Consider the following 144,179-nt stretch of genomic DNA (forward strand, 5'->3'; position numbering starts at 1 on the left):
GTATAGCACACATGCAAGAGACAACTGAACATTTCTTGAGCATAGGTTTTTGATGTACGTAGAGGCTCTCAGGTAGACACTGTGACTGTCTGATGGTGACCTCTGATGTGAATGCTGCTTTTCCAGAAGGCAGAGCACTTGGCACAAACCCAGAAGTCATGAGACTTGCATGAGATACAGACATTACCATCTGTACCTTCGACCTCTTTTGTAAAATGCTAAGAACTGCCACTGTTCTCCCTTGAATGGCTGCTAAAAAGCCTAACTAATCACTGTTAATAAAATACACTGAGGCTTTCTCACAGCATAAGAATTTGGTTCCCTGGGACAGAAGAAAATGAAAAAAAGAGCTATCAATGCAGAGTTGCAATTCCATCTTGGAAAATGAAATTTTATTTTAGGACTACTAAGACACACAGAATGAGATTCTCAAAATGGCAGCTTTATTACAGCCTGCTGAACTTACTGGACATAGCTGATTAAAACATATGGACTTGTGTTTTTAAGAAGTAGCGTTTAAAAATGTTTGAGAACTGGAAATTAATGCATTAGTGCTTTGGCTCTTCAGATTCAGAACAGCCCATATGGAGTTTGCAATTAAGTATTTATTAAATATACATTGCCATTAATGTAGGCACCTATTTTCATGCTTTCCTGAATAGGAGCAATACTAACACTGTTTAAGAGCTTTCTCAGTCAGTTTCTTCAGCTGCATTCATTAAAACAATCAGATAGGCAGGTCTGTTTCTAAAGCTTCAAAACAAAACTCCATGTCCCCTGTGTGTAGTGAAACAATATCTATTTAATGTTCATTTCACAGAATACAAGCTCTAAATTATTTTTCAACTGTATGTTCACAGCATTCATTTCCCCCGTATCTGGAGAGGTTAAAGAGCCTTGCTCATCTACAGCAAAAGCAATAATGTTTCTGCCGATACCTGGAATGAAAGCTGAAACAGCATTCAAAATACATCTCGAATGAATGTTCAAAAACATATCCTTAGGGTAGTTTCCCTTGTTACTGGCAAATCAAGTTTGCGTGTGTCTGATAAAATGGTTTGAACTACGGAAGTTTAATACTGCAAAGAATGTTTGATGATGTTAGGACATGCCATATGACAAGCTCAGAGCAACTCACGATTCTCCTAGTGTACCAGTTCTTGCTACTAAAAAACAAAATCTAGCAGATGTATTAAGCTGAACACCCACTTTCTTTATCTTTCTAGATAGTGGTATTTTACAGTTAATTCCTGAAGTTTTGCCTCCTACCTTTTTTTGGTAAGTCTGAGGATTTGTATTAACGTGTCTTTGTTACAGCACATGACATAAAACTCCCTGAACTATTTTTCTTAAATGATCAAAATGATAGTCAGTGACCTCTACACTACTTGAGTGAGAAAAAAGGCGCATATTTTTGCCAGTGAGGTGGATAATTAGTAGAAGAAAACTTTATGAGGGAAAAATTATTGTATTTTTCTCTCTCACTGAGCATATCATTACTAGGTAACTTCCTAGAGATTTAGTTAAACATAGAGGTCAATGGTGAGATAAGTGGATAAACTTGTAGAAAACAGGAAAGATTTTAATCAACACAGAGTCATAAAAGCAAAGCAAAGCATACTAAGCCAAACCAAATGAAAAAAAAAGCTAGAGTAGTACTGCATTAAATAAGCTTAAACACTTTATGGAATTCTAAAAATTGAATTGGAGGACTTTACTGGGCAACAATACTCTTCCACAAGAATCTCTGTAATTGTCACCCAGCAATGTTTTATGTTCGCCCCAGTATGTAAAGTTCCACCCACAAGTGAGGAGACCAAGCCAGTTATGAAAGACACCCCAGACACTGGAGGCTCTAGAGTGGTGGGAAATATGGATCCAGTTTCTATTTATTTCATTCAAATAGGAGCCCCTAGAAACTGAGGGATTACATTGCACAATATTATTTTCAGTTGCAATGTTAATTCAATTTTGTTCTATTTGTGAAACTTCTACTTTTCAGAAACAAGAAGTTTCCCCATGTCCTATCAGTGTTTGTGGTGGTGTCAGAATCATGGAGAACAAAAGGTAAAGGTTTTCAGCTCTCTTTTGGATTTTACCAATTAAGACATTCAACCAGTATTTTGGCTGACACAGAGCTCTGGTCAAAAGTGAGAACTGGGATCATGCTAGATGACAAACCAGTGCTCAGCAACAGCTTGATTGCATTAGGCTTGATTTGGTGGTGACTCCACCATTTTAGGTTGCAAAATGTTCCTTGATTTCTTCCAGGACATATAAACTGCAGACATTTTTTTTTCTGGAAACTTTTCAAAATGCATATTACAAGCCTCTGAAAACTGAGCACAACCTTTGTAAGGAGGTATTCCATAAAAGTATTTGCAAAATATTTGTGGATGGATACATTTGCCTTTGGCTATTATGTTTCAGTTTGCATCTGCAGAGCAATAAAAAAAAAGCGTGTTTGTTTGGCTTACGGTTTTGAGTGTATCAAATAAACAATGAGGCAATTAATATTAGGATTTTAAGACTGCTAATTTTCCCCTCCGTGATCTCCCCTCTTCTGGTCGCATTTTGAAATAATAATTATAACTCTTGTAAACCATGTCCAGGAATAAAACCCAAACAGGCAGAAACCACAGGTTCTGTCTGCTGAAGCTAGTTACTACCACCTGCATAGAGGTTTGCAATGCTGAATACCTCTAACAGCTGCAGCCTCTTCCAGAAAAAAGCAGTGAAAAAGGCAATATTACAACAGATGCATTTCAGATTCTCCTGCTGAACACAATTCTTTCTGTGATCATATATACAGTCTGCATCTACATCTTATACCTACATGTCATGACTACTTTACAGTAACCTCTTTGGGGATTTTTCCAAGTTTGTTTGTTTGTTGGTTTTTTTCTTAATTTTTTTTTTTTTTTTTGAAAAAGAGCAAATAAAAGGAACTGTAGACATTTAAACTGCATGGTAATTCCTGTATTTAAGACCTGTTTAATCTACAGAAATAGTCCCAGGAGAAAATCAACCAATTAAACCAAACCCAACATGGTGCTTCCTTTCCCTTAACATTCAGAGTTATGCAAAGTTATTCTCTCTCGCTGGCCTGAAGCTTCCAGCAGTCTTTTCTGTCCAGTTTAACAGGAGAGGCTGAGGGAACTTCATAGCAGTGGCACGCCCTTAGAACCTATAAAATAGGTCTACCACTTCAGGAAACATTACAATCCTTGAGGCTGCATAGAGGGCTGTTGTAGTGGAGGATCTTTTAAGGCTGGTAGTTCTGTTCAGGTCTCACAAGGCATATCTTTACAGCTTAATATGAGACAGGATTTGGATTAAGCAGCAGGCCCACAAATAATGCACAATATTTAAATGTTAGTTTAAATATTAAACCACACCCTGGTTCCCTTTCAGGCTGCTTCAGGAAACTCTCTCCAAGATAAATTTAGTTCTAGAAGAAGCCTCAGCTGTGCAGTCATGAGCCAGTTTGTGCCATTTGGCTTTGAGGCCAGGGGTTGGCTCATGGCCCCTTTTTAATTAGCAGCATAAACGCATCTTCAAAGAACATATGTGGGTGTCAACCCTCATTAGAGGATTTGTGGTTGTGAATCCCAAGTGAGCAGAGTCATCTGTGCTGAAGACTTAATTCAAGCACCTGCACTCTAGAAAAAAGGAAGGATTTAATTAGAATTTCTCATTTGCTAGCCCTAATAGGAGCACTGCTCTGAGGTGCTTCTCTTTCCCTCAGCAATTAGGATGCTTCCTTAGTTTACTTAGTATTTTGGATTGCCAACTAGGACAGGAATGCCAAAGGTAGACGTCACATTTTGTATCATGCAGGCACCCACCTCCACAATCAAATCTACCCCTACACACCTCCATGAAGAATTATTCTTTTGTGGGTTTTCACCAGACTTAGACTTAATCTCTGGTCATTCAGCCTCTGCTGATTCAAATTTAAATGAAGAACAGAAGCTTCCTGGTTAAAACTGCTTAGAAGTGGTTAAAAGGCCAGGCAGGACAGAACCTCACACACTAGGAAGAAAAAAAGAGACACATGATTTTATAACATTGAATAACAGAATCATTTTATTTTTCCTCTGCTGGTTTTCAAGTCATCATAGATGCTATCACTCCTGCTCTTCCTTTCCCCTTTAAGGGGTCAACATCAACTCAGGGATAACCACAGCCGTGTGGTCTCTGGCTCAGAGTCCTTGATCTCAGAACTAATACCTCAAGCCCAGCTCCTGTGGCAAATCCAAAAGAATAAGATACCAAAGAAAGTTGCCAGAGACCTTTCCCTTTCAAGTACAAACAATCTAAATCATATCTAATTTGCTTTATTAAAGTATACATGGTTTGTTTTGTTTAGTATTGTATTACCTTTTTTCCTTGCTTTTCAGACTTTTAAATCTTCAAGGCAGGAACCTGTTCTTGACTTGATCCAGTTTTACCTCCTGACCATGTGCACAGCAGCTGAACGGGTCCAATTCTGCACGTACTGTCCTGAATATGAGAAAACAGAATGGTATTTGTATTTAGATGTTGTAACACACAAAACACCAAAGTGTCTGAATCATGATGGAAAAGCCACGGCATGCATAACTAATATATACTATCAGAACACCACATGTTCTAGAGGTTAGATGCTCTAGTTCCCTATTAACATTTGTGAGCCACCTCAATATAATGTAACATAATAACAAATACAGATGAACTATAACTATCTCAGTTTTCTACCACATTCTCTTCTTCTTCTCCTCAGTCTTGACAGCTGGATTAGTAGCTGTAAGAGTGGAAACAAGAGAACACTAATATTGCCTCCATATTCTGCTACCTGAATTCAGGTCATACCTCTGTCATCTTGTCTCTCCAACATCCCAAGAAAATCCACTGTCCTTCAGGATAAGAACCAGTACGTGTGAGATTAAGGTTGAGCAGCACTTACCACTGTTTTTGGTGTCTCTGGAGATTTTTTAAGGAGCTTTCTGTATACAGCCCAAAGGAAAAAGCATAGGGACAATTAAGTGGCTCCCTGTTGTGGCTTTTTGACTGTTGTCGCACATGACAGATCAGTACCTCCTATGGAAGTCTCCTTGTCTTCAAACATGTGTGGTTTCCTTCAATTACCTTTATTTCTGATTCTCTTTCTCCCCTTTCCTTTCACTTGTACTTGTTCTATTTTTTGCATGATATGAAAACACAAAATTTCATCAGCACACAGAACAAATCACAAAACTTAACAAGCTGTGCATAATTATTTCCTTATGGATTCCTAAACTTTCTACCCAGACTTTGCTCATTGACTAAATGCATTGATAACACAAAATAATGCCATCTACACACCATATATCTGTACAAGAATTTATTTTCAAATTTGAATTACAAAGTTGTGTTATTCTGCTGCTTTTCTTCACTGCTACCTGTGTTCAATAGAATAAAAAATTATTTTCTTCACTCTAGTTTCCATAAAACCTAAGCAATAACTCTACATGTACATGGTAAGTTTGCTAAAACAAAAAATGTATAAGGAGAAACTCAATTATGAAAGAACACAAAAATGATCAGCCTTAAAGAAAATGTATAGGAAAGATAATCCAGGTTTTCTGATTTTCAGTTTATTATCCTGACTGTTCTTCTTTTGTAATCAGTTCTGCAGTCCACCTGAAGCTGGAAGATTTTTATTCACATGACAAGATGCACAGAGCTTAGGCAATGCCCTCACTTAGACTGCCAGCTGCTTTGGACAAGGCTTTTTGGCTTTATTCCATGAAATCCAAGTTGCTTGCAGCCCACAGACACTACCAGAGCACAAACATTTAATCCCATTACTCAAGTGCGAGCATGTCAGGCAGGTTTTCTGGTACTACTGAGGTTTCAAGAAAATGCATTCATTTCTACTGCTTTGTGATTCTATCCGCAGGCTAACACATGCCATGAGACAGATTTTCCCATATCTTTTTTTCTACCCAGAGGAAAGGGGAAAAAAACCCCAAACTATTTCACAACAAACTTAACCGTTCTGTGGAATTAAGGAAAAGTTTCAAAACAGAGGGCAAAGCCGCCATTTACTGCTTCACAAAGATTAAAGGAATATACAGGAGATGTACTTTATAAGTTCTCTTCAAGGAGATGGCCTGCTTTTATGTAAACGGCCTTTCATCTTATCATATATTGTTCACACTGAGGATATAAAGTAGACAGGATATTGAGTGAGGCTATGAAATGATGCAGCAGGAAACAAGGCTCTTTTCAGTTTATATTCCAAAACACTGCTGAAACACTCCGAGATTTCCACATCGCCCTATCTTTCTTGGAAACATGCTTGTGCTTATGCAAACCCCACATGCACCTGTGATTTATATTTTGAAGCAGGACATGAATTTCTTGAGCAAACTGTTGGTTTAATCCAGATGGAAACAGTAAGTCTGCTCTTGGGAGTGGTGCTAAGGCTTTCCATGATGGAGTCCTCCATTATGTTAATGTCTCCTTAAGGATAGTTTTTGCTCTGCTACATTATAAAGTTAACTCAGATTTTTATGAATACCTATTACTTTTCAATCAATATTGGCATTTACACTCAATTCTGTATGAAGACATTGTGTACCAGTGAAAATTATCATCCCAACTGTCTGAAATAGCTTGCCAAATAAACAGCACATTTCTTCCTGTTTCCTTTGGAAAAGAGATCATTGACAATGCAAAACAATCTAAACCACTACTTTTAACAGAATGTTCTGTGCAGTGAGTTTGGAATTCCAGAGAAGTACAAAATATCCATGTCCAGTAACTGAATTTTATTCCAAGCTATTGTAACTCAATGCCATCGTATAAACTGCTTTCTGAGTAAACTTTAAGACACTAACCTGTACAAATACATTAATAAAACTTCATTTTAAATGGAACATTAGTAAGACAATATCAGGGAGATAATTTTTTCCTAGTGTATAATTTCAGAGGTGCTAAAAGTCTTATCACTTGAACTAGATGCAGCTGGGGCTGCAAGTACTCATTGCTTCACAAAAGCATGCCCATGTTGTCAGACTGTGCATAATTACATTTGGCTCCTCATCAAAGAGAATCACTAAGCTCACACACAAACCATAGGGCTGGATAACAAAGCCACAGATTTGTTATCAGCTACCAGGCTGATAGTATAGAAAATTGTAAGGCAGATGCATGATCTCTCTCCATCCAACTCACCCAATCACACAACTCCTCCTGCACAGGATGAGCCAATGTAATAAGATGTCTTCAGAAGCAAGATAAACTCCACTAACACACACACAGCTTCTGGACCAGACTGCACTTATCAGTGAGATGAGAGCATAATTAAAGGAGTTGAGCCCAGCTGCATCAACCCAAGTAGCTGCATCTGTAAATTAAGTGGGATGGGACACATTTTATACCATCAATGCTGTTTCTCATTGATTGAAAAGATCAGGTGCTAAAAGTGTTTCTTTTTATAAGGCAGAAGTAGGTTGTTTAATGTGAATTTAGATATGGTGAAGGGTGAGCCATTGATACAGCTATACATTTTTGTCAGATGCTTTTTTCCTTCTTTCATATATAGAAAAATCCTTTCCATTGAATATGTATTACATACTCAGAGCTGCATAATTTGCTGCAGTGACTGCCTAGATAAACATGGATTAAATCAAAACACATTTTTATAATTTTATTTGGCTTAAAAAGAATATCAGTTCTTCTAAATGATTTTTTCTTCTGTGTTCCTGAGCTTTCATTTCAGTTATTTACATTTTAAAGGAACTGAATGGGATACTAGCAACATTATGTAAAGAAACTGTATTATACCCTGATACTAGCATTAGAATATCTCAGTTCAAGAAACAATGTATGTCTCATAAAGAGGTTAGTATTCATTTAACATATTCCTAAAATTGAATTCAACACATTTGTATTGGCTCAATGAAATTCATACGAAAGGAAAAAGCATGTATCAATTGTTCCAAAAATGAAGTTAGTATAACCTCCTGCAGGAAGGGTTGAAAAGCAAAAGAAACATTCAAAGTACCTTTTCTGCTTTCTATTATTGCAAAAAAAATGGTGCCAAAAATTTCAGTTTAAGTATATTGCAGTTGACATCCTCATCATGTTATCTGCTGCTTCTATTACTGAAAATTTCAGTCTTGGACACAGATACTATACTTTGTTTAGTAACATCTGCATGGAGACTGCAAAGCATTAAGGGTTGGCTGGATTGCTAGAGCTCAGTTTGAGAATTTGGCCACAGGCTCATTCTTTCTATATGTCTGGCCACAAAGACAAAGGAATATTTTGTTTTTCTAGGGGAACAACAGAAATGTCAGGGGTAAGAAGTGAACAGACACAAAGAAGAAATATTATTTCAATTTTTTTTAACACAGAAGAAACATTATTTTAATTCTTCTAACTAAAAATATTAGTCAAAATAGAAAACCACAGCAACGAATGCACGAACATAGTGAAAGAACTCACTACAGAGCAGAACAATCATATCTGAAAAGGCAAAACATTATCTTTTAGCTATGCTCACAGAACAAAAATAACATGTTTGAGTATCACTGTGTGGGATGCTGCCCCAGAAATGAGACTCTCTTAAGCACTTGATCTTAGCAAGAAAGGAATGTCTCCTCTGTGGTACCTTCACAGAAAGCAGTGGGCAGCCAAGGCTGCATCTGGGTGCCAGGCGTGCAGCGGGCACCTGTGCTGCTGGGAAACAACAAGGCTACTGCAGAGCAATGGATCTGTCCAGCTGCTCCACACTGCATGGCCAAGTCTACTCCATGCCTAGGAGCCACGAGGCTTTTCTTCTGCCCAGCCACAAAAACAACTTGCACAGCTCAGTCTCTTTCAGATGTTCAATCCCTCTTCAAAGAAGACTGAACTGAGTAAAGAAGCAGTGAATACCTAACAGACTTGCCTTCATTTTTGCGTATTTTTCACATTTTTCTTCAAGTCACTTAACAGTCTGTGAACATTATCTATTGCCTATCTAGCCATAGTTTCATACAGTTTTGCCATCTGCATCTGGGAAATGTGCACCCCTTTTGACTGTGTTAGATACCAAACTTCTCTCCACTTCCAAAGAGCCAAGATAGGTACACTTTTGAAGTATTTATCTGCAAAAATTTTAAAGTTCAACCACTATTCATTGTCCAAACTTCTCACCATGGTTCAGATAGCCAAATCTATGTATCTGTCCACTGCTCACGTGAACCAGTGAAAAACAAGACTATCAGCTGCTTTTATAAATATCATGTATCTGCTCAAGATAATGCATGAATTAAGAAATGTGTTTACTTCTTTAAAGAATTAAGCAAGAATCATGCAATCATAGAATGATTAAGGTTGGAAAAGTCCTCTGACATGATGGAATCCAGCCTTTGGCCAAGGAACAGAAAGCAACATGCATCCCTGGCTGCATCCAAAGCGGTGTGGCCAGCAAGGCAAGGGAGGGGATTCTGCCCCTCTGCTGAGATCTCACCTGCAGTGCTGTATCCACTCTGGGGTCCCAGCACAGGAAGGACATGGACCTGTTGCAGTGAGTCCAGAGAAGGGCCACCCAGCATGATTAGAGGAATTAGAACACCTCTCCCATGAGGGAAGACTGAGAAAATGAGGGTTGTTCAGGTTGTAGAAGAGAAGGCTTCAGGGTAACTTAATTGTGACCTTACCTGAAGGGAACCTACAAGAAAGCTGGAGACTGTTTACTAGAGCATATAGGGATAGAACAAGGGGGAACGGCTTCAAACTGAAAGAGGGTAAGTTTAGATTAGTTATTAGGAAGAAATTCTTTACTCTGAGGGCGCCGAGGAACAGCAACACTTGCCCAGAGAAGCTGTGGATGCCCCATCCCTGGAAATGTTCAAGGCCAGGTTGGATAGGGTTTGGAGACCCCTGGCCTAGTGGAAGGTGTCCTTGCCTGTGGTGGGGGCTGTTGGAACTAGATTATCTTTTAACTCCCTTCTAACCAAAACCATTCCATGATTATGCCAAAATCAACATTTGGGTATCAAAGGATTCTTGTTTGTTTATAGGTAAGAGATTCATAATGCTTAAGTCACCTAAGTAATTATAGCTTATATAAAATGACTTATTTAAAAAAGAAATGAGGTTTCAAGAATAAGCTTATCTAATCACTCCCTTCCTTCCATGAGATACTTTTGTAAACTATTGTTGAACTGAACATGTAAAAACAGCACCTCTTGGGCCTCTTTAGGTCAAAGATAATCCCTTGAATTCCCCTTGCAACAACTAGGCAGCATGGTCACATCCAAATGTTATGCAGAGGCATAACCCCTACTCAGAGACATTAATTCAGATTAACCATAACTGCTTACCTTGCCAGGTAAGAGCTGAAAGTCCCAGTGATGGAGACAGAAGACACAATGAGCACTCACTGCTCCCCAGGCTGGAGAGTAAGGAGCAGAATAGCAGGGTGGGAATCTGCAGGATGATCAAGAACTTCACCAGCCACACAAGCCACAAGAGCCACAAAATCACGTGCAATCACTGAGAGGGATTACAAGGTTTGAATCTGGGGAGTGCAAGAGGTAGAAATATTGATGAGGGGGAAAGATGGCTGAGCAGATGAGCTGGTCAAATAGGAAAAAGAAAATTAAACCAGACTAAGCAGAACATAACATTTCCACCTCAGGGAATGCCATCCGGGCTTAGTCACCTCCTTTTTTAACCAGTATTTCTGAATTAGTAAGTAATTCCTGAAGATTAAACACCACATATCTGCTTTCAAGAGTGATTGTGCTACATCCCAAATCCTTTTTATTATGAAACCTCACCTGTCATTCACAGTGGATATTTAAACTGTGTCTTCTGTATGAAAATGCTGGTTTTAGTATGCACATTAGTATACAGGCATTGTAATGGTGGGCCTGAAATCCTACTGGGCTTCATGCCTTAAAAACCTAAAGAAAAAAGACAGCAGTCTATGTCTCCAACAATTTGTAGTTCAAGTATAGCTATAATCACCAGTCAAATTTAAAATGATGGTCTTAAAAGCAAAATATGACAACACTGATAATTTAACTGTTGTCCTGCTTTGAGTGGTACTGCGTCAAAGAAAAAATTGTTTTAAGAAGGATTTGACAGTGAAATAAAAAAAATGCCTAGTGATTCCCCACAGTGAGGAACAACAGGGAGCTAGGAGGTGCTTTGTTTGCAGCATGAACAATGCAGACTGGCATCAGGGACTTTAATACGGGAATTGACTTCAGGACTCAATGAGAAACTAATAGTGGGGTTGGGAATACATGGCTTTGTAGATGAGTACAACTGGATCACACCCATTCTTTTCAACAGAGAGGGGAAAATCAGCAATACACATGAAGTGGTCAAAGCAGTGGCACTGTCAAAGCAGAAAGAAAGAAAAAATATCTTAGTTTTACTTTGAATAGATTTCACATATTTAAACCACTATAAGGCCGAAGATCACTTCAGGTGAGGAGGTAATGGATGAATTTCGTATATAGGGGTGAAAAAAAGAAATTTGTATCTTCAATGCAAGACTTTGACTTAACCAGAATATTAGCTTGTGGAAAAATCAAAGACAATGCCCCAGTTTATGGAGTTCAAAGACTGGAAATATAGGGGTTTTATTCCCATTGAATAAAGAGAGAGGGGAAAAGACCTTTAGGAAAAAGGTCATGACTCACCCAGTAGTTCAAGAGGCGAGTCCAAGTTTGGACTGAAGGTGATAACATCATTTTTGAGATGCAGCAATAAGGATGGTGGAGTAGCATTTGCATTCATGGACCAAAATAGAAGAACCAAAGAGAAAGAGAGTTCTCAAAAGCTCCCTTGCACTTTAGAAATTATTTTTTCCTTGCAAAAAGTAAGTTTGAGTCTTTATTTTTAAAGATAACTGTGTTTCCCATTGCCCTGGAGGAGATTCTGCCTCTCACAAAATTAAGCCCAACAGAAGTGACTTTGTGCTGGATATTCCACTCAGTTTGCTCCCACTGAGACTTGTGGTGAAATCTGTGACACTTTACAGCAGTACCCTGGCTCACTGATGCAAATTTGAGGGGAGACAGCCAGCTCCACCAGCTACAGGCAAACAGCAGCAGTACCACAGCCCATGGCTGAAATGAGTGTGATTCTGTTCATTCTTAGATTCATCTACTCAAACCTTGGGTTTCCTTCTAGAGCTTGATGGCATCCAATGTGACAGATACATGTCAAAAACACTTAGAACAGCTATAAGGTTACCAAATCCTGATATGATGTGTTACAAGGGAACACTGTAATTAAAAAGGGAAAAACAACTGGATCTTTTCAAAGAGCTCGTAATATTCAGAGCCAGGAAAACAGCTTTAGCTACCAAAGAAAGTATTTTCAAAGTATATACTGCCCTCCTGTGTACAACTCAGTATTAAACCCAACAGCTGCAACCTATTTCAGAAACTGGAAAATAATGTGGTGCTGTGGTGTCCCAGATAATGTAGGAACAGTAGTAAAATCCTGGCACTAGGGAACAAAATAAGATAGTTTAGACCAGGGCTGTCATCGATGAGAAACTAATCACCGCCCCGGGCCTTCATCCATCTTTTATGAAGATCGTGCTGGATCCCTAGCACCAGAAGCCATGAGAGCTGCAGAACTCCTTCTCACAGGCAAAAGGCAAAGCATCCCCAAGCTGCCTCTGAACCCCACCACAATCACAGACTGTACACAAATGACTGACTGCTTTAACTAAAAGCAATTTCTTCAAATTAATGCTTCTTACAAATAATGTGAGTTTGGCACACTCCTGCTTAAATACTTACCTGTGCTGAGATAACTTCTTTTTTTTTTTTATTCTTTTGGAAAAGAAAAAGGATTTTAACTGTACTAAAATAACTTCAGTGTGAAAAATTAACTGTTTATTTCTGTTAAAACAATGCTATGCTGTGCAGAGATCTTACTGCACTAGTATACATCGCTTCTCAGCGTAATGAAAGTTTTACTCATCACTAAGTATTTCCTCCCTGCTTTTTATTTCAGCTCACCTTTTTCAGAAAAGCAGATCCTCAAGCAACTGTGGAGCAAAACTGAGAGCAAATTTGTAGCCACAGTGAAAGGTACACAATCTCTGTTTCCTATTGCAAGTCACATTTGCATGCTCTAAACATTACATTGAAAATGCCTCTTAAGATTATAGTAAGATTGATTTGAAAATAATACATGTTTGTCTTCTAGTCAAACCATGGCTTCTTAACCCAATTAATTTTTTTTTTCAGGTAACTCAGTTACTATTTGCAAAAATCCAGTATAATCTTTATAAAAGTTAAGTAAAAAACATGGAGCTAAGTAGATGTGAGTAGCTAAATTTTCACAATATTTACATTGCACACTGAAGAAGAGCATTATTGCTGAAATAGATTCTTTATTTCCTGAAACATTCCAAAACAGCAGTATACACAGTTGTAATCAAATATTATGTCATATGCCATTATAAGAAAGCATTGATTAGTGCAACTGGATTTTGTAAAAGATCTATCAAAAAGATTTATTTGCATTAAAACTCATTTTCCATAAGCAACTGTTAATAAAACATTACCATTTTATTCTTTGTAATAAAGTACTGAAAATCAATAGTAGTTTTAGAGATCACTGTACCTTTGTAAGTGCAATGTGATTTATGCTGCCATTTTAAATACAAAACACTATGACAATAAATTAACAATTCAACAAATGGTGATAGACCAACAAAACCATGCTGACCCAGCTGGATGTCAATTTCCAGTGAATGCTACCTTTTATTTGTGCTTCTGTAACATAAATATACTGCTTTGTATTGCCAATTGATAAGATTTTATAAGGTATGTTCCTAGCACTAAAAAAGTACATTACCCCAAAAATATTATTTATGGCACAGAAAAAGTTAAATTATCTCTCTGTAGTTCAAGGTTCAGGCAAGTTTAAATGAACTTAAGTATACAAAATAAAATGTACTGAAAACACTAGAAAAGATTTCAAGCACATACATAAGTACCCCAAAATTCAAAATAAAATGTGTGATGCCTTTACACTGAATAAATTATCTCAGAATTTCAGTATGGCAAAGCTGCCCAAAAACAAAATCTCCTAGTTCGTTCCAAGGAAATATTCTTGTATTTTGCACACATATAATACTTTCTTAAGTTCCAAATGCCAACACTGCCATTGTTAGTCTGATAACAATGCAGCTGTTAGGTAACTGATTAAGTGCAATATTTAGTATTCGATAAGATGTTCATTTTTTAAAAATGACATGGCATTGTAGATGGTTACACATCAAGATCCTGGGGAAAAATAATACTGTATGACCCCCCTTTTCCAAATCGTTGTTACCCAGCCAGCTGGGTAAATGAAATCCACATTATGTGTTTTCCACTGGCGAGGGGCATCCTTCATCAATAGCAGCCGTCTCTCCAGTTCCCATCCCGTATCGTGCTCAGTGATGACAGGGGTTTTGGAGGCTGAAGAAAACTGTATTAACCAAATGACAAGGAGGTAAAAAAAAGGAAAAGGAGGTCATATTTCCTGTGAAAGATCAAGGTAAAAGACATCATTTACCTCTGCAGTGACAACAGCTTTGGGGCTTGCTTAGAGACATCCCTCTGGTGCATTTCTGGCTACATATTAATGCACATATAAAGATCTGCGGTGAAATTAAGGCCACTTCCAATAAGAAGAGTATGACAGATTTGTAAAAGGAATTGAGTGAATAATTGTAGTCATGAATGAGATGCATCTAAATGGCAAGATTTGGCTTTTCAGGGCTAAAGATAGTAAAGACATAATTTTTGTCACTATGGGCAGCAGAAAGCTAATGGGAAACACTTTTCAAAATGTTATTGTGCTCAGCATGTGCACAAAAAACCATCAGTTCATAAAAATACCATGCAAGCAGCAAAGAATTTTATCAGCTGGAAAACTCCACCAACTTCTATTCCAGTCCCTCCTCACACCTGGGCTGCATCTCTCATTCCTCAACAAGGATTTCTAAAACACTTTCTAAGCATCTTCCAAACTCTCCGGGTACTACTGAGGCAACTATTTGAAGTAAAACTCAGAAAAGGAAAAACAACCATCTGACTTCATCTAACTACTGGTAACACAGCAGGCTCTGTATCTAATCTGCAACAACCATAATTTTGTTACACTCCAATTTACTGAAAAAATTATGTTTCAATTTGGTGACACTATTTCATACAAAAGCAGACCTCAAGCCTGGTTTTCACACTACCCTGGCTTTTGTTTTAAGTTACTGATGCCTCCTCTCCCTTCCAAATGCTTTTTGCTGTAAAAAGGCAGAGACATCTTGTCAGGCAGTTGGAAAGTCAGTCAACAGAGCAGCTTCAACTCTCTGTTGTTTTAGTAGCAAAAACACTGCACCTAAGTAAAAACAGTTGGTTAAAGTTAGATTCAGCCAAGCTGCTTTTATGCAGCTCCACTTTGGTAAACACCATTTATCTTTGATATAAATCCTGTTATTTGAGTCTAAGAACATAATCTGTCTCTGCTGCTTTCTGCAACTGCTGTTTTCATTCTCAGAGAAAAAAGAAGAAAGTAAGTTTAATAATCTTAAAATAAACCAAACCAGAGAGGGAGAAAAAATAGCTAAATTGAAAATAATTGTAAGAATACTGCTATATATCCAGGGGTGAATCTCTGCTAGAGGGACAGAAAACGTGCCAGCAATGAAAACCATTTCAAACAAGCACAAGCTGTTGGTATGACATCATGCTGTTTGAGACAACAGATCTTTGGAGCGGCATTTCTACTTTTCCATCCCCAGCTGAATAGCAGTAACTGGCTCCAGTACAAGGCAGCAAGAATAAGCAAGCCTTGGCTCCACAGGTATGCTTATACTCCTGCCACACTTGTGCCTGGTATCTGGCATGATCCAGACCCTGAGCTGCTGACTGATGTTCTGGCTTTGTGGGCACTGCAGGGCAGCCCAGCTGTCCCAGGCACCTCTCTGCTCCCCCTGCCCTAAGGGCAGCTGCCCACGCTGCCCTTCACACTGCATAAGGTTAAAACACAGAGAACTGGAAGTTGGGGTCTACAAGAAGCCCTGAGACGAGTCAGAAAGGGTTGAGGGTTGTGTGGATACACTCAACAGGAGCAAAAAAATAAAGGTGCTGAGTTCTAAGGCTAAGAAGAGAAGAGATGGATTACACTATCACAATTTCTTTACACTGCTTGAATCACTAATGGTAAGGAGAAATCCAGTTAATATTTAGCCAAGTTATTTATCTCAGCTATTATAATTTTTATTACAAATTTTTAAAAGCTCTCCCTCATCCAGTGTTTTATTCTATGCAGTAAATATTGAAGTTCCCCAATGCAACCCCAATATAATGTGTCTAAGAATCCATTTTAAGTATCTAATTTGACTACTTAAGTATCTACTACTTTAAGTATTTAAGTATAAAGTTATAACTACTTTAAGTATCTAATTTGACTACTTAACAGTCTGGCAAAAGGTAAGAACACAGATTTGCTCTGAATATGCACCTTTCCCTAAACATCTGATTTATTTAAAAAAACAAAAGACCTGTTCTATTTTTAATCAAGTCATGACTACAAACACTATTTAAGTTCAAAAGAAGACTCTTAAACTGATAATCAGAAATACCATTAATTAGAAAATACCATAGTGAAAAAAACTGACAACTGAATTCCTTCCAAGGAAAGTCAGTATGAACTGAAACCGCTTGTGTTTTTCCAAAGGAATCTACAAAACTGAACGAGGGTGTTGAAGCACTGCAAGCTGACACCCAGTCTACCTGGGCGTTTTGAGTCCTGTGTACTCGGCACTCCCACAGTGCAAAGAGCATCCATCTTCAACCATGCCTGGCTCTATGGCAACACAGGATGCTGCTAAGGCACATTTGAAGGAAATGAGACAGCAGCCCAGACTTCTGGGACTATAAAGAGCTTTGTTACTGATTTGAATCAGTTTCTAATAAAAACAGTGTTGAGAGTACAGTGTCTCAGTCTCCCACTGAAACCTCTTAATTTTGTTTTTCTTTAATATTGACTGTTGTATGTGAAGTTACAAAATAGCAAGGGACTGGTCTTCATAACCCAGAAAGGCTTCCTCACATGTTGCTATGAAAGATTTAAGACTCTGCAGAAGAACATGAAGTAGAGGAAAGGAAAAAGAAAAAAGGAAAGAAAACCCTCAACTATAAAGAAGTCTAACAGAGAGAGCTTCCTGCTGAGAGCAAAGAAGGTTATAATAGAAATCTCATGGTACAGTCTTCATCAAAGAAGAAACCTGGCAGCTCTTTATCAAAGTTTCACCACAGCTGGTCAAAATCTGTTGTTAGTCACATCAGTGTAATCCCCAAGTAACTCAACCAAAGAGAGAATGTGAACAATTGAACTTATTCTGGATCTAGCCACTATGTAGTGAAAAGTACAAAAATGATGAGAGCTAAACAGTGACAGTTCATCCAACAGAAAATGAAGTGGTCACACAGCAGGCCCTCACAAGAGGAGGAAGCAATGTGAAGAAATAGTTGGAGGAGTTAACACAAATTGAGAGTTTTTCCTTGAGAAGACTTAATTCCTATTCATTACAGAACATGTAGCTAAGAGTTTAACTCTCAGCTATGATAAGGTGATTAAAACATGTTTTTCATCAAGCCTATTTTATTGCTTGACCTAAAAATAATTAATTTGAAGATTAATTTCTCTCATTCTTTTTGCATGCAAAAATTTGCATTTACTTGACAGTACAGCATATTGCAACTATGTGATATTCCAGGATTCCCTGTGTGTCTATTGTATCCCAACTGGAATTGAAAAGATGTTGGTTCAAACCATGACTGTACTATTCAGTGTATTTCCTTCTTCACAATGTTGTAATGGTACAACTTGCATTTTTACAGACTACTGCCATTTACAACAGGGATGCAGCTCTTTTTATGTGAGCACTCTAAGATTAGCTCACGCCGTGACACTGAAATAACAGTAGGCACAAGTCAGGGAGAAGGTAAGTAAAATCAGTTAATGGTATGAGGGAGGTTTGTGTTTGTTTGGATTTCTTACTGACAGGTGGCAATCCATTCCCATTCACGTGGGATTACACACTATCCATTCTCAGAGTCTACTAGAGCTACCAGCATGCATTGCCCATCACTATTTCTGGCAAGCAATCTCCCCCCATTCAGTGACTCAGCACTGGGAGACAGAAGCTTGTGTTTTGTAGTTCCATATTCAGGAGGTAAAAAAATCCCACTATTTAAGCCTAAGCCATGCACACAGAGGTTGAGGCCTGTTTAAGTCTCACCTTCGAACCGGCTGTGCAATTTTACTTCTGGGAATGCCACTCCCATTGACGGCCAGCGATGGTCTAGGAAGAGCACTACGCCCCACGATGCCTTGACCAGCAGTCTTGTTTGGCATGGGGATCCCAGTGCTGGAATACAGCTGCGAGTTGCTGGACACTGGAATACTGCTACTGTTACTACTCCCTTGTACGGTTGGGCTTACATAGGCAGTAGCTTTGAGAGGCTGTCTGACAGACACTGGAAAATGTCCCACACTGTGAACTCGGTGTTGAAGCTGACCTGGCGATGGAACTGTGAAGAGTGATAGAAAACCAATCAACAAGGTCAGTATGCAACAAATGATGCAGGTAATGATGCTCATTTCTAGATAGATCTGAATAAGGATAAACACACCATTATACAATTTACTTGCTGATTACAAACTGCTGAAAAACCTCTTGAATCCAATACTGTATCCAGTAACACTGAACTGAACTAAAATATCCTGCTCCACCTCCACCCTGAAAAAAAATCCCAGTCCATATCCATCCTTCTTTCTCCCCTCAAAGAGATTAAATTAGCCATTATAAGCACACTAAATCCACCTTTTTTTAGAGCTTTAAACAGGAGAAACTGCTGAAGGTAAAAATTAGTCACTGTTAGGTGATTTGGATTTCTGTGAGGTGGCATGCAACAACCACATCTTGTTCAAGCAAGACTGCATTAAGCATTATGAAGCATCACAGAAGTTTAAGCTTTATGCAAGAAAACAATAAAAAGGCTATAAAACATCTTGAATGTAACAGCATATTCCACAGCTGATGTTATGTAAACTATCATTTTAAATCAATGCTATGAGCTCCAGAAGCTTTAGATATAGATTTTTCTACCTAATCCTGCCCTCTGGTGTACATTTGGCAGGCATCACTTTCCAAGTCCACGTACCAAAAGCAAACAGCCTGAAGCATATAAATTAAGACACTGTATTTAGAGCAATCCTTCAAGTCTTTGAAATAATTATATCTTTAAACCATTTAAAGACACAGGAAAATCTGCAGGGGAGTGATTCAATTAAACTATACTGTCAATATATTGTTATGGAACTCTTATCACAACATAGTTCCTAAAATACCCCAGCACAGCTACTTACTATGAAAAGTCTTTCAGAAAAATGGAATTTTATACACACACATATATAAGAGCATGAACACACAAAGTAATATGTATTTCTAAAATAATAAACAAAATTAAACTCTCAATGCACAACCATGAAAATCCACGTGGAAGCCTGAACTATTTCCATTCTCATATTCAAGCAGGAAAAAAATACAAAAAAATAACCCATCAGTCCTATTCATTAGAGAACATTTTCCAGAAAATAATATTTTCCAGAAAAGAGGCAATTTAATTGAAGACATTTATGACTTGTGCTCAAATTTGAATGAAAACACCCACAAGAGAAGTTTTTGCCAACTTCTCCCTCCAAAACCTCACAGGAAATGGAGAATGTAAATTAAATCCCTTGTTCCCAAATTATTTATTTTTTCCTCTTTTTCCACAGGCTTCTGCCTGTCTCCAGTAAAATCCACATCTCCCATTTCCACTCAAGAACCTCAACCACTGTGCTAGAAAAGATGGGTTTGGAACTTGATCTATCTTGCTCACATTCTACATTAATAATTCATCTACTACTAGATCAATAGTCGCTTCATCCCCCCATCAAGAAGTCACCTAAATTAAACCAATTACAGAGAAATTTTAATTCCCCCACTCAACAGGTATATTATACTTGAGAATATAAGCCTCTGTTTACTGCATTTCCTCAGAAGAAAGTGGCTCAACTTCAGGAGAGAAGTCATGCCTTTTAAGATAGTGTTTATACAGTGTACTGTACAACCAGCATTGTATAAATTACCAAGAAAAGCAGTTTCCAATTATAGTATCAAAACTAAAAATGTGAACTTACATGAATTAATGGCATTTTTGGTGTTTCTACAATATTACTGTTTAGTATTATTATTATTATTTCAGTTTTAATGCTGGCACAAGATAAATGGGCAAAGAAAAAAAAAAGTGAAGAAACTTTCAGTAACAAGACTGGCAGAATTTGCTTTCCAAAACAGAAACTTTGAAAATCCTGGGATATATTAAAATCTTGTGCAAAATAACAGTTTTCTTTTAATTTTTCATAGAACAAAGGATCCGTGACCAGAACGTGTATTCTACCACTTTCTCCATCTCTTGTGCTCAGCCGAAGAACACAGGTACTTACTACACGACTGCATCCTTGAAATCCCATTACTGGCTCCATGCAAATTGGAGTCAAAGCTCTGACTATTCCTCACAGTGACAGGAGAACCAGCAAAACCAGCAGTACTGCTAATGGTGGGGGTGCTTGGCATCCGAGCAAGGTTAGGCATGCTTCTGCGGAGCTTGTCTGCAGCAAAAGAAAACAACATCCACAGTCAGGTCAGAACTTCCAATAAACACAAGCAGCCTCAGTATCAGTCCTGTAGAAAATCAGAATTATAACTAACTATTTCAACAAAAAGAGAGGTTTTGCTCTACCAGAGTAATATGAATATGTTATTGACAGCCTTCAAATTGAACTATTATGGCTATTGCAACAGCATGATTATTATTCACAAGTAATTTTAAAGACACCACTAGGCAGTACATTTGTGGAACTGCAAGGATTTAAACAATGATGAGTTTCACATAGATGTGCAAAGTAGGTCAGGTGATCCATGCCCTAAATGTGCCTGTTTCTTTGCAGTGAATACAAAAGCAAGTCTGCACTGGCAGTCAGACACAGCTATTTACTCTGTGGATGTTGAAAGACAGGTGAGAAATCAATCCTAAGTGATTGAAGTCTTGCTTTCAGGTGCCAGTAAGATGCTACATAACTCCATTCAGAACCTAATCTTGTTAGCATGTTAAGTTTCTGCAGGCAGCCACATGGAAAAACTGCCAAGTCTAAGTTGCTTGGAGGTCTAGGTTGATATCAGAATTTTCAACTCTAGTGTTTCTCCCTCCTACCTCACTTGTGGTACCTGATTTAGAAAGTGTGGTACCTACACTTTCAGAGTAGGTTTTTTTGTAGGGCTTTTCACAAAAAGAAAGCTGCAAACGCCCCTGATTTGGAGCAGATACAACAGCTAAGGCAAGCGTCTAAGAGGTCAGAAGATGTCTTCAGTCCCACTCACACCAGTTCATTTAAAGAGAGAAACTGAAACCTTCCTGACATCTCACGTCTCAAGGCAGCTTCCCAACCACAACACCACGAGGTAATCTAAAGGAAAACTTTTCCGGTCTCTTCTGCCATCAGGCCAAAGGGAGATGATTCTGTTATGTGCAATCAGAAGGGACGGGGAGAAAGGCACAGACTGAAGAACCTGGTCTTGTGACATGACAAGACTGTAAAGCACTGTTGTGGGAAAACAATGGGCATTTATTAAACTGTCATTGACAACATCACCAAAGTTTGCCTCTTGGCCAGGTTCAGAAGTACAAGTGCTGTGCCCTGCTGAGGTGGCTACATCCCCCGTCATAGCATGGCCAGCACAGAGGTCACCAGCTCCTGACACAGGTTCCAAAGGCTGGTTCTTACACTGCAACAGAAAGCAGGGGTGTGCTTGTCTTGTCACACCAGCTAGGACTGCTGTCTTCCACAGAGAGCAGGGCATTTCCAGACTGATGCTTTGGTTTTATGCATAGGAACAACACAGTACACTGCTTGGAACTGCTGGCATGGGTCGACCTCCTGGCTCATACAGGGCAAGTTCAGTTCACAGAAACTGCATATTTATTTAGAGATCTCTGTTGATCAGTGCACATAAATATACAACCTATTTAGCACCATCATTAGCTCCTCTAATCCTTAAAGCTGCTAACAAGTGAAATATATTAAGACATGACAGTACACTTCTATCTATACAAGTTATTAGGAATCACTGACAGTAACTTCAAAATCTGTGATGCCTACGTAACGCCAGCAACCTGTGTCACAGAAAGGCTGTATCTCCAGCAGGAAAAGGAAACGCAAGGTTTGAATCCCTGGAATCCAGAGTACAGTCAAATCCTAATAAAGAACTACAGTACAGACAATCTTTCACCAAACTAGTCAGATTCGTGCTTCAGTGACTAACTATGGACAGCAGCAGACTGAAACTGTCAATGGTACAGCAGTTAGCAAGGGGATTACCACTGTGGTGCATCCAGATAGTAAGTATTAGTATCAGTGATGTAAAAATGTAAAAACAGTTATCAGGCTTCCAAAACTGTCCAGGGGATGCAAACAATAGCACCCATTCAGCTACTGTATGTATCTATTTCTAAAGTATTCAAGAATTCTGCAAACTGAAGAGGGAACTGTCACCCTATGAAGCAATCCTTGGGCAAGAGTAGCAAAAAAATCATGAATATGGGATGTCTGTAGGTCCAGTTAATTCTGGAGTCTTAGCCTACCCTTTCATAATACTAGTTCCTGAAATCCTAATTCAACATTAGAGAGCTTGGGAAAAAAGGGTTTGAGCAGCAGGATGGCAGCAGGGAAGATGGCACTGCATAAAATAGCTTTTTAAGTATCATGTTGTATAGCAGGATTCTTTGGACTCTACTTGCTCTTCCACTTAGAGACTGTATCAGCCACCCCAGGCACTATTACTGCCTTGAACTGTCCAGTGGATGCAGCTACAACAGCAGAAAAATAGGGACAGAAGTAGCTTGGATTTCCTCCATGTCTTGGGTGGCCACGTCTTTTGCCTCCTGTTCATTAATCAATCACTCCTTCTTGTTCCAGCAGTTTGCTCTGCTGCTGATTCATTCAGTCCTCAGGGAGCAGATTCCTGCTGCACCTGCAAATTCTCATCCATCAAGCAGCAGCGTTACTTCTTTGATGGGTCCTTGTGTCTGCTGAGATAAATGGCCCTGAAAAGCAATGAAAATAGCAGGTCAGTTTTGTGTTTGGAGAAAACCCAGAAATGTTCGCCTTGATGGCATTTTGCAGCTTTCATCTCCTTGGATGATGCATCCTCTTTCATCTCCGTCTTGAAGTTTGTTCTGTCACCTGCTTCCCTCCTAAAAACAGTGGAAACAGCCTTACAGACTTTTTGTTTGTAAATGAAACTATGGTTCTTGTGAGCTTAATATGTGGAAGCAGAAGGTGGGTATTACATGATTTTAGTATTATTTCAGGCCACTGAAATATGAATAGACATGAACTTGCTGAAACTATATGAGAAGAAAACAAAAATATTTTCCAAGCTGCTTTCCTTTTCAGACCTCTTTGCTGTCCTAAGACTGATGAGAAAATTAACAAAGAGGAGAAGAAGTAGAGATGTATTCTCAGTTGAGAATTAATTTGTTTAAACAGTCCTGTTTGTGATGAACACTGAAATTTGCTACAGTTTCTGCTACCTCTTCTGCACTAATCTGGTTCAGTGACAAACCTAAAATATAATCAGTTGCTTGCAGCTGGTTTTCTTAGGAAGAAGATGTGGATAGTAACATCAGTAAGGGACTTCAAAGGACCTACACCTATTCAACAAATGACTGGACATGGCACTTGGTGCCATGGTCTAGCTGGCAAGGTGGTCGTCAGTCAACAGCTGGAGTTGATGATCTCCAACAGCATCCATAGTTACTACTGTGACCCACTACTGAGTCTCAACTAAAACTTAGGCTGAAAAAATCATGGTGTTTAAGTAGAATGCAGCAAGACAAAGCATCACAGGTGCATCTTCGCCTTTCCCAGCCTTCTTTGAGATGAAATATTATGACCTACAGACATTGTATTGTTGAGGCATTTGTACATGTGAAGAAAATTCAAGGATAGGTCATGCACGGGGAGTTAATAACTGGTTCCTGGTTCTTACCACCTTCTAAAAATAATTCATGCATATACACACGTGCTTGTCATTTCATGAGTTTTCTTTAGGCAGCATACATTTTCCTTTCACAGACTGCCTACTGCATGTTTACACTTTTCCTCATATGTGGCATCCATGCTGAATTAGCCCATTGCCTCTACAGCACAAGAAAAGCTGGGAATTATGAAATACAGATCCTATGCCCTCAATTGCAAATGTTCATGAAAAGGCCACCCTACAGCACAGATTGTATTCAGTACTACCAGAAACAGGTCAAAAAGCAGGAAAAAGTGCCCCATCTTTGTCAAACATTCCACAAAATTACAATGAAGACAACATTTCGCCTCTCACCCAGCTGCCTCAGTTCTGATTTTTTGCCAGGAAGTTCTTCCCTGATGCTATTTCTTCTCTGAAGTCAGCTTGGGATGAGTGGCCCAGCTTCTTTCTGGCAGGACACCAGAACAGGCAGCACCTGCTTTCTATCTTCTGACCCTCGCACCACTGGTGGCTGTCCCTGTTCCACTGCTGCTTTTCTTTTTCCTTCCTTGACCTAATACTATCACTGGCTGAAGATTAATTCCATGGAGCACACAAACAGACCTTGTCCTCCGAGCAAAGCTGCTCCAGAAGAGCTGCGTCTTGGTGGGCTGCCAGGTGGGGACTTCTGTAGCAGTTCTTGGTCAGTATCATCTTCCATCTGCCAAAATGCCTCATCCAATGAGGTTCTCCTTGCAAGAACGACTTAAGTTGACTGTACAGTGAAGTCTCTTAAAATCCATTTATTCCTTCACAGTTATCCTCTGCAAGTGTTGTCAATTGAACGAAAGGACTCCCAAAACCTCACCAAAACCACAGAAATGTAATACAATGAATCAGAATTATTGGTGTCTCAGAGAAATTTGTATCACTGTTTGAGCTACCTTAGCAGTTTCTCACACATATTTAAATATTTCACGCAAATCCTGCCTTATCTGTATTGTATGCACAGATAGGTCGGGGTAAAATCATAAGGAAAGAACCTGTGCTTCTCAATTTTAGATATTATGTTCTATATTATATAGACATTCAGAGTGTGTTCTGAAATCCTTAACAAACTTGTAGACTCTGTAACAACTTCTCTTGTAGACTCTATTACAACTTCACTTTTTGGGATTCATTTCTCTTTCTCACCTCTGAAGACTTGAGAACAGTATCTACATTATATTTGTCATCAGAGCTATTTGTATCATCTCAAATACACCAGGGTCTTTTTAATGGTCTGTGGAATCATCAGCTGATACAACAGAGACATCAGTGTGTAAAAGCACAAATACAGATTAAAGAAAGTCCTTCAGATAAGTGAGTAATGTCATTCTCAATAATGTCAATACCTCCATTTTATTCAGAATTATTACTTCATCTCATCCTGCTTTCACATGCATATGTCTCCTGCCACAGACAGGGCCAATTAAAGATTTTTCTATTAGCCTTCCATGAGTTCTCCCACTGATCACTGTCCTCAATATAATCCAAAGGTAGCAAAGTAATATTGTTTTACTCCTTTTCTGTAATATGGTCTGCAACAATTTCCTAGAAAGAATTTTTCCTTTCTTATCAAGCAAGAGAGGCTATGAGCAGAGAACACTTCATACATCTATGCTGAACCCATATCTAAACACAATGCACTGCTGCTCTTCTATGTCTGCCTGGTGTTTGCTTAAAAAGCCCAAACAACAAATAGAAACCAAGACTGAAGCTTTCAAAATGAGGCAACTGCCAACAATGTCCATAATATTTTTGAAGTGTAAGCAAGAAAGTTACTCATAACTAGTAATTTCTAGAAAGTAAAAGCCAAGTTTTTCAAGTAAATGGTATCTGTGGCTTCTTTATGAAGGTATATGCCAAGCCAAAAACTTAAAAAGCAACATGAAAAGGTAATAGAAAATACACATTAAGATTAACCAGATTGAATGCTTTGCTACTCCATGAACCATGTATTTTTCATCCACTCCTTCTTACTGTATCATAATAAACTCCTTATTTACCTGGAATAATTTGTCCAAAATACAAAGTTTCCAATTTTCATATGTTATAAAAATGGACACTTTAAAATGCACATAAAGTAAGTGGTGCCAGGATAAAAGGTTGTGAGTAAGCTGATCTCAAGAGATGCAAAGTAGGTCTGATTGAAGAAAATCAATCCCATTTTCAGTAGCTTGTCTATCCTGGAGTTTGATTACTCTGGATGATTTCACAGCATTATAGTTAACCGTTACTTCTAGTTTCAGAAAATCACAAGTATAAAGGGCAAAAATACTATCAGCTAATTAATAAAATTACTAAACAGAAATAAAATATATTTTTAAAAAGTTGAAGTGAAAGTAATTACTTTTGCATCAAAGTAACAAAAAGAATGTATATTTATGGACAACATAAAGCAGAAAGCAGCTTGATTTTATGACTTTTGGTGGTATTTCTTCTATGAAAATTATTATATATAAAGTATTCTTGATACTAATAGTTAGCAGAGTTTTAAGTTGCTAACCAGTTCTTCAAATTAGACTACTGGGAGAGAGACATAGGCATAAATCTTTCCTGCAACATATTAAAAGCAAATATATTAAAAGCTTTATTGAAGTATAAAACACACACTAACTAGACATACTCACTTCAGCTACTTGAAACAGATACTTAAAACCTGCTCACATCCTGTCCCTCTCAGATTTTCTTTAAATTATTTATTTTCTGACCCACCAACCAATTACAAAATCTCCATAAATCAGAATACCTTAAAAAGTTTACAAATTGAATTTCTCTGACGTAACTCATCATCAAAGAAAATTCAGCTGATTTAGGAAGAGGGTGTAATTAAACAAGGAAAACAAAACCAGACAGATTTCACACACAGCTTACCTATTACTATTCTTGCCAGAACTGGCAATAAAATCTATTCAAAAGCTAAGATAACATATACACTCTACAGACAGCGGCTGTGAAAATGCTGGTTAAAAGGTAACAAGTACACCTATAGCTCATGCTACAAGTGGCCCCACATACACCCTAAACACATTGCAACAAATTTCACATTTAAATATATTGAGATTGGCACAGACCTGCCACTTTATGCTAATGTTTACCAAGAGCCTTCCAGTACAGCAAGCTACTGGGAACTGGCAGTAAATGTGACTGACACCATTCATTCAGACATGCCGGGAATAAGGCGAGATAAAGAACCTGGACCTGGGAGTGGGGGTAACATGGTGTGGTATGGTCCAGAAGTATGTAATTTTATCTTCAAATATACGTACAGCAATCCAAAACAGGGCAGAGTGTCAATATTACAGCAGGGGCAGCACTTTGCTACAGCACATTGGCAAAAACAATGTATGAGCTCTCAAGTGTAACTTCAGACATAGCTGGAAAACATCTGAGAGTCTATTCTCACCCCCAGAAAAGGCAGAAGATCACTAGAGCACCAGAAACTGCAAACATTTATCTGCCACCTAAAATGCAACCCCATGGATGGAGAACAAGCAGACCTTTGGCTGTAGTGAGAGACCAGACACCTGGTGCACATGTCAGTGCCTATGTGAAGGTACCCCATGGCATCCCACAGATCCCAGGTTGTTTATGGAAGCTAAACAGCATTGACACAGGGTCATGGTGAAGCCAGGGTGCATCAAAGTACCTCATATATAGCTCTATCCCCACAGCTGAATTAGGCCTTTCATACACAGGTGGGTACCCACATCTCAGCACTTAAATGTAGGTGCTTCTCATCAGGCAAACAATACTATACTCCTAAAAGAGTTAATAGAGTTTTCCAGGTTTATCACATCTTCACCATATTTTTCATATGCAGGTAATTAAGTACTTCACATAGAGGACCATATCAAATAAAGATCACTGAAAGCATGTAGGGCAGCATCCCTCAAATTATTTGCCTAAAGGCAAAAAAATTGTAATTAAGCTAAATATGTAGACTAGTGGAAATACTGTGTCAAAGCTAAATACTGGGGCTTTTACCCCAGACTGAGTGTCAAAATTCAATAGTTACTTGCTCCTTGTTCTTTTATTAAAAGCTCTGTGAATGCCCAGGTGAAGCAGAGTCCAGACCCTTGACTGCACATACAAGAACGAAAGGGATCTCTTTGGGAGAAGACAAAGGAATAAAGATTTAGGAAGACTGCTAGAATGGCCAAGAGCAGTACAGCATGTGGTATGTGTGACTTAATTATTAATTATAGATCATGCTTTCCACATATACTGAAGGCCGAAACTAAAGGTTCCATTTTTCCATCTTCCACACCCTTCTTTCTCAATTGCCCTTGTAAACTAACAGTGTGGAACACACCATCCATCACAGAGAGCTTCAAATTCTTGTTTTGCAGTCTACCTCCATTTCAACATGCAGGAATTCTTGAGAGACAACAAAATTGTTGCCAAGATGGTTAAGTGCTGATGAGAAGATGTAATACTACACAGACATCCTCAGTACAGCGAACACTTAACTCCTTATCTCCTTGTCTGCCAAAAGAACACAAGCAAAGCAAAATGTTTCTCACCATCAGTATTTGCCACTTACATGGATCAGAGTTGCATGTGTGAGAGGCTGAAGGTGTAGAGGCTGAGGAGATCACTCCCTCCTAAAGACAGTGGTACTGACTATTACAGCACTGTTTGTCATTCATGCAAACAGGTAACTGAAGTCCCAGCTTCTGGGTTATGACAAACACATTATCCAACACCTCCAAGTTCTTGAGAAAAAAGTCAACCAGGTGATAAAACTGGTGGTCTTTTACATTTATACACTTCATAGTTAATAAACTAGGAGTCTAATGTTTTTAGTGCCTTAAAGGTTTCCATGTCTTTCCATGCAGGAAATACAATGCTTAAGTTCCACTGACATGGAACATTAAAAAAAATCATTTAAAACACATTTGGGAGCCACATAATAACATGGCAGCAACAAATCATTCTCTTACTCCTGAACAAAAATGCCTCAAAGCCTTCCTTTCTAACTCTCAACATTTCTGCAAACCCAGCAATGTTGTCCCACTCTTGTAGCTCCCTGACAAGAAAAGTAACATTAAAATTAATATGGCACAAATACTGTACTAACAGACACCCACGCTGCTCTACCCTCTGTTAACATCACCTCAGCTTCTACACTGCCACTTGTCAGTTATACTTCCATGCCATAGCTTACTTTGAATAGAAGTGGTTTGGGCACCAACCTGTCATGTCTTGTTTGTCAGAAAAGCTACATGCATACCTGTAGCACCATAAATAGCAACTATATGTTGTTTTAAACAACACATTTATTTTCTTGCCCAAGGGTGAGCTGTAACCTGTAATGTTACAAACAAGACCCTGGCTGGAAATGGACTATTTAGAATTAACTTGGGGGAAAAGATTGAAGGTATAGGAAAGTAAAATGCCACAGAAAGAAAAATTGTGATTATAATAAGGAAAGAAAAGAACTTAACAGCAACAATGGAGGGAAACATAAATCATGAATATGCACTGAGATACAAATCTTCCATATTCTGGAATGTATCTCAAATGCAGTGCGAAAAAGCAGCAATATCTCAGGATAGCTTGGGAGGGACATTATCTCCAACTAGTTTAACAATCAGCCCTATCAGACCTGGAACAGAAGCAAAATGCCATATGCACTCATCACAGCACAGCTGCATTAACAGCAAACTCGGGAATAAGAAAAGAAATTAAAATCTGAAAACCTGGATCGTATTTTACTGTATCCACAATGGACATGAGTACATCAAGTTTGAAAGCCCCAGAGGTTCTTCTAGCCAACTATTAGTGGGCTAAAACATGCTCTTCTTTACTTTCTGCTTCTTTCTCCACTTGTGGTCATCTTTGCAGCATTTTAAAACAGACTAAGCAACAACTTTCATGACCAGGTCACAGATTACATTTTGCAGAAAACTGCTTAACAATAACATCCCTTCACCATTTACACAGGCTTAAATTATTTGCCACAATTTCTCTTTACAAAATTTATCTATACAAAATTTATCTTTTATTATTTGTACAATTCAACTTTAAAATGGCACTGGCACTTGGCAGAGAAAAGACCACTTCTCAGAAAAGCATGCAACCCACCTCCATTAATCCTATTTGGTTGCTGCTCTGGAGTTTGGGCTTGAGGAGAGTAGAAGGGCTGCTGATAAGTATTTGTAGGGAATTGTGGGGAAGTAGGGCTCCTCCTGCAGTCCCGGATACTGGAGAAAGTCTGTGAGTGAGGAATCCCTCTTTGGAAGGGGGAGCAGCGAGTCAGACGTGGCTGTGGAGGTGGGAGGTGGTCAAACTCTTCCTCATCCTCAAGACTATAGCGATCATATTCCTGGTCACTGCATGTCCCTTTTTTTCCCGTATGCAGAGAAACACTGGCAGTGTGCCTTGACACAGATGCTGAAGTTGAAGCATAATCTTGCCTAAGGCCTGTAAATTCCAAGAGGAGGACGATTCAGCTTCTGCTAAGTGATTAACTCTAAATATGCACTTCAATCTTGAAAACTACACAGGTAAATAGATGGAATTTTACATTGAAAATTGAATTTAAAATGTAATCAAGCTGAGGATCTGATGTGGGATTCATCTGATCTATCCTTCAGGCATCTATGCCTGAATTCTCTCCTTCAAAATCTTTTTTTCAATAAAATCCTAAAAAAGAACACAGGCATCTCCAAAAATGTCTTAGATCCTTTCTTAAGAGGAACCACTCTCAGGAGGCACCTATTTCTCTGCCAGTAAGGACAACATAAGTACTAAGTCCTGAACTTCTTCTTAATTAGAGGAATTATACACACATTAGATTTTCAATTGCTTTTGAACTTTTGTATTTGTGCAAATAAAAACGTTCACAATGACAATTAGTTCCTGATAGCATCCATTCTCATGGACAAGGCTTAGTGGTAACACAACTGTATTTTACACAGGTACACAATCCTACCACCCTCTTCTCAGAATGCCAGGTTTTGAAAACCATCTTACAATAAGCACTACCCTGTAAGAGCCTGTTTCTCCAGGTCAAGTGAGAGGGAAACATTCACATCCCTTGCACATCCCTCCTTTCTCCAGATGCACAGCAAACAAGGAAAAACCACTGCACTTCCAGGAGCCAAGTAACTCTGACAGTAGCTGCAGATAACAACCTTCCTAGACTTACAAGAAGCCCTAATTTTTAACAGATGTCTTTGCTTCATAATGGAAACTTCTTAATATGCTTCCTCTCCCTCTCCTCAAGTGGGAGTTTCTATTTGTGGCTGTGAAGAGAGCGTGCCTGTGTGCACATACAGAATTGCCACTTTCCACAGGATTAAGTGGTCAACAACTGTCATGTACTCAAACATTCTCCACCAGCTGCTGCTACAAGAATGAGATACAATCAATTGCACATGACACAGATTTGAAGAGAAACCAGCATTTTTATTTCCAGTCTGCCAGTGCCCTGATTCTTTAAACAGCTAAGTACCTGGTATTTTTGAAACCTCACGATGAGCACAGCTATCATTTAAACAATGCAATCCTTTGTATCCTTGACTGTCGTAACTTTTTTTCTTTTTAAAATTAGAACACTTGTTAATTTCTTGCTGAACATGATGTGTGCCACCAGATACTCAGCAAGCTCTCCTGCTGGCAGGTGATCACTCTGCCTGCCCAGTCTGGTGGCTTCGGCCAGATCATGGCTCTAATTTTTTCTGCGCATTTAGTATTTTGTTTTATATAATCACTTATTATTCTGCATTTTCATTCAGGCCCTCCCTGTTAATTTCTCTTGCTTTTAATCTCATCATTTCCTCCTTGATGTCTCACTTGGCACTAACAGGATACAGGAGAAATACTCCACTTATTGTCTCAGCAACCTCTAAGTCAAATGCCCTTTATTTATTAATAAAGACATTTTACAAAAATTACTAATAAGCCAAACTATAATCTATGTCAAAGAAGTCTCTAGGCTCAGATTTGTGCCTAATTACTAGTCTTAAACCAAGATACTGAATTTAAAAGCCCAAATTCCATATTTAAGCAGGATTTCACTTCAAAACTCCCCTGAAAACATAAGAAAATTGAAGTGGAGGCAAAGAAAGCCAAGAGAGCTGCTTATTTTTACCTTTTTCATTAAATGCATGCATGAGTAAAATACTTTAACATCATCCCTCTCCAGAAATAAAATAATTTCAATTAATATTCATAAAAATATAAACATCAAATTTTGTAAAACCCAGTACCAGTTCAGATTAACATGTACCCAACAATAGGCACACCTTCTCCATGCAGGTGAGCAGTACTTCCACCTGCCACTCAAGAGGCAATACCACTTAAAAAAGATTTACTTCACTGAGACCAGACAGAAGTTTTAACTGTTATGGGAAGTCTTCTTCAGACTGTTAGGAAAACCAAAAAAGTGCCACCTACTCTCCTCCTGTAGACGAGCCATGATCTGAACATCAGTGAGGTCCTGCAGCTTGTATCCCATAGAGATGGAATCATCTTCCAGCTCCGACGTGCTCAGTTCGCTGTCTATCGATGACTGTGGACTCAAAGGTGAACTCCTGGAAATGTACCCTAAGTAAGAAAACATACACTTTAGGCTACAAGTATGTCCGGCCACCTTCATTCAGAATCATCTGCTCTTTACATTAAAGTAGCTTAAAACATTTTCTGAATAGCATATAAAAACTTTCAGAAGTGTAGTTCAACTCACTAACAATTAGCAAAGGGCTTTGATATTCATGAGAAGAAGTAAATGTAGGAATGGATCATGAATTCCTCAGCTTGTTCCCAAAACAGCATTGCATAGCCCAGTCAATGAATAATTTACCCAATACTGTTCTGATACAGCTCAGATTAGTGTAGTCTAACCAGCATCTGTATTTGCAACTCTCTTATGGGACTGTGGTTCTCCCTACTCAGTTTTGAAAAACAAGTGGATATGTGTCTCTGACTTCTGCTCAGTACTCAAACGTTGCATTGCTGCTATTTAGCTAAATTTTACTATTCTTTTTTTAAACTATCTATAGTTATCATATAAATCAATCACAGTAACAATTAAGGTTGAACATCATGCAACAGAGAAAACATTGCTTTCTTCACAGAGCTACCTTTTTGAAAGGCTCTGGATTCTACCTTTTCCCTGAGTGTGACAGTAAAATATAAACTAATTTGCAATTAGTTGCATAAGCTAGTTGTTGTCCAACCTTAAAGAAAAATTCCATAAACTAAAACCGTCAATAATTTTCTAATGTCCTCTGGACCACCAGAGACCCACAGCCTGCAGGGCAAGAACTGCTGTGACTGGCTCGCCAGCTGTGCTTGTAGTACAGGTGTGTTTACATCCTCTAGCACTGCTGAAAGCAGCCACTTAAAATTCATCCTAATTTCAGCTATTTTCTAATAATATCTCCAAAACAAAACGACAGGAAGTAGATTACTTTGCTTTGAAGGACTGTATGGAGTATATGTGCTTGCTTTCTTAAATGTGCAAGTTAGAGCAATCTCTGAGATTGCTGAGATGTTCTGCAGAGGTAGTAATAGCTGTGCTCTTTTGGAGCAATAGAGGAAAGCTAGACAAGGTACCTGAGGGTATCTCAAATAGCATGAGTTCATTTAGGAACTTGGCTTTATCCCCTTGAATAGGAAAGATGTTTCACTCACATGCAGACAGGTACAGCAGGCGCTCCGTCTGGAGCTGTTCCCACCCACAGTGCCCATATCCCTTAAAATAGGGATTTCTGCAGTGATTTCAAGCATTGTAAGGAACACTGCACATGGATAGGTATGACACTGATCATCAACCCATCCTCAGCCCATTCTTGATCCTGCCAGCAATAAAATGTTAATGACTCTCCCCAGAAGATTTTTTTCTCCACTGCCACTGCAGTTTAAGAGGAAGTCACACATACAAACTGACTCCTGATATCTGTAGTGAAGAAGGAAAATGAAAATCCTTGCAATTTACAGAAAGTTTTCTATTTTCCTAGAACTTGTGTGTTCCCTGAAAAATAGTGGAAAACATAAAATAAAACTTGAATAGTAGCAACAATACGAACTTGAAAACAGGTATAATTCTGCCAGCTCTTAAATTCTCACTGCCAATTTCATTACACAGCTGTACATATGTTTCTGTGAACATAAGGAAGGGGCACCATGGGGCAGAAATGAGCCACAAAGCTGGGGATGTTTAAGCTGACACAGTCACAACTGTACTACTGGGTAAATCATTAGTGGTATTTATTAGCATCACTCTCCTGTAACATGCTGCATAACACTTGTAGTTAACAGCCAAATTTTAGGCCATTAAAGAAAAAAACCCCAAAACTACAACTTCCCCTGAGATATGAGTTCATATACGATCATCCAAAAAGAGTACTGCTGTTAAAGGCTAGCAGGATTAGATTAAATCAAGCACTTTTGTAAGCACTGTAAATCAATAAAAAGATAAGCATTACCTGTCCGTTCAGGTGTTAGTATTGCTTTACTGGAAGTTTTAGAGAAGCTGGGACTATTACAGCCATTGGTATATGGGGTGAGTCTTGCAACAGGACTATAGGGAAAAGCCAAGGAGACAGGTGTAGAGAAGAGGTTCCGCCATCGGCTAGCTGTTACAGATGCAAGGGAGGAGGGGGAGAAAACAAGATTTACAGTTATTAATAGAACAGTACTGACACAGAGAAAAATAATCTCATCTTAATCTGTTCATCATGTATTCTTTTTTACTTATTACAGGAGGAAAAAAAATGGTGAAAATTCAGCAGCGAATCAGAGGATCAGTGCAGTCTTCTGCATGTAAAAGTGAGCTCTAAAAGGTTTTTTAGTAAATATATCTCTTGACTACATTTTACATATACAAGTTTTTGGTATATATTCATCACATACATCACTGGGTAACTAACACACAAATAACAGAGGAAGTAAAAACTGCTACAGTTAGCAGAGAAACAAAAATGAAATTTATAGTGCTCTTCAAGGAATTGTTCATGACAATTAATCATCACACAATTGAATTAGCAGCTAAATTATCAGTTATGGGAGTTCAGAGAGAGAGCAGTAAAAGATGCTTAACCATCAAGTGCTAAAAACAACTGTAATCCCATATCAAGCTTTTAAGCTACCATATTTTCCCTTCTCTTTTTAAACCACCAAATTCCTGATTGCATAAGCATGATTTTTTTTTTTTTCACTGTTTCTGGAATAACAGAACAAGGCATCCCTTTTTCTATACATTGTTTATAAAAAGCTTGCAAGGCACCTGGTCTTCTAAGCAATATCACAATATATCTTCTAAGTAATATCACAAAGCACTCAGAGTTGGCAAAAATAAATCTAAAGGCTTATTTCATTTATATTTATTTAATTTACATTTCCTTACTCAGTAAAAGTATTAATACAACTGTCCTTTGTTTTGCCTATTTTACATACCTTGAAAAAGTAAAATAAAGAACATTCACATGCTCTTCCAAAAATAAATAAATATTAGTAATAAAATTGTTCTAAGAAAAAGGAAAATTTTAAAATATATACATTTCAGAGAACTCATACAAATACAAGGAAAGATCAAAAACATATGACGGGATTGCATCTTGTTTAATAGAATCTATTTTCTACTCACAGATGTTACTCATCTCTACTCATAGAGGGGGAGCCATGAAAATACTTACACCTAGCCTTGAAATCAACGGCATAACCTCAATGCTCAGCAGGTGTTCTGTGCAGTGGCAGATGCTACAAAGTGATCTTCAAAACCTGAAGGGTCCAAAAGCCATTCTCCATCGCACAGCTACTTAATACCACAATACCACAATCTGCTCTGTTATTTGGACTTGTTCATCCGGTCATTTTACACACTAACAGCCATTCAAATAATACTCAAGTTTCCTGTTTTGAAACCTCCCTACCAACAAAATTATTTAGCAGGACATACTGACTTTATTCCTCTTTCTTGCTAACATCAAGTAGCCATGGGAAGGATGTCTTGGCAAGCTGTCAATCTCAGCCTCACAACTCTCGGAATAATCAGTTTGTCACCAATCCAAACAGTGCTATTTCTCCTCCTATTCCTTTTGCTTTGACCTACTTAAATGTATCCCTGGTTTTTAATGTGTAAAAGCCTCTTCAACTCTTCCCACAAGTGCTACTAAGCTTGGAATGAAGACAACTGCTTGGTTCCAGCACAGGCATGAAGCAGTCTGCTGGGGACAGGGATTACCTGCAGGGCTCAGGCTCTGAGAAAGGTAGCTTAGTACTCGTAAGTAACATAAAAATTCAAACTCTGTTCTTTGCTGTCCCCTCACCGAAGAATTATTTCAACTCCCTCATTTTTAGTGATTCTGGTTCCTTCAAGCTCAAAGAAACCCGAAGTTCTGAGATCTTTAAAGGCAGAATCAGCACAGTTTCAGGAAATTGCTCCATGCCAACTAAGGCACACAACACAGACTTCCCAGCTGGACTGTTTGTCAACATTCACTAACGTGGTCAGTTCTGAAGTGAAGCATTCCAGTGTCTCAGGACAAAAAAGAGAGAAAACACAGTTGAACATAACTCTACAAACTAGCAATTAACATGAGTCCCTGGGGATGAGATTAATTCACTAGGTGTTAGTAACAGCAAACTGATCTGAGGCATTCAGTGAAAGAAATCTGTACAGTCAGAGCAGACCTCAGTATCACATCCACAGCTAATGTCTGTCATTTCTACCAGGAACCATCAATAAGAGCAAGGGATTTCAGTTGCCTGAGATTTCATCTTCCTGCCTAGGACAAGCTACTGCTTTGTAGCAGCCCGATCATTTCCAGGCCTATTAGCTGCCAGCATGTTCTCACCCCCAGATGCGGTTGGGCACACAGCATAAATAAACATCATTCATTACCCTCTACAATAGCCACTGTGAGCTGGCCCACTGAGCACAAGGCAACAGTTATCGTGACTCTGAAAGCAAGAACCCACACCAAGAATTTAATTAGTATTTATGGCCAACCAGATTTCAAACTCCTCTTTCAAACAGCATGTATTCTCAGAGAAAGATGGATGGATGGATGGATGAGACCAAGAAGCTCTATATACACTAACCTCTATATATATTCCCAGTTCTACAAAATTCTGCCACTGTGCCTAAAATAAAACTTTCTCATTTAAAACATCAGGAAATGATGGATACTCTTTAGGCATATAAGTAAACCCATTGTTCAGAATCCAATATAAAGAACAGCTTTCATTAGGTTTCAAATGGAAATATCAACATACATATTGAGTGCTTTACTGTACTAACAAAGAGAGCAAAATTAGACTGAAGTCTTGTGCTAATGACAAAACCATAAAAAGTTTTGTAGGAAGTGAGTGCTATAGACATGAAAGCAAATACATAAATTCATATAAAATTTGTAAAATCCCAACATTGTGCAATGGATACTCATTTTCAAACACGTATTTTGCTCCAAACTGCATGTGAGACTGTCCTAGTTAGCATGATAAGCACCACCCTGCTATACATGGATGAGACAATGTTGTTAAGACCTTTATATTAAGTTTAAAATCCCAGCTGTTCAGCTCTGAATTTTACAGTATTTGTGGTTTCTTCTTAAAGCCCCAATGCCAGTTACCTGCAGATGAAGTAAGATGATCAGGTACCCTTTAAAAACAAAGTAAGTTTCTATGCTTTGCAGTTGAATAGAAACATAGATAATTCTACTCTGAGTAACTTCTACTGAAGATGCACTGAAGGAAGGAAGAGATTCAGCCATGAAAAGGAAAGCAGGGGCATCTAAAACAAAAACCAAGAGAAAGAAACCAAAAATCAATTTCATTTGCTGACATTAAAATATGTAAACGCATTAAATTTCACTTCTTGAAGCATTAAAGTGGTTGAATTAATATTGTAATAAAATAAGCATAAGTTGCCCCAGTCATCTTAAGTCTACAGTTATCAGAAGTGTCCAGTTTTTTTGTGTATTATTTCCTTGGTTTTGATAAAGAATTCAAAAGACTAGCAAGGAAAGGGAATATCAAGGTGTAAGCCAATTCCTACAAATTCCAAAAAAGGATACTACATTTTAGCTATGCACTTTGGAGGGTAGGATTGTGAGTTTTTTTAAAATTGGCTCTTTTTTTAAGGAAAACCTTTTACTGTACAGCTATGTAGACAGACAAGCACAGGGGTTTTGTGAAAAATGCAACTGTCTCAGCATTCATCTTCCTCCTGGGTGCACAACTCTGCCTTCATTCACACATCCAAAAGCTCTGGTTAGAGCTAACAGCCAAATTTGGCTTCCCAGCTTCTCTCCTTTGAGAACTTGGCCAAATATTATGCTCAGATGTTAAGCCTTAGGCATGACCTAGGGCCCAAACCTCTTTCCTCCCCAGCTCCCAGTTTTTACACAAAAAAGTCAGTCTGATGCATTTTCATTCTATTTGGTGGATTGACCAGAACCCATGAGCATACATAAGCAGTTCACGATTCAGCTAGTTTGAAGTAAGACAGACTAAGCAGAAGACTCATTCTTGTGTACCACTACATCGGGTAACCTGGAACAAAATATATATCCACAGATTCTTCTACCAAACCATTCATATCACATTCATTAAGAAGAGTGTTTACCCCACTTAATTTTAGAAGCCTTCAAGTAAGGCCTTAAGATCCTCCAAAAACACGATTTTCGTAAGGATTCTTACCAAAGGGCACTATGAATGAAAAAATTAACACGGGAAGAATACACAAACTCACCAAAGAAGAATCCACCAAAGGTTAATAAATCACATCTAATTTAGAGCTCACATCTGGTTCTGTCAGTCACTGAACTGGCTACACAGCTAGGATGGTGTCAGGGCAGGCATATATACTACTTCCCCATATTCTCTCTCTTCCAGTATCTATTTATGGTGCTTTAGGATGCTGGATCCTATGTCCCAGACACAATTAAAATGCTCTTATGTACATCGATGGCTGACCTAGTCACCTCAGGACACTATTTATTTTCAAAAGGAAGGACAGGGCATGGTTCATCTCACCTCTGCTTGCAAAGGACATGAGCTGTACCCCTTTGTCTGCTCTGCCTACAATGGCAGCCCAGCGTGACTGGCTCCAATACTGAGTCCCATGCATTAAAATGAAACTCTCTGACTGTATTCATTATAGAGAACAATAAACAAAGCTTAAAAACAGAGTTCAAAGACTGCCTTCAGTCTTCACTTTTTCTAAGCAACTGAAAAAGACAACTCTCGCAGCACTAGAGCACAGCAATGCTTGCGTACCTCCTCCTCCTGAAACCAGCTTCAATTTAACTGAAGTCACTGAACTTTCTCAGCAGCAGCTCCAGTTGGAAGCAAACCTCTGTGTTGATTTTTTTAAAGAAGGAAGAGTTTCTCAATCCCCTTTACCAGGAAGATAAAGCTCACTTATATCACATTTAAGGGAGAGATGGAGAAGTAGAGAACAGCGGCAGGAAGGTGGGACAGCTGAAGTAACACCATCTCCAAAAGAAACACATCAGAGAATAGCCTCTGAGATGTGTGTAAGGGCAGGTGAGATGAACTCCATGTCTGACACCAGTCATTTACACACCCACACAGCGCAGAGTAAAGCAAGAGCATTTTCATCACATTTTAACAGTTAACAACAAAAAAGGGAACAAAATCGTAACCACCTCATGACAAAAGTAACCTCACTCACTGGATAAAGATCTACCACCAGGATGTGCAGACAATGCACCTCAAGCCACTGAAGCATCTTCCTCCAACTCCTGTTGGGTCAGCTGGATAGACCCTCTGTCTCCACTGGTTCTGGCTGTAAATTCCCAGGTCTCTGGTTAGGTTCACCCAGCAGGTACTAACTGAAATGGGCAGGGAAGCCATCATCCAGTCACCTCTGCTAGTAGATCTGAACAGGCAGCAATTCCAGTAGGCACAAATGAAGAGCTCTGAAGAAGCTCTGAGGAAGCTTGTGCATTACCCAAGGTAAGGTAGGACTGTGGCAAGAAACTAATGTCTCTTCCACAATCAACATACATTCAAAGCAGCCAGCTTCACCCAGTTTGGCGGGGATATTTAATCTGTTGAAATAACTTTGCCAAAAGCTCCACACCACACTAATTTAGGAGTTGCATCTCTACTCCTCCAATGTGGAAAAAGTGTCTTCACAACGACTTTGCTATTGCAGTCTACAGCACAAAGATTTAAGCAGAGCTGTGTCAGAAGTCATAACATATACCACTTCAACATTGTAGCATTGTGATCATCATGAATTACATTTTACTCATTGCCTATTAATCCAAAGGGGAAATATTTCTGCACAATTTGTGAAAGAGTTTATATTTTCCTTAATAAAACACAGGTCTATCATTGATTATATACATGCACATGTTACCATAACATCATACACAAAATCCAAACTCTCATATTCTTTTGGCATAAACATTGTGAAACTCATCCCAACCTGGTTTCACTCTTGAATTTGTTACCTTTGGTAACTGCTTTGTTTGTTTGTATTTCAGTGACAGTGTGACAGTGTGTAATATCCCACAGAGTACTGTGGGATGAGTATTTTGCAATCACTCAAAACTGGTTTAATTGTTCTGTTTGCCACAATACTTCATAAGCAACAAAAACAGGTGTGTTTTGAATGGAAAAAGGTCTTTTTCTTTAAATGCTGATTGGGTCTGTTGCATCTCCCAGTTTTGAGAAACAGTGTGTTTTGGTCTCAGGACATCTCTTCAGAACTGCCTACTTGCTTGCAGAGTTGCTAGCAACCTTTTTCTGCCATATAGTCCATACCTTTTAAATCCAGTGGAGATTTGCCTTGCAGACCAGTATGACATATTCTAAGTCCAGAACAGTCAAGGGAATGTCTGCAGATATGCAGCAGCAAGAACTATGTGGCTGTGGCCATCACCTCCACAGCTGCCATAATTCCAAACTTGCAGCATCTTCAGCAGAGATGCCTGCCCAGGATGCAGCTCACACAGTAAAATACTGATGACCAGTAGTTTGATAGCCACTGTGCCAGATTTATTATCATAAATCATGGCCATCACCCAGAATTATGAGGATGTAGGTAGACCTGCTTTCTCTGGCTCAAAGCTGCCATACTATCATCATCTCACAGTTGAAGGCACAGAGGTGCCTTCAACTGTAACCAGATCAGTGACATATCCTCATGGAGGAGGAAAAAGGCTCAATTTTGGCAACCTCACCAGAAATCATGTTGTTTGTAGGGTTTGACACTGATTTTCAGGTCTGGTGTAAAGAAACAAAGAAAGCTGAAAGTCTAAAGTCAGGCCCTGATCAAGATATATAAAAAAAAAAAGACAAATTCCTTTCACTTTGACAAGGAAAATAGTTACCAGAGCTGCTATTTTGCAATAGTGCAAGTCATTTAACAGAAAGGAACAGAAGAGCTGTAGCTCTACAACCTGCCCTGGGCACATTGCCTGGGGCAGGCTGAGCCCTCTAACTCACAACTCTCGATAGCCAAGATTCTGGATCGATGAAGAGAAAAACCTAGTACCACATATAAAATTAATAATGTATGTTGGAGTGGGAGTTGCTTCTAAAATAGGCCCACAGTCATAAATCTATGCACTTTAATAAGCCCTTCATCATCCTAAAACTTCTCAAGTGGTGAAGTTGACTGAGAGAAATCTGGCCTGCTGCTTCTTTGGACATATTTATGTATCACTCAGAAGCAGCCTTTCAAGTTCCCAGTCCATCTGGTACATACACTGAGACTTATGTGACTTTTGTTAGAGGTCCTCTTCTTCTCCAGCTAGTCAGCTCTGTCCCTTGTGGCTATCCTTATATGAGGAGTTTGCCTCACCATCCAAGAGGAAGCAGCAGTTTCATGCCCCCTATTCAGAGGGCTTCATCCACCTTTATACGTGCCATGGCGACTGTAATGACAATTTTTTCAGTTGCAGGTGAAGCTGGTAAATTCATTTTTGGATAGTTCTCTGGCAGTGAACTCACTCTACTACTACTTATGACAATGCTGCTTTTCTTGGGCATCTGCCTCGCAGCTAGAAGATAGTTTCTTCCCCTAACCAGTCTACTCCACATACCCTCTCAATTGTTTTGGATTCCTTAATATTAAAACCAAGTAAGCTTCTTGGTGAAGAGGCATTTTGCCAATACAGCGGAAAATATCTGAAAATTACTTTTGCACCACTGAGCAGTTGTTCTTTATAAAACACTACAAACATTGATGTGAACTAGACAGCCTGTATCAATACAAGGAAAACTTCCCAGAACAAATGTCCATACATACGTACCAGGGACTTTGGCCAAAGCAAGTCATGGATATACATATTTTCACATTCTTGAACAAAATTATACTGTATTCACATCTTTAGCACACACTTGACCTTCCCAACACTTGTGCAAATGGCAAGCCACATGTAGCCCTGTTATATGAGTCAGAATAATCCCATGGTGTCTAGGCAAGTCTTGCAAAGTCCCTCTGTAGTAAAATCTCTAAACATAGGGCATCAAACTCCAGAGTTTATTTATTTAGTTACCTTCCTTTGAATAAAAATTTGGAGACACTCGATTCCTGCCTCAGGTTAGTCCTAAGTTGTAGAAAACCTGTTTTCAAAAGATTTCAATCCAGTATACCATAGGGTAAGTAAAAGTCGGAAATTAATTTTGCTTGATGATTAAAATTCTTACGAGAGTTACAGTATGGAAGCCAACCTGAATTTCAGTCACAGAGGTGAAGTAGAAGAACATTTGGGAAAATGCAGCATATCTTCCATCTTTAAGAAACTGTTATCTGTATTCATCTCAACTAGTGTACAACATCCAAATGTGACCTCCAGTCCTTCCTAACCAATGATGCTACTCTCTGTCACTGGAGGAAGACAGATCTCATGCTCTGAAGATGCTGCTTTTTTTCAGCTAGTAACTGATTTCAAGCCTGAAGTTTAAGATAGCTTAAATAAAGTAGTATGAACCTTATCTTGAAAGCACTTACAGCATGTTTAACAACGTTTAACACACAGAGAGAGATAGATACGGTAACTAGAAATCTGAAAGCCAAAATATGAGTGCCATCAAGACCTTCACTCACACTGCATCCCAGTGACAGCTATACCAACGTGTATTATCCATGCAGCACTGCACTGTGCAGATATATTAGAGCTAGGCTGTCTGGCATGTTCTGCAGGGTGTACACAGGCTGTGTGCACTGACAGGATCAGTCTCATGTTAGGTACTTCTGTTTTGGTAATACAACAAGAACATGTGAGGTCTTCTGTGTGCCTGGATATGCCCTGTACCCTTCAAGGCTACTTAAAAACATGAGCTTTTCTCTCATCAGCAAGCTACTTTCTACATAGCCAAAAAAATTCTGAGTCTTACAGTATTTTCTTAATGTCAGCCTGAGAAGGAAGGCCTGTTTTCAAGACCAGTTAGCCTAATCAGGCTTTTTTTTTTGGTACAGAAATAAATCTCCCCACTTTTTTAAATCTTATGCTAGACATCTCAAGTTCAGTCAGCCAAGAGCAGATTTAAAACCTCCCTGACAGCAATTCATCCAGTCTTTTTGAAATGTTCTCAGTCCTTAGAAAATAATATCTGCTTTGAAATTTCAATTCATTGTATTGGTTGGTGCCGAGTCACTGCAATCACAGCAATCCCAGAGAACTCTACTGGACAGATTCCCCTTTCTGCAGCTTTGGTCTTTGAAGTTGAATACATGATAGAAGAAGACAATAAGTGACAGTACCATTGCAGAAAAACAAATTAAGATCAAATCACCACTATGTAATAATCAGGACAAGCATTTAATCACAGTATAAAAAATTTTATTTTTAAAAAACATTGAATATATTTCAAGAAGAGCTTGACTGCTATTGACAAAATGAACGAAGATGAAGGGTGCCTCTGCCCTTTCACTCTGTAAGTCCACTCTTATAGGGTTCCTCTAGGATAAGGAGCAAGGTTTCTCTGTGTGATATAAAGAACAGGCATTAGTTAACTCCCGTTGCAGATCAGAGCTCAGCTACTACACAAGGTACTCTCATGCTGAAAATGTACTATTCATTTAGTGTATACATTGCACTAGTATAAAAAAATGCTATTATGAACTTCTTAGTGGACTCTTAGAGACAGTAACTCCAATTAATAAAAGAGAATTTCATCTACACATGCCACACAGGATATACTCCTCCTAAGTGGACATGTACTATACTGCTAAACAGACATGATAGCAAGAATTTGAATCAAAGGTATATTTTTTCTCTGAACAAGCTGCTGGAGGAAAAATACAGTTAAAAATATGTAATTACATTTCCTAAATTTAAATTTTCTGGTAGCTTACATAATTCTTTTTTTCTTTGTTGCAATACCATTGGCAAAACAGAGAAGCATAAAGGGTGAGGGATCCATTGTTAAAAACAGACACATAGAAGGACAATTTCCCATTCTTCTCATAACAGTAGAGGATCTTGATTACATACCAGGTAGAATTCAAATATATGTGTCTATTGGGATAAAATTCTCTTGATCATTTATGATAGACAAAAACACAGAAAAGATAAAATTAGTCCTATTAGTCCAGGATTAACCCTAAATTGAACTTTTCCTATCACTACGGTTTAGTCCTGAAATTCCTCTGCATCCCAGCAACACCCATACAAACACTACAGCTCCCCCTAAAACCATATCTACTTGCCATCTGTATTCACAGGTTAAATTTCTGGCAGGAGGCTTTTGCCAGACAGCTCAATTTACAGTTTCTGACTTCAATATCATTCCAAGATGCTACACTCACTTCTTCTTTGTTCAAGTATATCTGCTGCCTATACTGAGGCAGACTGAAAAAGCTAAATCTTAGGCTCAAATCGAGGTCAAAAGCAGCACTTACCCTCCAGGAACCCTGTGGCTTTTGGATAAATATAGCAGGTGTCACAGTTATGTGATTATCATGGGAAACTGTTAACACTATTACCAAAAGCAGAGAAAATATACAAAATACTTAAAAAATAAAAGCTACTGTGAAACAGATTTTTCATACTTCTAAAATACCATACGGGAAAACATTCATGAAAGTTTATAATTAAGGAAAGTTCTAACAGAAGTTTAACTGACTATTAAATATAATAACATATTCAGAATATGTATCCTCACACAGAATTAAGATTCAACACCAACCTTGAGTCAAATTAAGAAGCACTAACCAAATATTGTTACCAGGAAAATAGGTAAAGTGACATATAGACGTTTGATAAAGATAACATTACCATTACTGTCCATGTGAGTTAGGGCTTCTGCAACGGTTTTTAAGCTAAGCAGACCAGCCTCTTCAGATTCCCTTGAGAAAGATCAATGTCTCCTAACACTAACTCGGAGCATATTCCTACATTTAAGGTTCCCTGGGGTGATTTCAGGTATCTCAAGGGAGACTCCTTAAATAAACTTTGCCTTGCGAGTACCTTCCAGATGTACACTGCACCAAGAACTATCCAAGCATTTAACAAAGAGGCATTCTTTGCTCCTCACTAACAAGCAACACAGGTATAAGCTGGCAGAAGAGAGAGGAATATATCACACAAGAGCAATACAACAGGGAAAGCATGAGAATGGCACACTGACAGGAGTCAGAAGCATACAAATTGCAGAAGCATCATCAGTACAACTATTACACTGCTGCAGCATCCTTCTTCCCCTGTGTTACTGCTCAGGATAAAAGGTACTCTGCAGCATCTTTTAAGTGTTTCCATCACCAGAACCCATCACATCCACAATAAACAGAAATGGGTTTGGACAATATAATTTGAGCTGCTCCTTCAAGCTTCTCTATAAAGAAACATTTTATTTCTTCCAAATAATTATCAGAGACTTATCAGCATCCACATAAACCAGAAACAGATAAAATATTTTTTGGACTATGTCCACCACAAGAAGAACATATATGCCTACTTACAAATTGAGATTATTTTTTTGCATTACAAATAAAGATCAAATTGTGATTATAGTGAGGTATTTAATACTCAGCACTTCAAAAGACATTAAGAAACAACCACGAGGCAGTCTGAATACTGGCTCTACAACTACAATTCATGAAGCAGAAATGACAAAATAGAAAACTGATGACACTATGGAGGAACACGCTGAAGCCGAGATTCTACCACTCCACCCTGTCCTGTTTCACACTGGCCTGCACATCACTCTATATCCTGTCTTTCCTATGGGTTAGGAAGGAGTAACAAAGAACATGGAGAAGGTTTGCTAGCATTTCACAGAGCTGCTTGAAGGACATGGTGGACTTTTAGGAAGAAGGACATCAGGATGTTAGGATGCTGAGCCAACTCCTCTAGACCTGAAGGCAACAACACAATAGATGACTCAGTTGCTATTACCCACATAACTGCAGGCCACGAAACCCTGCCCTGCAAGAACGTCAAACATGTTATGAAGAAAAAATTGCCTGAAGACAAATCACAAATACATCAAGTATAATAAATAAAGTAATAATTTTAAAAAATAAAAATATGTGGTATCAGTCAGACACAAATTCTAAAGACCTACTACTCAATCCTACTTTTTTATTAAGTCTACATTGGGGTAGGACCTTGAGCCAAATGAAATTGGAATTACATTATATGAGCCACTCCTAAAGAATAAAAAAAATTAGAATCCCTAGCCCTAAGAGCTCACTTTAAATACTGACACAAATCTTTACATAAGTTTCAAGTGATTTTACATGAAGTGGCAAGCAGCTAATACTACTTAAAGTCAACTTGCAGTGGCATACTTTCACCACATGAGTGATCTTGCACTTACTTTCTTGTGTGCTGGTAATTTTTCCATGAAATGACAGCACCAATATAAAGTGCATATTGTATTTTCTTATATGTAAAAAGCAATTCTCAACAGAAAAGACAAAAAAATGCATACATACACACAGAAGAGCCTACTTGTAGACAGCCTCATTTTAACACCTACAGTCTGAAGCAAAACCAATCCTTCAGCATAAAACAGCAAGGGCATGATTCAGTCATCTAAATCCAGAATGTAATGACATTTAGGTGCTCCAGTTCAGTAAGGCTGTTGTGCAGATCCTGTATTATATCCATCTGCCCACCTAGATACCTCAAGGATATAAGAGTGCCAGATTATGCTTGGCACTCTTGCTAAGATCAATGGATCACAGTCAAAACGACTGAACCTTAAACTATTTATTTACTAGACACAAACCTAAAAGTACGTGGAACAAACCTGGACCATTACATATTCTATGAATTCACATAAATACCTGAGACCCAACAACAAGGTCCTTACAGCCAGACACAAGAGGAACAGCTCTATGTCTGGAGATGGAAATTGAGATATAAAATACATGTCCAAGGAAGATTCAAGCACATGCATGTTCCTCTGCGATACAGATACAACACAAAGCAATATCCCATGTATCTAACTTAAGACTAGCAGACAAAACAATAGAATTTACACCATTTCACCAGTGATTGGAATGTGGAACAAAACTTTTCTGCCACATTGAGATATAAGATACAGATAGCCACTGGAATGTGAAAACAAAAAATCCACAAGCATCCTGCGTCCTCATTTTGGAGGATGAACTTAGCTTCTAAACAAATATTACAAACAGGTTGTAAGTGCTGTGATTGAAGAAATAGGAGACCATGAGAAACTATCTCTTCATGAAAGGCACCAGGGCCTTTTGCAAAATACAGAAGGTATTCAAAACTTGTTAAAAATCCAAATCCTTCTGATGCTAAGTACTCCAAGAGTTTTTTCTAATTAGTGGAGAGAAATTACTATATCCAGACTCAGTTTACCCAACAGTCCAGCCAGCTTAAGAACAGCTGGCTGGACTGTCCTTTGGCTTCTTCAGCATCAGTGGATAGACAGTTTCTCCCAAGTATCTAGCTTAAATTACTTAAGTTTCAGTGAAATTATGTGTACCATTCAGTATCAAAAAGAGATCCTACAAATCCTTACTGTACTTTAACTCAGAAACAATCTGTCCTTCATCATCTACAGACAAAACTAAGAAAGAGCAACTAATCTCCTATGCAGCAGAGGACACAATCAACGTTTAAAGAGGAATTTATCTGATTGCATGAGGATATCTTATAAGTTATCCACCTCTAATGCTCCGAGTAACCATTTTAGAATTGTGCACTTCAAGGTACAAGTCTCCTCACCCTTAATTAATACAGGGCAAGCAGCAAAATCAACACTGGTACTTCGTACTACCTAATGGGAAAAGACAAGTGACTACAAAGAAGCTTTCTTTCCAAATAGTAGGAGACCTGTTCCAAGTCACACTGCAAGAAGTGCAATGCCCCCCTCCGCATTAGAGGGGCACACAGGGTTGGCTAGGTTGAACAAACAGCCAAAGTGAAAATACAGAAATAAACCTTTTAGTAAAGAAGCAGTGCTACTTCTATCACACTTGTCTGCTTTCTGAAAGCTCTCTTCTGAAGACATGAAAAAAAAAAAACAGACTCTGAAAGAAAGACAACATGAAAGACAAAAGCTGCAACAATAATCTGGGGACTAACAAACAGTGCATAAAATACTTAAGACTATCAGAAGCAATAATGAAATGACAGCATCCAGAACAGTCCAGTTTTGAAAAGATCCTTATTTCAATAGAAAAAGTATCTCCAGAGGATAGGCTTCCAAATGTCCTCAATTATTAAAATCTAGGTTTCTTTTTAATTTTTATATAGGAAAATAGCTGCACGCTTCAGAAGCCAACCCAGGAATTAGTACTCCACTAGGTAACACTAAATGTGCCTGTACTTTTAGCATAAAGCAGTGTTGATGTTACTTCTATTGCTTTCAGACCCACACTGCATTACAGGCTTTGAACTTACATTGTGATTATAAATTATTTTAAATAAGAATAAACCTACTGAAATCCTCACATGAATTTTAACAGTGTTTCCAGCTGTTTAACCCTCATGATGAGATGATAATCCCAGCTGAGTAGTCAGCATGGATTCAAAAAAAACACTCTAAAACGGGATTGGTGTCTTCTCAACTGAGGCATGATCTAACACCACCTCTCTACCTTTACAGACACTTCAGAACTCAGCTTCCCCTTGCAAGTAAAATGATAACCAGAACTCTATTCTAAGCAAATACTTATACTTACATAATCAATCCCCAAATATGAAATTAAACTCTTAAGTAGTATGTATATTGTAATTTAATAAAAAGTAGAAATCATATTGAAGAGTGTAGTAAAAAGGCAAGAGATAACTTTCAATTAACTGCAGAGATAAGTGTCCAATCTTATACGCTTTTGTACACAAAAAGAAACCAAAACTTCGTACAACTTTTTTATTCTTTATAGAGCATTAAACATTTTATTTATGATGGAAACAACAATCATCTATAAGCTTCTACACATTATTACTTCCTGCCTCAAAAGCATTTTACTTAGAACTAACCTGCATTTTATATGAGCAAGAAAGCTACATGAAATTTTATTAATCCAGTTGAGTATCACAACATATATATCTGAATCCTCAATGGACAGCAAATAAAATTAAACCTAAAAAATCTACTTTAGAAGAAAAAAAAAAAAAAATCCCCCCTTGCCCTTGCTTCAGCATGGGATCCACTTCAAGCATACAAGATAAAAAACCTTTATTCACTTTTTTTCCCCTACGGAATTTTCTGTTTGTTTCTGGTGTAAACAGACTACAGCATGAAAGTTTCCTATAACAGTGGTTTCCGTATCTTAAAGACTCATTATTTCACTATAAACCAATGGGAAGTGGAAGAGTTAGGATAAGGGGAGATAACACTGCCTCTTCCTGCATAAGCCACAAGTTACACATCCAGATAAAATCTTCTGCCTGGAGCCCAACCAGCTGTAACCTACCAGATTTTGGTTTTTTATTAATAGGTAAAAAGAACACAGTACTATCAAAAGAAATAATTTTATTTAGTCTCCTCCCAGTTTTTCTTATGGGTACATTGCATGTTTGGGTATCAACCTTAACTGATATGTAACACTGGGATTCAGCACAATAACGAATTAAATTCCTCTAATGTGAATATTTGTCTCATGGAGTCATAAGCAATGGATCTGTTTCACAACGTATCTTGTCATCCACAGATGACATAACAGCATCCATCTTGAAGAACAGTAATAATTTAAGAAAGAAAACAGAGGTTACCTCTTTAAACTATGAACTACTGCAGCCAACTGCAAAACCTAGATTTCAGCTACCTACTGCTCTTAAACATCTGAAATGGTATTTCTGAATAAGAACTCATCTAAGCCAAATTCTGAATCTAGCCACTATTTCATATTCCCCAATAAAGAGCTTCCTATCTGGAAGGCTGAATTTGATGAGTTACACTTTGAGTCCCTGCATAAAAGCTGAACTCCTACAGACTGACTCCTTGCTAAGCTTCTTAAGCCCTTCAGTTTATCCACCTGCCTGCTCCAGAGCTTTTTCAGAAGTGAAGTTAGGCAGGGTATCTTCAGCCAGGGTATCAGGCACCACCATCTCATCAGTTTCAGAGGGGTTATACCTGTCTGCATCAGCTAGAAGTTTACATGTCACATCTCTCTGTTCACTGAATTAATACGTGTCCCAACATATTCAACTACTGCTAAGGAAACACAGAAGGGGCTCTACCACACCATTAAGACTGTGAAGTGGCCCTGTTCACTTCAATTAACCTAATAAAATAAAATAGCCAGCAGGACTAAAATGCAAACAGTGAGCTAACTGACCCTACAATATATAGAGAACTGCTGTGAGCATAACAAACCAGAAAGGTTTCAGACAAAAGATAACTGATGAAGAGTAAGAAGAAAGATGCGATCTAGTCCAGCCTCCAGAGATAAAACAACTGAAACAAACAACAAACGTTACCTCAACACTGTAATTGTACATGGAAAAAAGGCACAACTCCAAGCAAAAATCCTGTCATAGGAGGTTACATTAAACTTTCATCCTCCTTAAAGCTAGCATGCTTAATCCACAGCAACGGGGCTTGTAATAAGCCTAGTTCATTATAAACATTATAAAAGCTTTACCTACTTAGTGGTAGACCAGAGGAATGCTGAGAAGCTTGCCCAAGTTCTCAGAGTGGCTCAAAGAAGAACCACCTGCTGGAGACCACCTCTGTGCTTATAATAAACCTTAAGGATTTATGCTAAGATACAATTCTTAACTTCCACCATGAAATACTCAAACAGTCATTTTCACTAGAAAAGAAACAGGCTGGTGAGCACAGCAAACTGAAAAGAAAGTATCACCATTCAAGTAATTTCTGGCCTGAAAGACCAAGTAGCTGTTAGACTATTTCACTGCCTCGGAGTGCTTTGGCAGAAGTCTCTCACAAGACTTTTAGCCTTGTTATGAGATATTCTAATGTTGGGATCGTTCAAATAACAAATGAAAACTTTAATGAAAATCAGGATGCAATGCAGTAAGGAAAATTCACAGAAGCAGGAATAAATGAGGGCAGGATTAAAAATCTAAGGGAGAAAATCAGAATTAGTTACACCTCAAAAATAAGACTGGCAAAATGTTTTTTTTCTTTGGCTCACAGCTCTTCTCTCTGCATGAGATATGCTGACTTTGCAGCCAAAACTCAGTTTTTATTGTTTTTTATGTCCATGTGCAGTCTGGTGTCTAAAGAGCTGTAACAACTAAACTGGTTTAATTTTTGGCTAATGCCCCATGAACTAAGCGAATGCTACCTATAAGCCATTTCAGAAATCACATGTTAGTACACTATAAATGTTTCTGATTACTCATTTAATAGTTCTCAAGTGCTTCAGTCTTAAGCATTGATTCAGAGCCAAGCAGAAGAGGCACAAGTAGATTTCAAAATTCCTTGAAAATGCCCTTGCAGGGCATATGGTTAAAAGGGGAAAATACCATTTAACTTACAAAGTTTGAAACTTTGTACAAAGTTAGAATTTTACAAAGTCTGAAACTTTAGTACCAGAAGGAAGAACACAATACTTAGTGAGTCACTTATAAAATCAGGATGGATTATGTGTACATATTTATACATGTACTCACTGAGTGCCCTGCAAAACAAAACATGGGGAAATCAGGCTACAGAAAGCTTGCTGAACTTCAAAAACCAAATTATTAGATTCTTACAAAAGTCTCACATCTGGCTGAAAAACTAAGAAATAAATATAGTTAAATCAACTTTAAAAATTTAAGAGTAAGAAGGATGACATTTGCTTATTATGTATTACTTACAAAGGAACAGGTGCTAAAAGAATATACTTAGAAATACAAGTCTTAATTAAGACTTAACTGAATTATTACTTAAAGCAGTTTTACCAAAGAATTGCTGCAGTATAAATACAAGTCTATTCACTCCTTGAACATACTGCTCCCATAATAGGTTTTATTTATGGCATACAATTTCTCAAAACTTTTTACAGAGATCAGGAAATTCATGAGCCAATCACCACGAGCAGAACATATGCATCAGAGTAACTTATTGTCAACATAACTCGGTAGCATAACACAGCCATTTGCTATGACTTCTGCAGAGAGAGAGACTGAACTGATAACCATAGAGTGATTTTAATTTGAAACTTTTATTGCCTATTCAATTTAAATAAATCCTTTTAAGGGGAAAAAATAGGTCATGAAGTCCTTTTACTTGTTTCTACACTGACATTACAGGCTTGACTCAATTGTCCACACTCAGGTGTGCCTGGCCACCTGAGAGGCCCTTGGGGAGGGCAAGGGATCATTGAAGGACAGTAAAAGCGCAGGACCTTAGGAAGGTCTGCATCTGTCCTGAACAGAAAGCCAGGTAACAGGCCATCTCAAAGGGCACTAGTTACCTATGTGGAGCCATCTGAACAGAGCTTCTACACCAGACTGCACTCTATTGTTGGATGCCCAAACCACACAGATGCACCTTCAGGTAAGCATGTGGGGTTGAGCACCAAGCACCCATTACTGTCAGTGGACTCAAGAGAGCTACTAAATTCATTCTACAGTCAACACCTAAATCTTATCACCTGAGCAGCTCCCCTGATTCCTCTGACTCAACACACAAATTTTCCATTGATAGTCAATGTAGCTCACACTACAGACACCTGAACCCAGATACCCAGTTAACAAGCCAAAGTCCACCCTAAAACTAGATGGGATGATTACCAATATAGGAACCACAGCTTGAGGCAAATAGTCTCAACTAAGTATTTCTAGATCAATAACCATTGTAGCATCTTTCACAGTCAATGCAGAAGACAAAGCCTTCAGAGCCTGATTCAGTTAAATGCTTGATTTTGGATAAGACTTATCCACAGCCACCCATATCGTCCAAAGCATACAGGAGCATACTCAATTTCTCTTAATGACAGCTGCAGCTAACTTATACAGCCATATGTTCATGCTGTCATTAGCTTTATTCCTTCTTCTGTCATGTTCGTGTATTTTTCATTTTCTACTTCTTTTCTAGTGAGTTATAAACCTTAACTTCCTCCCTTAATCACCTTCTTCAACAACACTTAACACAGTATTAATGAGACCCCAGATGGTAAGAAAGCAAGAAAAGTGCTGTCTGATATTTATTTAAAACAAAAGCCAGAGCACACAGAACTACAAGTTCACCAGCACTGATCAGCCATCCGATGGATTCCAGTACCTGAGATCACCAAGAGGCCAACAAAACAGCACTACAGTCATGTTACAACTCTTCTTGGTGGGTGCTATACTTAGCAAAGTTTTAACACTACCTCAGATGTTGACAAATATGCCTTTAAAGACTTATAGCCCCATGATAATTCTGACTTTACAAAAAATGAAAAGCACCTTTTTTCAAACCTCAACAGATATACCAACAGTAAAGTTAGCATCAGTATTTCTTTGTCGGGAAGTTCTCTGTTTTAAGCCCTGGATGAAAACTGACAAGTTAGAACAACAAGTTTTGCAGGAGAAAAGATGGATAACAAAGGAGGCAAATACTTTAAAAACTACATGATCAGAAATGAAAAAAATCAATCATTTGTCAGCATTTATGTAATGAAGGAAGACTTGCATACATATAAAGAAACTCCACATCTGCCATGTATGAAGCCTACTAAATTGTGAAAACACCAAAGAGGAGTGAAACACCAGACCAAAAATGCCAACCTCCTAATAACTAAATAACAGAATAAGATTACCTTGCTCCAATCTAAAGCATAGGGAACGTTTTGCAGCTTCAATCTCAGGAGTTGGATGATCCAGAACACGTCTGCACCACTGCAGAGGGCTCAGTGACTTCTCTTGAGGAGTGTGAGTCTTGGTAGGCAAGACGTACAACCTTAACGAAAACACACAGAAATATCAGCAAGATACACAATACTGCAAAGTTTGCTTCTGTATGCTCACTTTCCTATTAGATCACTAATAATTTATAACATCCAAAGCCCTGCAAGAGGGTATCAAATAAAAAGAAATATATCCTGAAGTAGAAGAGTTTACATCAGTTTCCTTTCTTCCCTCCTCAGAAAAATAGGTGGCAAATTATCAACTCTACACCTCTGGCACATCCAAAGTTCAAGTAGATTTCACATTAAAATCTCCTATCTAATCACTACCATTGTCTGAATTTTAGCACTGCTTGAAGTTCAAATCTATCAGGTGCTGTACAAACACCAAAGGTGTTCTTGCTTTTCCCTCTACTTATATTTACTGGAGATTTATATAATTTCAGCACCTGATTTTTATCTTCACATGGATGACCCACGTGTTGTTCAAGTCATATTTGTAATGATTGAAAACCATTAGATGAGAAACACTGAAAATCTATTTTCAACATTCAACACCAGCAGAAAAGGAAAAAAAAAGCACATATGCAAAAAAAGGTAGCGTATGTGCATTCTTCTCAGACAGGAGTTGGCAACTGATCAATTGCACATTAGGAAACCAGGTTTCAAAGCAGATTTCATGGGAGAATTCTTGAGGCTGAGATCTAGGTTGCTGCTGTCACCCTGGCAGATTAGCAGGCACAGCAGATGCCAACTCACCTGGGAGAGTGCTTATCTTCCAGGGAGCAAATTATTCTTGTCTGCTGGACAAGACTCTGACACACCTGGCCTGACCACCTCTGAGACATGAGGCTAAAGACATAAAGACACCCAGTGCCAGATTCTCAAGGCACCAGTAGAACATCCCACCCTCCTTAAGGATCTGGCCTGTACAAAGGGGGAGTAAAAGGCAAGACCAAAAACTAAACAGAATTTTGCCCCTCAAGGGGTCACTGATGGGGTCACTAATTACAAAAAATAGGTAGTAGCAGCCTTTCACCTTCATAGTTTTGGCTCAAGAGCTACCCAAGACCCAGCAGAGCACCCCTTCTGCAGTGTGCACTCCATGGAGCTCTTTGCCTTTGAAGTCAATCAGCACTGTCTATCCAGTTGACAAGGAACAAATATCCTCACTGCGATTGCCATCTCCCTTGGCAATCCCAGCAGAGATCAACTATTGAACTGCTCTGAGGAGAGGACTCATTTCCCCAGACTTCCTGCAGTGCTTGACCACACGTTTAAAAATGATGCTGAGAAAACCAAAAAGCAAAGCAAAGAAAAGCTTTCAGGTTTCCTGTTAACCTGCAGAAGTGCTTCAAAAGCTAAAAATCTGACTGATGATCAGACTTTCAAGTAAAAAGCTGAACACTACAAAGTAGTCTGAAAAGGCTGGTTGGTTTTGGGGTATTTTTTAACGGCAGTTAAAAAAAAACAAACAAACAAAAAAAAAAAAAAAACACAAAAAAAAAAAAAAAAGCAAACAAAACACAAAACCCCAAAGGTATTTAAGGCCTAAAATTACTAATCAAGAACTAGGATATACACTGCAGGCTTTGGCTTTCCAGGTAGCAGTTTGCTTTAAAGACTGAGATTACAAAAAAGCCCCAAGCAACTGGCATCACATGCCTGACCTTTCATGGACAATGACTGAGATTCATCCTTGAACTAAAAACATTCAACAACTAAAACAACTCGCTCCTAGTGCAATAGATTTGTTAACAAATCCCTGTCATGAAATTCTGCCTGTGGACACATACATATGTGACATAAAGGTAAGTTCTGACACCCAAATCTAGGATTGCTCCCAGGAAGGAGATCAAATTGGAAATTTCACTATGTCACGTAATGCAACAACTACTGACAACCATCTTAAAACGTAAACAAGAAAAACATTTTGTTTAAGAAGCCATTATCAAATAAATTTGATATTCCTTAATGCCTGGAAAGCTAGAAGTTAGACCCAATATAAAATGTGATTTAAGTCTGGACTGACAAGCCCAAACCAGCCCTGCGCAGACCAACTACTCGCACAATGAAGCAACACTGACAAAAAATTCCACACAATTTGTACACGATTCTCAAAAGCCATTTTCAGAAACACGGTATTGTATACCATGAACAATAATCAGAAACATTCCTGACATTTAGATTAATTTTTGAACATTCTATTTTCAACCAAAATTAAAGATATTCAAACACAGCTTCCTTACACTACAATTTATTCTCATCTGACATTAACTTATAGCTTGATTCAAAAACTAACCTCACGAAAAGGAGAGCTACATGGAAGCTTAGACAGATACTCTAAAACTTATTTAAATAAAGGTGATATGTATATTGCTGTTGACACTTGAAAACAAATTGAGGATCAATGACATTCCACATGGTTACACAGCCAAGACAGTATTCCAGCACTGTCCCTGTGATGTTCGCCCACGCTGCTGAAACAGGTTTTGAGGCACTAGCTTTACTGATCTACTTGCATCTCTATCTTGCCGTCTCCCCTTCCGTTTCTTTTTACGGGAGCGTAACCATTCCAGGTTACACAGGTTAACAAGTCCAGGTCGATTTGATTTTTTGCTCTATCCATTCGCTATTCATTTCCGATTTATTACATTTACTAGCACCCCGCCGTGCCTTTTGGAGCTACATGGGCGCGTAAGATACACAATTTAGATCAACGTCTAAAAGACAAAAGCCTTCCCAAATCCCTGAAGATGGGAGACAATTTGACAGAGATTTTAGGATGAGGAGGCAGCGCTGCTCAGATCAAGGCTTTCCCGGAACGAAATCCCGCAATTTTTAATTCCTTATGTAAACACGGGGCTGAAACCAGGCTGAGATCTGAACGCTATTCCTCGGGGCGGAAAACGAGATCGCTCCCCACGGAGGGCGCGACGCCCCGGGCGAGCCGGGCGGTGGAGCCGCGTCCCGACACGGGGCCCTTCCCTCCGCAGGGCGGCACGGTTTGGAGCGGGGGGATGGAGAGAAGGGGGAAACAATAGCAATAAAAAAATAGAGCAGATTTCAGCGTCAGAGGGGAGATCAAGTGGATTTGGGGGCTAATGCTAGTCAGAGCCGGGAGCCCGCTGCGGGAGGCCCGGCCGGCGAGCACACCCGCGCCGCGGAGCCGGGCAGGGCCGAGCCGTATGTACCATGTATCCTCGTCCTCTCCGCAGCCGTCCTCCAGCTCCAGCACCGCCACCTCGTCCAGCACCGTGGCCGCCGCCCCCGCACCGCCGCCGCCTTCTTGGCCGCCGCCGGCGGCCGGCGGCCCAGGCGAGGGCTTGAAGTAGGCGAGGGGCTCCGGCGGGCACAGCAGCGCGGGCACCGGGCTGGGCGCGCCCGCGGCGGGGGGGCTGGCGGGGCGCAGCCCGCCCGGGGCCGGCGGCGGGGCCAGCAGCAGGTGCGGGCTGGGCGGGCCGGTGGCCACCGCGGCGGCGGCGGCGCGGCTCCGGAGCTGCTCGTTCTGCTTCTCCAGCTTCCGCACCAGCTCCTGCAGCTTCTTCACCTCCAGCTCGGCGCTGACGGCAGAGCCGGCGCCGCTCCCCTTCACCTCCGCCATCATCGCCGGCTTCAGCAAGGCAGCCTCCATCCTGCCGGCCCGCCGCCGCCGCCGGCACCTGCTCCGCCGCGCCGCCGGAGGGCAGCGCCCGGCCCCCGGGGGAGGCGGGAGCGCCGGGGTCCGGCCCTGCGCCGCGGTGCCGCCCGGCCCCGCTCCGCCGCTCCTGCGCCTCCCGTTAACGGCGGCGCGGGCGCGATCCCCTCCCACCCCGGCAGCCCGAGCGCCGCGCACACGCACTCGGCAGGAACAAAGAGCCGCCCGGCGCCCCCATCCAGCCCCGCGGAGCGGCGGCACCGACACCTCCGCGGGCAGCCCGCGTGTTTAAGGAAAAGCGCCTTCCCCCCACTGCGCCCCCCTCGCCCGCGGGCTGGAGCCGGCCCAGGGCGCCGCGCCTCTCGTGAGCCGCGTAATTAGAGCCTGGTGGTGTCAGGGTTGTAATTATGCAGATTGAGAGTGTGAGGGGAATAGGAATCACAAATAGAGGCTTTGTTGGGCTCGAAAGGAACTAATTCAGCCAAAAGCCGCTGTTTGTAGGGTTGAAACATGCTGATTCTGGGAGTTTAGGCGCAAAGCGAGGAAAGCGACGCGGTTTTGAAGTTGCGGTGGTGGTAAAGCAAAGACTGAACCGAGCATTGTTGACAACTACGTAACTGTATATTGGTTACGTATAGGAGAGCTCCTGAGGTGAAAGATGCCCTCGTATTGAAATGTCTTTCTTAACACAATCCAAATACATCGATGGGCTTGTGGCTTGCAAATCTTTGAGAGGGAGAGGGACGAATAATGTTCACTTACGGTAGTGGTTTTGCGTTGTCTTTCGTTGCTCAGCACTGTTAGAAGCCAGTGCTTGTGTCCCTTGTGTCACCTAGGAGGTGAGCAGAGATTCGGTGTTGCCCAAAGCAGCTCGGGCATCACACAATCCTCATTCAGTTCATTTCCTCTGGCTACAGTTTTAGGGGACAACCTTCTGAGTCACAGTCCTAATTCTCCTACAGCTCTGATACAAAATCAGGAACAAATCTCATTAAGTCAGGGCACGTTTAGATTAGATATTATAAAATACTTCTTCACCAAAAGTGTCATCAAGCATTAGAAAAGAGTGCCCAGGGAAATGGTTGAGTCACCATCCTGAAAGTATTTACAAGATGTGTAGATGTGGCACTCGGGAATGGTTTAGTGAGGAGTTGGAAGTGCTGGGTTAATAGACTCAGTGATCTTTGATGTCTTTGTCAGCCTAAATGTTTCTTTGAGTCTAAGGGTTGTGAGTTGCTCAGCTACCCACTAAAAATAGCTATTCGTCAGTCACTATCCAGTTCTTGAACATCAGCCTTCGGCAGAGCAGTAGCACTGTCAGCCACTGCTGCCTTCACCCCGCTTCCTTGCTGTCTCAGGTTTCTGGTGTGAAGAGGAACAGACATTGACTCTCTGTTCAGGGCATAAGTCAACTTTGAAATCATCCAGCCTGTCACAATCTTGTCTCTTTTGTTTATAATCCGGAAACTTTCTTCTGCATGTGCACAGGACAGCCTCACTATTGTTTGTCAGTCTTTCAAGCACTCTTGCAGTATAGATAATAACAACCAGTCCTATGACTAGAAAGGAACCTAGAGTGGAGCACAAAGCATTGATTTCCAGATGATATAATTTCTAAGAGAGTAAAGAGAAAGAGAGTAAATACAGCCCCCAGTGTACTACTATGTAACTAGATAGCACTTAATCCAAAAGTTTGGTTGTGTCTTCTCTGTCCCTTTGGAACAAAGAAGGGGGAAAGTGTTGAGAGTGTAAAAACCAACTGGCTCCTATTCTGTCATGTTTTATTTGAATGAGTAACAGAATCCAGTTTTCATGACTACGGATAGCTATAATCTTTATTCCCACAAGGAAAAGGAGAATTGAGCTTCTATATATTTAGTCCCAGGCAAAATATGTATCTCTCAGTTTGTTATCACTAATAATGGTACTAGCCTTAATTCTTAGAAGTGCATTGTTAATCCAGTAAAACTGCAAAATTATATAAAAAGATGAATTGGCAGCATATGTAATATTGAGTTTATTATACATCACTAGTTTACAATGAAAAAAAAAGCAAAGAAGATATTTATTATAATATCAGTGCTGGAGGATGCAACGAGGCAGTAGAGATGCAGTTATATATCATAACATTTTCTTCACTGAAAGAGTAGTTAGGCATTGCAATAAGTTGCCTACATGGGTGGTGGAACCACTGTCTCTGGAAGCAGAGTGGTGTCTGGATGTGGCAGCTGGGGATATGGGTCAGAGGTGATTGTAGTGGTGCCAGGTTGATGGTTGGACTAGATGACCTTGAAGGTGTCTTCCAACTTTGATAATTCCATGAAATACTCAAAAGAGATTCAAAAGGGAGGATTTTTTTTTTTAAAATTTGAGCCAAGGATGCAAAGTCTTTTAGTGGACCAACAAAAAAAAACAGTAAATGGGTATCTGAAAATTTCAGTTGTCAGAACAGGAACATGACAGTATGGTCTAACTATTGCATCACTAAAAATATCTTGATGCAGACACCAGTTTGAAGATATATCAGGAGACACATTTGAAGACAGTATAGAGCATGTAGCATCATAGCAGAGGATCTTAAGAGTCACCAAGGGAATGCTTGTCCTCAGTTATGAGTATAAACAGTTGACAATTTTCAAATGCCCTCCACTGCTTGTGCCACCTACACAAATGTTGCTTGCAGGCATTCATTTCAGAACTCAGTTGCCAAAGAGAAAAAACATAGGAGTTAGCGTCATGCCCTAGCATGGGTACGAATACATCTTTTTCAGACAGATGCATTGATAATTGACATCATATCACTAAGAAAATGGTCCAGAGCTTGGCTCCTTCTTGACTGGGACTTCTTAAGTTAGAAACCCAGTAGTATGGGTAGAAAACAACTTGAAGTTGTGCATATTTCAGCTACCATGTTCACAGTCAGTGTGAAAGACTCTGTTTTTTTCAGGCATTTCCTGTACACATGGATTTAGTAAAGGGTAAAAATGCATTTCACTGTGTTGTATTTGTTGCTCTATTTTAAGTGTACTTGTAATTTCACTAACACATAATTCCACTTATAGCATAGCTTCACACAGTGGTGCTGGCAGCTAAAATGTATGTTGATAAATACACTGTCCTGTGGTTTTCAGGTTGATCAGTTTGAATACTGCAAAGATGATTTGAACATCTTAGTCTTTGAAATAGTTAACCTAATTGTTTGGTTTTTTAAACATAAATTACTCTCCTCCCAATACTGACATTACTAATAAATTATTAATGAGTTCCATTCAGTATGCCAGCAACAGATATTGACTTTGATAAACCCAGAACTTTATCAGCACTTTACAAACCACACTGAAGGCTTGATGGTTCCATGCTTTTTTTAAGGCATTGATAAAATGTGTCTAACACCAACCCCAAACATCCTAATGTGCCCATGAAACCTGTTACTCTTGGACTTGAGAAATTATATGCCCTAAATCAGTAGAAATCTACTATAGAATGCTACTTACACAGTATCCTATGGTAGGAATTTCTGAATCAGTGTAGTTACTAATAGGCTATCGATGCAGAGAACAAAGAAGCAGGAAGTCCGCAAATCCCATCTGCTCATTTCTGGTAATAAGCTTGTTGCTTTATGCTGCAATAGCTGCAGGCTGGATCTGCCTTTCAGGCAAGTCAGTAAAGAATTAATTGCTGTAATCCAGTCTGGGCTATACAAAAGATGTGTGACAATAAGGTCAGAGCATGGACAGCAAACTCCAAGTCTCATGAGATTATTTTAAAATGCAGTTCCAGTCTGAAAAATTACTGTGAAAATAGTTTTATAAAAATAGAGCCACTATCATGCCAGCAGAAGCCCATCCTATCCAGTATTCTGCCTTTAGCAAGGGCTGATAGTAGCTTTGTAAGGAAAATATCTCAGAAACAAGAAAAATATTGAGGGATATTTTCCCTCTTTCAGAAGTCATTGAATCAGGACATCTGGATCATTTAGTTTTCATAGCAGCCAATGTGTAATAATATTCCATTTGCTGAGACCCATTTTTAAGCCATTTAAACATTAGGGCTTTACAACCCCCTGTGGCAATTAGAGCTGCAATTTAATAATGTATTGTTAGAAAAACTACTTCTTATTATCTACTTTAAATCTGCTGCTTAGTAATTTGATTGGGTGCCCCTTAGTTCTGGTTTTCTGAGAAAGACAGAATGATTAATCATTCTCTATTCAGCTCCTCTTTGTCATTCATGACTATATAAAATTTAGATACTTCTCTTCCCAGCTGACAAGCCCTAATTTATATAGCCTTATCCCCACAGAAGTCAGTCCAAACCTCCCATTGTTTCCTGTCTCACTCCATAATGAAAACGGAATTTTCTAATCCATTGTTTTCTTTCTAGTCTCACTTCTTGTTTTCTTATAAAGCCAAGTGTTCTCTGTTAAAGAAATCAGCTTAACCAAAAGCATATTGGCTTCTTCAGAAACACTCATATATTCATGAGCATGTCCTGCTTTAAAAAATCTGTGCAGACTCTCCTCCAATGTATCATATATATTCATAGCTTCTCTATTCTGTCATTTATTCCAATTTGTACAAATTGGCTTGATAAAAAAATAAGACTAAATGAAATGTAGTTTCCCCAGAGCAGTTTTCATGTTTTTTTCAAGGCTGATGTCCCAGCTAATGCTTCCAATTCGTTTGGCACCAAGCCTGCTTTGAGCGGGTAGGGTAAATGTTAGTGAGAAGCTCAACAATGTCACACTTGAGCTGCCATGGAGGTTTTACATGGATACTACCTAAACCTAGCAATTTGTTATTGTTAAATTAGTGCATTTACTCTGGATTATTTGAGCAATTAAACACTTTATCCTAAAGTTACAGCATGGATTCCTCATTCTCAGTGTCTTGCAAACATTTTGACTTCCTGGGTGTTGCTAATTTCATGCTAATTGACTTTCTCTTTTTTTTATACTGTTTCCTTCTCCTGAACTACCATGGTTCCTCCAGGCTTTTTCCTTATTTACTTAATATTAAATTGAAGTACATTGTAATCACCATTAGAATGAATTTACTATAAGAACACATCCAAAATTGCATCATTTCAGTGAGCTCAGAATGCTGCAGTGCTTATGGCATCTAAAGATACTGTCTGTGAATTAAACTTAGGGTCTGCTAGTTTGCAGATCCATCTAGACAGAATTATCCATGACAGCTCTTGTTCAAGGGGTTGTTATTTGATTGTTATCAAATCATTCTGACTTTCAAATGCTTTAGAGCCCTCTCCCTCCCATCCTTCTGTGTATTATAAACTGAAAGCATCAAGCTAAGTCTTGCAAATCACGATGGGTTTATTTCTACTGATCTTCATCGATAACAAAGACTAATTAGACTTTCAAAGAAGTTTGAATATTTACATTGTCTCCAATATACAAGTATATTGGAAAGTATAATTTGGTTTACCACTGATGAATGGGAAAGAGAAGGTTGAGGGGGAGATGTGTTCAAGGTCATTAATAAATGAGCTGATAATCTAAAAGCAAAGCTTTTGAAATACTGTTTGAATGTAAAGATCATAATGAAAGAAATACAGCTTCTCTTCAGGAGGCTAAAAATCCATGACACACCTTCTGCCAGGACTCCAGATGTCAGCTTGACTTATCTTCAGGGAACAGTGGCAGTTGAATACGGAATCATCTAATTCTGGTTATATATTTTTTCTTTTTATTAATCTTCTGTCATCTTTACTTTTTGTCTATTTGCATATAGTTGGGGAAAGAGCTTAAAGAAATTAATCAACTTTGCAAAAAAGTGGAAAAAATTACTATCCATGTTAGCAAGTCCATCATGTGGATAGGTAAGTGATTTTTACAGTTTGCAAAATGTTAGTAAGTGTAGGCCAACAGACTCAAGACTTTATGATGCTGCAAAGTGATTTAATTATAATCTTAAAAAATAAACAGCAATGTGCTTTTTATTGGTTATGTGATGTATGCAGGAAAAAGAATTAAATAATACAAAAAACCCTCAGTCAGTAATTGTGTTTGAGAAGGCATATCTGAGTGGCACCATGTCAAAGGAATATGGAAAATTTGCTGTTGCTTGAAAGGCTTTTCTGTGTCAAAGTGGGTGTGTTAGCTTTTCAGCTAGGGAATGGTTTAAAAAAATAAGTACCTGAATTTTCATCTAAGTTCAGTTTGGTCAAGCAAGAATCTCTGGTGGCTATCCTGAAAAGCCCATGTAATTTATTTTTATCATTTATTTTTTACTGTCAGATGGGATAGAGAAAAAGCCTGTGAAAACAGTATATAAAAGCTTGCTTGTAAAAGCTTGTCCTTACACTATCTATAACCCACTGAATCACAAAAGATACAATAAAATGACAGAGATACCAAGAGGGTAATTTAGGTACAGTTAGAAAACTTACACCCAAACGTTTTTTCTGGACCCACTGTTCCATAAACTGTATAACTTGCAAAGTACTTGAGATCTTTGCTGCAACATCACTAGACTGGCATAAAACCCCTTGCCCTTCCTCCTGCCATGCCAGAACTCCTGGGTCTGGGTAGTGATGGATCTATCACAAGTGGTGACGGATCTATCGATCTTACTCCCTCTGGGCCCCTTTTGTCCATGTTGGAGATGTGCAATCAGTGCTGGACACACTTCCAAGGCTGGGGGAGAGCTGGTCTAAAATCAGCCCTTTCTGGGGCAATCTGGAAATAGAAGAAATGCAGTACAGCAAAAGTATTCCTTGAGTAAGTTCACTGGATTGACTAAGGGTGTATGAATTGTGGTATTGCTAAAGGAGTGTATTCTTCCTAGCTAGATCTTTTCCTTGTGTTTGCTCCAATTTCATTATGAGAAGCAAAGTCCCTGCTATCTTCACTCTCTGTTTTATTTGTGTTTCTACTGAGGAGATTCTGATTGTGAATAAGAAGGCAGGGGAGTTTTCAAATAGTCCTGGTGATCTCCAAATTAAAAGCCAGAAACCACAGTTGTCAAATCATGTGCCCTCCTCTGACTAGGTATCTGGGATGTCCTCTCACTAGAGGCAGAAAAAAACACTGCTGCTTCCTGGCTTTCCTCCTTCGGCTTTCCACAGATGTCAGTCATGTCAGAACTGGTATGCTCGCTCCCAGACAGAATTTTGCTGTGAGAAAACTGGTGTTTCGTTCAAAAGGTTTTTCTGTTACTTTCACATATGTCACTTGGGCAAATGGATAGTCAATGCTCAAATGCATTCTCAATTGTGAAAACAGGTAAAAACAATGTTCAAATACATTATCAGTCACATATTTCTGTAAATTTCCCAAATATTGTTTAACTATTTGGCTATTTGAAATTAAAGTGCTACAAATATGGTTAGCTGGATTCTCATTCTTAATTCCAAGATTTTAACTACATACAGGGATATTATAATTCAAAGTTCCACGAGTGGAAACTCCCTGGAGGAACCAGAAGATATGAAGACAGACCTATGTTTACTGTAATATTCATCTTACAGTCAAGGTTAACTATTAATTTCAATGGGAGGATTATTTACAACAATAGTACTATTAAAATTCTTTAATTTATTTATTTGCATAATGCTTTCATCTTTTTCATTATGTTTTCTCCCTTTTCTGCTTCTTTTAGTATTTAAACATTTGCAAAAATGGCTTGGATGTCAGAAGAAGTTTGTCCTTTCTTTCCAGAATTGATTGTATCTTCTTTTTTTCCTGAGCAAGTAGTTTTTAAATGTTGGCTGCCAATTCTTTTCACCACAATTGCTGTCTAAGCTCCCTAAAAAGATGTCTGATGATTGCATTGCAATGTCAAGACTCAGACAAGTGCTTTTGGCATGATTATATTCAGATATTGACTAACAGGACCAAACCAGTCACTTTTAAGTCCTGGCATAGCCTACAGTGAGGTAGCTGTCAATTTATAACTGACACAGTTATAAAAACCCCATGAAAAAAATATTCAATTTCCAAGCAGCTTTCTTGGAAAGGGAGGTAAACTCAATTTTTCTTGGGTCATTTAAACAGGTGCAGCAGTACCACCCAGAGGCCACTGCTGTGCTGGATACTGCACAAACTGGAGAGAGTTCCTGCCCAAAAGAGGCTGGAAAGGCAAAGAAAATACTAAGGGTTAGAAGAGATTATCATATAAAGATGTATTTTTAATAGTCTTCAGATGAAACTCTCCAAAATTTCATTCTCTCACTGTCCTACTCAAGCCAAATCTGAATGTAGACAACACCTCTAATCATTGACACTGTTTTTCATTCTTAATTAGACCATTTAGATGGGATGATGAAATTCCAGGATTTGGTCTTTGCTCCCAAGACAATGTGTTATTTGTTCAGGAGTCATTCCTGAGTTATCAATAAGCATATAATGAATAAGCAGTGTGGCTATCCAGTGGAACATAGGCCATAAGGATCCAACCTGCTCTGGGCAGGGAATGTGGCAAAAAGACTACCAGGAACATCTTGTTTATTCCACACACCCAGCTGTTCCACTGTGTTACACAGCCTGCTTAGGTATGTTGGGGGAGATATTGAACTTGGCACTCCATTTTCTGGGCCCTGTTCCTCTGTTCAGAGAACATAATCTCCATGGTTTTAAAAGGTGGTAGTTACTGAAGTGTTCAGGAGGGTCTCATTTTAGCAGATTGTGCCAAACATATTTGAGAATACCTGCCGATTCTTCTCTCTGAAGTGCAAGGAATGTTTTAAGTCCTGGTTTTGCTGATGGTATTAGAGTTGAGTTGCTCAGACCAGGCAAAGCACAAAACAGAAGAGGAGGCCTTTGAAGTCAAAGAAGGACCTTATCAGTTTAAGAACTCAGTTGTTCTGCATCAGTTAAGCAGCGAAACAAAGCTATTTTTGTCAACAATTTCAGACATCAGCACATCAAACCTACCTATGTATTTAGTCTCTTTATCCTTTGTCTTTATGGAATGATGGATGTCTCTGCTTCTGTGAAGAGAAATGAGGTATTGTGGTGCAGCAGAAGGAAGAAAAGGATGCATTTCTCCCTTGTAGTCTGGCACCAACTAGTCTGAAAGCTGAAATCACCTCCTGGTGTAATAGAGTACCTACAATGAGCAGTGTTCACATATGATCAGAGAGCAAAACCAACCAGAAAGTGGGTACATTTCATTCTAAACAATGAGATTATGTTAAAACATCAAGTATCAAGGAAGGTAAACAGAGTAGTGGAGTTCTGACTTATCATTTTGAGTAAATAAACTGAACATCTGAAGCCATCCCAACACTATACACATCCCTATAGGAAAAAGCAAGGAATAGAGGTGACCTGTGGAATAAATGCGAGATCCATTTGATGTTCTTCACAAGCCTGGGTAAGGAGGCTTTGTGAAGTAACAGAGAGTATGTCCTGTCAAACCGACACAGATCTTTATTGCAAGAGGAAGAGGATGAGGGGAGAGTGTTACAGATGTTTATCCCTCTGTATCAAGCACTGATAAAAGGGTTGCTAAGCCTGAGTGTTCTGTGGGAACCTACACGGGATACAACAGAATATATTAACACAGCAAAGATGTTCTTATGACATTCCTTGTTCTTTTAAGTATCAGTAGTTTTGAAGCAATCTACATATTTAACTGCATCAATATGCATTATATGCATTATTTCATTCCTTTCCTCTGATTGCTTGATTCCCCTCCCCGTAGAGCAATGCCCCAGCTTTGTAAAATAAAGTATCCATTACACACTGAAAAAATGGGCCTGATGAATCACAAACCCCCACATAATTTAGTACATCATCTCTCAGTACAGCTTTTCAGTCTCATTTAATGCATTATTGAAGATAACACGTTCATTAAAACAGCTGCCAGCAAACTCTTCATTTGGATTGTTTCATGGAAGGATTAGTCAAAGGGAAATGAAACACCACAGGCTAATGATATGCAAAAGGGACAAAAAACACTTAAGTTTTGATACATTGGTATTGAGATGTTAATATGATTTTTCTTAATGAGTATTGCTCTGCCAGATATGGTAAATCATAAACCTGGTGTTTCTTCTTAGCCAACTTACAACATATAATAAAAAATAACAAAAAAAAACACATGGCAAAATTACCAGGGCTGTTTAGTGAGGATGGCTTAATGAGCACAGAATTATTTATTGTTTCTTATTACTTCTCTGTCAGTAAGCTTTTAAATAGCAGATATTTTCATCCAGAGCTTCTGGTCTCTAGGGGAGTGAACTAAAATCTCTCATCCCCCTCAAACACTAGGAAGTCCTAGATTCTAATGTGCTGGCTCAAATGAATGTCTAACATCTTCCATTGCAACTGAGCTTTAGCAATAAGTGTTGGTTTCTCAACAGGACCAAATTTGTGACGTTAAAATTTTCCCAGTACTTTTTTAACCCCATTGTGCAAATCATTGTTTGCTGGTAAAGCACAGAGTTTTAACAATTATAGTTTAACTAGGACATATCATCAGCAAGAGACACACACCAGAAAAAAATATCAATAACTAAAGTTTTATTAGAGTTACTGATATGAATTCATAAGATATTAATAAAATTAACAAAACAAAATATCTGCTGTCTCATGTATCCATTGCATAATGTTTCTGAACATCCTTTAAACCAGACAACATCCTTACTCAGCTGCAGGACCAGTGGTTTAAATTACAGACATCCATACCTCCTGCCCCCTCTATGAAATGTGCAGTCAAGGAGAGAGAATTTGACTGGGACAGCCACTCACCAGTCTATTATTAACCTACAGCTTTAATACTTTGTATGCTTTTAAGCTCTTGCCTAGGTCCAAGCAGCCTTCAAACACTAGCTCTGTCTTTGTCATGTCCTGGAAGTCCATTTAAACTGAGATGTAAGGCAGAAAAATCAGTTCTGAATAAACCATAAGCTAAAGCATCTCATGACAAAGACTAGTAGTTCAATAACTTTTTCTGACCAGTAAGCTACTGAACTATTGATTATTTTAGACAACATATTATAACAAAACATGAATTCTTCTTTCAGTTTGAATACTTATATTCTCTCCAAAAGGAAAAAAAAAAGGTTTCATTGTAGTCTCAAAGGAAGGAGTATAACTGACATAGATGTCTAGAAATCTAGAGCTGTTCATTCCAGGTTGCTTTGCAACCCACAGAAGTAAAGATGTACATTGGCTAATGTCACAGTAAAACAGATCTTTGCCATCTGACCAATTGAATTGCTTCCTACAAATGTCTGCTTCTCTATATAAGCTAGAATAGATCAAGTAACTCAGAAACAGAAATCTACACTGTAGATGTATAAATTTAGGCAAGATGAATCCATTCAAAGTGTTTTGATAGTCAGTTTAATAAAAGTAGGAAAGATAAATACAACAACATGCTGTCATGCAAAATAGGTATTTCATTATTTTGTTATTTCATATTAAGTATGTACTTCTTAAAAAATTGTGATTAAACATGGAGTGGGGTTCTTAAAACCCTCTAGCAATTTTTGTCCAGATTCCTTCTGCAGTTGTAGATGCATTTTCCAAAAATCATTTGTTCTGTCTCAAACTTATCATTTAAGTTATTTGGGAAGAACCTTTCTCTGGAGTTTTATGTCTCCCCTTGAAGGTGCAATATGAACCCACTTCCCTCTGCATGAAAAACAGTAGTTTAAACTGAATAACTGACTTCTAAATGGCTAATCTTGATGAGAAAATCCCATTTATGCTATATTAAGCAAACAGGTCTTTATATTAGAGGAAAAGAGAATACAGTCCTTTCAAAACAAATATGTAGGAATGTCTTGGAATCCATAAAATTTCAATAAATTATCATTGATTTTATGTAAAATTTAGTGTTTTCACAGATCTGATAAATATATTGACTCATATCCTGTTTTGCTTCCTGCAATGTGTGTATAAAAATGCATCTAAATTCTCATTAAAATAATTATTTTAATAACGATGCAGTAGGTTTTCATTCAGAGAATTCCCAGCAGTAAAAATGAATAATTTCCCAGTGTTTTGAATTAACAGGCCAATATAGTTAACTAAACAATAATAATTTCTTCATCATACATTCTGTATGTCAAAATTAGTAGATCCATTTTTCTGCAAAAGAGAAAAGATTGGTCAGAGATGCCAAGCAAAGCATTATGCTCCAAGTGTTCTACAAGGAAACTTCAGATTTCTGTTTTTCTTTTATAACATCTACTGAAGTCTGTCTGTCTTGTAACTTGATGAAATAGGACATGCCAATGTATTGTGCTTAATATAGAGATCCTTGGTATGTCTTGCTACAGTTTTATAACTGTGACTATGCTTTATTAAATTTCTAATCTAATTATTTGCAAAATTCCCCATTCCCATCAGATTTTGCAATGAGTTAATAACAAAAGTATTTTAAGAAAACAAATTTTTAATATAATTTTAGTTAACATGATCTTATCTCAGAATTACATAGTTGAAAAGCAGCTTATCAAAATATTTCATCTACATCTCTGTTTGTCTTAATTTGGTACAGAGGTACTAATTTATAGTATTGTGAAATAATTGTCATAAAGAGGAAAGACTTAAAATCTAGCAACTTCTAGAAAAATTAATAAAACAAAATGTTCATTTGTCCTTGCCTTGCATGTTTTTTTTTACTCACTTTGCTCCTCACAAAGGTAAGAATCATAACCACATGTAATATCTTCATTATGATTTCATAGATTTTGTATCTTCTCTCTACTGGTCACAATTACTCCACTAGGTGAAAATACCTCTGCATCCTGGCTTATTTGTTTCAGTAGGACAATCTGATTCTCAGATGGCCTTGCAATTTATTCTCACTTCCAGGGCAAGGTGCCACTGCTCCCCTCTAGGTGTCTCTATTGATTGGCCAGGTACAACTCTATAGAGAGACCTGAAGAGATAACTTGCAGTGTGACCAAGATCTCCCTCACAGACAGAGGATATCTAGAACCTGGGGCTGGATATCATCCTAAGCAATCAGATTTGCTGAAGTAGATGTTTTGAAAATATTTAAGTACACGTTTAAGTACATTTAAGAAATGATCAAAAGCAACAGCTGTGCTTTCATATATTGAAGTCTTTTTGAATGAAGTTCACAAAAAATGGTTTTTCCCACCTTCAGTATTATATGTCTTCTGCCTTACCTTTAACTTTGGAATAACAAGGCTCACAGTGCACAGTTTTTTTGTAAATCCAAATGCTGTCTCCTGCTTTTAGATCTTCCAAAGGTCTCTTACATACTTCACACTTCAACACACAAGTCAAAGAATGAAGAAAAATTAAAATGAAACATTTCTCTAATACTCTTACCCAGCATGCTTTCCTTTAGGAAACAATCAACCCCAGACCAGAATAGGAGTTACTAGTACTGCAATATAAAAAATGAAGTCTGAAAGAGTAGTTTTGGAGAACAAGAAATTATATATCTGACTATGTCACTTTTAGATATTTAAAAATCAGATAGCAGTATCTTGACTAGTTGCCTAGGTACTCATAATACTCAACAACCCTGTCCTTTCCCCAGACATTTCCAAAGGGTACTTTCACTTTCTCTGTTTTAGCTTAGGGGTTTATCCTACAATAAGATGAATCACCATTTTGAGATCCTTTTCCTTCTTCACTGAATAAAGGGAGAATGATCACACATAATCATGTAACTCAGAGTAGATCTCAAAGAATCTAGACTTGCTTATTTCAAAATATTTTATGACACTTTATCTTAACTATGTTTCCCATTTTTGCAGTATCTGGACACTACTTTCACAAATGTCTCAAAAAAGCTCATTTTTTGAGATAGAGAAGAATTGCCCATGTTTCACATATGAAGATGCACAGATACACACAGAGGCTGACTTACTAAGATCACAAGGAAAGTCTACAGTAGATCAAGAAGCATGGTAATTTGATGCAGAAACTAGGATCTTGATACCCACATAACTTTATTATTTATCTAAATCTGATTTTATATTTCTTTGTTTAAATTAGCAAAAGGGTGGCCATGTCTTCACAGCTCTGATAACTAATATTAGCTAGCATTTTTATACAGAGAAAAAAAAATCTAAAATTTGGATTATTTAATTAATGTACTTCTGGTAGATACCTTTACAAGGAAATTAGGATGATGTGCTGCTGTCAGCTATATGCAAATCTCTAATGGATACAGGGTATTTGTAAGGAGCTAAATTAATATTAATTATAAGAAGTTGCACTACTTAGCTAAATACATAACTGCAAGCATGAACCGCAGACCTACATCAATTGTTTAATTTTTTTGCCAATGCTTTCATTGATTTGTAGTTATACAAAAACTAAGCTGAATCTTCCTGGCCAGACAGGTCCCCGTTTGATAGTAACAAAAAAATATAGTTTAAAAAATAAATGTAAGTATTTAACAGATAATTCAGCCACTACCAACATGTTAATAATCCTAATGAAAAGCACATTCTTCTTTAGGTGGGTTGATCTGTCTAAAAGGAATGGAAGCAGACCAGAACTTATATTTACTTGCAATGATAGTATTGAGGATGTATTACATAGTAGTTCCCATGGGATAAAATACTTACCTGGTACTCAAGAGAGCTCAGAAAGTCCACAGTAAACAAAAAGCACATGCAGCTTCATACATGTGAAGTGCAACCTTACTGCTGTATTCTGATTTGTGTTACTTTCCAGTAGTAAATAGGGACAAGAACTGCTCTCAGAAGCAGAAGTAAAAGCTGCACAGGACTGGGCAGAAATATGAGCTATTCTAATATTTTACTGACTTTGCTGAGCATTGTTTGTTAGAACAACAAACTCTGTTTGTAGATGCAAGCAGAAATAAGACAAATGAGACAGAAAGAAAACAGACTGTAGAACTGAGCATTGCCAGGCATACCCTAACTTTAAAAGTGAATTTTAGGCTGAGGCTTACAGTTTGAAATTACAAACAAAAGAGAAATTTCTTCTGTGCTTTCATTCTTAATGGAAATAGAAAAAAATACCTACTTTTTAATAATTAAATTGTTTTACATGTCAATTAAGACCTAAAAAATCTTCATAAAAACTGAATAAAATTTTACAACATGAAGAAAGTGTAAGTTTATATAATTCACTGTATCAGACTTGAAGTGAAGGCTTATAAATATGAAGGACTTTAAGAATACATTCAGCTGCATCCTTCATCCTGCTTATGGTTTCAAGGGAGGAGAGGCGAGGAGGAGAGTAGAGAGAGGAGAGACGGAGATAGAAAGAAAAAGGAAGGGATTGTGTAGGGAAGAGAGGGAGAGATTATTATTTCCTACATTAATCTTCTCCTCCAGTCTCAAGACTTTTTAAAAATTCTCACAGGTGGAGAAGGCCTAAGGCCTAAATGATCTCTTATTATACGTGTACTATAATGCAGGTATTTCAATCAAATTTTTTTTCTTGATAGCAGGTGAAATCTTCTTACCTTGAAGCAAGTGGAATGACAGCAAATTTGCAAGGCATCTAAGATCATTTTGGCATCTATGCCCAAGGGCTTCCTGCAGTATGTACATATATCTTTTCCAATTATACTCCTGTGTATATAATATAACATCAGTTGTCAGAAAAAGAGCTGCTATTGAAATCTCAAGCAGAAAACTTGATAAGGTTAGCACACTGCATGGGAAAGACATTTGTATAATGTACAATAGCCATAATGGAAGAATGCCATTTGTGTATTCTCTCCATTCCAGTTAACAGGTGTCATGCACGTGCTCCTGTGATGGGAAAATTGCTGAGCTTAATTGTCAAGCAGCAAAAATACCTTGGTAGAAAGAATGGTCTTCTCTGATGAACTTAATTAAGCTGCTGAATGTCTGGGAGCATTTATAATAAACAGGGATATGGTGGAAGGGAATGATTTTAATGTTTTAATCTCAAAAGTAAATTGGTAGTTGAATTCAAACTGCCATAATTTGACAAGTCTGGTTCACAGAATTCTCTGTGATACAGAGGTGCCTAAAAAACCTTTTTGACTTTCTGCACTGCAGACAGAACTCATACCTTGATAGCAGTTATAGCAGATTCATGTATAGAACAGTCTACTATAATATTTTTTTAAATTTTAAAATAATATGACAACAGTATTTTTTTAAATTTTCTCAGCTCTTGCTGCCCTCCTATGTGACATCACTCTGTACTTTGTCTAGATACAACTGTTGGTGTTGTTTTAGCATTACAAAATCAATGGCTCTTGCTCCTTGCCTATCAGTGACAAACTGCTGTACTAATATTTAATCATCCCCAGAGTTCCTTATCCTTTTGTTGGAAAGGATACAAGTTTTTCTGATTATGTATTTCCAGGTAGTAGGGCTGTCCAAATTGAATTAAAAATAATGGGCACTTCTAACTTCTTTTTCCCTATAAGGTAAGTTATTACAGATTGAGCAAATATCCTGCTTATATTTGGGAATATCTTACTAGTGTGAAAAGATAGTTTTCAACAGCACTGTCATTCCTCCATGCTTGTACATAAATTTGGTCATTATTGTTCTCACAAAGGAAGGAAATTTTGCGGAGTAAGCAGCTGCCTGAGATAGAAACCTACAGAATCACAAAGCCAACTTTGTCACTTAAGGCATTGGCTCTTGTTTCTATAGATATTTTAAAATGTCAGCTGTGACAAGCCTAACATAATATTAGGCTGCTGAACTGTGGTCATGATTTGATGGCAAGATCTCACTGAAAGCGACCTTTGTATGAAAAGCTGTCTCATGATGGTGACTTCCAGGGCTCTCTTTTGTCTGAAGACTTGAATGCTTATGTAAATGTCTGTGTCCTTTAGTACTCTACAATGTTATTAATGTGTTCTTACCGATCAGAAGTAGAATAAACAGTTTTGATAGTATTTCCAGTTATATTTTCTTCATAGGCACCAAATGATGATTTGCTGTGAAGCAGAGAGTACATAGCTATCACTAAACAGTACCACATTTTTTTAAAGACTTCACTACATCGATGATAATATGCAAAATAAACTAAGACAACATGCTTGTAAAAAAATCATACTTGGTGATGAGTTCTTTTTCTGTTTTTTTTTCACAACCATCAAGAATAATATATCAAATAATAAGTGTAAATTAGTAATATAATAATATTTGTAATATAGTGTCCTTAGACTGTGTTCTATTTTTGAATGATCCTTCAGCACTTCAAAATAAAATCCACAAGCCCATTGAGCAAAATTTACATAATGGTATTTCGTTTCCTGTGCTGATATCTCAGCCTAAATGATACATATCAGAAAATGGTGACAGACAACATTTTTTCATTTTCCTCTTCTTCTTTCACTTGTCCTCAAAAAGCTGTCAAACATCCAAACAAAATTATAGTATGTCCCTAGAATTAGTCTTTATAATACAGGCTTTTCAGTGTATGATTTGTGTTCACCACAGTAACTGTATTGTTCCTTATATCAGAGTAAAAGGAATATACTGAATTTAATTATCAGGGAAGTTAAATCTTCTATTTTTAACAATTCCATGTCCAAGTTTCTTAAATGTCAGTTTTGTTTCCGTGGAAGGGATGAACATGTATGTGACAGTTGAAGTAGTAGTCTGCCATGTGTGTTTTGAAGACTTCTGAATTAATTTATTTATCCTATTCTCCAGAAATTCTTAAGGTATATAGCAATTATAAAATGTTTCATCTCAGTCTTGAATAATGTTCTGCAATGTTAGGAGCAATTGTTTATAATCATATGTATTTACCAAATGTTGCTTTTTTCCAGGAAATACAACAGATTGATAACATGTGTAAGGTGTTATGAAACTCAGATACTCTTTTCTACATACCTGTATTTTGTAAAGTACATATGTCTTATTTGATTTCTGTGCAACACCAGAAATGCATTTAAATTGTAGCTACTGATAAACTGAAATGATAAATGTTTTATTTATATTTCATAGAACATAACAATGGTCTTGTTATTTAATCAAAATGGGTTTGCTCACCACAGAGGAAATATCTCCTCAAATGAACACCCAATGTTCCATTTACATTTCAGGTGAGATGAAAGTAAACTTACAAAGTAGGAATGCAAACTAAAGCTAAGTGATCCCCTTTTGAATGAGTTTCTCTGGCTGAGAAATTCTCTTGACCAAGAATGTGCATAAGATATGTCACAGGGTGGAGTGTATTTCTAGTACAGTTAACTAAAGTTTCTAAAGTTGCAAGGAATATAATTTCTTTGCTCCTGTAAAGTATGAGCCTGTGCTTGTTATTTTTGTTAAGCTTATTTTTTCCCAAATCTTCCATTGAACTCATATTTAACGGTTTTATTTATTTATATTTATTTATTTATATATATATATATTTATTTATTTATTTATTTATATTTATTTATTTAATCTTGGGCAAAGTGAGTACTGTGCATTGGACACTCAACATAATATAGGTATTTACATGCTGCATGCCTGAAAGTAGCATTATCTTACAGGAAGTAAGATAATGTATAGAGAAAAATACTTTCCTCAAGTGTTCTAGTGTAGAGAACAGCATCCTTTGGATTATACTAACTGTATTATGGTTGAAATACACAAATATATACAACCACAGCTTAGGTAGAAAACTACAACTGGAGTGTATAAAATAAAAACTCTGAAGCTACAGCAAAAATATTTCCAAAGCATCAGTTTCTAACCTTGTCAACTGAAAGTGTAAGGAAACTCAGAACATTTAAATAAATGCATAGTCTGACAGCTTGATGAGACACCAACTGAAAACTGAGTCCCAGTAGTCTGAGAATTGTGCACCTGATCACGTCCCTTCTTTCAGATCACATCAGTCACTCCTTGACTTGCTCATACAGCAAACTACACAACAAAAATACTCTGTAGAACCTATTGCATAAAACCTGAAAGAATAACCTACAAAGACCATTCATTTAATAAGTTTTCATTAATTAAAATGGCATTAGAGCTTCAAGTAGAGAGTATATAAAGCGTATCAAATGTAAGGTAGTATTGTGGCAGATTCTTTGCCCTGTCGTTCTTCTATTACTGTTCTCTATTTTAACTTTCAAAGATAAGCAGAATATTATAACTCAGAGCCTGTTTGTGCACAAAATTCTGAAAAAAGCTAATTGATTTTTCTGTTGAATATTCAATTTTAATCTTAAATTGTAGGCTGTTTGGCTTTGCTTTTATTCTCGGCCAGTTTATGGGTTTGCCCTTCAAGGTCACGCAGAATTTTCAGAGTACACAGATTTCAACTGTGCTCCAACCACAGATGTAGGAATATGAAGGATTAAAGATCCTGTCCCCATTCATATCCACAGCAAACATCAGGTGTGCATAAGGTTAAGGATGGGGACATTGACCATAAATCCCATAAAGTGAATTATGGGAAAGATTGTGACCTTTACTTTCCTGTCAGTAAGGCTCAATAGATTTCTCATCTCCTTGCTGAGTCAATAATCCTGACTCAGGCAGTTTGCATTTGTACAGCAATACAATGTATTTCTTTAAACAGTCCTTCCTACATAAATATTTAATCCAAATAGATGTATAAATTGATACTGAAGAGAGGTTTTTCTTAATCCATAAAGGTCTTTCATTCATGAACTACTTTTTGTTGTCATATTTGTGAAAATAATTTTGACCATGAAGAAGAAGATAACATTTCCTTTTATTTCAATTATTTCCTGATACCAATAGACCTGGTGTACATCTAGCTCTATTAAATATCCCTACATCATATTTTTCACTCAGATTTACAAGATGTGGGTTTGTAGAGGTAGAATCCAGCTAGAGCATAAGTATTGCAACAGAAATGGCTTTTTAAAATAAAATGTCTTGATCAAAAAGTCAGAATCCCATGCCACAGTGTCAGTGATTGGGTTGATGATACCTGAGTTCAGATTTATCCCATATGGGTTTAGGAAGTTAAAAAGGCACTTTAAGTGAAGACTGTAATGTTTTTCTTACAGTCTCATAAAGAAACAAGTTCATAAGAAATAAAAGCATTCAGGAAATGCCTTTTCTCTATTGATTAGATAAGAATTCTGGCTTAGCTGACCCCCTAAATGTTATGTTTCAGCTATATCTCTAGAGCTACACAGGGTGTGTCTTGTCCTCCTCACTGTGTACACTAGAGTTGGGATTTGTGATCTTCTGGGACTGAGATCCTGGAAGCAGATTTAGAAAGGGGCTGCCATGATTCCAGAGACCAATGAGAGCTTTCTAAGCATTCCTGAAACTTATTGCATAAAAAAGAATTTTATTAATTTTTTTTCAAGAAAAGGCATTTAGATACTACCTAATTAATTTTTCACAGTACCTGGTCTTTCTTTCACTGTCATTAGAGTAATTTATTTCTGGGAGATTATTTGGAGCCCTTGGAGGATTTTCATATGCTTTCTCAATTATCCTAAAGTAAAAAAGAAAACGACACAACATGAAAATAAGCAATTTTTAGAAATCTTTTTCAGCTGCAGTTTTAATTTACACTTACAATAATGAATGCAGAAGCTTGGACTAGAAAAAGTAAGTAAAAGCAATTTAGCTTATTTTGGTTAAATCATTGCTGGTGAAAAATAATGCAGTCACTGACCTATAATTTTTAGTCCTCCTTTATGCTGATATATTCATATATATTCATATTGGAAGCTTCATCTAACTTTAATTGAATTCTAGTTTTCTCTAGTGCTGACTGAGGTTTTCAGCTGGGCAATAATGTCTCGTTGATAGCATTCCATGTTTTCTTGTCAGTATTACATAATGTTGTATTCTTAGGCTTACTGTATTTTAGTTCCAAATTTTTTTTTTTTTTGGATATACTACAGTTATGTTTTTATTAGAAATTACCAACTAAACAGACACGTAGACTCGTTTCAAAAAGCGGGACTACAATTCAAGCAAGAGAAACTTTCTCCTGCAGTTTCCCCTGCCACAGGCAAACAAACATAAAAATAGATCTTGTCAGACAAATTATGGGATATCAGGAATAAGTGCTAATAGCATTTCTGATGATTTTATAAAGCAGCTCAGACAAAGGCTGCTCTTGTTTGGTTCTGCCAGAGGTTATATTCTGGAACAACGTGATCAGTATCTGCCTTAACTCTGGATGTGTGGGCTGCAGCTTGATTATTTCAGTGAGCTTGCCAAGGACAGAGGCTCTGCTGAAGGACCCTCCCTCAGTGCTTTTGGTGCTTTATATGCAGAGCGGGCTGCAGGAAGCAGCACCTCCTTTGTGCCCAACTCCTGATGGGGCAGGCCCCTGCCAGAGCTGAAAGAGAATCTCATTCAATGAGATACTCAGTATATGCTTCCTTGGTCAGACTGTCGAGTGGAACTGCTGGGATAAAAATATTTTCTATTAAAAATAGCAAAACTGCCTATCTATACAGATAACTACATTCTCCCTCTTCGTGTGAATATACAACTAAATGAAGACTCAAAAAAGACATCATCAGAATGGCACCTAAAACCATACTACAACCTCACTTTAATTGTCCAAAATGGATCCTAGCTTTTGTAAATAATGAAATCTAGCAGCAATAAAGCTTTTATACTAGGAATGTGTTTTCTTATATTTGTTTGAGATGCCAGCAGCTGAATTCACAAAACACTTAGATAAGCACAAAAATACTTAGAATTTTGTCACTAGTCATTTTCACTCTCCGCAAGAGATTATAGGTTTGCGTCATCGCTTATAAAAATACATGCAGCTTATTGTTATATTTGGTTAATCAGGTACATTTTAGAAATAATACAGATATCTTACACTGGGCAAATTCTGTTTGCTTGAAATAGGAATTAATATTTTCTGGTTCGACTAAACAGCTACAAGTCTTGATATTTGATCAATAAACTTTAGAGGGAATTATGCATTGATTCTCACCGCTTTTTACTTTGGTCATCAGCAGTCTTTACTTCAGTGTGATCCCCAATGTCCTCATCTCTGAAAGTGAGAAAGACCTTAGAATTAATAGATTTTCTTTAATCTAAACATATTAAATGGACTAAATTATTTATGTTGAAGAAGAACAAAAAACTGTATGAATTTCCCAGGTAAGACTTCTGACTACAACAAGTAAGTTATCTTTTCAGCCTTCAATATTTTTCAGTTTCTTTCCAATGTGACATTGCAAAAGAATTACAAATGGCTCAGAAATGTCCAGTCCATAGCATTGTAGGATAATTCAGGCTGGAATTCAGGGACTTCAACCTCTCTGGTCCAACCTTCTGCTCAAGGCAGAGGCAGCACTGAGGCCAGACCAGGCTGCTCAAGTATTTGTCTAGCTGGATCTTGACAACCTTCAAGGAAAGAGATGGCACAACCTTTCCAAGCAAGCTGCTCCAGTGCTGGACAGCTGTCCATACAGCCAGTCAGAATGTCTTGTGTTTCAGCTCATGGCCACTGTGTCACATCACGGTGCCACACTAATAGTGAAGGTCCTGCCTACATCTTCCAAACTGACTGTGACCCTGTCGCTTGAACTTGGGAAGTGACTTTCATTCAGTTCAGGCATCAGTACCATGAGCTATGGAAATGGCTATCAAAGTGTGTCCCTTGCTTTGTTGTCATTATCTACTCCAAGTCTCTCTTGACTGTTAAAAAGCTGATTTAATACAATGATTTTCATGTATTAACATATGTCAGGTATATAAAATATAATTTTACATTCATATTGTATATTAAATGCTCTATAATAAAAAAAATTACCCATTGAAAAATTAAGTTTGAAGAAAGGTCACTGTTGTACTCATTTGAAAACAAATAAAAATCTAATTTTACTGAACAGAACCTATTAATACTAATATCCAATCCACCATAAACCTTTTATAAGTATATAAGAGGCAGATTATGACAGGCTTACCTCTTATTTTTCTGATCAGCAGTATTTTTTTCAGTCAAATCTGAAAGGTCTTTTCCTCTGAAAAAAAAAACCATATAGAACTGTTAAGATATTCCCTCTACCTAGGAAGGGATAAAGTGTCATAAAAGAAAGAAATATATCTATGCATACATTAAAAAAAAAGTAAACTTTTAGTTAATTTTGTGTTCAAAATTTGCAAAAACTAATGTTCTTGAAGAAAATATGTTTGTAATTTTCCCCTAGCAAGGGAAAGTTCTGTACTATTTATTTATTTATAAAAATTATTATGTAGTACATACAAGAAAATAAAAATGCTTGTTTAAGCTGTATTGATTCCATAGTTTAAGATTGTCCTTTGCCCATCAAGACAGTGAAAAAGGAACATGAACTTTCAAAGAATGTAGAATTTATTTACAGATTCCAAGTAGATTAATCCATGTTTGCATAATCTATTTGCAAAAATGAATTTTCATTTAAATTAAGAAACTTCAGCTTCTGAAGATAACACCTAAATATATAGCCAAATGTCCAAAATTTCACTCTGGAATGACTAGAAATTACCTCTTTGTGTCATCATGGTTAACAATCAAAGCACTGATCATGTCTGTATTTATATTGAAAATGTTAGTATCTGAATACTCACATATTTTACACATAAGGAAACTTTTTATTTTATTTCTAAATACAGTTGAACTAGAGGCTAAGTTTTCTTCTGTTTTCTTTACTATTTTAAAATGATTCGATGAATTCAAGAATGGAATGACTTATGAAAATACTGTAAGAAAACCCCCATGATTCTCTTTGGGTAGAAGTAAAGAGCAAAACAGAAGGCCAAGTTAGCTCTGTGAATCTCCTAATTTGGTCTCTTCGATTCATTATAGGCTTAAAACTTTGGATACTACTAAAATTCAGTAGTGTCTCAAAGTCTTGGACTCTATCCTAATAAATTCTCTGTGAATTAACATTAAAAAAAATGCCCAACTCAAGAGTTTAGTGTTAAATATATGTCTGTACGTATGCCTGTGTGTGCATGCATATAAGATTTTCTACTGTAAAATAGATGATCACAGGTTGGCAACATTTATCTGCTGTTACTGTTTAGAACATGGTTCTTGAAATTTATCTGCAGAGTATCTGTGCTCAGTGTGACAATTACACAGCTCTCACTAGCACAGTACCCCACCAGTTCCTCCCTTTCTCTGTGCTGAAAGGCTGCTTGCAGACCTCCAGAAACTTGGCTTGAAACTCATTGAACTGACACACTGTTCAAAAAATAAAATTCAAGATTTCTTTCTTTATGGATGACTTTACTTGCTGATTGAAATGCTTTGCCATACCTTGCTGGGCAACACATCATCCCTGAGTTCTACAATATTTTGCTTACTGTCCCTTCTCTAACCATATAAAAAATATTTCAGTGATAGTTTAATTGTGGAAACATGTAAGGCCTGTATGGAAGCTTGCCATAGGTAGTACTGGTTTGGCTGACAATGCACATGCCAGTGAATTAATCTTATTTCTGTATTCATCTTTCTGTATTAAGGAATACTACTTATTAATCTATAAACATTTTACAGGTTAGCAACATTACCTTTCCTGATATTCTCATAGTTGAAAACTACTCACTGCCTTAGAAAAGCAGGGCCTGATGAACTTTGAACACTTACTCCTTGTCACTTGTGAAAGAACTTGAATTCACTTTGCTGAGGTTATTGAGGTCTTGGCTCCTTTAGAGACAGAACAAAACCCAGATCAAATCACAACTAATATAACCAGCTGTCAATTAGTCAAATTAAATACTCATTTTAAAAAATATTATAATAGACACACTATTTATGGAAGAAAAAATTTAACTGATAACAATCATTTTAGTAATTCAAAGGTATTCATAGATACAGCAATATGCCCACCATAGCCACATTATGCAGATACTCTTTTTTGTTTTGGAAACAAAAAGTTATACCTAGTGCTATTGTTAAAAAAGATAACTCCTGCTGAACATGCACTGTGGACAACTTTGAAGACTGTCTGACCTCAAACATAAGAAAAAATCTTTACCAAGTACTACAATCAATCAAGTACTTCCAATATGTGTATGAATCATATCTTGCCTAAAAAGTGATTATGGACTAAGTCTTTCCGTCTAAATAAAAAAAAATCCTTTTGTCTATTTGGTAGGCTATCTAGACAAGCTCCTTCCCAAGTAAACTCTCACTTCTCACAAGAAATGTCCTATTTAAACTGAGGGGTGCCGAGATCTGGTTACATCCACTGATCTTTGCACTTCCACATTTATCATTATTATCATTTATCATTACTACCTGATGTAAGGAAAAAAAATCTTCCTTGAATTACATCTTATTGGTTAATTATTTTCCCTTTTTCAATATACTAAAATTGAACATATATTAATGTAAGAAAACTATAAAAAATAGAAATGTAAATGAATGTATTCTACACTTTTTGAATGAAACTTTTTGTAGTATCATGGCAAAACATGGAATGTTGCTTTGAGTGCCTTTATTTTCCTTCAAAGTATTGCACTGGTGTTAACATTTCTATAAAACACTTCTGTGAAAATGCATTTTCAAAAGGCAAACTCGTCTACTTGGAAATTTTCCAGCAGCTTTACCTAAAAAGCTACCATCTAGTAATGTTAGCTCACTACAAAAAAATTATAATTTTACTCCTCAAAAGAAAGCAATGGGGAAAGAATGATGCCTTTGATGATATGACCTCCTATAGGACCTGTTATATAACCTGGCAGACAACAATGTTCCATATGTTTCTTTACTGACTTTTCATTGTGACCTGTTCTGTCATGAAACAACATATAGGTAGCATTTTCAGGTTTCTTCTTGCTCATATTTGTGAGATGTGGGGCTGCCTGTGCTAAGATTCTCAAGATCTCCATTTGTTTAGGAATTAAACAGTTCAATGCAAGAAGAGTTGACTGCCATTTAAATAGAATTCCATACCAGTCATTAATAAACTATATACTTGTGGAAAATCTCTTTATATTTTGACAGACTTAACACATTTCAGAGTAGTCCTTCAGAAACTGAAGCCTTGCAGTTATCCAAAAATATCCTTTCCTTGGTGAACTGGATGGCAAATTGCTTCCTCACTATGTGAAGGTAGCAACACTAAAATTATAGTAAGTGTAAATAAGAGCTCAGGTCATTACTTAACTTATATTTTTGCAACTTCTATTAAAAAAAAAAACCAAACAAAACCAACCAAACTCAACTGTGCATATGTCTGGCTTGAGTAAATATGCATTATTATTCTTGTCTCTTGCATCCTCCATGTCTTAGTGCTCTTAGAGGTATTTTAAATATTCACTTCAAGTCTTCTCTAAAGTCTGCTGAAGGTTTGAAGTTGCAGCAATCTCAATTATGATCTTTATGTGCTGTGCAACCTGCCCATATAAGTCAGCCTCAGTACTGTATATTCACCCAAAACACAGGAAGCAGATTTAAGGCTCCTGTTCATTCTGCTTGCAATCACAGGGTTATGTGCAGTTTACTCAGCACAGTTATCAGTAACCTTTCTGCTGACTTCTGCTGCCTTTCCCAGCATGGAGCAATAGAAAAGCTGTGACAGTAGCAAAGCTGTGCCCTGCAGGCCTCTATGTCTGCAGCCTCCTGTGTCCGATTGTCAAAGGCATGTAAGCATTTGCAGAGGCAAATCCCAATGTGCTTCCAATGAGATTTAACTCAGTAATACAGATATGTTTGAAATTTTTACTCATGGTATAGATGTAAAATATTCTATTCACTTTTTTATGATTTTCAATTTAATAGTTTTAATAATTTGTGTGAGTTCTTTCAGAATTAGATACTTTAATTGAAGAAGCCTTCCTATAAAAATATTCCAATATAATGCAGAAAAAATATGCTCCCACAACAAGGCCCAAATACTAGAACTTTCTGTGTTAATCTTTGCAAGAAATATTAAAATATCTCAGTATTATTGTATCAAATACTACAAAATCGCATTAATAATGCTATAGAAATGTATTTTAGAATGCTGGGAAGTAGGTAGTAACTTTCTGTCAAAAGCGGGGCAAGAAATTCCTTTCAGATGACCAGGAAAGATTCTGGCTCTAAGACATGTTCTTTTTAAGTTTTCACATGTATTTTAACACTCTTCCCACATAACTTCACATTCCTTTACCTTAAATTGTTCTGTTCACTTTGCACAGAGTTTTTTTTTTAAAAAAAATACACTTATCTAAAATAGTTCAAACTTGGCCTACTGACTGTTTGGAAATAATGGAGGAAAGAAATTTCCAATAATTTAAGACTTATTCCTTCAGAAATGTATGTACTAGCCCACATTAATCCTTGGTGCAACTCGAAGGATAGATGAGTTAGTTCCCTTCTGTAATCTTTAAATCATCATGACTTTGTAGCTAACAGCATTTTGTTACTTCCTCACACATTATTCTGCTCTTTTCAGTGCTTTGGATATGCCAGCGCACTGACTGGCTTGCAAGGAAGATTTTACTTGCTATCTAGGTGAGGCTACACATGCACTCCCTGTCATCTACAGCCTAATTCATAGAACATCAACCCTGAAGGGTCCTAATAAGTGAACAGAAACAGTTGCTGCTGCAGATTGCAACACAAAAATACAAGCAGACTGACCTGTTCAGTTATTATGGCTCCTATGAAAAAGAAGTTCTATTAATTTATGGTACACTTCTCAAACTTTCAGCACCAGGAAACATCTTGACATGACTGCAGCAAGTAACCAGTACCGATGTCCTGCAAATTCTTTGCCTTGAGACAGCTGGCTTATTGCAAAGTAGAGGTCGTGGGATACACAACTGCAAGCTACTGGTTCAAGCATAGTTCAGGTTATTAGCAACTGAAATTTAAGAGCTGTTATTTATAAAAAGGACAAAATGTAAGGTAGAACAAGCTGTAGGACATGGGGTATAACTCAGAATTTATCTGATTGTGCTCAGGGCATACTTTTGCTGACTTTTTAAATCTCTCCATGTTAGCAAAAGCTACGTTTATTTTAGCATTAGCACACAAGCACTATCAACCAGTGGTGATACTAGAACATAATCCAGCCTCACATTAAAAATTAGAGTAGATCTGCACTATAGAACATAAACAGAATTTCAGGTTAGGTTTTATTTGAGAGTTGTTACTGTGTTAAAAATCAGCAATATAACTTACATCTTTTTTAATACTTCTAAAAGAGAGGGCAAGTACTAAATTAGAAAAAGACTAAACTATATTCACACATTAAAAAAGCTTCTTGAATACCAGGGTATCAGAGGCAGTGAAAGGTTGCTGTGGAGGACTTTCAGTTGCAAATATAATTTGCACCTGAAAATATAAGCAATTTTTGTGTCCAAGACTGACTGAACTGAATTCATACTTCTTACATTTGTCAACAACTTTTTAAAACATAGATGATGATGGAAAACAGCAGCATAAAACGTCTATACAAAGCAGTTTAGACAAACTAGGGGGAATATCTTTCAAATATGGTAGGTGGCTTGTAATAGATGTTGACGTTTTTCATAGGTCATTCCAAAGGATGCCATCCCCAAGCATAGTATTTTCTGAGACAGCCATTAAATCCCTGTGAACATTCTGCCTAGGGTGAGTGTTTTTGAAATGGATGAGGATGAGGTAAGTCAGACAGCCTGCCAGGAGGAGAATATAGTTTGCTCACATATTTAACTGGATGAAATATTTTAATAAAGACTCAGGACATGGCTGGAAGTTTTTAGGAGCACTTAATTCAGGATAACTAATATTCATTTTTTATTCTACATAACAATACTTGGAATGGCAGTACAGAAGATTTTGTATTGCATATTGTACAAAAGGCTCTCAAGTACTGAAGAAAAATTAATTTATTATAAAAGAGAAACATTAAGATTGGGATTAAGACCTAGGTATGCTTGTCATTATTGTTAAAGTATGGAAGACAATTCTCTTGATTCATTTGCTTTTCTCAGTGACCACCTCCTGAAAAAAAAAATCCTATTCTGCCTTTAACAACATCTTTGCAGAAAAATGCACAAAATAGCACTGTGAATCCAAAGAAAGCCCTGCCCTGAAGGATAGGAAAACTCAAGTGCAGCTGGGCTGCTGTGAGCCTTATACTATAGATGTGTTAGCCATGAAATTTACTGCTGCTCTCTGCTATTTTCCCTCTAGCTGCTTGTGTAAAATGGGATTAGAAATCTGACAACTAATGAAGACACTCCAGCAGAATAAAAGACTAGCAAAGAGCATAAGTAAAGTAGGCTTAAAAAAAGCTGTCAAGGCAGACCGCATGCAAACTGTATGGCTCAGTTTAGTCAGAGACTCCTGCTCTGCCGTATCTTGGATCCCTATGCCTCTTAGACACAAACAGAAAGGGAAATTATATAAGGCTTATGTGACAAACTCTACAGAAATAAAGCTTAATAACTCTGATGCCTATATCAATACCAGCAAATATTCCTTCTTTATGGAACAAGTGTGGTTTGCATTACCTGATTCTATTAATGCTAGCTATCTCATGCCTTCCTTGATTAAATGTATAAAAGATCTATGTACATTTTCTGTAAGCATTCTTTAAAAGTAGAAAAATTTATGTAATATATAATTGCAAAGTGAGATTTTTTTCCTTTTATGCTCTGTATCAAAAAGAGAAATTTAATTGTTTACATTTTGCTATGCTTTTCAGTCTGCATTTGATTTCTAACTCAGGTCATTTGAGATAGATAATATAATACTTTTCAGTCCTGCTCTGTGACCTGTGCTTGTGAATCTCACTTATTTCAGATAGCAGTTCTGAAATTCTGGTGTAACTGGTGAAAGTCAGATCACCATCAAAAAATAAAAACATAAATTAATCTGATCCACACATTCAAGCACATCTCACAGTTCTTTCTGTTTCTTGGGTTTTCTTCTTTAATCTTGAAAACATGAAGATAAAGTTTCAATCAGGAGACATGAATCACACAAAAAAGTTTTAGTGATGTTATTCTTTAGTGAAAGCAATGAAAATCAAATTATAATATTTGTATTTGAAAATTCTGAAGGCAATGAAGAAAGCATCAATACAAATAGACTGTCCTTAATGCTGAGGTGAAATTGATATTAGACACGTGGGAGTGAAAAACAAAATTTTAAACAGATCCCAGCTGAGTTCTTGAACCTCAAGGATCTGGAAGCAGAGTATGAGTGCATGACTCTCTCATTATTTATTAGGTAAGTGAATACTTACCTAACTTGTAAAAATCCTCTATTTAGTTCCCAATGTTCTCTAATTATTGAAGGTATTCTTGCCTTATTGCCTAGAATTTTATAATCCATCTTTGTTGCTTACACCAACAGTTGGCACACTGTTGGTATAGCATCAATATTGTTATTCTATGGACTAGAAAGCAAAAGGACCATGAATATTTCAGACTTGTTGGAATGCCTTTAACGACTGCGGCACTTGATGTCAAATCCAGGGATACTCAGTGAGGTATTGAATTTAGTCACTCTGTCATCATCAACATAATCATGAGCAATCCAGAGGCAACTTTATTAAAGGAATCATGCACAGTATTTTAAATAGATCTGCCTCTGTTTTCTGATTAAAAGTCCTGAACAGAATTATAAAAACTACTGAGATGCCTCCCTATTTCTAATATATGATATAATAAAATATATATATATTATGTTTAAATGTGATGCCAAACAAGTTGCATCTGATGTCCCTTCTTCAGTGATCTCTCCCTGTTGACCTACAAAGCATTCTGGTCAACAGCTTCTTCTTCTGACATGGTACAAAAAGAATACAATGAGAAAATCTGGCTAAAACCATGAGGACATTTTTGAATTAGTCATATCAGCATAGAGAAGACAAAAACAACCAATTGCCAAGTGAGCCTTCCAATGCTGAAATAAAAGAGCTGGTCTAGAGTATATTAAACAAGTCAGCCATCTCACTGACTGTTTAGGATCATGGGCCTAGCTGAATTTTGATCCTCTGTTATGGCTGCTTTACTGTCCCTGTAAATCCTTGTCCATCAGCTTTTGTCAAGTATAACTGAGGATGAATAAAGGAACTTTTTGAGGGAAGATTGGCATTTATCCTGGAGCAGGGTGCATTTCCTTTCACATTGCTATGCTCACTAATCAGTGCCAGAAGCCCTCACTCAGACCTTTCATCAATAACAGCTGAGAGTTAGGGAACAGAAGATGACTGCAGTCAACTGTGAAGACCAATTTATAATGTGTCAAAACAAGTGTAATGCTTAGCCCAGAGGATTTTGGAGTTATATACAGAGGAGGAAGCTGTTAATCAGAACATTTTATAGGAGATAGACTGGGAAAGATCACTGGGAAAAGACAACTTATTCTATTTTTCTGGAAGGATATGTATCACCCTGTGAACACTGTATTAAAATTTCATTTTGGAAGAAGGGGCTTGGATCTCTTCACAGAAGCTGTGCAATAGTGAATAATTTGTATCAACATGCAGAAAAGCTGCAAACCAGTGTTACAGTGAATGCCATATCTATCAGAATCAAGAGACAGAAGGAGCCTGTCACTTGGAAGAATCTTCTGCCAAAATGAGAAAAAAAAAATTATTGTATTGATTTGTATTATCAAAAACAGTTTAGAAAGCGTAAAGTGACTTCTCTTTACCATAAAGAAACAATTGTCATTGTAGCAAAAGCAAGCTAGTGAATTATGGGCGTGCTTATATGAGTTCTGATTCAGTATCCTTGCTTCCAACAACTTTTGAGGAACACAGGTGTCCTCCAGAACATTTTAGAGGTCTCTAGATGGTCTAGCTAAAAAGTCAAAGCAAATAAAAGACATCCCAAAGGAAAAGCCATGCAGGAGCCATGCCTTTAAATTTTGGCCATCTAAACCTTAGTCCAACCTAAGATAATTCCTTTGAGTATTTTTCATGGCTCTTTGGAATTGTGTATCTTACAGATTCACAGAATGGTTTGGGTTGGACCTAAAAGACCATCCAGTTCCAACCCCCGTGCCATGGGCAGGGATGCATTTCACTAGGCCAGGTTGCTCAGAGCTCCATCCAACCTGGCCTTGAACTCTTCCAGGGATGGCAATCTAATGAGAACACATAATTAGCCAATGTCTCAAAATGCACCTACATGTTCTTTCAATTTTGTGCTTTATGCAGCACTAGAACAAGAAAGGTTTTGTCAATAAATGTTCATTTAGGAGACCTGACATCATGATTTTAATTCCATTGGTTTGGAAAATTCCAAGTCAATTACAATTCACTATTCTTTTTTTATATAGAACCCCTGCAACTTATCTTTTTTCTACTTTTAAAAGTTCCCAGTTTTTGATAGACACAGCAATGTGAGTCCTAACAAGAGTTAGTTTAAGCACATTAATGTGTTCTTCTTTCACAATCTATTGCAATAAGAACTGAGAACACATCTTGGATAAAATAGGAATATCCTTTAAAAGGAGCATCGTACACACAGATTTACAGCATTGTCTGAATTCTCTACTACCTGAGAGGAGCAATAATAGTGAGTTATCCTGTACATTAGGGAAGAAACTTTTACAGGAGCAAGAATATAGGATTCTCTTAATTATGCCGGAAAATTTTATTCTAGTCCCTTGTTTCTGTTCCCTAGAAATCGCCTCTTTCACCCACACACTTACAAATAAATAGCTGAAATATTTTCTTCAAGACAACTTTTGTATCTGGCATACCAAAAAGACATCTTTATATAAGGGTTTCTGCAATATGCCCTTTGCCCCTACAGACTAATAGTCTTTCCCTGCTAGCAGACAATCTCACTACAGGTGCTTTAAGAGCTGAGTGAGAGCTCTCTCTAATCTCTTGTATAGCCCCTGTTACTATCACATCAAAGCTTTTCCTCAGGTACATCCAACATGAATTAATTCTGATATATCTATGAAAAATAAAAGATAAATTAATTAGTTCTACAGTTTATGAACTTACGGGAATATAAACTTTTGATTATTCTGCATTCTTTGGTGGTAATAACTTTGTATGCCCTGGTAAATGTGGCTCACTGTGCCAAACACCATTACTTTCTGTAACAATGTGTAGTTCAACACATGTGAACCCCATTATAAAAGTCTTTTTATAGAAACACTGAATTTTTTTTGTATCCTAACTGTAACATTATTGAAAGACTGACTAAAGCTATGTTAAACACCCTCAGAATGTCTGAAGTGGTTTAACATGATTTTCTACAGAACACTGTTCTTTAAAAAAATGCCAGCTTTCAAACACCTGAATTTAATGGTTAATACAATCATGGAAAGGAAAAAGGCAGCGTGAGAATCTTGCATCTTCTCTGATATGAAAAAAAGCACAGAAAGGACTTGGTAAGCCACATGTAACAGGCCCATTGAGGAAATCAGAAATATGTCTCTGTACATATCCAGTGTACTGCTCATCTCCTGCTGCATTTGTGAGATACCAAGAGACCTGATTTGACCCATTATGCTCTGAAATATGCACATTTTTAGGCAGTAATCATCGCTTCTCTGTGTCCTAGCCTACTTATGCTGCCTAGAGTATCTATAGATGCCCTAGCTAGACATGAGATGTCCATTCTCTTAATCATATCCAACAGGTGAAGGTCCATAAATCCATGCCTTCAGATATGAAATGTGTATATATATATATTTATTTATTTATTTTAATATATATACACACACTGTGTTTTAAGGTCTGTCATCCTTAAAAACAATGCAATAATTGCTTTTTTTTTTTTACAATTTTAGCCAGAAGAGAGTATCTGACATCCTTTTCAGGTAAATCTCTTCTGAAAGATTTTCCCTGTATCACTGAACAGTTCATTAGAAAGCCAATTGCCATTTTCCACTTATTTTATATAGAAATTAATTCCTTATTTCTTTAACATCCCTATCAGAATCCTGAATGACAGACAATTAATCAATTAAGTCTGATGTTAAAAGCATGATTTGAAAATCTTTCTAATCCAAATAAAAATATAGGTAACTAAAGGATGTAAATTTAAACAGTATTCTAGTACAAATTGATATTACTATATATACTCTCCATGTAACTGTTTACTTGCCCTGTGTGACACAACAGTTTGTTAAAAGCATGATTTGAAAATCTTTCTAACCCAAGTAAAAATATAGGTAACTAAAGGATGTAAATTTAAACAGTATTCTAGTACAAATTGATATTACTATATATACTCTTCATGTAACTGTTTACTTGCCCTGTGTGACACAACAATTTTTGCCAAAAATTTAGTATTTATGTGACATCTTTAAAAAAGGCAATTTTGCTGCCAGCTAATTAATGCATTTTTTTGCCTAGTAAAAATGTAACAAAAATCTGTTGTTTTGTGAAGCTAACCTATCAGCAGGAAATGGATGACATCTGAAGCACCAGCCAAATGTAAAGGAATTATTGCAGCAGTAGAGAGGGCTGAATTTTGCCCACTAAGATTACAGACTACTTAGAGTTTATATACTGACACAAATAGCAGTGCAGTGTTGCCATAGAAACTTGTAGACCAGTAAAATATTCCTCCAGCTCTTCACCAATGAAGGGACAGGAATACAGAGCTTGGTATGGTAATGAGAGCAACCAGGGGATGATGAATGTGAACTGATTGAGGGTGAGGATTAAGTCAGACCTTAACAAGCCCTTAGCAGTGAAGATTGGCTGTGACTTCCCTAGTTAATACTAGGTGTATTTAATTCTCTAAGATAACCCGTATTTGTTGATAGGAAAATGTTTCACTGAAAGATTGGGGTTTTATTTTCTTTTCATATGGATTACACTGTCAGACATCTTTGGGATGCTTTCTTAGTCATTTTGTACTGGTTTTACATTTTTAGGATTTTGGGGGAGGGGAACAGGATTCAAAATAGTATCGACTGTAGCTTCAGATCTCATAAAACTGAATTTTATTAATCAAATTAAATAAAGATAGTTAATTTCAATTAATTTTAATGTTTGCACCATTTAATATTTCCACATAAAAACCGCAAATGACCTCTTGTAATTCTCAGTGCATATCTAGAAATCTCCTTCTAATTTAATTCATTTTATAATTGCATATTCAGGCATTTTACTCTGGTCAAGGTCACAGAGTAAAATTTTTTGCATGTTTATAGAATTATAGAATCACAGAATGTCCTTGGATTGAAAGGAAACTTAAAAATCATCCTATTCCAATATCCTTCCCTTGGGCAGGGGCATCTTCCACTAGACCAAGTTGCTTAGAGCCCATCCAACCCAGCCGGTAATACTTCTAGGGATGGGGCAGTTACTGCTGACTGCATTGAAAAATATAAAATCTCTATCAGTCCATAATTTGCTGAAATTTTAGTTAAAAAATGTAAGAAAAAAAAAAGTGTGTGTCTTTTCCACCAACAATTTTTATGGTATTCTGCAGACTTTCAAAGATTAGTTGATATGCCATCTAACTTGTATCTCAAAAACAAGTCCATCTGTTGAGACATGCTAATTTTGTCATTCCAAAGGGTATACATCGGATTTTCACTATTCAAAATGCTTACACCACAGTGCACGAGTTGGGGTGTTTTTATATACATAGTATAGTTACTACCTCTCCCATAATGTCTGAAGAGCAAAGAAAATACACTGTATAATCCATACTACCCCAATTTTTCTGTTTCCAAACATTTGCAGCAACTTAAAAAACATGCTGCTTTTTAGGCTGCGGGCTGGACAGACTGGAAGATTAAAAAATTAAACCGCTATAACCTAGCAAGTCAGTGAGAGGGAACTCAGAGTTTGGACTTCTAGGCCATTGGTTAGGACTGTTTAAATGCTGCATTAATCATACACCATGTCCAAAAAAGCTATCAAATATAGACATAAAGCAAACTGAGTACTTAATATCCCAATAATCAATGCTTATGAAAACATTGTTTTGATTATACTGTTTGTGTTACCTTGCTTGATCGTCCACATCAGTTTCTAATTTCTGAGGGGTCACCTGGTCTGATGAAGGGGCAACCCTGCAATAAGAATGGCACAAGAAGATATTTGAAAACATATTTTATTAGTTAAATGATTCATCTCTGTAGATACCGTATTTTTTTCAGGTGCAACTATAGTGAGTTCACATTGTCTTTTTTTTTTTTTGTTTTTTTTCTTTAAATATATATTTATATATATGTGTGTGTATAAAGAAGTATACATTTATTAAAAAAAGAAATGTAATGCTTTAGTTCACTAGATTACCACATTCACTGAGCCTTTTGAAAAACTAATATCCCTAGACTAGCTATTTTGCTAATATGGATATAATAATAAAGTAGAGTTTCTTTACTGTCCAAAAATCATTTTAGTAGTAAAAAAACTTTGAAAAACCTTTTCTTCAACCTAATATATCTTATTTAGCAAAGAAAAAAGTTTTCTTTAACTAGAAAAGTACCAATATTTTAAAAGCTAAATAAACAAACAGTTACACTTTTCTATTTTTCTCTATGTGAACAATCAAATTGTCACTAGAGGGATACTAGGATTATGAGTAATTATAAGAAAAGGAGAAGGTAGCAGATAAAGTTGATGAGGTTTACCTGCTTCTTTAGAGTATTTTTCTATTAGCATGGCAACTAAACCATGACAAGTTGCAGAGCTGTCTTAATTAAGTCATGAAGTTGCAGGCTGCTTAAGTACTCTTTTCTTAATTTAGACCATGTGAAATTGATATTTAATTAATGAATTAATTTAATAAATTCATTTTCTAAAATTAGAGCAATCTTTGCAGACACTCAGGTTTAGAGTACTTTGCATCAATTCATCTTAATGCCTTCTGTTACAAACCTCTGCATGTGCAGAGCTTCTTGATTTAACTTTCTTTTTATTCATATTGCTTACATGCTCTTTAACAGTTTCTTTTTCTTTGCATAGCTCACACTCTCTTTCACTGACTTTAGAGCAGCAGTTGCATATAAAAGAGTATTTGTATTAGCAACATATATGACTATGGAGCTAACACTGCAAAGCAGTTTTAAATGTTTTATGCAGTTTAATGTTTGTTTTTTTTTTTTAATTTGAGTAAATATCCAGTGAAATATTCTAAGCTACATGCAAATAATTGCATTTCTGCAAAGAAGGAATTTCTCCTTCATGCACTTCTGCAACATCAACTACAGTGGAACCTTCCCAGATAAATTATGCAGTGTTTGTATTATAAATAAATGTAAAATAATTATTGTGGTTTATGCAAAGGAGCATGTTACATTTCTGAATCTACTAAGAAGCAAAGTAAGACATACATTGTTGGAGCCTCTGAATTTTCTGAAGTGGTTCTAGAGAAAGAAAAGAGTAAACATTTCACAAACCAAGTAGCAAAATGTTAGTATCAAAGGACTTTGCAAGATTTAGATCAATCAACAGAAATTACTTTTACTTTCCCTTCCTTCCAAGATAATTTTATTTAAATGTAGAATATATGTTTAACTCAAGTAGCATGATACTAAATTCAAGCCATATTCTTTATTCTAAGACAATCATTCTTCAATTAACATTCTCAAATTAATCACTTTAATTAATAGTGTTTTGTTTTCAGCACACAATCCACAACCATAAAATTCAAATACATTGAGCTGCTTATAGTCTTGGCTCCAACTGCAATTACTTTCAAGTGTTCTATAAAGTGTGTTTAATCAGCTGGAACTGAGGCAAAGAACTCTGGAAGTTTATATATCAAGTATAACTACAAAAGTCTAGAACATCTCATAATCACAAAAGTATATAAATAACACTGACCAAGAAAACCCACATATCCATGGTTGCTGGAATCCCATCCTGAGGGTAACAGAGCAGTCAGCCAATCTCAAATGTGAAGAAAGATGTAGCTGACATAGCTCTTTGCTCAATCTTTAAGACTGATAGTGACCTTTAGAAACTCTGCTTATTAGCATCTATGCATGGCACTTTATTTCCTGAAACTCACAGGCAAGTAAAAGGCTTTCCTTTGATAACTATTTTTAGTTATTATAATATTCATAACTTTAAATAGCTTTCACATCTTCAAAGCACTTTTAAAAGCTAAACCAAGTAATCATTAAATGCCCATCACTTTTTTTACCGAAGTTGTTTGTGATGGCAGCACTGTTAGAGGATCCAGGAAGAGTCATGAAAGCTTCAGAAAGAATATGCCTGTTTTCAGTCTTCTCTGAACTGTGAGACTGGAGGAGTAACTGGATAATTAGTGTTGAGAAGAATACAGGAACTCCAGCTTGCCGTTGGAAGCTGGGTGGATGCCATATAGAACATTATCCTATCCTTTCAAAATTACCATGATCTTAGCAAGATATTGAAATGAAGCCAGATAAATTCTTCTCAGCTGACACATTGAGAACATCTAGTAAGGACTGACTTCAAAGAAAATAAACTTTAACATCTTTGAGCCATCTTTCTGTTAGGTGGAGAGTGACTGAATCTTGGCCAAAAAGATAAAGGGTAGTAATCACAGAATAAGATTAAAAATAATTGCTAAACTTGGTTTTAAGTTTTCCAGTGCCAGACGTTCCATAAACTCCCAGGGCAATAGTCTACCAAGGCTTATATCTAACATCACAGTGTATCCATTCATTTCTGTTTCATTTAATTTCCATCATTGCTGAACATGAGACTCATATTGGAAGTTTCCCAGGTTAAAACTAGGGAAGCAGAAGGCCATGCTACAGAAAATGGTGGGCACAAGAAAAAAATATCACGAAGGTTTATTTATTAATATTTTAAACCATTCAAATTCTGCTTTTAGATACAAGCACAGGAAACATTCCCTGTTCTCTTTCTATTATGCTAGAAAACAACCACAACTTCAGAAATAAACATTAAACATTTATCTGAAAGTAATTTTAGACTGATTGTTCTTGGATATTTTGATGACAGTAGATTAGTAGATTTTGGGGTTTTGTTCACACTGATACCCAAAACGGGCAAGAGTGAGCCCCTGACTTGGTACCAACAAATCCTTTCCCTTATGGCTAGTCTCTCTATAACACATTTGCCTTGAGAAGAATTGATTGGCATAGTCCAAAATGAAACTGTGAAGAAAGAATTGCAAGCATGATAGACAAATTTTGAGATCACTCGCCTAACCTCAGGTTGCTGGCACTTCACATGCTCAGGCCCCAGTCAAACTGAGCATCAGGCTGCCAAGAGCCCAAACAAGTACTTAGGCTTGGGATGCTTTCTCTTTGCCTGGCTCTTCTGCATCAAGCCCAGTCCACCAAAGAACTGCCCTGCTTTCTTGCTCCCAAAATGAGCTCTAGCCAAGAGGTAGGAAATAAGCAGCAATCACTGATACGCACCCTTTGCTTTCCACTTTTTCTGTCGGAGTCTTACTACTTGAAACTGGGGGAGGCATCCAAGATTGCCTGTAAATTTTAATAAACAATATTTTCAGTATTAGTTTAATGCTCTGGACCTGAACTGTGGATGTTAGAATAGAAGTGATGTAAAAGTACCTGGAACTTTTCTTAAATTAAAAGACTGTATGTTGATACTTTTTAGACCATATTTACAGAAAACTGAATGGAATAGGAAATAGTACAGTAATTTTATTTATTGTGAAAAATGTTCTGTGACTCTAGGTGTTTTTTTCTGCAATCTGAGTGGTAAATGGATTTTTCATGGAAAGGACAACCAGATAAAATACACAAAAAGTGTCCAGTATCAACACAAGAAACACAATCAGGCTATTAGAAGTCACATAAAAAGTACAAGCAGTACAATTCATTGATGGCCTTCCACATCTTCCAAGAGCCTGAAGAGAACTACTGGACTGAAAACAGCATAAACTTCCAATAAACAGGTCTGTTAACATAAATACAATGACATTTTAATTTCTACATTCATTAATCTACTGATCAAAATTTTATGCATGAAATATTTTATGCAATAAATATAAAAGACAATCGTGAATGAACAGGATTTGCAACTGGGAAGGATGCAGGAAATTATGGCTATCACCAGCAGTACATTTTAAATTAAATATGTGTTTAGTTGTATACCCTGTTTTTATTCTTGCCTAGATAATGCTATCTGAAATCCAGATTTTTAAAGGTAGCTGTGTAGCATTAAGAAAACAGTGTGATTCATATGCACTGGAACAGCACAGGGTCAAGTTTGGCATCAGAGATTTCACAATTACAGTGAGCTACAATGCTTTAAAACTGGACACTGAAAATGAGTATACCAGCTGAGTTAGGGGCTGTAGCCAAGAGTTAGCACCCATTGTGCCATGGCTCACAAAACTGGCTCTACAAAGATAGAAGTTCTAAATCCCATGGAAAAAGACAAGAGGATGTAAAAGTTTAATCCTTGAAGCTTGCTGAGGAGTTTGAGTGTACTGAGGGAGTAAGAAGGTAATTTTTTAATGCAATGGTGATACATTACTGAAGCTTAACACAGTGCTATAGACACTGGCAACCAAGTAGGGGTGGTAATGAATACCTCTTTTTCTTGATTGGAGAAGTGACTGCAGTGGTTGTGGAGGCTTCATTAGGAGTCCAAGATTGCCTGTTAAGGAAATATACTTAGTGATTTAATCTTCCAAAAGAGTATAATTTAAAATTATTAAAAAAAGAAATCCTATTTCACAAATGTGTATGGTAAATGCTATAACTATGTTTATATACTTCAAAGGACACAAGATGTGGGAGACCTTAAAGGGTTCTTATGTTTAGATAGCTGCATTTTTACTTGATATCCAAAGACATTTCTGACTTGTACCTACACTTTAGTCTCTAAACATTATAATAATAATATCTTTAATTTTCTTACTTTAAATTTTGTTTCTTGTTCAATTAGAATGCTTTATGTTTGATATGTTTGTAAAACTAACAAATAAAATCCAAGCCAGTGATTTCTCATAACATTTTTCAAAAAGTTACTGTCTTATCCTCTGAGATTCTTAATGATAGCAATTGGCAATTCATAATAACAGTACTTGAAGAATAGCACTTTACAAATCATTTTGCTCTCTGACAGGAAAAAATATATACAATTTAAGTCTCTCTTAAGTCCCACTTCAGAATTAATTGTTGGTCTGTAAAACAACCTTCTCCAAAAAAAACCCCATAAATCCAGTTTATATACTTCATGTGTCATCATCTCCATGATTTACAACATAATTGTGCAAAATTATCATTTGAAAGAGTCACCTCAGTTGAACTTTATATGCCAGAGACACTGATTTGCTCTTCAGAGTAATATCTCAACTTTCCATAAGATGACTTTTAATTGCTGTGTTCTCTAGCAACTATGTTCTGTGTAATTTGTTACTGACAGAACTCTACTGACATTGATGAAGGCACAAAGCGATGCATTTGTCCCTTTGTATTTACAAGTATGGTGGCTGAGCTCTTCTGACATTCCTTTTTTAAGTGAACATTTCAATCAGGTACTAGGTAGAAGTTTTTTAGAAAACAGTTTTTCAGTCTTGTGGAATTACATTACATATATAGAGTGGTCACCACTGAATAACAGCAACCTATTAAATAATGTATCAACAATGTTGTGCTAACTTTTAAATTAAAACTGTTTAAATCAAAAGACTGGCCTTCTGACCAAAGAAAATGTTTCCACTGGAAAAATCAGCTAGGGTATCAAAAAATTATTTTTTATGTTTTGGTACTCAAGTTTTCCACTGGCAGTGTACAACAGCATTAAATAGATTTTTTTATTATTATTATTATCCTTCCTCAGAATTATGTATTGTATTTCATAGATTTTCTGCAGAGAATTCTAGAGTTCTGCAACACACCCCCGTTTTTCCTAACACTCTTATTTATTTTTCTTTTTATTTTGTATTTTAAATCCCATAATTATTAAATAATCATTATGCTGAGTAAATGTGTATTTTGAGCTGATGTCCCTTTTAACTGTGTGGAGAAATAGGATTCCTTAAGAAAAATTCTTCTTGTTTAAATGAAAATATTTTTCCTCCTCACCAACTACAAAGAGTCCACAATAATTTAGATATAGAGGCCTACATTCCAGAAGTCAGGTGGTCAAATGAAGCCTACATCAGGCCATATGCCATGCAAATAATTTCTCTGTATAATCCCAGTATGTACATGAATTCTGAAGTTATGGTAATATATAACACTAAGATGATAATGCATGATAAATGATACAGTATGATAAATGAAAAATTATAATGCATAATACTTAGATTATAACAATTCTGAAATTCATACCTGTTGTTTTGCTTATGGTTCAGTGTTGGGGATTTACTTATTTTATCAGTATCACTTCCGGCTGGAATTCTGTCAGAAACACAGGAATTCTTTATAATACACACTCTAATTCTTTAATCCATTTTCAATAAAATTAAAATATGGAGTATCATTTTGCCCTGTGTACTGATATCCCAGTATCACAAATACTCCAGTATCACAAAAGGTAGAGAACAGAAGTTGAAATTACATAAATTTAGTGCATTATTATCTGAAGAGTCTAAGTAGCTCACTGAAAAAGTTTTCCAAGATGAAGTTCAAAAAATAATACTGTATTAAACCTCTCTGTTGCTAACAATTTATTACAACTCCTTTAAATTAGGTCAAAACACCAGAAAGAAAGCAATGTTCAGTCAAGCAGTACTTACAGAACTATTGCCTTTTCCTCTGCCTCACCATTCCTAGAGAGATGCAACAGACTTGTTTTATTTAAAGATTGAATAGGTCAATGTGATGTGAAAATCTAGTGCAAAATCCCTGGCAAAGCATGGTATTGACCTACAGGAATAATTTCTATCAAAGAAGTTGGATTCTTTGTGCTTGAACTGATTTCATTAAGCCATGAAATGTACATGAAGAAACAACCACATGATTTTTCAAGCACTTTATGTATTCTACATAAAGCATTCTACTTGTTGCCTAAACCCCTTAAAGATTTTCACAGAAAACAGTATGTAGCTATCATAGCTGAAGCAGATTAGGTTCTTATTTTATTCCGTCTTACTTCTGATATATAGAACATTCTTTTAGTAAGAACTGGGTGACTCTGAAAAGCTTAACTATAAAATTATGTACACTGAAATACTAAATTGAGAGGGTTATCTTAAATATTTTATTAAATCAGCTGAAACACATCTTGAGCTACAACTTTTATACCATTTTTTATATTTAATTATTTATTCTCATCTATAAACTGAAGCTATAGAGGCAAAATAATTAATCCTCGAAGTATAATCTGATGTTACGTGTAAAATATTTTGTATCCTTCCTTCAAGCAGCACAGAATACTGTTGTATTTAAGGAAAAGTCTTCCAGGGAATTCTGGGACACAATCTGCACCAGCGTGTGCTCTGTGTCTTTTGTAAATCTTAAATGCAATTTTGCAAAGAACCGTCTCCTATCAGGGCAGCATGTGATGTGACAGCAGCTACAATCGCTGGGAAGGTCACTAGAGGTCTCACTAACCCTGCTGGCATTGCTATGGATGCAAACCCGAGCGTTCCCACCCATTCGCCAGTGAACCTGCATTTCTTTCACGTGTCATCACCTATTTTCAAAATAAAGTGCTTTACATAGTTTTGTATTTTCTCATTTTAAAGTCTTAAAGGTTCGATCTGGCATCCTACTCCATTGCTGCCCAATTAGCAGAAGTGTAAAAAAAAATAAAAAGTGAAAGGTAAGCATTATTTTAACTTCTTGTATAACTTTCGAGCTTCTGATAAGGAATCAAAGAATATCCTCTGTTCACACCCACAGCTCTGTCTCAAACAGACACCCCTGGATCAATGGTCCATTTACACATGCACGGTTTATCTGAACCAGGTTAAATTTTTGGCCTCCACAATATCCTGTGGTGGTGACTCCTACAATTAATGCATGCATTAAAGGAAAAGCAAATGTTCTTTTCTTTTTCTTTCCTTTTCTTTCTTTCTCTCTCTCTCTCTCTCTTTCTTTATTTGTTTCATTTTTTTTATCTTAATTCATTACCCAAACATTTATAGAGTATCTCCCCATTCTTACAGTACAACAAACAGAAAATATTCTTTCATTACTCAGTTTTCCTATATTATACTTTTCCAAGCTGAGGACTTTTTGTCTTTTCAGATATTTTTCATATGAAAGCTATTCCATCCTTTCTCACCTTCCTCCTTAATCTTTTTTTTCTGGTTCTATTACAGTGTCTTCATATCAGCAAAATGATGCATGGGGGAGTGTTCAAGATGTGGAAAGCAGGTTCGAACCACACATTGCAATGGTTTCTGGTTTGATCTCTGATCCTAGTAATTTCTATCATTCCAAAATATTAGATTATTAATAAAGCAAACAATGAAAGTATGTAATTTACTTCTGTCTCATCTATCCAGATCTAATTGCTATAGATGCAGTTGGGATTTAGTGTTGCTGGAAGCTATTCTGGATTTAGGATCATTTAGTACATGGAAAAATAGCATGTAATTTTCATCCCTACCTGACTTATAATGTTTATCCCATCTTTTGTCAAATTGTTAGTTATTTCCTAATAATACTTCTGCTTCCTCTAGGAAGGATGTTCTTCATTTGGTACAATTCTTAGTTACACCTAAAATCCTCTTTTTTGGTGTACCTTGTCACCAGTTGCATATTAAGAACCCTTTATGTTAGATATTTGTGTGTATGAAAAGTCAGCTTACAACCCAAAATAATTCAGATACTTTAATATCTCTGCATAAATCAAAAAGATATCAAGTACAAAAGAACAGTGCTCCTCAGTGACCTTGTAGAAACTAGATTTGTCCTATGACTTCTAAATTAGAAAACAGGGTTTGAGCCATAAAAATCAAGCTTGAAAAATTGTTTTGAAGTGAGTGGCCATCTGGATAAGTGTGACATAGGTGATATATGCTACTTGAATTTCCAAAATACTTCACAGAAGTCTGTTTTAAACTGACCTCCTATGGGTAATATAGCAAAAAAAATGCTTAAAATGTAAGAAACAAAGGTTTGAAATAAATGGCAAGTTTCCAGAGTGGAAGCAGAGATCTGTACAAAACCTGTGTTCTTCCATACATTCATGAATTATCTGTAAAAAAGGAGAGTGGGATGATGTTGCTTGCCAATGTAATTATTTCATGGTAGTCAAAACAAATGGTGACTGGCAAAGCTTTTCAGAAGTCATCTGCTAACATGTCATATTTCTAAAATGCCAGATGACATTCACTTTTATTGGATGCAAAGTAATGCCTGCCAAGAGAAACAATTGATCTCTGAACTAGCAATTATCACTCAGAAAAGAAATCTTGGAATTACATAGACAATGTTGTCAAAATTAAAACTCACTTCTTAGCAGCACTCAAAAGAGCAAACTCAATGTTATGAAGTACAAGGGGAGGAATTGAAAATGAAATAGAAATCCTTGTTATTATTCTTCTGTGTACATACAAGGTATGCACAAATCTTAAACACCTACATGGAGAGTTGAATTCCCAGATCAAGAAACTAATGTGGAAATGGAAAAGATACAAAGAAGAGCAACAGGTAAATTGAAGTAATACAATAGCTTCCTCATGATGAGTGAACCAATACAGCAGGATTCACTGGGCTGTAGAAGAATAGGCAGGGAGATGATACTGCACAGGTCTCTAGCCTATTCTTTTTCAAACTCCTGTGGAGAAGGTAAATTTTATGTGACAATTTTGCATTGTTTCTTACTAGAGAAGTAAGGATCATGAAATAATATAACACAGTGCTAAAACCCAACTAAATAAAGTGCACTTTTCCCACAGAGTGCATTTAAGTGCTGGTTCTCATAGCCTCAGCGTGTTCTGGATACCAGATGTTAATCGTGGCTGGATTTTGAAAATGCAACACAGAATCTGCAAACACCAGCATGGTCATGTCTTAACCCAGCAGAGGTCAAGGCTGAACAGAACATTCAAATTAAGCACCTGTATGACAAGCATGACTGATATTGGTACTGATCATAGTATCTGCAAAGAGCTATGGGTTTAGCCACCCTGTGCTTAGCTATTGAAGATACGGCTTTGGTTTAGAGTTTGAAAAGAAGAAAATTGGAGAGGAGTGGTTATCAGCTGTGGAAAGATACTTAAATTTATGAGGACAAGAATACACAGAAACAGGTACAAAAAAAAAAAAAAGCTATCAAAAGAACCTTTTCTCAAATGACATTTTCATTTGTCTCATTGAAAATTTGTGCAAAAATCATTCAAAGTCTTTTGCTTAGATGCTTAATAAATAAGAAAACTTCAAAAAAGCACTGACTTCATTCATGCTTTCCTTTTTATGGCCTCTCACAGGTATGACAATCCAAACATACCATACATCCAGAAAAAGAGCCCTACCTGTCCAAGGTGGTATCAGATCTGTATCGTCCAAGAACAGCTTTCTGATCTTCCTTTTCATTTGTGCTACTGCTGTAATTAAAAAAAAAAAAAAATAGAAATGCCACTATGGTCACTGATTTTATTGAAAAACTCATCATTAATAAAAAAGTATCTATGTCTCAGATTAAAGTATCATAAAGGGTTTTAGACCATTCAGGTGTCAACAGATAAAACCCTGGATCCACTGCAATGCTTAATTATTGACACTGGAGTCAGATTTACAATGAAAAGATGTATAGACTAAAACTGAACAAAGCAAGTTCTGACTTTTCATACACACAAAGCAAGTTCTTTGCTTTGTTCATGATATAGAAAAAAGGATACTCAGTTTTTGGTAATATAATCAGAAAGGCATTCAGATATTCTACCATACCTGTGCAAGCTATCTTGGGATTTGTATTGGTTAAGCACCGCCCTTCCGTAGTTTTCATCAGCACTTCAAGCAAAAGAAAAACAGTAAGTATTAAAAAATAGATAACTTTTTCTTGGCAAAAGATATTCTGCCTTCAATCAGATTTCACAGCTGTCTACTACCACTGTAATTTCACCAGCTGCAGAACTCTGCAGTAGAAAACTCCAGACATTTTGGAGTAAGAATTTTCTCTTCCTACAAGCTGTTCACGGACCAGATAATGATAAAATGGTCCCAAGGCATTGTTTCTGCTGTCATTTAAGTCCTAGTTTATGCTAGAGAAAATTCAATCTGATTCTGACTTAGGCTTCATAAGAGCTTGCCAAGATTTATAATCTTCTTGCTTATAAAAAGATCATAGTCTTGCAACCTAGAGACATGTGAAATGTGGGATTTTACTTGTAGGGCAGAACTTCATTAAATACTCAGCACTCAAAACTCCCAATGAAAAACAGACAGTGAATATTCAGCAAATTAATACTTCCAAAAAGCAATCAATACCTCATCAAAATAAATAAATGAGTTATTTGATTGAATTCCTCTAGTTCTGGATGACACCATCCATGCAAAAGTAGACACTCCATGCAAAGGTAAATGGCATACTGAACGAAATACGGAAAAAATGCATTTCCTATTTTTCTTACCTTTCCTCTTCAGGTCTCTTCTTTATCCAGCTGTTATCTTGCAAAAGGGTCCGTCGTTTATTAATATCATGAGTAGCCTGTTGTCTGCTTTTAATTGCAACAGAGGGACTCTTCTTATCTGAAAATGCAGAGAAACTTGCCTTGAAAATGAACATGTAGAAAAACTTTGTCAGCCTAAAGTGCTATTACATCGGTTGAAATAGATAAAAGTTTCATACAGATTGAATTTCAGTTATCACACCTGTTTAATCCAGATTGCTTCTTGAAAAGTTTGTAGCTTCACATGAAGGGTCTGCAGAAGCCCAACTTAGCAAACTAAATTCAGTTTCACCCTTAATATGAAACTGCTCTACCTGTTTCTAATGTAAACACATTTCACAGATCTGATAAAAGAATTATGAAATTTATGTAGCACAGTAATCCCAGGAAAGTCAAACTAATGAATCCTGTTTCCTGGGGTGTTGTCTGTGAGTTTTGTATTTGCAGATGTGTGACAGGATACAAATTTTGAAAACATGCAGCTTAAAATATGTGGATTTTCATGTTTCCTAAAGAGTCAGACTCCCCCTGAAGCTTTTTCCTCAAAGGCTGAATGAACAGTTTCTTTACCAGTCAGTTACTTAATCAGAACTTCAATCAAAACAATACCTTTACAGCAAATTTAACTAATATTGGTGTATGTTTTAAAAGGTTATTGGGAGAGACAGACTGACATGCTGAACAAACATGGAAGCCTTACTTTTGAAAACAACCTGAAATATTTTCTCCAACAAGACTGATATTTAGTGTATTGGGAAAGTAACAGTATGATATTCACTTGATTTGGGAGAATAAGGATTCTTCCCTGTATTAGAAAGCTGATGTTTATCTCCTTTGGTTTTTTTCATGAAGATTTTGGCCCATTTTGCTAGCAAAAATATGCAACAGCTCTTCTATAGTATTCTCAGTCCACCTAAGTTTCATATCATCAGCCTGTTGGGGGTAAGAGGAAATATTGTTGTGATATTTTAACATGGCCTATTAAAATAAAAATATAGAAGTTCAGACTGAATAGAAATTCCATTTTTTAAATTGCCATATTTGCCCTAAATTTTTCCAGAGAAGAGAGGGCGAAATATTAAATATGCAAAATCCTTTTTAATACAACTAAATAATAATTAAAAAAAAAATATGGAAAGTACAGAGGACCTTGTGTTTTCTTCTAAAGACCCTCATGGTTTTCTCCATTAATTCCTCATTCTCTGAGCATTCACGCAAAAGGATTTTCAAATTTCAGGAGACATCACTATCTGGTGTTCAGTAATCAAACTGTAGATCTTGTGTGTAGAAAGAATATGCTCCAGAGAAAACACATGCAGTCAGTAATATGCTATTTATCAGAGCTGTGTTTTGGCATTCTGCTCTGATTTATAGAAAAATGTACTTCTTGCATTTAATACAAGAACTTCACCTGTAGTGATAACATTAAAAAATTACAAATAGCTACAGTGAGTGAAAGACCAAATCATAATAAAGCACCAAAACATTTCTCTTAAGTGACAATGGTCAAGAGTGAATTTTTAAATACTTTTTTTAGTAAAAGTAGATAAAATAGAGATAAAATTCTTTAAAAAGAGATAAAATTCAGTCTAAAAATGTATATATGTCTGTAACTCAAGCTGTCCCTCTTTCAATTCCTTATAGATACACATACTGCCTAGTGAAAGAGAAGCAAGAAAGGTTTGGACTCATCACTGATGTTTCCTAGCTGCAAATGTTGTCTGGTTCTGTGTTGGACTTGCTCTCTCCAAGACTGAGTTGCTAGAGAAGTGGCATGTGTTTTAGAAGCCACAGCTGTGCTAGCACAGATGTGTGCTTCCATCTCTTTGATTTGATACCTAGGTTTGGCTTTCTTCTTTTTAAGCAGCATTGATCCAGCCAATTGACCAATGACCAGGGACAGGAAAAATGCCATTTGTAAGAATGAGCTGACAGTCACGGCAGATTAACAAAAACTAATCTATCCTCACTGCATGAATTCTGCATCAGCCTGTTCACTGCCTATTGAGCTAGTTTTACTCTTGAAAATATTTATTAAAATACGACTTTAAAGACTTCAAAAAAAAAAATGATGGCATTCCAGCTTTGCCTGAATAGCTCCAGTGGGTTGTCAAAAATCACTTGGATTTCTCAGTAATTGTGGCTTTTTAAATGGCTAAGTGCAAAGAATGTTTCATGAAATATAAAGGCAGTTGACAAAGAATATATAGTTTTTTTTTGTTAAGAAACACTTGACAAGTGCTTAGCAAGCAATCTGCTAATGCCTGAGGCCCTGGGCTAGCAGAACAGTACCCTTTTCTGGCCTAATGAACTTTCTCCTGAGCTTCAGCTAAAAAATTAAACATTGATCTGATACAACAGATTAGGTCACACGAGCACAGGCAGATGCAGTTCATCCCTGTCTTTATTTGACAATAAAAATTTATGTTCTCAATGCAGTAGAGCCAAGGAGCTCCCTGCTGTGCCTACATGAATTTTGGTACACTTGAGCCTGGCACATCCCACTTGAAACAGGTCCTCATGCATCTCAAAACCTTTCAGTCTATAGAAATATTTATGAGGTTCGAAATGGAAAATTTCATCATGTTTCTAGTTTGCTTCTGGTTATTTCTCTGCATAGAAAGCAAATTCCAGCCCTCCTTGAGTTTTACTCCTCCAGAAGAGTAAAAAATCCCATCAGACAATGATTAAAGAGCTTTTCTCTCCCCTTCCAACATAATACTTTCCCTCAATTTCTCCTAATTTTCCCTGTGCGAGTCAAAGAGACCATGCTGAAGCCAATGGATCTTCCCGCTGCCCTTACAGCACTTCGCTCCTGCGGGTTTTCCATGACAACCTCGCCACCGTGCCCCACACAGCGCGGCTCCCCCGCCCCACCACACTCCAGAGGTGTTCTGCCCTCAATCCCTGCCAGCCACAGTTTATGCCCAGCACCAAGAGTCTGGAATCTGAAGCGGGTCACGGTGTCCCTGATCCTGCCACTGCCCCGTGAGGGAGCCGCGCCGGGGCATGGAGAGACCTGGAGAGGAGAGAGGCCAGCCCCAGCCTGCAAGTGCCCCTGGAGCGGGAATGGAGGAGACTCAGTGTTACCGCTTGGATTTGGAGACTGTTTTCGTATGTTGAAAGCTGACATTTGTCCCGTGGGATTGATCCGTTCTTCTGCGGGAATCTGAAAGAAAACAAGACAAAAGAAAGGAAGTGAGCGCTGACAGTGGGATTAGGAATGGGCCCCAAAGACAGGTTAGGTTTGCTGTCCACTTCAGTCATCTCCTTGCACAAGTTTAGTCTGACAGGCTGGAATGGCTGAGGGCTGGCCACAGCCTCCTCAGAGTGAATGTGGTGGCTTTTCCCTGCCTGGTGACAGCTATGTGCATTCCTGCCCTGCCCCTCGGACTGTCACCCTGGCCCTTCCCTGTTGGGAGCTCCTTCCCTGAGAGCACTTGGTGTGGAGAGAGCCTTCAGGGCCAAGAGGAGTGCTGCAGACTGGGATGAGGTGATAAGCTTAAGGGGAAGATGGCATCAGCCCCTGGCACAGCACCTGGAGCACAGGTGAGCTCATCTTCCCTCACACTCAGTGGCCAGCAGCTGATGCAGAGGACCAGGACAGAAAGCAGTTCTGCTGCTCTGCAAATGTTTTCCAATCACTGACTTCTCCCCTTACTTCAAATCAGGTTAAAAGCCTCCAAGACTGATGATTTATATATATATATATATATAATTTGGGAGTTGAGCCACCCAAAAGAGTTCATGTTTTGCTTTGAAAGTGGATTGTGAATACCAGGTTTCCTAGAGAAAGCATCAAGCAGAACATAATGACATTTCAATGACAGAAAATTCTCCCTCAATTTAAAAGAGCCCCAAATGCTAACATTGACTTAAGAGTTTGGGCAAAATGGACCCTCTTTAGTAAATGGATTCCTTTTTGTAAAGCAGCATTTTCCAAGGAAACAATGTTATGCTGGAAAGCCCACAACCAGCTCCACTGTCAGGCTGCTAAAATTTACAGAAGCACCAGAAAACTGACAGAAGCAGTCCTCAAAAATCAGAAACATTCCTGCTCCTCTGGATGACAAAGCTATCCTTTTTTTCTTTTTGCAGACATAAAGTGTATTGCTCACACACCTAAAATATTCCTCACACACCTAAAAGGTGGTGTCTCACCTTGGAGACACTGAGGCCTGTGTCTCTGTCTTTACTGAAGGAAGGTGAAGATTTTGGATTCTGGCAAAAGCTTAAGAATAATGCTTACACTGACAATAAAACATTGTGGCTGCCACAAAGGATTGCACTTAGAGTAGATTTTTCTTTTCTATGCTTTTGCTGCCAGCAATTACTAAAAAAAAAGATTATGGTTAAAAAAAAAAAAAAAAACAAAAAACCTGCACAAAAATAATCCCAACCACCTCCCCCCCCAAAAAAAAAAAAAAAAAAAAAAAAAAATAGCCTCCCAAAAAATATCCCAACATAAACAAACAAACAAAAAGAAGTATTCAACAACTAGAGATTCTTCTAGAAAGTAAAGATATAAACACAAAACTAATACTGGAGTCCGAAGTCTGCATGTATCTTAACCAGTTGTGAAATTCCAAATATTTCTTAAGAGTTTAAAATTCTGGCATTTTGGAAGGTTCCTAGGTGCATTCCATTTTTTTAACCTTAGTTGTTGCTATCAAGCAACCATTGGCACAGTGTGTGTAAAAAGCATGTGACTGCTGGATCTGGTTCCCACACAATAAAAATATGCCCAGGGCTATGGTGAGGCTTATTTATTTTGCAATAGGTTATAAAATCCCTTTAAAAAATATTTATGTAAGGTTTTGAGCATACGTGAACCGAGTTGCCTGGAAACTGTTCAGGTAGGTTATCAAGAAATCAGTTTTTTTAGTTCCCGCTTTCACTATAAATTTTCCTGAACTGTCCCAAGATGATAGAGAGGTCTCTGATTTACTTTTCCAGCCTAGGTACAGCTGGATATCTGATGTAATCAGTCCCAGGATAATAGAAAGTTTGATATTTCAGTATATTTTCAAGCAATGAGAACTGGAATTTCTTCATCACAGGTAGTATAGAGATGAATCCTTGCATAGAAGGATTCTGGATTTATTTTCTATTAAGTACTTTGAAAGCCATTTGCTAAGGGAAATTAATTATAAAACTTTGAAAAAGGAGACTTCTTTTGTGAAAATCAAACCAAATGAAAAGTGATAAAGAGGTTTGCAACTCCTCTTGTTATCCATAAAATTTTAGTGTGTTTCTTTCATCCACCAATATTTAATTGGTACTGGGTTTTTTCTCATCCTATATTAATTTTTAAATATTTTTAGGGCAAAACAATATTTCTGTTGCACATGTGTACAGCATCTATAATAAACAGCTGTATAGTGTCCCAACCCAAAAGCAGTAGGCATAAATGAATCTAAGAAACAGGTACACTCCCTTTTACAGTCAGCATGAAAATGTGCCAGGTAGTCTGAAATTTTAAACCCAGGAATTTTAGTCCTACTGAATACTGCCATTTTGTCCTCAAGGCTTTCCTCTTACTTCTGAGCTTTCAAGTTGTGTATCAAAGATTAATTAATTAAAATTTAAAATGCAAATTTAAAAAAAAAATCTTACTTTAATCTGTAGCACAGACAATCAAGAATCATCAAGCTAAGATTTAAATTTTAGGGCTTAGAAATGAAAAGAATCTTGCATAAAGAGGTAGAATAGAGTTCATCAAAGCCTTTTTCTTTGGCCTTCACTATTTTGAACTCAGTGTGTGTTTGTACCTGTGTATTTGAAAAGGGGAGTGGACTAGAGATTATGAGGATCACATTAGTTTAAAAATATCACCTCATAAAGATCTGAAACTGTCACATTATTCACACAGGTCAGTGAACAGCTCATCTTCAGACCATAGGGAGATAAACAAAAAGTTTTTTTTGTGAGAAAGCAGAGTTATAGCTTTCTGTACTATACTGTAGTAGTAAATGATGTTCAGACATTTTTAATAAGTTCTCAACCACAGAAGCAAAACAACTCAGCCGGAATGCAAAACAAAAACAAACAGGAATGCAACTCCAGTGTAATTTGAATTTAAAAACAGCGTCAGGAAATCTAAATGAAAATTAAAACTGCCCTGGCCAGTCCAGTAAGCAGCTCCCAAATGGTTTTAAGACATGCCAGTCCTAGATTCAGACTATCAAACATTTTATGGGAAATCCAAACATAATCCCAAAGAAATTCAGAGAAACTTCAGACATGGCTTCAGGGAAAGTAAAAGTCCATCTAACCTGGCAAGAAGTTACGCCAAAAGCAGCACAAGTCTCTTAACACTATTTTTATCACAAATACTGGTATTTACACTTCTACATCTCCTTTTCATCTCCTGCAGTGACTGATCAGCAGAATACCTCAGGCCTGCCTTAAAATTCTGAAAGCCAGACCTTCTAGTTTTCAGATGATCTGACCACACCCATTCCTCCACCACAGAGTCCTTTTGCCTTCCTTCTCCTCTTGGCTGTAGCTGTCTATGTGATTAGGCTTCACACATATGCATTGCTGTATTAAAAAAAATACATAATAATAGAAGCATTTCCTGTAAGATTCATGTTTTCCACATCAGACTGAACTAGTTTCAACAAAAAAATCTTTGCTCTTTGGCTTCTAGCTATGACAGTGATTATGACCTTATTCATAAGAAGTCAGTTGATATGCATTTTGCTTCTAATAAATCAATATTAATTTCCACAGCTTAGAGGCAAGAAGCCTCTGCATTATCATCACACTGTATAATAAGGAATTCAGCATAGTAAATGTTGAAGGACTGTTGAGAGAGATACACCTTCTTCTCTTAAAAGTCAAAATATTTGTTTTTATACTGAGGATTTTAATATAAATTCAAATGCCTGAAATGTCAAATTTCCTGCTATTATTAATGAACTAAGTAATACAAAAAGTGGTAGCTGAGCAACTGATTTTAAAAAAGGAGTGTTTCAGAATTTGCCTGTCATCCAACTTCTCATGATGTATTGCTAAACCAGCCTCAATTGTAGAGAAGTTGCTGAGATTGGCATGTCCACATGAAACACCAGCTGGAATAAACAGGTTCTGTATACACAAACCACAGCTTGCTGGCTGCTGTTTTCTACATGATCTTCAAGTTCCAGCTTTTTGAAAGCATCTAATATTTGCCATGTGAAAAAGAAAATTGGCCTATATTTCATTCTTTCTTTATCCCAAATATGAAGCTTGCCACCAAAATTTGATCTTCTTGAAGAGCTACTCTGCTCTGAACTAAGCTGAACAGTCAGTATCATGTGAGCAACCAGAGCTCAGAATTCTAGAATCATTCCATAAGAACTGAAGACTTCAGCTCTACTTTTTATTTTCCTTTGTTTTCCCTTGTAACTCTTAAATCTATAGTGTGTATCTTTCATTTATGTGAGCTGAATGTAGAGAATATGATGGTTTAAAGAAAATCACATTTGGTCTGAATTACAGTTATGAAAGATACAACAGAGTTTCCTTGCTTTCAGTTAACTTTCAAGTCAGCAAACATAATTTCCTCCATCATTTCTCTTGAATATAGTGTGAGCAAGCAACTGAATTAAGTAATTCTGACTTGATACAGGATAAAGATTTCCAAGCCATAACTAAGACACTGGGGACACACATAATTGCAGCTTTTCTTCTAGCAATGCACCTGTAAGTGTATGATCTTTCTGGTCTGGAAGTCAATAGCAATTTTGCTGTTGTCCATATCCATTCTTTCTCCCCTCAGATAACAGTGCTGTGACTGGGCTGTCAGATCTGCTTACTTATACTTACACTCAAATAAGACTTTCCTGATTGTAGATAAAGGCTCTTTTGCAAATCACCATCACAGCCAGAAACATTCAAGATTATACAATCCTTCATAAATCCAAACTTGTTATTACAGACAAGAATATATTCTCTTCAAATAGCTTTAAAGGCCCCTTCTGTCAGATGCAGATCTATATGTATAACCGATGCTCTATTTTCTTCCCTACACAATTGCCAACAGTAACATGATTCTGTTTGTTTGGCAATTAGTTAGTCTTTTTGTCCTTTTGATGAAAACTATATTTAAAAATTACTACATTTATTTTACAGACATTAAACAATCACAAAATGTGTTCCTAAACAGAATTTTTTCAGGAGGTACACCTGAGCATCAGAGCAATCATCAGAGCAATAGCCATATAATACATTTGTGAACCTCTGGGAATAATACATTGTGTTTACATAAATATTTTACTCTACCGTTTTGTCCAAAGAACTAATAGCACAGAAAAGAGTGCAGAAATAACAGAAATAACATGTGTATTTGTAAGAAAGAAAATGGGCAAGATAGGACTAGAGACCACGTGAATGTATGTCAGCAATCATTCATCTATTTGTAGCTGAAAGAGCTCTCAAAACTGGTTTTTCAAGATGTGGGCGGAGGAGATTCTGTTTTGAAAGAAGCTGTGGAACTGTCACTAATGTAAAATCAACTAGATCACAATCCAAATTTGTATATATTTTCAAATTAGAAATACACATTCAGTTTTAAATGTAGATTTTTGTTTTTAATGGAGTGTAGAAAAGAGGATGATAATTTTAATTTTCTTTATCCAGCTGTCATTCAATTCACTAGATTTTTGATTAAGAACCCTTCCTGTTTATACATGTGTTCTGATCATTGTATAGGTAAGTCCTTGCATTAAAGTAGAATGGGTATTTTTGCAAAGGTAAAAATTAAAGGGAACTGTTGTTTTGTTTTGGGGTTTTTTTCCCAAAATAATAAAGATAATTCAAGAATCATAAAAGAGTAAATAGTCATTAATTTTAGATAAAAAATCCAAATAAAGAAAAAATCTGAACAATAAAATGAACTAAAGAGCAAAAATTACAATAAAACAGCCATTCATGAAAAGTGGTCTGAACAGTGAATTTATCATCAGAGAATTATCACTAGAATAGAATAAAATAAAATAAAATTGCTAGAATAAAATTAGCAGTGTAATATAAATAATGAAATCATTAAGATGGTATGGACAGAAGAAGTCAGAAACATCCCAGTAATCTGAACACCAAAACTGTATAATTTTCAGCGCTTCATTTTCATAGTCAAGTTCTCCATATTTCTTGAAAATCATATTCTTTGAAATAGCATCCTAAACTGGACATTAAAAAAATCACAGACTATCTGAAAAAGTAGGAGTTTCCCTACATGGTAGGGAACAGTATAAAACCAGAACAGTTAACATCCTTACCTAGGTATGGTAGAAGTTCGTGTCCTGGCGTGGCTCAGTGTAGTTATTCTGGAAAGGAGGCACAATCAAAGCAGACAGAGAGCTGAACTGTTCTTCCCCATCCAGCTGTCTGAAAAGCCAAGAGATTTCTCCTTCCGAGGCTGAGTCACTTAAGGAGGAGGTAGGAGGTGTGGAAAAGGGTGGCACCTTGTAGAAATACCAGATCAATTAAGAGTACGGGTGAGTTGTTGTCCTTCTGTGCTTGCTGTTCTTTTCAAGTACAGTAGGGTTGGGTTTCACAAAATGAACTGCCTTCACAGACCTTGAAAACAGAAAACCAAACATTTGGAAAAATATGCTAGAGTCATTTGGATTTTCCACAGAAATACATGTTGCAGAGCTATAGGGCTGCCTCTCAGCCACAGTTGCAGGTATTTACAGGGATGAGCATGAAGTAACACCGTATTTCACCAAAAAGTAGTTCTGCAGGAGTGCTACGTGGAGATCACACACTGGGATCTGATCTTCATGAAGTATTTGCACCGTTTGGGTATGTGGGCAGAGGCAAAAGATCTGGGGGGAAATCCCTCCCACATGAGATCTTGTTGCATGTCTCTCTTATCTCTGCACATTTGCATTTCTCCTTTAGTACCGCCAGCAATAAACAAACGAGGGAAGAACTTGTGTTCACTTTTTTTTTCTTTCTTTTAAATGGCTGCAAATAGTTTTGTAGGCTAAGAACTGCCTTACTGTTAGTAAATACTGTAGTATGAAATCAGTACTTTTCTTATAGGAATACTGTATGCAACTCCATGCTTCTCTTTAAGATAAAGAGGGTGGTTTTAATGTATTTTATACATTATTTTATATTTGGACAATTTTTGTAGTGAAATATATGAGAAGTCATTTAGCAAGATGCTGGACAGCCTTTACTCCTATTATCTTTTGTGAAAATTAAGGATTTCTTTGAACACAAAAAAAGCAAACTGATGTGAATTAACTTAGTATACCAAAAATACCATGTATTTTTGTCCATGGTTACCCTTTCATAGGCTTGGTATTTAGTAGTATGAAGCTATTCTCCAAACATTGGTTCTAGTTGATAAAAGACATCTGATGAAGCAGAGCAGCAGACAAGAAAATACCACATATTATAGTGATTTAGTATAAACTATTATACTATTATATGATAGTATAAACTATTAACAACCACAAATCTCAGAATTAATGAATACTAGCATGCACACATTTCTAAAATTTGTACATCTCAAATTCTGTGTCTCTTAAAGTCAAAAATATTTAGAGCAGTCCTGAAATTTTCAGGTTGTATGTGTTTTTCTTTTTACAGTCAAGAAGAAACTTCTGTGAATACATCTCTTTACAGACACATTGAGAATTTAGTGGCCTCCTATATGAAACAGATGTCTTTCCCCATAAGAAATGAGGAATTAGCATTAAACAGGAGTTAGCTTTAAAAACTCAACATACACTTTAATTTTAAATTGACAACTAGCTTTTATTTATAGTAACACCTGAGACAAGGAATATCTTCTATTTTGAAATATTTTTCTTTCAAAATTCAGGTGCTACATGATATGAGTTTGTTATCAGTTTCCATTCAACCAGACAAGCCCCACTTGTAAATCAGAGATATGCTTAACCTGTCTCACAGCACTACCTTCTTTAGCCAACGTGTTTGAGAAACACAAACAGAGATGCAAACAATACAGTCTGGAGAAGTTAAATTTATATTTTCCTGTATGTATAGCCTTTGAACACAGAGGAGAAACTTTGGGGCAGAGCAGGCCAGTTCTGCTACCCCAAATAAGCCCAAGGCTTATTCTAAGGCAGTCCTTGCTGAGTCTTTGGTCTCTGGTGTGGCAGAGTAGACAGTCTATAGTAAGATGCATACATATGAAATTCCAACAATGGTACTGACCTCAGCCTAGGAATGAAGCAGGCCAGCTGTCTTTTAGTGACTGGTCTGTGACAATCAGTATATTCATGGGATGGTGAATTTTTGGTGTTAATTATGCTGATTACTTACTATTTCAAAGCTGTAAAAAATACTTTAAACTAAAGTAAATCTGACTTATAAACAGTCTGTCTCATTTTCTGTATTGTAACCACATGCAAGCATTGTTCCTAGTGAATAAAGAATATATGATTCAGTGCTGTATACCAGGAATTGAACAGTTTCAGCATAACCATAACAGTGAAAATGACACATAACTATTTTCCATGAAAAAACTTCCCATACTCTGAAGAAATTCAGCTTTGAGAAATTCAGAGGAACTCAAACTTTGCCTTTGGATCTCAGTATAACATGTAACACCTACAAATCCAACCATGCCCAGTATGAGAAATGTCCTGCAATCAGGTTTCATTTTTCTTTTAATTCTCTAGTATAAAGTCCATGTTAAATTGAAGGAAGGATAGAAGTGAAATACAGTAAAATGTAATTTCTTAGACTAGTTCAGAACTTGAATTGTATCTGCCTTACTATCTTTCTCACTCTTAAGGAAACATCCAAGTTGAAGCACAGACAGACATTATTCTAGACACAGATTTTTCCATAGTGTCAGAAAATAGCAATGCAAAAAATGCAAACAAGTTTGTATTGACAACTGATGGCTATCAACTGAGTATGTAATTTACCTAATCATTACACTGGGCCATGTACTACTATTGATTTATCACATTTCAAGGATTTTTTTTTATTTTATTTTTCTTTATAGTGCAACCAGTGAGGTGATTTGGTGCAAACAGTAACTTGCTGCATATCTATCTATCAATAATCTACTTGCTGGAACTTAAGTAAATACTCTGATTTTGCTTGTCATTCTCTCAAGAAGAAAAGAGGAAGTTCCCTGAAAAGTAGATAAAAGCATAACTGGCAACATCCTAGACTTATACAACCCCATCAAAATCATTCTGATAGTTTGATTTAGCAGAGTATGTGGCCTGCCATAATTGATGATAGAAAACAAGAAATATCTTAGAATTCCTCCCTACAATAAATCCGCTTTATCCTTTATTAATAACCAGCAATTGGGACACATTAGTGCTCAGTAATGAGAGGCCACTATCTCTTGCAGCTTAGGTTTTTGACACAGTTTGGAGGACATTTCAAGCAGGCTCATTTTAAATACCTCATCTACAATGGAGGCTTATTTGCCATCCAAGGAATTCTCACAATGCCTGCTAAGAAATTGCCAATAGGGAATGTTGACTTTTAAAATAGAGTAGCACTAGCAGGAAACTGAACAGAAGTATTTCACAAGTGCCATAATTTTGTTTTGAATGGTTTATTCAGTGTCATTAAAGTCAAATGCTTATAGCACCCTATAGTAGCAATACATTACCATACTTCCCCACTCTCTTAGTTTTCTGAACAAGATGATTGTGTTCAGTATTCTCAGCTTCATCTTTATTCATGTTTCTAAAAATTCTATGTCCCTTGATTGCTAGTAAAATGCATTTTTCTCTACATGATTTTCTTGTCAATTTTTGTTGGTTTTCCATTTTTCAGTACAAAACCTACTGCAAAATATTGTGCTACATCCTCATCTTTGTTTATAAGATAGCTAAATGAAAATAGCATAGTGTAGCCTAGCTCCATCAAGCTTTTATATAGATTCACAACAGAGTTGGGAATGAACAGTGACTCAAAAGAAAATTTTTGGACAAATATGGTTCTGTGACTCCTCCCAAAAAGGGAAGACTACTTTACTGAATATATTTTTTTATACACTCAGTCCTCCAGAAGAGAGTCCTGTAATACTTCAGACTTTCCAAGTAGGATAGCTTAACTGTGGTGTTAAGATTCTATAACTGATATGTTCAAAAGATTTGAAGACAGCCTAGCAAATAATGTTCAGGTTTTTTACTTTCAAGATAGGGTAAAGTAGCTACATTTAAGCTGTTGAATGAAATGTACCAAAGCCCATTATCTGGCCTGAGGACAAAGAGCACAGCATGTTCTCTACTTGTATCACTAAAGCTGCTCTTCAAAAACAACTGTGTGGCCTCATCCACACTCCTACTGAAAGAAGTCCAGAACTTGTAACAGGGAGATCTGTCCATGCCTAAGTCTTTTTTCAGAGACAGATAATTGTCATGAACAATACCGTGTAAAGGGCTGTATGTGATAATAGCATGGACAAACAGAGGATATTGCTCAGGTCCATATCCTATTCCTGTTAACTAGTATGGTCCTGTTCATTATCCCTGATTTCTCCAAATTTAATTACATTCAGTAGAGCTCATGTCAAAAGATGACTAAAACCAAACACTCTGAAACATATAGTTAGGTGTAGGCAGTGGATGGTGCTGAGCTGCAAGGCAGCATTTAGCAGACTGACACAGCTGGTTAATGTAATCTTTATCAGGGATGTGGCTTGCACATCTCTGCCACCTGCACATTCTTCTTGCTTAAGCTTAATGTAAGCTCCCCTATGTACATAGAGAGCAGTTCCAACAGGTTAAGTCAAAAGGGAAGGGGTCACTTATGCAAAAAAAACACAGTGCAGCAAATAGAAAAGGAAGTGATGTTCATGCATAGGGTGACACCTTCCTCTTGAAGGTGACTATCACAAGGCCTGCTCCTCCCTAAATTCCCAGTCCAGCCCTAGATAAAATATGCTCATGGTCAGCACCTCTGCTACATCTTTATATAGAGTTACTTTTCACTCTGGTCAAATAATTAATCAAGGGAATATATTGCCTATGGGTACACACTTACCAAGAGGTATGTGTGACTCAGAACCAGATAATTAATGTCTCTATGAATCCTAGCATCATTCATGACTGCAGCACAGAGGAGAGTGAGAAATAAGAAATATAACCTTTTTCATGGGCAGGTTATTCTAAAATTATAAATTCCCCCTGAAGATTCTGGTCCTCGTGCTCCTTGATAGACATCTTAAAATAAAATATACTAATGATGTAATGTGAAATGGAAATCCCTTTTCTTCATGGACTTCCTTGCTCCTACTAGGATATGGGTTTTAAATGTAGATAAGCAATGTCCTGGCCTGCTTTGCAAAGGACAACTACTGGCAATGGCAAGTATCTGAGGTACTCTGTATTGTACTTTCCTTTATGCTCAAAAATTAGAATTCTTCTGCCTAATTCACGTGCAAGGCTCATGCTGTTACAATCCAATGATTAAGAGATGTCTCTACCCAGGTTTAGGTGTAGATGCATATGCTCAAGTCAATAATACAGATTTATTTGAACAATGAGTGTGAGGTAGAGAGATGGAAATAAATAGAAAAGAGTTGAGGGGGACAAGGAGGATGGGGGGAAAGGAAAAGAGAAAGAGAGAAGAGAGAGAGAAGAGAGAGAGAGAGAGAGAGAGAGAGAGAGAGAGAGAGAGAGAAATGGGGATCCCTGGCTTGTTCAAAACTTTTCACCATTTATACATCTCTTATCAATTAGTATTCTTTCTCTCTTTCTCTATTGGTTAAACAATTTCCTCTACCCTAAAGCTAATTAGTCTGCATGCTCAGTCTTTCTCTTCTTTTGGGTTGGTGGGTTTTGTGAGTAAGTGGGTTATGAGCCATTATCTCCCCTGTGAATTGTGTTTTAGTTTTTTCTTAACTTGGGAGTTCTGCCAAATGTCCTTGTAGCCTGTAAACTCTTCATTCTTTGTGTCCACAATCAGTGATACATTTTTCTTCCCAAGCTTTGCTAGTCTCCCACTAGGCCTGAGATCACAGAAGTGTGTCAAGAACTTAAGCAAGTTCTACAGACAAGTAATTTATCCTCCAACACACAGACAACAGTACCACCTTTATACAGGCCAAGTTACAGGTATCCATAGAGACTTATTTAGGGGGCCTTGGTGGCCATTGGTGGTCACAGATGCCATCTGTCCCATAATTGGGAGGATCCTTATTTGAGCAGTGATATGCATTTGAGCCATTGTTTCTTTTCACAGTTTGCCACAGTGAAAATTTTTGTCCAGATTCGTTAACCAGAAGGTGCTGACCAGATCTTGCGTTTATCAGGCCTGGAATTAGGACCTTCCTGTCACAAATTCATCCCTTCTCTGCCTACTGTGTGGCTTGTTTTATGACAAGTTCCTTCTGTGGCCTAACAGTGTTTGAGACAGGCAACTGTACTCTTTAGCTCTTCAACACACACTTTACTCTCTCAAAGAACAGAACAAGAAAGAAATAGCTTACCAATTGAAGGGGTCACTTAGCATATGACTCAACCCAAGTTCAAATCATTCCTCCTTTTGGTAACAGCTTATTTTTACCACCAGACTACCTTAACCACTGAGTTATAATTTTTTGTGTAAGGGAACACAATTACCTGGGGTTTTCTACCTCCTGAAAGTTTAAATATTCACTGGAGAAAGCATAATGCTACAACCCTTTTACTATGACATACAAATATTGGCCTTGCTACTGTCAAAATGAATATTTGGATATTATGTTTGGAATTCTCATTTTCCTTTTTATGTTGTAATTTCTCAGCACTTTATCCCTTGAATGATTTAAATAGGTTGACATAAGAGTTATTTTTTAACATTATCTAGCAACAGCTGTTGTGCAGAGGCAGAAGAACTTATAAACACTTTCACTAGATTAAGTTACTGTCAAAGTGAGTACAGCATTTCACAAAGTCTGATAGGAAATACCATAATGCACCAGAGATAACTTTGTGTTTTACAGATTAACTTTTGCCAGCCAAACTATTTCCTTTAGTTATTGTAGGTTACTGTTCCTAGGGAAGACCTTTCAACTAGTTAAATTAAGGCATGCAATCTTTTTTTAACCACACCTTTCTGAATACAGGAAGGAGCACTGTCAGAGCTTTTTCATATGCATTTTTTGAATGCTAAGAAAACCTTAGTCACAATACAGATGTATTTGCAGCCCATTGTTCTCCCAAAGGGTGTGGCAAAGTTCATAAACTAAAGGAGGAAGAAAAAAGATCATAAATATTATGCAAAATGTCTCAAACTTTTAGCATCTTCTAGCTGCCCCAGAAAATGTCTGAGCAGTGTCTTCTGTTCATAGGAGATGCCAATACATTTCATGGAGGAATATTTTCTTCAATTTTATTTGGCCTAATTTTTCCACAATTTGAATAGGTCCTGGCTCTGAAAATAAGTAAAATATATTTCAGAAGTCCCCAAAAGTCTGGTCCATAGCATGCTAAACTTGAGTATTTTGATCTTGCATCACTGCCATTACTGCCTTAGCTGAAGAATGCAGTTGCTAGTTTTATCAGTTACTGATAAAATCAGTTATTTGAGGAAAATTGTGCTGAAAATCTGGCTAAGTCAAATGGCATCTGTGCGGTATTAGATTAATGGGTGTAACAAGTTTTGTAGTTTATGTCATTGACAAATAGCTTATTTGTTAATTTGTTGCCAGTATCTGAATTAACAAAGAGCATTCACAGAGGTGGCTAAGAATCAGATTGTGAACTACAGTGGTAGAAGGAGTGTGAGAATTAGGATTAGATGTGTTTTTTTCATTAAAAAGTGACTTTGTAATATCTGTATCAAATCCCCACTGAGAGAGCTCTGGGAAAGAACAAACAGTGCTGATCTCAGGAAAAGCCATCTCTAAAATAAGTTAGAAGAGACAAAGTTAAAGAGAAAAGGTTTCTCTTGCTCCTTGTCTGAAATTTTCTTATAGCATTTGCACTGGAAATACATAGGAGGCAGCCCCCAGAGGCTGTTCTTTTTTATGGTGCAGATAAGGAGATATATCTGCCTCAAAGAATGATATCCATGTGAGGAAGTTTACATTACACTTATCTGACAGACCTCTCCTCTCCTTGCCCTGATATTGCGTTCAGATTTTCTGCTAGGGCTAAGCAGCCTTCTCTTGTAATTCTTTCTTTTATTATTTGGATCAAATTAGTTGACTGAGAACTTGATTGTAATTTGAAAGCCTACAAGGACATTTGATACCAATCAAAACAACCCAGCAAACCAATATGCCACCTATTTAATGAAGTCTTCCTTTGACATACATTCCATACTGGTGTTATCAGCACACTTAACTGCAGTGAATGATAGCCAAATGTTAAAGATTGTGATCTGGTTCTCTATCCACATCAAAGCTGAATATGGACATGGAAGAAAGGAAGGGTTTTCCCTGTGTCTGGAAGATGCTGGCTGTGGTGTAGTTAGCACAGAACAGCTTATTGTAGAAGAGTTGTTAGAAAATATGTTCTAAAATCATTAACTGCAAAAATAAGACACAGACCAAAAATGTGAATCGGAAAGGATGTAGTTGAACTTAAAACGGTTCAGGGAAGGAAAAAAGATGACTGAATATGGATAATTACTTCTCCCCACACTGAACAAATGCATCAGCTAAGACTGTCTTAGTACAGTGAAAGGAGATGTAAGTGTAAAAACATTGCAAACAGTACAAGAAGGGTGTATTTCAATTCTCCCCCAGTACAAAAGCTATTTGGCATCAACAGAGAGGAGAGGAGAGGAGAGGAGAGGAGAGGAGAGGAGAGGAGAGGAGAGGAGAGGAGAGGAGAGGAGAGGAGAGGAGAGGAGAGGAGAGGAGAGGAGAGGAGAGGAGAGGAGAGGAGAGGAGAGGAGAGGAGAGGAGAGGAGAGGAGAGGAGAGGAGAGGAGAGGAGAGGAGAGGAGAGGAGAGGAGAGGAGAGGAGAGGAGAGGAGAGGAGAGGAGAGGAGAGGAGAGGAGAGGAGAGGAGAGGAGAGGAGAGGAGAGGAGAGGAGAGGAGAGGAGAGGAGAGGAGAGGAGAGGAGAGGAGAGGAGAGGAGAGGAGAAAGAAGAAGGAAAAAATGAGAGGTGTTTCTTTCTATATATAGGATGTTAGCTCTCCTTGCTGCAGGAAGATGTATTTCCAATAGTTTACGAAATGCAAGTTTATTTATATACGTGCATGCCTGTACTTGTACATGTGTTTGTGTGTGTATGCGTGTATGTACTTATATAGGCATGTGTGTGTACCCATACATCAAATAGCTCAATGAGACGCAAGCTTGAGGAAGAGAAAAGCAGCGATGGTTATTAAATAAACAGAAACTCCATTGGGCTAAAGAAGAGCCTGACAAGCAAACTGATAAAGACTCTAAGGACACTTAGGGAGAGCAATTCAAATGCTCTCCCTTTTCTTCCACTCTTTCCTGAATTTTGCTTTTAGCAACTGTTGGAGACAGAATACAGGGCTGACCAAGGAGTGCCACTATCATGTTATGAGTCTATGGTCAAAATTTCTATAATGCACATAACTTAAATTGCATTAAAATTCTTTCCTAATTCTTTGATGATCATGCAAACAGTTAGCAATACAATCAAAGTGATACCATTTTTCTGTGGAATGTTGATTCATCAAATATTAAAATAAGCCTTAGTTCATTCAGCCCTTCAACTGAGAGTCATACAGCATTGTCACTTTATTTCGTCAGACTTTCTTCTCTATTTACATGACAAATGTGGAAAGTATGCAAATATGTAAACACAGAGAGAATTTTACTTTGTTCGTACATGTTTAAGACCCCTTCCTTACTGATAAATACCTTTGCAATCCAGTAAAATTATTCACCACTTCAAATAACAGAAAAAATAGCAAAGCAGATTTATGTAGTTCATCTGCAGGAGTATAATTGAAAATGATATCACAGAAATGGCACCAGCCCTTCACATTCCCCTTCCCTGGAAAATAATTCAGTTGGCTTGTTGTTCTCCCTTATCCACAGAATTAGAAGGTTTAGTTGCATTTCCAAGCATCTTCCAAGGAATAAATATCAGGTTCAGATTTCAATCACGAACTACCTGAAGGAAAGGAGAATACATTTCCTTAACCAGCACATCTGCAAACAGGGCCTTACCAGCTGGGAAGCTGAAGAAATAACTGAGCTTTCTTCTTGCCTTTTCAAAATACTTGTCCTTTGATATAAACTGCCAATAGACTGCTATCAAAGTCAGTACATTTTATATATTAACCTTTCCTTCCCTTTTATTTTGGGTAAATTATACTAGTCTAAAAATTGGTTTCCAAATTGTATTTTTGAAAGAATGTTTGCAGAAAAAACACCTTTTATGTGAGTTTTAATGTTCAGTACATGAAAAAGAATTCAAGATTTTTTATTTGTTTTTGTTGCTGTTTTTAAATGAAATTAAAACAAGGTTGGGCTTTGAAATGGGATGATTTTTAAATAATTTGGGTGATATTACAAGGGAAGGAATCAAAACAGAATTATTATAATTGTCTGGATGCAATCACAGAGACCCAGATAAGTTTCTCAGGTTCTAGATCCTGCTACAGTGCAGTTAAGAGGATAATGTGAAGAACCCAGTAATTTCAGGTGTAGGCTTCTCTGGATCTCCATGCAGGCTATTAGCCTGAGAGACCTAAATGCCAATTAATGTGTAAGTAAAGAATTTGAATTCTACTCAATGAAAGAGACGCCAGACCAGTGACATCAATTTTCAAACACTTGTTTCCTCAGAGCTGGGCGAGACTTTCCATCACAGGCCCTATTTAGCAAAAAAAGCTATACATCAAAAGCTATGCTCCTATCTCTAAATTTATCACTCAAGACACCCCTAATGTAATCTCACACAAATGCAGATTAAAGTAGGTCAGAGGATTGAGCTGTGAAAGTTACTGTTTCTCTCCACTGTCTTGAAAGGAAGCCTAAAAATGGTAAATCAGATTTAGGGACCTACACTGTAGATACCTATACATGTCAGATGAATTCCATGTAATGGCACAATTTCAAATATTTTCTTTTATCTTGCAGAAAGCAATGGCTTCTTGTCAAATTAAAAGGAAAAGGAAACAAGCATGCAAGGGTTTTTTTCCTCTCTGTCTGAACAAAATTCAAACTTATCTGCAACCTCAACAGTATTGCATCCATAAAAATATGCTCCCCTACTGCACTGTGGTCTCTCACACAAAAAGTGTGTCTGGAAAACTGTAATCCAGCCATGTGGGAGTCTGACACAGAAAGAAATTGTAAAAAGAGAAAAAAGAGAAGAGAGAAAAAAAAATAATTGTTTTTTCCTGACAGTTGCATCCCTTTCACTCATGGGTACTAAGGAAATATTACTTTTATTCTTAGAAAGAATATGTCATATTTTTCTGCATCTGACTCCTCTAGCTATAGCAACCATAAGATTTTAATTTTGGGGTTTAACTGCTTTACTTGTAGGTATCTGTAGTTACTCTGTTCAGATCCCTGATCTTCAGATAAAACAGTATAAATGAGTTTTGACATTTTCTATGAATTTTTGAATAGAACTTCATAAAATTGTACATAATCACAATCTTTTAATTCTAATTTTTTCTTAATTTTATTAATATAATTTTGAAATAAGCAATTCTGCTCCAAAATATTTGAGGCTTCTAAACTCACAGTCTTGAACTCAGTTTAGGTTGAAGCAGAAAGCTCCAAGCTAGTGAGCTTTGTTGTAACTTAATTATATGGCCAAGCTGGGTGTGTGGAAATATCCAGTGCGCACTGGAGAGTAAATTGCTGGGCTTGGTTTTTCTTGATTTACAAGTTGCTATAAGTGGTGCATGTTCCCAGGGAGTGGTGAAAAGTAGGGGTGTGTTAAACAGGTTTAAGAACATTTTGAAGAAACACTGTCAGATTTGAAACATAGTAGATTTGCTATGCATCCTCCCTCCTTCCAAATAACATTTTCTGTTTCTGTGGTTGCAAACAGCTGAGCTGCACACTGACTCTGTTTAAGCAATACCACAAAATCCAGTGTAGCAGTTGTGTGTCACACTGTTGCTCTCCTTTTTTACTTTATTTTTGCCATCAGTGGGGAAATGAAACTGCCAGAATTGCTGTTCACTGCACTCCTTGGAGAGCACAATACACTTGCCATTGAGTTCAGCCAGTAAAATCTTGTGGTTTTCTGCAAAAAATAGCTGTGGTGAGGACTAGCAGCTTCTGGATCAAACAATTTCTCTGCTCAGAGTTGTACAATAGTTATTTCATAGTGTCGCTAGGGCCACCACTTCAAGGTCTGAAACTCTCCAGTATAAAGTCTGGGCTGCAAGCTCCCAGGAACCTTGGAAAAGTCACATGAATTTGAACCTAAATCTTTTTTATTTCTCAGAGGTTTTGCATGGAGAATGGACAAAATTTTAAATATTTATACACATAGCACTGATTTTGAGCCTTGGAGTGTGTATTTCCTTCTTCTGGATATCCTACTGGAACTAAGGATAATTCCAATTGAAAATGAGAGTAAACTTTCTTAAACAGATTTCTCAAGAGATGTCTGGAATATCCATTTCAATAGCTTGTTTAGTATAGGGGAATAGAATCAGCTGAGCAGAGTGTATATACAAAACTCTGTATATACAAACAGCTATTTGCCATTATTGCAAACAAGACTGAAGTCTTTGCTTGGAAGGATTCAATGTTATTCTCTGGGCAACCTTTTGAAACCACTCTTTCTTCCCAAAGCTGGTAAATCTGTTAATTTTATTTCTCTGTCCTGTGGCATTATGCAATAGAACTTAGAGTATTATTCAAAATTATATAAAATAAAAACATTCAATGCCAAAAGGTCCAGGAGAATCACAGAATATCCTGAGCTGGAAGGGACACACAGGATCATTGAGTCCAACTCCTGGCCCTGCATGGGAAGTCCTCGAGAACCACACCCCATGACTGAGATCATTGTCCAAACACTCCTTGAACCCTGGCAGGCTTTGTGTCATGACCTCCTCCTGGGAAGCCTGTTCAGTATTTAGTTATTTGAGTAAATATCCATTTTTTTAATTCCCCCTTCCCAAGATAATAGCAGAGCACCTTGACATGCTCACAAATCATTGTTTGCCAGAACAACACTTAGTCCATGACAAGGGGGGAGTGGAGTTGTGACTTTCAAGTGTCATGGTTTAGAAGACAAAGAGCAGAGGGAGACTGAAATTTGGAAACAGGTATCAAAGTAACTGAAGAGGATCTGAAATAAGAATGAAGGAAAGATATGTCAAAAGAAAAATGGAAGTAAGCAAGAATGGATCTCAGAGGTCAAAGATCAGTCTTTGATTTCATACATTGACAATGCAAATCCCCCATGGTAGTGTTCATGAAGAGTTTCAAGAACATTATCCTTGTAAATGAAGATAAATGTATTCTTCTGTTTTAAGCAATGGTAGCGATGTTTGTGTAAAAAGATAGAAAATTCTTTGCCTGGAAATTGTGTACTTTAGAAAAACTGCAATCAAATGAAGAGAGACAGGATGAGCAGTGGTGTTGCATGAGAACTATATCATGAACAATGCCTGATATGTCAGCTATTCCATCCACATGGCTTGTGTTTGGAACAGATTAATATCTGAATTATGCTGCAGAAGGAGCAAATAAAGGCAAACACAGAGGATGAGAAAAGAAGGTTGATGAGTTTCAAACAAGGGAACCAAGTGATTTGAAGACAGCGCCACAAACAGGTAATACTCAGAAGTTTGGGCATGAGGGCAATGGCAGTTATAGCTTCTCAATACAGTTTTTTCTCAGGGTTTTGCAAGGTCAGCCTCCTAAACTGCCAAAGACATCACTGCAAGGACTACATGTTCAGATAACACCACAAGATTGTCATGAACCAATATCTCTATCATTTATCTAACTGTACAGCGCAGTGATCCAGTAAATGGGTGCTGACAATAGGTTTTGCAGTGAACAGCAAGGGTGTGGTTTCTTTATCAGTTTAAACTGATCTAGTACCACATTCCCACTGAAAGTAACAGTTGTGCCTGGCCTGTCCTGCCTTTTGCCATGCTCTCCAACTAGTCCCTTGGATTTCCTTGGTCAGATCACCAAATATCAAGATTTAATTTTCTTCAAGTCTCATAATCAAAAGAACTGAAGCAAAGCATGTGGAGAAAAAAATATTCCTTGCAGGCCAAGTCCGTTCCATTGCCAGAGTGTGATTGGGTGGTTTACATCAGTCAGGAAAACAACTTTTTCAAGTTAGCATCTTAATTTAGTAACTGTTGTAACCAAAAAACCCTCAAAACCAATATTTTAATCTCTCTCTGAACTCAGTTGTATTGTTATAAGTGATTGTTATTAATAATTTCCCTGTCCTAACAGCTACACTTTTTAACACAAGAGGTGTCCCACAGGATTTCAATTGAAAGGATTTTCTAACACTTAGAAGGAACCATCTATGGCCTTTCTGAGGGTGTCCAAAGTTTCCTTTATTATCTTTTCTCTCATCTATTAATCACACTTTGTTCAGATCTCTACATGCATGCGTATGGGAAAGGTTGATAAAAACATAATTTGGTAAATATGGGTAATTTGCCAATTATTACCATGTCTTTTCCATATGGAGTAACTTTGTCTAATATCAACACTTTTTTCCTATTAATGGTCTGATATCTTTCAGATGCTGCTGGGAAGGGTAAAATTTGAGGATGGGATTTGAATTACAGGAGCTATCACTTGAGGTTTAAAGGAAGCTATCTGACCTCCAAAGTAGTCAGATGTGCTCCAGTACTTTAATCATCACTGCACTGGACTCACTCCAGTAAATATAATTTTTGTACTGGGTAGTCCAGAACTGGACACAGTACTCCAGATGTGGCCTCACCAATGTTGAAGAGAAAAAGGATCCTCTTCCTCATCCTGCTGGCAATGCTCTTACTAATGTAGTCCAGGAAGCTGCTGTCCTTTTTTGCCATGTGTTGGCAGCTCATGGTCATCTGGTTTTCCATTTCCTGAAAACTTTCACCCCAAGGGCCATTTAAGCAAAGCAATTTTCCAGCCAGTGGGTCCCCAGCATGTACTGGTGCTTGGGGTTATTCCTCCACAGATACAGGGCTTGCCTTTACCATGGCTGAAGCTGAGATTCTCTCCTCCCTGTTCTCCGGCTTGTCGTGGTCCCTCTGAATGGCAGCATGACCACTGGAATACCAGCCAGTCTCCCTCTTTGTACCAGCTGTGAATCTGCTGAAGGTGCATTGGGCTGCTTCATCCTGATCATTCATAAATATGGAGAACAGCATCAGCCCCAGGACTAAGCCCTGGCATTCAGCACTAGTGGCTTTACCAGATTAGATTCAACCATCTAAAGCACAGACCATCCTGCTTCATGTAATGAAAGCCAATTTCTCTTCTTCCTAAGCAGCATGTACACCATATAAATTGCTACCATCCCAGAGGGAAGACCAAGCCAGAATTAATAACTTTGAAAAGAAGCCCATGCTTTCTCTCTTTAATTATATAGATCTTCTTTTCATGTGACAGCATTAACCTGCTTCCTTCCTCATTTTCTCCCATTCTTGCCACATCCCATCTCTGACAACCATGTAGAAAAAAATTAAGGGCTTCCTTGAACACTTCATTTAATAACAAACAAGAAGGAAGGAGGCAATCACCCATACATTGGCAACTCTATAATTATAAAGTCAATGAAATGTAAACCATCCTCACTGCTGCCTTCTAAATAATTTCTTGTAATTACTAAAATGCATTGATTTATTTTCATTCTTCTGTTGTGACAGAAATTACTATCAAAAAGTTTGCAAAAAGAAAGAATATTAGAAGCCCAAAATCCAAAATTCACACACAGGAAGATGTTTAAATGTAAGCATAAATTTGTATTAGAAGCAAAGAAGATGAACATAAGAAATAGGCATGTTTTATTGCAGTATTTCCACTGAGGCATTTAATCACTTGCAGTTTTGTGTAAGTACTAGAGAAGTTGTTCCATGATGAACATCCAAGGTAATCTGAGTACAGATGTACTGTATCTCATTAGCAGTAGTACTATGGAAGAGAAATAAACAACTGCTTTGATTTATCAACAAGGTACAGAATATGCATTCAGGAAAATATATGACCACACACTAGAAGCAGACTTCATAGATAGTATGCAAATGAGTGAAACTTTAAGCACCACTTTATGTGTTTTAATTCCACAGTAAATTTAGTGTATGTATGATATAAATATTAGTTTACTGAGCTTAAATATGGTCACGTACAAAATTAAAGTTCCACATGACAAGCTTTCTCTATAGTTGTCCTGAAAAGTGTGCCACCATACAATCGGGAGGAGTCTCAATTCTGGCCCCTGGGCCATTCATGCAGTCTCTGATCCCAAGGTGGCCACATGTCCCTTGTATTACTTTCTCATCAATTTGTAGTTAATGGAGTGGTCCTTAGTCCACTCCATTTCTTTGAGGAAATGGTGGTGTACACCAGTTCCAGGTGGCTGGAACTGGGTCCAGCATTCCAGTTCCTGGAACTCCAGTTCCAGGTGGCTAGAGTTCAGAATAAGGCTCCTGCAAGCCTGAAGACTTACTCTGCCCGCAGTAATTCTGCACTGACCACTCCTAGGTGACTGCACAAAGGGAAAGGGAACTTCAGGTGGCTCCATAAGCAGGGATCTCTGGCTCCATGCATTATTTAAGGCAGGCAGAGATGGCCTGACTCAACTTTGAATGTAAGTGGCAGACAAGTCACTGGTGTGGTGAGATCACATATCCTCTGGTTATGTCTGACCTCCCTCGAACTTCTTTAATTTTATTGTTGAGATCTTTGAGAGTTCTACCCATAAATTCAGGGAGAAAGTTGAGATTAAGATCAAGAAAATCACAAGTTCCGCAATTGTCACAAAGCAGCACCAAACACAAGGGATTACTTTACGCCCTTGTAACAGACACAAGGAAATATCTGCTCACCTCTCACAATGAATAGTGATTTTTCAGTAAACATACCTAGGCATGTCCAGGTGTGCATTAATACAGGTCTTGGATTGGGATGTGCCCCAGTTATTGCTGCCCCTGCCTCCCAGCCCCATGCAATGCGTTCAATTCACAGCAGCCATTCAGTTTTGTTAAACTGAAGCTTCAAAGAAGGATCAGACTTGAGAGCTTCTGCCGTAGCTCAGAATCACTCAGTGCAATAGAGAGAAAAATATGTGAGAGGTTTAGTCATTATTTCTGCCACCACAAGATGAATTTTCAGGAGGCTGCTCAAGCTGTATGGACAGATGTATTATGTTAATATAAGAGGAAGAGCAGTGCCTTAACTTCTGACTGGAGGTCCTTGCACCTTCCTCTGAAGCATCTCCCTCCAGGCTCCATCAGAAACAAATTACTGTCCTGGATAGTGGGTAGGCCTAATCCAATGTGTCCATGCCTCTCTAAAGGAAAACATTAAAAGCAGAAGTATGCTTCTTCCTACCATCCTTTGCAACAGAAAAGAGTGATTCAAAGTATGATATTGCCATTGAAATGTTACAAATATTGAATTAGGGTTACCCCTCATTTTTAAGTGTGATAATTTTTTTTATTTAATTTTCTACACTGCTTCTTTAAAAAAATAAAATCAAACCATATCTTCATCCAAATACTCATTAGTGCAAAGATCACAGGATAGGACTATATAGACAAGTCTAGAGGAGTATAGTGTTAATTTACTTTAATCATCTCTTAAGTATTTACATAAATACAGTCCTCCAAGGAAATAAGCTTTTATTTTGCCAAGAGCAGGTCCTTGAAGGATGACACAGCAAGAAATACTAAACATATTATTACAAAAGATTATCTAGAAGTAAAAGTATTAATTTTCATTATATTGGGTAATACTGAGGCTTCCCATTCTTTCAAAAATTAATTTATTCTCTTTGCACCAGTAGATAGTTGCTTTCAGACACAGGCAGTAGCTTTTTTTCTGTAACAAAGTCATATGGTCCATCCCCTTGTAAAGACACACTCTGTCTGAAATAATACAAGGCTCAGATAGTTTTCACCTGACTGGGCAACTGAATAAAACTGCCCCTCACCTTAGTATGATAAAAGACAAGAACAGCAGCTTCCAGAGGGGTGGGACTTCCTCGCACACCCCACATACAGACCCTGCCCTTTTCAAGGGCTGCCTTCCCTACTGCAGTTACATCCACAGCAATCCCTTGTCTAGTTTATATTTCCTGACAGATTATTTAAGGACTCAAACCAAAGCAAACCTATGCTTCAATGAAGAAAACTTTCTTTCAGGAATGTGGAGCTCAGGTAGAAACAGTGTAATACAATAGTACTGTTCACTTATACCTCCCCATGCATTCTCCACTAAAAGCACTATTTAATTAATATTATTTCACAAATAAGGAGAATTTGACTGTAAATAAATTTTGATTTTGCTATTCAAGAAATAAGGTTGCATAACAGAAACAGGTGTAAACTTGAACAATTCTGTAGCTCAGAGTTCATAGCAATGTTCACAGTGGTAAGAAAGATACAGTATTTTAACAAGGACATTTTGCCAGAAAAATGCTGACCTATACAGTCCTATGCACTTAGTCTTTTGAAAGGTTAAACAAGTTTTTCTATGGAATGAAATTTAAATCTAAAACTAGAACTGTAAAAAAACCTCAGCCTGCCTGTTGCCTCTACCCAAAAAAATGTAAATTCTGTAGGAAGGTCATTGTATTTGGAGTTCCCTACTGACATACATATGCCTCTGTAGAGGTATCTGCATGGCTTGAAGCAAGTAGCTTGGTGTCTGCCTCACATCTAAACTGGGAGAGGAGCATCCAGATGACCTAAAAGGAATTTGGTGCAGTACAGGTTTTCAGGGTGGCTTAATGCAGCAGTCAGTGCTGGACACATAATATACCAGAGGAGAAGCAGAAGCTTTATTATAAAACAGATGCTATCACAGTTGGTGTAGTACAAAGGGGCCTCTCTTGTTTTATTTAGAGTTTATGACATGTTGTTTCATTTGTGATTGGTACCCTGCTTTTACCCAAGAAAAAATGGCCACAGATGTGCTGCCTCCTCCCTGTTAAACCTGAGGTTACTATGCTCTCATAAACCAAGGACATTACAATTTCTTAGTCTGGGCATTAACTCATTCATATTTTGTTCACGTTCAAAGAGAATGAACAAGGGAAAAGCAGGAGCTCATTTTCCTAAATAAAATGTTCAAACTACAAATTGTGGAACAGGAGGTTACATCTTCCCACATGTCAGACACTAGGAGAAATAACCATTCTGTTTTCCAGATGGTGCCTGTGGTACAGCTATGAGTTATTTAGCTATTTTGCTTTTTATAACCATATATACCATAATTTTTTTTTCTTAGAACCTGAAAATTATTTAAAACATCACTTGTCCTGTCTGTGTATGCTTACACCTGTCCATCTGTCCATAAGCCTCCTGCTACATTTGACAAGGTAAATCCACAAGTTGTGTCTTTAGTTCTTTTCAACCTCCTGAAAAAAATACAGATTTCATAGTCCATCACAAAATCTCTCCTCTTTTCATCCTGCAACACCATAAAGTTTTTCAGTCCTCCAGCTGTGTTACTAAAAAGTTATGATTGCTACAAACTGTGAAAGGTGCTTTATACCCTGAACTATATGAGGAAAAATTATGCAGATGAAACTAAGCTCAGAGCTTCCAGGTGTATTAGCTATCCCTTTCTAGTCTGCATCCTGAGCACACAATTTTGCCTGTGAGCATAATGAATGTCTCTGAATTACTGTGGTGTAGTCCTTACATGCATTAATTTGTCTTCAGTTAACAAAAGAACTACCATCAAAACAATGCATCCACAAGAGGGATTCCAAGAGTTAAACAAAATAACTGCACTCCTGTTTCTGCACAGGTCATGCAGCGAAGACCATATAGACACTTGACAGACTTTATTCTGGGAACAGGTGCTTTTTATAAAAGTGACATTTAATGCTACACTTGCTGATTTGTACTGCAGATTTCCTGAAAAGAGGGCGACACCAAATCGCCGTTCCTGGTTCTGGAACATACGTCCAGCTTGGTGCAATGTGCACTTTGAGCACTAGGTGGAAACAGAGCAATGAAAATAAGACCCGGTATCAACCCTCCAGCACAAAAAATGAAAGAGCTTTTCTCAGTATGGCAGATCCCAGAAGGGAGGAATGGCAGCTAAAATCCACTTCATTTTGTTAAGGGACTTCTATCAATCTCTTCGTTCATACATGAATAAGAGAAAATATTATCCTTAGTCTTCTTAAACTTTACTTTTCATTTTCTTGCTTTAAATTTTGGGAAATCTTTATTCAGAGCGCCCAGATACATTTCTGTTGGCTATTCTTCAAATATTTCCGTGGGAATTAGACACATAACAATCTTTCCTCTGTTGCTATTGCAGTTTTGCAAAATTTTATGTTGAACATTTTTGTAAATGCAGGCAAACCCAATGGGAAGAAATGATGATGTCTGACTCAATTCAGAAGGCTGAATGATTTCTTTATTATAGCTATGCTAAAATACATTAATATACTATATAAAGGAAGATACTAAAACTACATACTACTTTCTCTAACTCTAGCACTACTCGTGACCCTCTCGCAAGAGTCCAGCCCCAGGTGGGTTGGATTGGCCATCAGGCTCAAACAATCCTCACCAGAATCCAATCAAGCACTCACCCCAGGTAAACAATTCTCCAAACACATTCCACACAGGAAAAACAAGGAGCAGAAATAGAAATTGTTTTTTCTTTCATTTCTCTCTGTGCATCTCTATGAGAAATCCTGAGAGAGGGAGAAATGTGCTGCCACAGAACATATACTACTGCTTTTGTCAGCTGCCATTTCTTTGTTATAAATTCTAAGCAAACAAAATAGTGAAAACAGAAATGTAATGCTTTCCTTTCATTTGCTTATGCAACAAGAAAATCAGAGCCAGAAAAGTTATCCTAATTTTGCTCCTTTTATCCAGTTCTAGGAGACTTTTTATGGTAATGTTTTTTGGGATTTTTTTATCTCAGGAAAGAGAACTGGAACAATGTTTTGCTTTGGATGGTAGCCATATTTTGTACATTATGTTGCTTGTGGAAAACTTGGCTACAGAAAAGTCTGCTTGCAACTGCAGCAAAAGCCCACAGAAGTGAAGAGGAATGATGTGGCATTACACTGGAAACCACAAAGCACAAGTGAGACACACCACAGCAGTTCTGGTCCAAGCATTCATGGTCAGGATGGGGCATCCCGGCCTTCTCATGTTACTTCCAAGATTAATGGTGTAAGACCATCCATTTGAAATAATATAGTCATGATTTATGCAGCCTCAAAGGAGCCTGACCTAGTCATCCCTCATGCTTTCAGCTCTGTCTGCAGAGCTTGAAAGGTCTGGGTTAAGAAGCTGGCACAATAGCAAGGGACATCTCTAGTTTTATTTAGAGTTCATGACATGCTGTTTCATTTGTGACTGCTACCCTGTTTCATTTTCACTTCTTCCACATTTTTCTATTATTTTTCTTTAGCTAAAACATTGGTGATTACCAATAGGCTGCTCAATTTCATTATGCATGTCTGTTCAAGTTCTGCATCTATGCCCACCTTTTAATCAAGAAGGGGCCAGACAACTTGTATCTCAAGCCAGTTTTATGAATTGAAGCAGATTTCAACTGCCTGAGGTGACTTAGTCAATCGGCTCAGATGCCAGAGCAAGTACTCATACTGATGGAATTCAAGTCAAAATCTGAACCAAACTTGAAACCTGTTGAAGCTTGGGGGTAACTATTGTTCCAGATCCAAGAAAATATAATCTTCTATCTACTGGGTAAATATATTCAATAAATTAGATTAAATTATTTCAAACACATTTTCTAAATTCTGTAGGAACAAATGCTAAGCTAAACTCAAATATCCGATAGGTGCATAAACCTACTGTCCACAATCCTGAAGGGAGTTTGTGCATGATGTGTACAATGAAGATTAGATAGGTCAAGATAGAAATGCAATGATAGAATAAAACGTTAGGTTGTGAAAAGGTTTTGAGGAATTCAGGGCCTGTTGCCATTAAATTAAACCTGCCAGTGGGATACTGTATATTTCCTCAATGATTTTTGGAAATAGTTTAGAAAATAAATAAATTCCATAAGACAAATGTGTCTAGCTTAGTCCTTTGTCCCTCATGAGGTGGTCATCCTAATCCTTATAATTATGGTCATCCTTTGGAGAAGACACATGTTAAATAGCATGAAACTCTCATGCAGTGCAATAAAAGTGTCACTCATTCTTCACTTACAACTGAAAGGTGACTAATTCTTAAATAAAGTACAAAAAATGTTAAACACATCTTTAAGAGGTTCTTATGTACATTCATAACATCTCTGCTTGAAATAGTGTCAGAACATACTGGCATGCATTCAATTTCTCCTATTTTTCCAAATCTGCTAAGTATTTAGAGACTGGATTTTGTATCAATGGTAGTCTAGCTACATGACTGAACTGTTTCATGATGGCAACTTAAAGAACTCACGCATTGGTTCTGAAATAAGAAAATAAGAAGGAAATAAGAAGAAAAAAAGGACTTTTCGGGTCAGTCAGAGCCCACATTACAGATGGCAGGAGTACAGGGGAAATTCTACTTGTAAATTAAACAGACATTATATGGAAAACTCTGCAAGTCAAGCACAGATGTTCTTTTCTTAATTTCAAATTAATTCCCATTTTAAGTTCCTCAGGTAAACTTATTGCTACAACATGGACTTACCAATTTTGGCACTGAAGACTGTAGCTCAGGAGAGCTTTCCAGATGTAAAAACTTCCATTGCTCACAAAGCTTTTGAAGGCTTGACCACTGAATTGAGGATGCCTGATGTGCCTCCAGTTACTTCCAACAACTAAAACCCCTTTTCCACCAAGATTCAAGCAGACTGGAAGTTTACCTCTGCTGTTATCTGCTTTTGCTGGCTGGCAGTTGCTGTTGGTGACTGGAAGTGTTACTAGGAGTGGTTTTGGCTCTGAATAGGAGAGCTGTGAGTCAACATGTGGGATAAATCCAGACATGCCCAGCTTTCCTCCTGCTCTGTAAACACAGTGATCTGATACAAAAATCTGACTTTAAAGCACTTCAGATGCATTAAGTATATCTCTGCCTCTCTGACACATAAAGACTGTCTTCATACTCAGCCCAACAGTCATGTGGCACAGGTTCTTTTTTGAGGCACTTGAAATTGCAATGACTTCCTTGCCTGCAAGGTCAAGCATGAGTGATAAGCATCAAGAGTGAGATCCTGGCTGCTGTAAAGCCAAGAGAAAAATCCCATCAATCTCAACAAAATCATGGCAGTGCCTCAAGACACTGCAGATCACTTTGGAGGAGACTTGACACAGAACCCATTTTTTTCCTCTCCATTGTACTGTTCTGGCCACTTCTTTAAATCTTCTCCATCTGGAGCCAGTATCTTCTACCAGAAAACCCCTCATGACAAATTTCCCTGTCCTGTTTCTTCAAACAGGCTGCTTTTATATTCTTGTTTGTTTTGATCAAGTGAAATTCCAGCCAATACTGTTATCTGGAATATTTACACACTATTTTTTTTTTTCTGTGTGAGTAGCTGTGTTAACACAAGAGTCATTCAGCTGAGTTCTTTAGAGTATGTCTTTATGCTACACATCAGGAGGATAGCAATTGCTTTTCTGGGTTTAATATCACACATACCACACAAATCTTGGCAGTGTAGAGTATTTTCTGTAGACAGACTGGATTTTAGGCAGGTGGACAGCAGTAAGCTGTATTTATTCATTGAAGCTACTAATTGACACAGTAAAAATGGAATTTCATATATGGAATGTTAAAGGAATATATTCAATAGACAAACTGCTACTGTGCTTTTGCAGGAGAGGACATCAGGAATTTGTGTTTCAAATATTTAGAAATAAGATGGTCATAGACAGAAATAGACATACATGGCCATCATCTCTGCAGTCACTGCCTAATCCTGCTATCTCAAATAAGCAGAAAAAAACAGATATAAACACAGATTTCAAAATGTTTATTAAGAAAATTCAAGGAGAAAAGACAGAAAGAAATAAGAAGACTGCTTCAGTGAAGTCAGGATTCTTCCATGAGTGGCTACTTATATCAGCTACTCATCCACTTATGAATCTGTGCATTTTTGTCCCTAAAATATTTTAGGATTAAAGAGAACATTTTGATCTTTACTCTGATATCCTGTAAAGGCCAGTGAACTACTCTGAATTTTGTTTATATTAGAATGCATTTTTGTAAGATAAAGTGGATAATGTAATTTACTAGACACTTATTATACATTTATCATAATAGAAGAAAACTGGATCCTTGCAGTGATACTAAATCTGCAACCCAGGTATTTGCAGAATCCATATGCAGGGCATAAAAATATTTGCTCTTTACTCAAATTAGGCCATCATACTGGCAGGGCATGAAAGAATTCTCAAATGGTTCTCAGATCATTTTCTATCATCCTTTAACACTAAAATTTATTTGCCATTGGATCTTTGAGTAAACATCTATAGGTTAGTCTCTCCCTTACACAACAAAAAGTTTGACAGCACTTGATTAAAATGTAAGCATCTTAGATGCAGAGCTGCTTGTAAGGCATATTTAGAAGTTGAAGACTTATCTAAAGCAAAAAGTAGTTTATCTATGTGGCTTGCTTAGCTTTTGGATGCTTGTCTGCCTCTTGGTAACTAAAATGTACTAAAAGCAATTAGTTATGAGCTCTGCATACATAGGTATGCACATGTATGAACATAGTCGCATTTAATTGTTGCTACATCTTGGATATCATAAACTGTAATGATATTATACAACCAAATAGACCAGTATCTGACAATACTCAGTAAACAGCACTGAAAATACTACTTATATAATAATACATTAGGTTAATACAATCCTTTCCTATTGAACTAGTTCATAACTGAAAATTTCTTAGCATATTTAGCATACACTATCATAAAATCACAGTGAATCATTAAGTAGCAGCCCTAACAGCATTTTAATATGACAAGAGTGTATATAATGTCAGTTAACAATGAGTCTAATTCTAAAAATACATTGTCTCTGAGTCTGTGTTTCTTGGACAGTAATTCAGGATGTGTTAATTTTATAATGTCAATCCTCTGTCACCTCATCAAAACCTTTGATTCAGTGCCCCGTGCAAAATGGCACAAGTTCAAGATCATATTAAGGAGTGGAGAGCTTAAAGTACACACAATCACATACAAGTATTATCATGCACTCAGAATAATTGCTACTAAAAAAAGCCAGGGACTATCAAGCAACATTTTAATCTTAATTCAGAGTAACTACAGTGTATTAAGCTCCTCTCTGCAGTTTTCAACTGGAGATACTGAAATATATTTTCCTTTCCAGCTGAAATGAAGGGAACTATTGGGGAATTCCAATTGACTGGTGTTTCCTTAAAGTACAGGAATTTACAACAGACTTTCAGTTACAAGTTTTCATTGTTTTCTTTAGATTAATTAATTTAGATGTTTTTTAGTGAAACGATCCAAAACCAAGCTGAATTTTGACTGATAGCATGCCTTCTCATAGCTGTACTTTAAATAGAAGCCTATTTGGCACATAAAAAAGGAAATCTTGTCTTACTACACACAATATATAGAAGTGTAACTTGTATTTTAATAATTCAGTTTGTAGCACTTTGTGTTAACCTACTGCACTGTGCCTTCTATCACACTCAAGAAGACAAATAATAAAAATGCATATTGTGTATAAATTGAAATTGACTGCTTTTGGTCTTGAATAAAGAAATCACAAAATCATGTCATACATTGCCATGCAGTATGGACACATGAAACTTTAAGAGAAAAAAGTTGAAAATCCCAGAGGTGCAACTATTTCATTCATAGAAGGTAGCTCAGCAATAAATGCTCAAATCTGTTCTTCAGAATTGAAATTACACATCCTAAATTATTCCAAAACATAGAGGGCAAATGACAGTCTTAAAGACAGCAAGAAATTCTTGTAAAATCTGCTGTGAATGAATCCAGGCCTGGTAGCTAAACCAGAAGGAAATATAATGTAATTACTCCCAGTGTTCTCACGGGGCCTTGCTCAGAGTCATAACAATGAGAAGTAAAGCTGTGCATCACTCTTCTCATTAATTAACCTGCTTCTTTCTGCAGGTGCAATGTATGAAAAAATAAAATTATGGAGACATAAACTGTCACCAGGTCTCTGAGCTTCATTGTGCAGAGGGGCTCCATGGCAAAGCCCCTTACTCACCAAGAAGCAGGGAGCAATCAATGCTTGTCTCTGGCTCTGTCAGAGGAGAGCACGCAGGCAAGCAGACAAAGAAGTCAGCTGGTCACTTCAGCTTTCACAGAGCCACTGATCTCACCCTCTCCTCCCACTAGCACAGGGTAAAGAGCTGCTACACTTTGACTGATTGGTTTTATTTTATTACCTACTCTCCTGACATATAAGAGAAGTTCACGCCCAGTTCTTGATCACTTAAATTAATGTGGAATTATTGGACACCAGCCAGCTGATGACGACAGAGCTTGGGATTTTCTTCTCCCTAAATGAAAGGAAAACAGTGCTGGACAGTTACATCAGCTCTTTTTAGCAAGGCATTAATAAATCTTGTGGAGATTACTGATACTGATGATTACTCTCAAGCAATACTTGAGAGCTCAAGTTCCTGAAAAGAACCAGGTGCCTAAAATATGTATTTCAGTGATTATTTGTGTATTGAGAATGTCTGCCTTCTCTGTACTGATGACATTAAGTTAGTTCATGAATGATATTAATACTATGGGAATGCTTTTCTTGATTCAGTGTTATGTTTGTATAAAAGTAGTATGAGTATGAATGGAATCTGCTTTATTTTGGGAATTTTTTCTCATGAACAGATGCCTAGGTACATTCATTGTCATTTAATAGCAGAGTTTAAACTTGTCTCATAAATAACAAAAAAATATTGGTAAAAAAATGCTGCTTCTCACTGCCATGGAAGATAGCAACACTATGTTAATGGATAGACTGATTATGAAAAATGGATAAAAAAAAAAATGTATATGTCCAAATTCTATACAAGTGACTAAACTATTTCAGAACTGTGTCACCTGACTTACCTCGTCATTTTGCACACTGGCAAACTGCTGAAAAAAACCCATTTAATATAGTTTGGCTCATGTGAGTCTTCCTTGCTTTGTGGTTTTATACCTATCCCTAGATGTTCTACAACTCTGCTTTTCTATTTCTTTGAACAAAAGCTTCTGCTTTGATCATCTCTAGCATGTGCCAAGACACAAGACAGATGCTCCAATGGTGCAGTTGTGCACCCTCGAAAGGAAACTTATTACTGGAGAAAAAAATAACCTCTGCACTCGAGATTAAAGAAAGGATTTACTCTTCCTTTGGTTATTCTCCTGCTGCAGGCAAAGTGCAACTGCCTCAGCAAATGGCCAGGAGATTCTCTCTTTTCTCAGCAGCAGTGAATAGCAGCTTGGGCTTGGATTCCCCAGATTTGCAAACACAGGAAACCACCTACAAACAACTCTCAGGAATGCAAAATGTGCAATAAAACATGTGGCAACACTGGATGATTAATAAACACATCACAGCTATCAAATGACTACACAACTAAGTGGTAAAACAGCCAGCTTAATAGAAGGACACCTTATAGAATGCCTTCACCTTTAAAAATTTAGGGAAGGAAGGAAGGAAGGAAGGAAGGAAGGAAGGAAGGAAGGAAGGAAGGAAGGAAGGAAGGAAGGAAGGAAGGAAGGAAGGAAGGAAGGAAGGAAGGAAGGAAGGAAGGAAGGAAGGAAGGAAGGAAGGAAGGAAGGGAGGGGGCAAAGGAGGGAGAAAGGGAATGGAAGGGAATGGAAGTGGAAGAAAATATAAAACAAAAGGGAGAGGGGTTGTAAGTGGTGGAAAAAAATTGTATTTGATTTTTTATATGTATAGTTTTATATTTTTTTAATTTCCTGATGAACTGCATGAGTAAATAAAACATTTATATTAGCGCATCACAGAAGTTCTACAAAACAGCCTTCACAATTTACATATTCTGAGTTTATTTTTGTTTTAACAGATTTGCTGTAGTAGAAATCTGTGCTCCATCTCTTTCCCAACCCCTAAAGATTTTTTGACATAATCACTGGGACTGTGTTAACAATTCAGAATGACTCGGTCATGTTCTTCTGCCAGATCAAGCCCAGCTGTTCCAAGTCAAGCAGGAACTCCATGGTTTCAGTTAGACACTTCAAGTATGTCCTTCTGAAAATAAACATTATCCGTTATTTCCTGTGATCACATGTGAGGAGCCACATCTTAAGAGTCTTGAAATTACTAAGATACCCAAATAGTGATGTTTATTGGTCCAAGTAAATCCCCTGTAAATAATTATCCAGATTTAATTGTTTAAATCATAGATTTGTATCCAGAAATAACATGTGTTGATACACCCATATTGCTGTGTCATTTTTGTACCAAAAAAATTACCCTCTCCAATGACCAGGTATGCAATCTCTTTCAGAAAGGAACAAGATGAAAATAAACCCATTCACTTTTTAATAGGACTCTGTCATCCTCTCTTCTAAATCTCAGAGGTATTTATGCTTATACAAGAGTCAGTTACAGTTCATCATGTTGCTCCAGCTCTACATTTGTAGCAGCACAATGCCATTAGTCATTTCCAGAACCATAGCTATTAGAGATTGAAGTGACCTTTTAATGTCATCACATCCTACTATCCTGATTCCTGCTATCCATGGCAACAGAATAATGTCAAACACACAATTATGACTTCACTGCAAAGTGTAGCAACAAAGAAGCTGATTTCCAGTTTTAAGCTAAAATTCAGAAGTCAGAGGCTTTTGTCATCCAAATCAGTGAAAGTTATTTGTGTTCAATTTGTAAGTTGTTCCATAGTCAAGGTATTTCTAACCACCCACCTTGCACTGGTACCTAAATAAAAAATTGATTCTTTTTGGCTAAGGAGAGGAAATTAAAATGGCCACATCACACAGAAGTTGGTGTTTTATCCATGAATATTTCAAACAAAGGACAGCTTTTATATAACATGGGGTGAACAAGTTTTTTCTGTCTTCCTTACCCCAATCAAATCATGAAGGATTCTGTATTGCAAGTGTGGAGTATGTACAGGCCCATATCTGTTTTATATAATATGGACTCCAGTGCAAAGCTGTTCACAGTTATATTCCCCACCCCCGTGCTGGAACCACCCTGCTCCACATCAGACTAAAACAACACATCTGCAATACAAGGTGTTGGAACCTGGGATAAACACGAGGTTCACCAGCACTGTAGCGTTAAGTATACTTTTGGAGATGAGCAGTTTCTATCTGCTGCATGTATCTGAGTGTGCACGTATCTGAAACGCAGCTCTGTGTGAAGATATTGCAGCTTGCTTTAGCCTAATTGCAATACAATGCAGTTTCAATGTAGCACTACACTTATGGGAATTAGCCCTTCCTCAGAGGTAGGAATACTCACCCTGGGCTGCTGCCAGGCTGGCACACATCTACTGCTTGTAGGACCAGAGCTGCTTGTCCTACAGGGACCTACAGCTCCAGAGGGTCCTACAGCAGATGGTCCCTGTGTACAGGGATATTTACTGGGCCATGCCTGCCTATTCTGAGTGCACTGCGCTTCACTGAAACTCACTGGAGAGTTTGCCTGCTATAAACATGGCACCTTAGCATAACAGAAACAATAATCAAGCCTCCTTTATTTGTGGTTAATGACATTCCTGCAGCAAAGTTGCTTGGCTTGCAAGAGTGTGAATGCCAAGAGTAATCACATCAAGATCATTTATCAAGAATTGAGATGTTTGACTCGATTTTGTAACTGGACCTACGTCTCTAATAGGATTTAAAGGACATTTCAGAAATAATTAAAACCCTCACAGCTAGCGTAGAGAGTTAGACTCCTATGACATCTCACCTCTGCTATAAACCCA

General features: G+C 37.4%; 1 protein-coding gene and 1 long non-coding RNA gene across 4 annotated transcripts; both read right to left on the reverse strand.

Moving 5' to 3' along the window:
• Window positions 1-13,367: 13,367 nt before the first annotated feature.
• Window positions 13,368-58,036, reverse strand: SLAIN1 (SLAIN motif family member 1). 3 transcript variants are annotated; one of them, XM_021548044.3, is made up of 8 exons: window positions 57,560-58,036; window positions 54,279-54,418; window positions 34,597-34,746; window positions 32,564-32,713; window positions 30,248-30,586; window positions 20,542-20,706; window positions 18,290-18,581; window positions 13,368-14,472 (listed from the first exon to the last, which is right to left on the reverse strand). In XM_021548044.3, the coding sequence occupies exons 1-8, from the start codon at window positions 57,997-57,999 to the stop codon at window positions 14,397-14,399; spliced, it is 1,752 nt and encodes a 583-aa protein (XP_021403719.3). In that variant the 5' UTR covers window positions 58,000-58,036; the 3' UTR covers window positions 13,368-14,396. The 3 variants fall into 3 exon arrangements, with proteins under 3 accessions (XP_021403719.3, XP_021403718.2, XP_031360767.1); XM_021548043.2 differs by lacking the exon at window positions 34,597-34,746; XM_031504907.2 differs by lacking the exons at window positions 30,248-30,586; window positions 54,279-54,418; window positions 57,560-58,036 and having other exon boundaries at window positions 34,597-34,704.
• Window positions 58,037-104,536: 46,500 nt separating this feature from the next.
• LOC110480237 (uncharacterized) lies at window positions 104,537-114,605 on the reverse strand. Its single transcript, XR_002467075.2, has 4 exons — window positions 114,507-114,605; window positions 108,334-108,412; window positions 105,205-105,322; window positions 104,537-104,584 (listed from the first exon to the last, which is right to left on the reverse strand). It is a non-coding gene; the product is annotated as an uncharacterized LOC110480237 (long non-coding RNA).
• Window positions 114,606-144,179: the final 29,574 nt, after the last annotated feature.

This window comes from Lonchura striata, chromosome 2, assembly GCF_046129695.1.
Source record: "Lonchura striata isolate bLonStr1 chromosome 2, bLonStr1.mat, whole genome shotgun sequence".
NCBI classification, from domain to species: domain Eukaryota; kingdom Metazoa; phylum Chordata; class Aves; order Passeriformes; family Estrildidae; genus Lonchura; species Lonchura striata.

Coding starts and splice junctions, on each gene's coding strand:
- SLAIN1 (XM_021548044.3), bottom strand. CDS start 57,999: ATGGAGGCTGCCTTGCTGAAGCCGGCGATGATGGCGGAGGTGAAGGGG. Junction 30,587..32,563: donor GGCTCGTCTACAGGAGGAGA/GTAGGTGGCACT, acceptor TGGAATTTACAG/GCCTTAGGCAAGATTATGCT. Junction 14,473..18,289: donor ATTGCACAGCCGGTTCGAAG/GTGAGACTTAAA, acceptor TGGTTAATACAG/TTTTCTTCAGCCTCCAAAAC.